At 44.0% G+C, this 140276-nt stretch overlaps 17 protein-coding genes across 18 annotated transcripts in view; 11 read left to right on the top strand and 6 right to left on the bottom strand.

Moving 5' to 3' along the window:
- Positions 1-15672: 15672 nt before the first annotated feature.
- LOC128713673 (knob-associated histidine-rich protein) lies at positions 15673-20366 on the top strand. The gene is made up of 2 exons (XM_053808536.1): positions 15673-17775; positions 19662-20366. The coding sequence occupies exons 1-2, from the start codon at positions 15679-15681 to the stop codon at positions 20364-20366; spliced, it is 2802 nt and encodes a 933-aa protein (XP_053664511.1). The 5' UTR covers positions 15673-15678.
- A 2759-nt stretch (positions 20367-23125) lies between these two features.
- LOC128711579 (acireductone dioxygenase) lies at positions 23126-23891 on the bottom strand. The gene is made up of 4 exons (XM_053806461.1): positions 23769-23891; positions 23491-23696; positions 23309-23405; positions 23126-23251 (listed from the first exon to the last, which is right to left on the bottom strand). The coding sequence occupies exons 1-4, from the start codon at positions 23889-23891 to the stop codon at positions 23126-23128; spliced, it is 552 nt and encodes a 183-aa protein (XP_053662436.1).
- Positions 23892-26006: 2115 nt separating this feature from the next.
- Positions 26007-30433, top strand: LOC128710828 (transcriptional repressor p66-beta). The gene is made up of 8 exons (XM_053805683.1): positions 26007-26833; positions 26920-27130; positions 27302-27403; positions 28559-28663; positions 28739-28973; positions 29149-30015; positions 30084-30200; positions 30294-30433. The coding sequence occupies exons 1-8, from the start codon at positions 26007-26009 to the stop codon at positions 30431-30433; spliced, it is 2604 nt and encodes an 867-aa protein (XP_053661658.1).
- A 5614-nt stretch (positions 30434-36047) lies between these two features.
- On the top strand, positions 36048-36465 carry LOC128711942 (uncharacterized). Its single transcript, XM_053806833.1, has 2 exons — positions 36048-36155; positions 36225-36465. The coding sequence occupies exons 1-2, from the start codon at positions 36048-36050 to the stop codon at positions 36447-36449; spliced, it is 333 nt and encodes a 110-aa protein (XP_053662808.1). The 3' UTR covers positions 36450-36465.
- Positions 36466-36757: 292 nt separating this feature from the next.
- LOC128711947 (NADH dehydrogenase [ubiquinone] 1 alpha subcomplex subunit 5) lies at positions 36758-37348 on the bottom strand. Its single transcript, XM_053806837.1, has 3 exons — positions 37328-37348; positions 37021-37182; positions 36758-36946 (listed from the first exon to the last, which is right to left on the bottom strand). The coding sequence occupies exons 1-3, from the start codon at positions 37346-37348 to the stop codon at positions 36758-36760; spliced, it is 372 nt and encodes a 123-aa protein (XP_053662812.1).
- A 1228-nt stretch (positions 37349-38576) lies between these two features.
- Positions 38577-40949, top strand: LOC128713512 (F-box only protein 33). Its single transcript, XM_053808373.1, has 8 exons — positions 38577-38911; positions 39024-39179; positions 39247-39354; positions 39437-39548; positions 39624-40016; positions 40346-40423; positions 40501-40734; positions 40809-40949. Exons 1-8 carry the CDS (start codon positions 38577-38579, stop codon positions 40947-40949), a joined length of 1557 nt encoding a protein of 518 aa, XP_053664348.1.
- Positions 40950-49321: 8372 nt separating this feature from the next.
- LOC128714190 (tax1-binding protein 3 homolog) lies at positions 49322-50144 on the bottom strand. Its single transcript, XM_053809065.1, has 3 exons — positions 50091-50144; positions 49591-49719; positions 49322-49510 (listed from the first exon to the last, which is right to left on the bottom strand). Exons 1-3 carry the CDS (start codon positions 50142-50144, stop codon positions 49322-49324), a joined length of 372 nt encoding a protein of 123 aa, XP_053665040.1.
- Positions 50145-51110: 966 nt separating this feature from the next.
- LOC128712860 (cytochrome c oxidase assembly protein COX18, mitochondrial) lies at positions 51111-52339 on the top strand. The gene is made up of 5 exons (XM_053807728.1): positions 51111-51144; positions 51226-51533; positions 51604-51879; positions 51948-52058; positions 52142-52339. Exons 1-5 carry the CDS (start codon positions 51111-51113, stop codon positions 52337-52339), a joined length of 927 nt encoding a protein of 308 aa, XP_053663703.1.
- A 396-nt stretch (positions 52340-52735) lies between these two features.
- On the bottom strand, positions 52736-58001 carry LOC128715348 (uncharacterized). The gene is made up of 4 exons (XM_053810230.1): positions 57915-58001; positions 53217-56655; positions 52954-53133; positions 52736-52878 (listed from the first exon to the last, which is right to left on the bottom strand). The coding sequence occupies exons 1-4, from the start codon at positions 57999-58001 to the stop codon at positions 52736-52738; spliced, it is 3849 nt and encodes a 1282-aa protein (XP_053666205.1).
- A 7278-nt stretch (positions 58002-65279) lies between these two features.
- LOC128715783 (uncharacterized) lies at positions 65280-73145 on the top strand. Its single transcript, XM_053810697.1, has 2 exons — positions 65280-65323; positions 72329-73145. The coding sequence occupies exons 1-2, from the start codon at positions 65280-65282 to the stop codon at positions 73143-73145; spliced, it is 861 nt and encodes a 286-aa protein (XP_053666672.1).
- A 26695-nt stretch (positions 73146-99840) lies between these two features.
- On the top strand, positions 99841-101011 carry LOC128715782 (arginine kinase 1). Its single transcript, XM_053810696.1, has 2 exons — positions 99841-100025; positions 100107-101011. Exons 1-2 carry the CDS (start codon positions 99860-99862, stop codon positions 101009-101011), a joined length of 1071 nt encoding a protein of 356 aa, XP_053666671.1. The 5' UTR covers positions 99841-99859.
- Positions 101012-103209: 2198 nt separating this feature from the next.
- LOC128712861 (uncharacterized) lies at positions 103210-104361 on the top strand. Its single transcript, XM_053807729.1, has 5 exons — positions 103210-103327; positions 103405-103455; positions 103539-103931; positions 104165-104279; positions 104352-104361. Exons 1-5 carry the CDS (start codon positions 103210-103212, stop codon positions 104359-104361), a joined length of 687 nt encoding a protein of 228 aa, XP_053663704.1.
- Positions 104362-105514: 1153 nt separating this feature from the next.
- Positions 105515-107670, top strand: LOC128715190 (uncharacterized protein DDB_G0284459-like). The gene is made up of 2 exons (XM_053810072.1): positions 105515-106361; positions 106433-107670. Exons 1-2 carry the CDS (start codon positions 105515-105517, stop codon positions 107668-107670), a joined length of 2085 nt encoding a protein of 694 aa, XP_053666047.1.
- A 3064-nt stretch (positions 107671-110734) lies between these two features.
- LOC128715338 (transitional endoplasmic reticulum ATPase TER94) lies at positions 110735-114674 on the bottom strand. The gene is made up of 5 exons (XM_053810221.1): positions 114658-114674; positions 113660-113762; positions 111246-113282; positions 111016-111170; positions 110735-110923 (listed from the first exon to the last, which is right to left on the bottom strand). The coding sequence occupies exons 1-5, from the start codon at positions 114672-114674 to the stop codon at positions 110821-110823; spliced, it is 2415 nt and encodes an 804-aa protein (XP_053666196.1). The 3' UTR covers positions 110735-110820.
- Positions 114675-115558: 884 nt separating this feature from the next.
- LOC128713449 (pleiotropic regulator 1) lies at positions 115559-117087 on the bottom strand. Of its 2 annotated transcripts, none has more exons than XM_053808309.1 (3): positions 116975-117087; positions 116780-116903; positions 115559-116647 (listed from the first exon to the last, which is right to left on the bottom strand). In XM_053808309.1, the coding sequence occupies exons 1-3, from the start codon at positions 117085-117087 to the stop codon at positions 115559-115561; spliced, it is 1326 nt and encodes a 441-aa protein (XP_053664284.1). The 2 variants fall into 2 exon arrangements, with proteins under 2 accessions (XP_053664284.1, XP_053664283.1); XM_053808308.1 differs by having other exon boundaries at positions 115559-116700; positions 116767-116903.
- A 749-nt stretch (positions 117088-117836) lies between these two features.
- On the top strand, positions 117837-119181 carry LOC128712248 (gamma-soluble NSF attachment protein). The gene is made up of 6 exons (XM_053807144.1): positions 117837-117889; positions 117982-118049; positions 118123-118433; positions 118502-118777; positions 118844-119038; positions 119119-119181. The coding sequence occupies exons 1-6, from the start codon at positions 117837-117839 to the stop codon at positions 119179-119181; spliced, it is 966 nt and encodes a 321-aa protein (XP_053663119.1).
- Positions 119182-136027: 16846 nt separating this feature from the next.
- Positions 136028-140276, top strand: part of LOC128711417 (uncharacterized) — a 5884-nt gene continuing 1635 nt past the window's right edge. Inside the window, exons 1-5 of the mRNA XM_053806289.1 lie at positions 136028-136410; positions 136565-136836; positions 138729-138895; positions 138965-139027; positions 139104-140276. The exon at positions 139104-140276 is cut by the window's right edge and continues 1635 nt beyond it. Of these exons, the coding sequence (XP_053662264.1) occupies positions 136028-136410; positions 136565-136836; positions 138729-138895; positions 138965-139027; positions 139104-140276 (2058 nt within the window). The remainder of the gene's footprint in view (positions 136411-136564; positions 136837-138728; positions 138896-138964; positions 139028-139103) is intronic.

Below are 140276 nucleotides of genomic sequence, written 5' to 3' on the forward strand. Positions count from 1 at the left end.
GTATTTTATCGATACGAGCACGTGCGCTGGGTAAGGTGTTCGCCATCGTTACGCTGATGGCCAACGTTTTCTGAATCACCCAGCCGGGTTGTGTGAAGGTGAAAAGGGAACTAGTTTAATGGTGTGTTGTTATGGCAGTTAATTTATACCCTGCCACACTTGCGCCCCTTTGTGTATTCATGAACTTTACACTTTTGCTCTCGTTTGAGTTGCTCCGGTTGGGTACTACCGGAGTTACGAATTTCTCATCTGAGCGGAATGTAATCTAATTTTCTTTTTTATGCTTCCGCACCGGGGAGGAACCCGTTTGTTGCAATACCCCCCTATCATCGCCATGGAATCCTTACATTTCCAGTGTCACAACTAGCAGAATTGTAAGATTGTATAATTTGCACCCGACAATCCAATGCATCCCATTGTGGAATTTGCATCTTCACCTGTTCCCGACACGGTTGCAATAGGACGTGCAGTCCGTTACGGAGTTTGTGATCCGTTGTTTCTACACCGTCATGTGAGGAGCAGGTGTCGAAGTGATTAAACCACACACATTTGCAACACAATTCCAAAAGACCATCAGTTAGTCCATGGCCTTGAAGACGTCCGCTTTTTTTTAAAGATAATCTGTCATTATGGGCAACAGGTTCGTTGTTGCAACTGTGCTACTGTGCTCGCTACTGTGCGACCTTTTGTTACTAACCTATCACGTATGGCTTCCGCTGCGTAGGGTTCTATTCAAGGGCTATTATTGTGACACACTGCCGCCTGTCCTTACGGGATGCGTATCGATTTATCGATTGCTACTTAAATGCTTCTGGACGCATCGCAACACTCTAAGCGTTATGTATTGAAAACTAATAAATTAATACTTTATTCTTGCTTTATCTTTCAGCCCACATCGTGCGTTAGCGTGTAACCGTACCGGATGTTTATTCTTGCCGCCCTGCCATTTGGAAATATCTGAGAGGAGAAAAAAAAGCGGTGATTAAACGCATAATCTAAACGACCGGAAACAATACAATACGCGCCCGACCGCACATTCCCCAATTGTGCTGAATTGCAGTTTGCATATTTGAAGTGGAGAACGAACAGCAACACACCCCACCACCCCGCAAGGAATGTGTTGCGTATGCACATAGGGTGGCGCGACAAAAAAGGGGGAGAGAAAAAAGAACAATAAACAGCAACAAGGGAAGCCGAAATAATAAAAAAAACCAACAACAACAAAACAACGCATTACTAATCCGCCCCTCGCCACTGTAGCGCTGTAAGTGTGGTCGTGTGTGTGAGTCCGCGGTTTCTCGCGAGAATCAGTTTCGGCGTTTCGTGTATGGGTATTCTTCAGTGCGCCGAATCGAGCGAAGTGCAGCCATTGATGCCGGAGAAGCAACGCAAATAAAGCAGCAGCAGCAGCAGCACTGAAAGTTGCGTTTTGCGTGACAGTCTTCGGTTGTACGAGCGTTCGGTCGCTCATCGTCAAATCGATTTTCGACTGCCCATAAAGGGATGTTTGTATGAAAACAAGCCTTCTGGCTGACCGTTTATAAGGAGAATTGTTACGAGAGACACCGAAAGTGTCTGTGTTTGTGTGGTTGGCGAAGCAACAAAGCGGGGCCCACCTCCCCACGAAGTGACGAAGAACACGTACCACACGCAACCACCCATTCGGCAACCAGTTCGTAACAATTCTGGCCAGCGTCGGTACGACACTTGCTGCAGCGGAATCGAAATCTACACACTAAGGGTGGTGGCCGAATCGGTGTAAACGCGCTACATTGAAGCTTATAACTGCGTAGTTTTATTGCAACCGGCAAACCGACACGTCCGTGCGACTAACAAGCGGCAAACGGCAACCGGCAGCGAGTAATCAACACAGCAGCTACAGTGCCAAAGCGGGCCTCGGATCTTCCGCAAAGGGTGTTGTGTGTGCGCGCCTGACTTTATTAAAGCCAATTGGGGAGACCACGTTAAACTCTTGGTGTGAGAAGCGGTGCAACAAGTAGGCGGACCATCTTCGAGAGGACTGGTCGCCGATAGAACCGTATCTGTCGGCGACTGTGCTTGGTAGTGTTCGGGACGAAAAAGCGCCAGTATCACATCTGCATTCGGAACATTAATAAGTGAGCGGTGAAATAGACAGTCGTGCGATATTGTTGATTGTATCAAGAACTCCTGCCAAAGCAAGTGATCACCCGACAACCCCTTTAGAACTCGGAAGATTGCTAGTGTACTGTAAAATCACAAAGAAAGTAAAGTAATCCCCCTTTGTGCCAAAGAGGACACGGAGGTTATAAACCACACCAGAAAGCGATCCTCGTGAGTGAATCGACCACCGGTAACACCGTCTCATCGGAACATCGCTCACACTAGCGGCCCCACCCGTATACTGCGTGCGCGATCGTAAGCGGGTAGTGCATTAAATCTGGGGCAACGCAGGCGGTTCCCATGCTAAACTACCGCCTCGTGTCAACGCACTTCCTGAAGCAGCCATAGATTTCGCGGCCCACCACCGCACCGGCACTGCGGGGACCCCCAGCAAGGTCGTAAAAATGTGCAGAGATCGGGATATGCCACTTCGATGAACTAGAGCACCAACAGTGTTGTACTCTATTGTGTCGCCGTCTGCCATCACATTACTTGCCACGAGCAGTAAACGCGAGTGATAGGAAAATAGTGCATAAAGGGCTACGACCGAGAGAGCGAGAGAGTGCGAGAGAAAGAGCGAGAGTGTGTGCGTGTGAGTGCGTGTGAGTGAGTGTGAGAGAAGCGAAAGTAGGGGGTGAAAGTAGCGCCACTATAGCATTGCATTAGTACTACGTTAAGCTTCATACTACTACTTCGTTTACTATTGCTACACGGCTGCGCCACATATTGCTACTGCTTCTCCGCCTACGCTGTGTGCGATCGGCGCTTACCGGCGTGCGCTAGTGTGCGTGTGCGGTAGTCGAAGCGGCTAGCGATCCTTCGAAACCGGTACCCCGGTCCTAGTAGATTGATGCCATCGGAGGAATTCACATCCTTCACACGTGTACCACTGCGCGTCTCGACGAAGCATCGTGTGACCGTCGGTGCTCTTAAGCAACGTTGAGTGATTCTTTCGATTCTACTGCTGCCGACGCGCATTATCCGCGAGCATATCTGCTCAGAAAGCCCTTTTTTCTGCCACACCACCAAATCACCTCCAACGGCTTATCGTGTGTTGTGATTGAAAAACGAGCGCGCGCCTTCGTTCGCTCTTGCATCCAGTTTAGTTGATTCGCAAGTGCTCCTTACTTATTTGTTTGTTTGCCCGGTGCAAACCGAAACGTACTACCGGAAGCCCAACACAACAACACCGCCAAGCAGCAGCAGCAGCAGCAGCAGCAGCGACTACAAACCGCTGTCGCTTTGGCCGCCGTGAAGCCGCGAAGATTCCACCCAAAATTGAAGCATTTGCCAAAAACTGCTGGGAAACTGTAACCGCTTGCGTGGTAAGTAGACGGGGGGCAAAGCTTAATTCATTTGATGCGGCAGATAAATGACGCTTCTTCTCACCTGCTGATTTATTTCTATACCTCGGAAGTGACGGATGGTATAATGTATGTTTGGATTTTGTTTTTTTTTTGTTGTTTTGCGTTCGAGTTTTCATGATTAAAGCAATGATCTTAGCGAAGGTTCGGTTTATTACCCTCGATCGTTATTGACCTTCGTAGCTTTTAGACGGTTGGCGAGATGCCATTCGGCATAGAACAGTTGATCAGGCGCTTAAAGGTGAATGATGTTTTCGTATGCGAAAAGTTAATTGATGAAAAGTATAATTAATCGTTTTTTTTTTTGTAATTAAATAAATGACTTTTTGATAAGCATGTTGGACAGTTCGCTTCGAAGTTATTAGAACATTTCGGTTTTTGGAGATCTGTACAAAAATTCTTAATAGGTTAGTTAAAATAAAGTAATTTTCACTTTGTTTTCGTACTTTTTTTTAATGTCATGCACGAATGCACGAAGCTGTTGAATTCTTCAAATATTATTTTTATAATCGATGTTCTCCTAAATTTGCCATAAATAATTCATGTGTAATGTCACTTAATAATTGTGGTAGTTTGAGGATCAGCCAGACCACATCTTTTGTCACATTTGCCCCAATTGTCCCAACTTTTTATGAGTTTATCGTCGTATTGTTGCAGTCCTTGCGTTTTGCACTACAACTTTAGGAGTTTTTGAAGTGTTATTTCTGGCATTATTACTTGAAATTGCAGATTGTCTTTTGGTATCAGTTCCGTCGTATGAATCCAGCTGTTGATCGAAGACTTGACCTTTCAATTGATCTTAAACAGATCGTAGTATATATTTTTTACATGCACCACCCATATGCAAAGCCTAACTTAATCTCAAGAATAAGTTTGCATTACATAACGTAGGGTAGTAATCCGCACAAATTAAACTTTAATAATTAGTCTATGTACATGTACATTACAACCCATCATAGTGAAGTGATCTTCAATTTTGGTACACTTTTATGTTTTCTAATTTATCCGCTCGTCACACCTCGCATTCTCTACACGAACAATATCCATCGCGACAACAGCACCAACAGAAAAATCTCGCAAATAACAACCGATTTGTTGTTGTCGCCGAATCGCCATCATGTTCTTTAACAACGCGGCAAAACGGCTATTTTTAGACCGTACCGGCCGCAATCATCAATCCCGGCGCAGAGCGACCATACATTGGCACTTTACCGTACAGCAGAGGCTGTATTTTTATGGGGGTTTTCTTTTTCTTCTTTCGTACGGGCCGGGTTATGACCGGTGGCCCGATGATGTTTGTTTTGCTGCTTCAAAATGCGCCAATTTCGTTGCGGGGACAAGTCCGAACGGGACTGGATTGGTTCGCGTCGTTCATGGGCTGGCCCCCACCCGAAAGCTTATCTTGGTGCCCGGTGAGGGGGGGAACAAGGTGTACCTGCCGTGTCTTGTTTTTGGTTGATTTTTTCCTCTACTGCTGGTGAATAATTGTAAATAAACAACCGAGCGCAGAACAAAAGTGTGTGTTGATGGTTGTACGGTTCACCGGTTTCAAATAGTAAAGCAAACATATTTTGGCCGTACGATTGGCACCCGGTACAGTACAATCGCCACCGATGCGTTTTGTTTACGAATGGAGTATAATTGAAGGGAAAAGTTTACAATAAATTGGGTAATAAAATATCATGTGCGATTATTTATGCATCAATCGCTTTATTTATGTGTCAGTTGTCTTTGGATATTTCGTTTTTAAATTAATGTTATCAAATTTTCTGATTGTGTTTTTATTTTTCCTTGTAAGAATGAAAAAAGTAAATATGTTTTTGAATGTTTCTTAATAAGTATAATTTACAACCCGTGACTATAAATTTAACGTAGCCACTTATACACTAATTATACATTATTTATATTATTTATACATTTGCTGAAGAAATGTCTTAAAGTTTATGAAAGTAACTTACGTTTAAAGCAGTCTTTAGAGAGAGAAAATAAGTACGGACCAAGAGTTTCATATTCCAGAACATTCCACTAGGTTCGTGTGTACGAACAGCGTTTGTGCTATAAATAAAGTATTAATGCACCGCTTTAGGTATTGCCGAGCTGGAAAAGCAACTTGACATAATCATCAATCCGAGGCAAGTCCGAAAGAAGGAAAGAGATTAGCTTCCACCGCTGGTAGGATACTCCAAAAATTCATTTACCGACCTTCAAAAGTCACCGGCAGGAATTACGCTTACAGCTGGTTGCGATGTGCCGAACTACTAGTCAGGGTGGTAATTTCTCTCCCTGTCGCATACCTTCATTCTTGCGCAAAAATGGCCGTCTGAAGCGTAACCTTTAGCTTTGCCGCTTCCGTTTTGCAGCTTATCCCCGGATGCACTTAATTCTGTGCGTACGGTTTATTGGTCCTCTCCTTCGCCAATCCATCGAGCGGCAGGTTCTTTTTCGGATCCGAGATGACGTATTTCAGCGTGGTGCGCTCGTATGACGAGTCATGAATGGTATTTTTACCGAAGTGTTGTTGAATCGGAGAGCGGTGCCATTAAAAAATTGGAATATCTTTCGTCGTCGTGGCGAGTGTTTTCGTTGTTGTTTTTTTTTGTTTTTTGCTTCCCTATTCACCGTCACCGGTGGCCGGTCCTTAGAGGATCGCCAATTTTGACACATATTCACCCGCACCGTATGGTAATCGAGCCAGGAGACAGAAGAAGCCAAGATCAAGATGGAATGGTTTTCACGCTCGCTGCGTTGTTCTGACGCAAGTTTCTACGCCCCATTACACACGTACGCACAACTTCATATGCTTTGGCGCTATTTACACACCCCGCAGTTCTCCCGTGACAAATCACTTCACACTCGCGCATTCTTACGGTGGTAGACCGCGAACTCCGATACTGGGTCCCGGTGATGATTAATAATGCAGCAGGCTCGTATTTGCCTGGATGGTGTGGCGCGCGCGCACGACTGTTATGGAAGAACGATTATTTTGGGGGATATATATGGCCAAACAAGGTATTTCGTGGGGCTACCTACTGTCACCACAACAAAGCACAGAGCGGGCAGACACGGAATGATGAATGTGAGATTGGGCTGTCCTCCACGCGGATGTGTTATACATATTTAAACGACGAAATGGTTTAATGGTAATGAATTAGGGTATGTTTTGCGTTCGTTATCGATTGTTGAGGTGTTTTTTTTTTGCTGTAGGGTACAGTCATGAGGCAACTAAATTATACTATAGTTCATCGTGTTTTGGCATAGAGTGCTTTCGAGAGATTAGAGAATTCAAACATTCGTCAATTTCCATTTGAACAATATTAATCAAACTGTTAGTAAATATTTTCCAGAAACATACAAACTTTCTTGAAGAATCTTGATACAATGAGTTAAGATACTATTGTCCAAATGTGTAATATTGCCTTCATGTTGCTTAAACCGAACACTTTTGAATAATTAAAGCCTATTACACCAGTGGACCAAGTGATAAAAATATTTTAAACATAATTTGGTCATAATTCTTCAACCCCCTTCAAGTATATTGCATTGCGTATTGTGACTCACGGATTCGCATTGCCGTCAAATTATTTTCGTAATGATAAGAATTCTTTACTTTACTTTACTGTAAGCTATCTTCATGCTGCTTTACAGTGTGGCCCATAAAAAAATGTTCGGTATTCCGCTTTATCTTTAAGATCTTTTTCTCGTGGTATAATGAAGTGAAACATAAAATTAGTGAATGGACACGTTTATTCAACCATTCTACTCTATATTATTTGATATGGCCACCGTTGATTTCCATTACTTTCTCCAGGCGACCAGGGAATCGGGTGCATACCTGTTATATGTATAAACCCTACATCGAGTTCCATACTTCTGTAATGGAGGCTTTTAAAGCACACTTTGGTGAAATTCTTCACAAGCTTTTACATGAACATTCGCCTCTCGGCTGCTAGGAGGCCAAACAACATAAGGGCAAAAAGCATTCAGTCACTCTTGACTCCTTTTCGCGGTACGATACGGCGCTCCGTCTAGTTGGAAAACCGTCCTGCTGGTGCTCATCGCAGTTCTCTTTGACTCTAAATAAGACCTCCTCCATGAAAATGTCCAAAAAGACTTCGGTTTTCACCTTAAAACCAAATTTGACGAAAACTGGAGTCATTTTCAACCCATTAAAAGCAACTGCTCTGAAAACCATGATTCCGGTGAAATGTTTAGTGGTTCACTTTTCCGGAACATTCTCCATCATCTGCGACGAAATGAACCTAACCGTGCACGAATTTCACGCAGGATTGATGGTGAAAATCGGATCGACAACATCGGATTCAACGAAATTTTCGATCGTTCAAACCGTAGTGCACTGATCCGGTCTGTTATTAAGTGACATTTTACTAATGTCCTGAACTTTAAATTTAAGTCATATTTAAGTCTTCATTGGAGTTTTGGAGATATTGGCGTCTTTCGTCAATAGTCAGAAGGGTCGTACTGGATTTAGTTTTAGTTTTTCTCTCACGGATTTAGCTTCATTTGAAGTGCCAGCCGACCGCGGACACCACTTTCCTGACTTTCGAAGGTGTAGAATATCAAAGAGGATACTTTTAATGTAGTATACAGTTGCCAGATGGCACCCCTGAGCCTCCGCAGTTTTGTTTTTGTTGTAAGTTATCCTGCCTGGTGCAATCTAAATACGACTTCCTTCTTGGACATCGAACACAACTTCGTTTCTAAATATCACTGTTTTGCTAACATCTCAAGACAGTTTGAACCCTAGAGGTCACATACATATCTGATATGAGGAAAAATTTCGCTTCTATATAGCAAAAAATAAGCTTTAAACATTTTCCTATTTTTTTTATAAGCAATATTGTGCCTGCACTCCATAGTGCACGCCATGGGTGCGTGGGAGAAAAGGAAATCACCGTGTTCGGTCACCAGTCAACAGTCGCCAACTACCGATAAGCGGTGAACAAATGCGTTTTATCAGTTCAATTAGTGCTTTCCAATTTCCTTCCGTTTGCAGTTTTAATTAATACCATCTGCTAAGGCAACGAATCATCTGGCGGGATTCTCCACGGTGCGCTGACACCGCGAACCTAATCAATGATCCGATCTTTGAGCGGTGGTTGATGTTGAACCCCAATCGGGAACTCCGTCGATGAAGCAATCAGCCTTGGGACCCCGCGATGTGCACGAACTGGCAAGCACAAGAAGAAGTACTCGTGCCAAGAAGCGCACGTTGAATGTAAACAAATTTGATCAGTGTAGCTGATAAGAGCAACCGGCGAGATGTCGGTACCACGCGAGGGATTGCACGGTGTTTTCCAGTTTTGTCCTCCCCTCCAAGGTGTGTTGTCTGGACGTGGGAAAACGGAGGCCGCCGGAGACAGGAACTTATTGCAGGCCGCTAAATTCCCAACAACCTGCGGAGCAATTATAGCTGGCGTTGTGAACGATATCGCTCGAAGCACGACCCATCACGACATAGACAGCGACCTTGCGGACCTGCTGTGGGGGGGACGTCGAGTCAGTGGGTAAACGGGTGACGACAGTAACGACGCAAAAAAGGTGCTAACTCTCACCCAGGCTGCGGTGTGAATCAGTTCGGTTCAGATTTAATCGGTGCAGTACCGTTCGTTCCGGATGGCACTGGTCCGCTGTCCATGCAACATCCAGGCGCCGTGTGGGGCTGCACAAATGGAGCGGAAAAAAGCGAGCCTCAGTGTCTGCAGAGGCAAGTTGTGCTACACACGGATTGTGTGTTGGTCCGCGGCTTATCAGCGAACGATCATCGTGCTAAGTGGGATTATGGTACTGCTAATGGAAGCCTTCACTTGTTAGCACACGATTTGCAGCTGGCTGGAAGTTGCTCAGAAAGTTTTCAGTTGTTGCCCCCGTTAGGGTTTTAGCTGTTGAAAATATTGATATTTGGAAAATACCCCATTCGATTCTTTAACTTCGGAAAGATCGGTCTTAACTTCTCAAACATTGGCATCTCAATACAGCAAGATCATAGATCCTAGGAATTAGCAATGAAAACATTGACGATAAATATTTCCGTAAGGTATTTCTGTGGATGCGCATTCATGTCCTCTACCAGAATCTGATGCCTGTAACATCTGCGATGTAGAGAGTGCAACATACTTCAGGTTGAGGCAGTTTGAAACATCTCAGTCTAAATATTTTACTAGAAACAACGATTTTTTTCAATGAGTGATTCACTCGTTGTCATCTTGATGATATAATCAACCTCCAAGCTTAGTTATAAAAAAACCTAGAGAGTGAGTGAACAATATGGAGATTGTGCAATGCCCTGCACTATGATGAGATTTTATTGAATAACATCTGAATTGCAGCTCAGTATTACAGCGACACCTATCGTTGTTCTTCCTTACATAAGACACTGTAATTATTTCTAGTCATCACCCCGTTTTGAACTCAACTTGCAGCGTATAGTTGGTTTTGGACGAGCTCCATGTTTCAGAAGCGTATGTTACTGCTGGAACTATAAATGCTGTATACTCTACAGACACGTCCATATCTTTGGCACAGACCCAATGGACCCCCTAACTGTTTTCTGTCCACCTTCACCTGTCGTTGGCAATTGGTACTCTAACTAGTCTCATAATCATTGCCGAAATCCCTAAAGTGGTAATTGTTTAGTGTTTAGTTTTGAATTGGCGATGCGCTGGCTATAAAATCAATAAAGAGCCCATGTAGAGCTGGCATTTTGATGACGTTCTTATCAGTTTACACACTGATAACTTTCATTTTCTTGTTTGCGAATTTAAAGACTAACCCCGTCAGCCAGATTAATAAGCGAATAATGGTTTAAATGGTTCTTAAAGAAAAGCAATAATTTATTACAACATTACGCCACTGTGAAAATAATTGTTTTGTGGAATTCTCATTTTTCTACCCAATTTCATCCGTTTTAGAACGATGCTTCACCTTTTGGACCTAATTATATGACAGAAGACATTCTTCCAACATGATCGCACACACACACAGTGAGATCACCATCTAACCATTCCAACGAGCAAATGGCGTTGTAATGTAATAAAACAGCTGTTTACTCTCCCGGGTTTTTTCTTTTGTTTGTATTGGCAAATTCAACGTGCCTCCTTTCGCAGCACAACAAAGGCTAGGCAGGCAGGCAGCCCGCCACCCAACAACAGCCCTGTTTGAACGATTTCCGTCAATATTTGGCAACTGGGCTGAGCTTACTGGGCAATTTGCAATTCTCTTCGTATTAGCATACCAGCACTATCGGTTTGAAGGAGTGTGTGTGTGTGTTTTTTTTTGCTTTCACTATCTCTTTAAGTGACCCGCATCATATTGTTCTCGAACGGGTAGCTATAAGCTATAATCGTTTGTTAAATACGGGGATAAAAAGGCGTCGAGAAGCATTCGGAACAGAGGAGACTTTGTGACTTTCCAATAGCGCATTCTACAAGCACCTAAAAGCCTCAGAGACAATGTATACCATATAGCCACTGTTGTCTCATACACTTGTTGTACAATCGAGATAAGCGTGACAAGACGTACAGGTGATAAAACGCCACTACACACCCTCACCTGAAATCGACGCGAATCGAAGCTACAAACCCGCAGATTGGAGACGTATACATCGGACGGGACTTTTACTGTGTTGAGGCACTTGCGTCCCTGTATGCGGGACTCATGCCACTCGTCTATCAATCTGCGCGCGCTTCCAATTCCGCTGCGAGTGATGCGTAGCCGGAGAGCGCACAATCTGTGCCCCGCCGGTGTGTGTGTGCGTGTGTTGGAAGTAGTATACTCTGCACACTGGCTTTTATCTCCCTTGTTGCCGTGCCAGTATAAAACCGATCCCGGGAGAGTCGCGTGCTCCCACAAGTTTTGTGACCGGCATCGCAGGCAGAGCGCAACCTCTTCACCCGGGAGATCAAAGCCAAGAACTGTCGTATTTTATGGGTGTGATTGTTTTTATCGCGTTAAGTTTTGTGTTTTTCTTTGCCAATTGAACCGCACAAAGTGTATTGACCAGGTTCTAGTGGAGGTGAATTAGTGGTTTATTAGTGGTGAGCTCTGCGATGCTAGTGGTTCCCCAGCTCTCAAGCGATTCTGGTCGAGCTTTAAAAGGTGGATTATAACGTGTGCAAGAGTAAACAAAACCTTAACGACTGTGGTGAAGTATAAACTAGGTTCCAGGTACGGTTGAATAGAACGGTCAACACGGTGTCTCACCGTCAAAAGAATGTTGTGCGTACAGCCATCCGATCATGCTGCGGTTGGCAGAAAGGGATTGATCTATAAGCTGGCCCATGCCTGCCACATTCGTCAATGGAAAAATAAAGTAAGTGGTATATCGCTCACAAGAATGACTTCCATCGAAGATTGGATGGAAGATTCCACTCGCGCTCGGAATTCGATCAAACATGAACGCGCGGTCCTGTCACGTTATAAATGGTGCTGTTCGGCTTGCGGACTGGCAAAAGCTAATAAGTGTTGCACACACTCGCTGTTCAAGTGGCGCACCCAGTTGAAGTGGTCGCTACACACGAAGAAGAAAGTGAACAGCAGGACATTCGGTCCTACCGCAAGCAACCGACTATTGTGTGATTTTGAACTTGGTAAGCTTTGTGTGGCTTCCGGTTGTTTTCGTTTTTTTTTCTTCTAAGTGTCATCTGAAGTGGGATGAATTTGGTGAAAATCTCCTGTCACGGGACACTCCACGACTCCATGACTCGGCATTGTTTGTGTTAGATAATGTTGGGTATCTCAAGTGCCTTACCCGAGAGCAACTGTGGTTGTTTTTGAAAATTTTGTTCAAATTGTATTAAGTTATTGTCGACACTTGAAGGAACGGAATGTGGGGAGTAATTTTAAGCTAATTAGTACTTATGAGTACTCATGACAGTTTGAACAATATTCGTTTATCTGGATGAAAAGCGAATAAAATGTGATAATTAATATGAACAAACAATCTTATTATTATTTTTTTTTGTTGTAAAGTGAGGAATCATAATTTAATGTTTGTGGATCATGGTCCAAATTTGAGTCAAAAATCGAAAATTCCCATAGAATTCTCCATAAAGATTGCCGAAGCGTTCTTGTCTGGTTGCACTTCAAAAATGTATTCCTCATTTTTCGGATTTTTAAAATCTTCACTTCAACTTTGAGTCAGAAATGGAGAATACTCAAAGAAATGTTAAGAGATTCTGTATATGTCCATGTGTGGCTGCACTTCGAAAGTATTCCTTATTCTCCGAAATTTTGAGATCTTCTGAGGAACTTACCTATCCGATGCCACAAACGCTTCGCGGTCTTGGCCAGCTGCAAGAGTCGTTTAAACTGCTCACGGTGGAGCGCCTTCGTCTACCAATCCATTATCCTGGCCTTTCTGGCGAACGCATCAACGTCATCACTCCGTCTCAATTTAGGCTTACCATGCTTCCTCTGTCAATGTGTACGACCTAAAAGGACCATAAGGGCTGGGTCGTTTGGTGTCAAAAATCCTTCTGAGCATCTTCCTCTCGAACGCAACCAAGAGGGTTTCGTTAGTTTTGTACAAAGTCCATGTCTCAGAGGCGTATATGAGCACTGGAAACTATGTAGAAGATTGAGATCTTCACTTCATATCCGGCAGAAATCTGGAACTTCTCAAAGAATTCTCAAAAAAAAGTTTCTCCGTGTGCCCATGTGTGGCTCACACTGTAGATACTCCTCATTCGCCGGAATTGTTAAATCTTCACTTCAGATTTGAGTCAGAAATTAAGAATTCCTAAAGAATTCTCCAAAAAGATCCTCGATAGCTACATGTGTTGCTGCACTCCGAATGCATTCCTCATTGTCCGGGAATTAGAAATCTCCACTAGAAAAGGCTTGATAGCCGAACCTTCATAGCATGAAGATCATCAACGACATCAACACCATTATCATCCAACGTCTACCGCACATACTGACCTACTGGTTCGCGAAAAATTGGAACACAATAACTACTGACAGGCACACGAACCGCCATGCCAACGGTGTCTATTATCAGCACATTCTAGAAAAGAAACGCCCTGCTACGGGCGCCTGTTGTTACCAGCGCTATCCAAACATCTCAATTATACGCATTGTTCCGAATGCCGTCAACAATGGCTGGATTACCATCGGACGCCTGAACAATTCCAACCCATCTTCACGTTGTACCGATCGGTCTATCGACGAATCACTCTTTTTATTTACGATACGCTTATTAAGCTGTCCTGCCCGTTTGTCTGCCCTACACAACACTTTACGACCGATCGGGCAGGGAATACCAGGGGCCACCAGATAAGCAACAAAAGAATGGAACCCAAACATTTGCGCGTGCCAACAGGCGATTAATTTGTCAATCTTACTCCCCCCCCCTTTGGTAAGATGAGCGTCGCGTCACCGAGATACGTTTGCCTTTTTTTTTTTGGTGTGTGAAGCTAAAAATACGGCCCAACTTTTGAAGCTTGGAGAAGGGCAAAGGAAGTGCCTGGAGAGACACATTAGGTGTGATAAGAAGCGTGACAAATGTGAGATAATTAAGATCCGATTGCAAATACAAAACGACGTCATTTGAGGCCGGGCAGATGGTAACAAGTTCGCATCTCACAGTTCCATCTCATATTTCCTATCACATTACTGGATCTTGTTTTTTTACGCGGTAACTGCGGTGCAATGTGGGTTTTATTGTTTCCCCAGGCGTCCAGGGTTAGAATAAAAGCAAGAATCAGGACTCGTGGAATTGAAAACGAGATCCATACTGAGATCTAGTTCCGAACTGTCTGTCAGCAAACTAATCGAACATGCAAGTGCAAGTGTAACCACTCGCCCCGTTTCGTAACGCTCCTCCGTGACAGCGAACCACCGGGCAAAGGTTTCGATAAAAATCACGTACCACCACCAATGGGGGGGGCCGGGTTCTGTTCCGGGCGGTAAACAATTGGAACAATTTAACCACCGCCACCAGCGCGTCATCGCGGTTGTTATTTTTATGTTTTACACACCCCCTAACCCCCACCCAACGTGTTTAGCGTGCTTTTTTCGTGCCCATTTTCGATCTCTATTGATCGTGAAACAATTTGCACATCACACAAAGCGTCACTGTAACCATTTTTTTTTTTGCACAAAATGGCCCCGCGGATAAATGGCGGAACGGTGCTAAATGGTTACGGGTGGAATTACGTGAATAGTTTTCTAAGGGTGACACCACGAGGCACGAACTGTTATCACATGGCAGTACACACGAGACAGAGAGGGAGAGAGAAGGGACAAATGTATAACAATGTCTAATGGGGTGCAAAACATGCATGTTGTGGCGCGCGGTGGTCGTGCTAAATTAAATGCGAATGCATTTTCGCGACAGCGGGTTCAGCCTGGTATAAAGCAACGTACGTCACGGGTTTTTCGCGCCCGAAGGTCGTTAAAGGGAAAAGTAAAAACGGGAGAAAACACCAACATTGATTAGAGTGGCACTTCCCACTGCTACACCACGCTAGAACTCGCGCTGGAAGCTATTTATTATCACGATGCCTTTGGCTTTGTTTCATTTGCCACTTGTTTGTAACAAAAAAAAAACACACACACACACACACATTCAGTGAAAGCTTTCCGTCAACATGCAGCTGCATCGATTGATTTCGTTGAATTGTTTGATCAATGTTTGTTTGCCCGTGTGTTTGTTGGCGGGGCGCGATTCTATTACGCGACCTTGGATCGATAACACCATCAACAAAAACACGGCAATTGATTGATGTTGTGCAGAAAAATGTATGTTTCCGCACGTTCGTAACCATGGTTTCCGCCATAGAGTTGCATCGATGGGTTCGCTTTTGTTTTATCAATCGAAGGTAGAAGGTGAAAGCTTTCGTGCGGGGTTTGACGTTTTTGGTGAACTACAACTGACCAGGCTGCTCCATCGTCGCTCCTGGTAAGGTGTTGTAGGTTGGGGAAAAGAATTTAAAGTTAAAAAATCTAATCTTATAACGTTTAGCAGCTTATCAATACGTACTTATCGTATTAAAAAACTGCTTTCATCATAAACATATCGCAATAGTTTTAGTTTAATTTTTTTAAAAGCATTAAGCAACCAGGCGCCTCCATGGAAAGCTCCTGTTTCTTGTTTTATTGTTGTCGAACTGGTCCTAACGTGTGGTTTTCGTATCTTTCGTTTCAGTGCGGCATGCGTCGCCCATCACTGGGACAGAATGAAGACGACCTCAGTCGTCTGACAACGATTATCTCCCCGACCAGTATCAGCCTTTCATCGAACGGTCAGTCTGACCCGGTGGTGGTAGTGGATCACCAGGATGTCGTCAGCTGTGGTCGAGCGAAAGCGAACAGCAGCAGCAGCAGCAGTAGCAGCAGCAGCAGCAGCAGCAGTAGCACTAGCATCAGCAATGGCGCCAACAACACGACTAGCAACAGCAGCAGCAATTGCCCGGCAAGCAACAACAGTGTCGGTGGCGCTGTCAGTGTTGATGGTAGCAGTGCAAGTCGTAAAGGAAGCAAGAGCAGCAGTAGCAGCAACAGTATCAACAGCACCAGTAGCAGCAGCGATGGAGTGAAAGTGAGCGGTGGCAATAAAAGCATCAGCAGCGATGATGTCGGAGTGGGTGGGGGTGATGGTGGAGAGGAGCAACCCGGCACTCTACTGCCACCACCACCGATGGTGTTGGTCAACCAGTATCTGCCGAATCTGATCAATTCGTCTGAGTGGCAGAACTGCCGCAAGCGTAAGGAACGGCAGGACAGCACATCCTCCATCAGCCAGGACCGGAAGCTGATCCGCTCGAACAGCGAGGAACACCTGCCCAACTGTCAGGAGGTGATCAGGCGTGTGTCGTCGCATGAAGACTTCAAAAAGCGAACACCGGGCGTGGTGTCGGTGGAGATCTCGATCGACAAGGAGAACATCATCGCCGAGGAGACGATCGAGGGCGTGGATGAGGAACGTCGTGGCCAGCAGCAGCAGCAGGTGTTTGAGAAGAACCTCAAGAACAGTGCGGATGATTTGAAGAAATTTTTCATTGGAAGTGTGGAGAGTGTTGGGAACGGTGGTGTTGGTGGGAAGGATCACCATCATCATTCCCATCACCATCATCACCACCACCATCATCATCATGGTAACCATCTGTACCATCATCTAGGCGGACATCATCATCTGCACCATGCCGGGAGTAAGTCACAGCAGCCCCACCATCGGCTGTCTCCGTGTCGTGATATTCTGAAGTCCCGGCGTGACTCGGACAGTGAGCAGGATGGTGAACACGAACGGCGTCGGCACTGTGAACGTTTCTCGAAGACACGTCCACCACCGGGTCGTAAATCCGTATCGCCTCGGGCCCGCAACAGCTCGAAGCACACGAAGCTCGCCATGAAGGCGGCCACTGGCGGTGGGTCGGTGTTGCTAGCAGGTAATGAACATTTCTACTCGAAGCACGATACCCATCCGAGCGGCGGTGGTAAATCAGAACGGCGAGTCCGATCGTCCAGTAAGCATCGTGAGCAACAGCAGCTACAACAGACCACAATGCAGGATGACGCTATGATGGGTGACGGTGCGATGCCCATGTCCGATTACAACGATAACAACGTGCTCGAGAAGAACCAAGCGGTGGAGGAAGTGTCCAACCTGATTGACAATGAGGAGGAGTCGGAGGTACTGCAACAAGAGGAATCACAAGAACCGCTTTCGCCACGCGAAAAGCTCCCCTGGGGCCAAACCTACCCGGACGATACACCGGCCCTGGTCTGCCAGCGCTTTGCCGATGATAAATTCGATCACGCCAAACGGATGGATTCGGTGTCGCACGCCAAACTGCGCCCGGTTGCGTCCGGCAGTTCGCTGAAGCTGTACGGTGCACATCATCGAAGTGCGGAAAATGCACCATCGTCCGCGATGCACCATCATCATCATCAGAAGTCGGGCACACCGCCCGCCGCCAACAATATGTTCGACGAGCGCGTAAAGGCGATCAATCGGAAGCTCGGTGGGCTGAAGAAGAAGCTCACACAGTTTGAGGATCGGTTCGAGCTGGAGCACGGTTGCCGCCCGACGCACGGTGACAAATCGGCCGATCCACCCACCAAGAGCGTCCTGGTGGAGATACACAAACTGCGCAAGGAGAAAAATCAGATCAAAGCAGATCTGGCAGTATTTTCGGCGAAAGTATCAGCGTCCGCGGGCCAGAAGCTGGCCGGTGGGAACGTGGACGATGACATGGTGGAGGAGAAACGATTGGCCAAGATGAAAGATACGATTGCGGACATCGAAAAGGTACGTTTTTGATACACGGGTTTTGTCTGTCGTTTCCACATCATTTGCCACCCCCATCCGTCATTTTTGCGTCACGCGTGCCTTTGTTTCGAATGACAATAGCAATCGGCGCACGAAACCCTCCGTTCGGACTTTGCAAACTGTGACAGATAATTATAGGCAATTAGATGATCGTTCACATGATCGACGGCCGTACCCGCGTCGTTCCATTAACATCGTTTAGCACCAGTTCGTTATCATCTATCTGTTAGGGACAAATATAGACTAGTTCTGGATCTGGAGAGTGTTCTGTGCACGTAGCTGGTTGCATGATGGCAGCTCGTTCGTTTTGTTTATACAAATTGATCAATTTCATTGTAATGTGTTTTCGGTTTCAATTATGAGCTTCGTGATTTAAAGTTGAATAGCGTTTTATCACGTTACAAGCAATTGTCTTCCATGGCAAAACCAAACTGCCATAATTTTACTTATGTGTATTCTTAATTGTTTGTAATCATTCATTAGGTTGTTTAATTAGTCTGAGGCTTTTTATTATCGTTGTAATAAAACTAATTACCTTATTACGTTCTTACAACGTACTTTATTTGCTATTGCCGCAGCCTCGCTTCTAAGGGGGACAATAATAGCATATTATGGCGAATGTGACATAAATCTGTTGTCTTTATAGCTATTTTTTATTTAAATTTTGATCATTTCAGCTGAATATCTCATCCGGTTCCTTCCCAATCACTCTCTCTTTCCCTATCTCCACTAGGGCCGGTCTGTCCGGTTCTACCATCAGGGGCGCTCACGTTTGCGTACCAGTTTTGCCCAGCCGCCAACGATACGGCGGATGCTGTCGCATCTATTATCGATTGAAAATCAATCTTGTCTCACTTGCCGCAGTTGATCTCTTGACCGAACACAATCAACGATGGTACGGCGTACTTCAGGGTGAAACGAAAGCATTGACGGAAGTGCCCGAATGTATCCTACACTGTTGCCGATGTGTTGATGTTCCTCGTTGTTGTAACCGTTGCCATCATTGTCGTAATGACTGATACTGATACACCAAGCGGTACGTGCCCCTGGTTCAGTACAGCAGCAATTGTTATCGACCAGTGGTCAACCCGGGCCCGTAATACCCACGGCCGGAAACTGAAACATGCCGGATCGGTCTTTGTTGAGCGCAGAATTGAAAATAGAACTGCGAACCGTACGGTATTGTCTTTCCTGCTCCGTTCCAATCAGCCGTCCATTTGTAGCAGACCTTGAACGTTCCTTTTTCCTCCTGCGGATAGTTCGGTGGGGATGATGTGTTGATGTGAATGAATAGATCAATTCAACCACCGACCAAGTGGAGGAAGCGCTGGTTGGGCTGAACGAATACAAATACAACATATGCATACGCCTTCATATGACAAACTCTTCCTATTTGGCTACGAAAAGGGGCATCGTTCCATACCAGCTCGGGTATAATGAACACATGCTTATTTCCGTTTGAGTGCTGGCCACCACCATTCCAGTCTAACTGCCGCTAGAATGAATGATGTGATGTTAAACAAGGTTTTATGAGATAACTCGTTTATCGCGTTGGAAAGGACGGGCGAATTTATTACCGGGCGAGCCGGAATCATTACGTCGGCTCAAAGTTAACAGTACGATCATACTAAGACTTTGTGTGGAACGGATAAGCACTTTGTTTAAGGTGTTTTTGTTTAGATAAATAATTGCTATAAAAGCACCGTAAGACTTACTCTCTATTTGCTAATTTTGGTGTAAATTAGCAAATATACTGATGATGTAATGTATTACTTTATTTATCTCTGACTACATTTATCCCCATTGCTATAATTCCTTTTCCTTATAAAGGCTTCAATTTAACCTTCTTTTCATTTTTATTATAGCGCCTCACGGAGAAACGTGACACGGAGCAACGTAGCGAAAACCTGGAGGTTCTGTCGAACGAGCAGCTCACGGAGGAGAAAGCCTCCGTCCAGCGTGCTCTGCTGTATCTGGAGTCAATGTACGGTCGACCGGCGAGCCGCGAGGAACGGGACGCGGCCCGGCCCCTGTACGACCGATACCGGCTAATCAAACGGCTGGTGAACCGTGCCAACTCGATCAGTGGCCCGTGCGGTGTGGCCAACTCGCAGATGCCAACCATTCTCGAGCACGAAGCGCTCGCCATCGTCGGCACAACGACACCGTCCACCGATATTTCACCACCGTCGGCCACCTCCATGATCCAATCGCCTGCAGACACAACTACCGCCAGCACCACCACCACCACCGGTCAGCTGTCGACGGACGAGTCCGAAGGTACGGCCACAACGACGACAAACACCACCACTACGAGCAGTTCCGCGACGGAAAACATCCACTCGATGACACCGGATGAGCTGTGGCAGCACTACGATGCGACGCGCGAAGAGAAGAAGGAACTGCGCCGCACGATCAAGGACTTTGAGCAACAGTTCGAGGAGACGACCGGGCGCAAAATGTTGAAGTCGGATCGCAAATCGATCGAAGATACGTACGCTCTCTACAAGCAGAAGAAGGCCAAACTGCGACTGATCGATGCGCTCTTCAAGAAGCAAATGCATGCCTAACTCGACCTGCGGTGGTACGTTGCTGTTGAAAATCCCTGTATGGGCGTTTTAGGAAGGGATTGAACAGATTTTGTATTATTGTTCTGTAAGTTAATATGAACGGACAAAGACATGGTAGTAGCGCGAACGTTCTTAATTTCCGTAGTGCTGTGTGCACAAACCCTAGCTGTGTCTAGCAATAGGATCTCTCCTAATCCACTCTTTCAGTTTAGCATCCTACCGTAGGGTAGCACTATCTTTTTATTCGGTGCTGGATAAAGATCCCTGTGAATAGAATGATCAAAAGATGGCGAAAAGAAGAAATTGGAGGATGACATCTTAATCAAATAACGAATCTTTGCATTATTATGAATAGTGGCTAGCGATATGATATGCGCTTGTCGGCGGGCAAGCTATTTTTCCAGTTCCGATTTTCTTTGATTACATTGTTAAATTGTTATGCTTTAATGTTTTTTTTTTCACTTCATACCTATTTTTAACCTATCGCTGAGCGCTAAGGCAAACGAATAAGAAACTGTGTATCAAAGGAAATTGCATTGAAAATGCGTGCGTGAAAGATACTTTCTAAATACAGCCGAATTGTATGAATGTGTGTTGGTTTAAAAAAAATTGTTTCGTTTTGAGTTAAAATATGAGCGTTTTTGTTTACAATTTCTGTTTCATTTATTGCGTTTCACGTGGTGTCTATTAACTGTTACTGAAATATTTAGAAAGACTATTTGCATTGTTTTAAGTATTTTTACATCCGTAGTACATTAGGCAGTAAGCGCGAGCGGATGAATACACAGTTAGTAGTAAATACGCTGTTCGAGTGTGAGTGAGTGAGTGAGTGTGCGTGCGTATGTATGACTGCGTATGTATGTGCAACGAGTGTAGCAGTGTGATTGAGCGAAGGTTTAAAGAAGAAACAACTCCGAAACAGACTGGTACTGGTTTTGTGGTGGCCAAAAGGAATAAGGAAACTGGTCAGCAGACATTGAAGTGGGAGTTAAAGAGCAAATACAAATAGAGAAAACAAGGAAACTAAAGCTGTTAGTAAGTAAACACACACTGAAGCAGTACAAAAACACTGCAAAACCCTTACACGATGGAGCATGAATGCAAAGGGAGCATAGGACAGGGTGGATGCACAGAAGATAATGAAGGAGAAGAGGAAGAAAAACAAATACAACAAACATACAAAAGAAAAATACAAATACATTTTATAGCTCAATAAGCAACATTTGAGAACTAGCAAGGGAAGAAAGAAAAAGAAACAAACAAACAAAAAAAAAACAACGCCGAGAACAGAACAAGTGCGACGATAAGCACAGAAACAATGATTTAAAAAATACATTAAAATTGAATACTTCGTGATGGAAAAAAGGAAAACCGGAAACAAAGAACAAACAAAAACCTATATACACATATTTACAAAATTAAGATTGTGAAAGGTCGTGGTGCGATCGAGGTGTGGTTGACGATAATGTGGTTCCAGCATTTTGATTGTTTCTTTGGAATATCGTAAACAGTAGATAAGAAGAAGGAGTTAAAGAATGGGCAGCAAACGGTTAGCTAGTGAGAAGACGCGTAAAATTCAAATGTTTCAATTCGGTTCGTTTTTATTCGCTTTCATCTTATACCAGATCATGGTTGATTTGATCGTATGATCGCGAAGGAGTAGCATGTTAGTAGAAGCAGCAGGAGAAGAAAACAAAACAATAGCCTACACACTTCGAGTCCACAGTGTGTGGGTAATAAGAACAATAGTTAAAATAAGTCTATTATTCGCTTCGACAGAGAACCAACTGTACGACTAATAGTGATCCTTTTATTTTGTACCGACAAAACACAAGGGCCAAAACGGGCCCCGACTATCTTCCGGCATACGCAACCTAAGTCTCCTCCATTCGTCCCTTGACGAAATAGACATTACTACAACATTGCTACACACATAGGCACGTATTAGCGAACATAATCGAGGTGTTGGTTCAAGGAGGGATAAAAAGCTAAGTAAATACGAGGGAACGCTTTAAAGGATCCACGATTCACACATTATATACATATATATACACGAAACACATATATATTGAAGGTACACATTGATGCAATTATGTTTGCAACAGCAACAAGACATTTAGTGTCCGCATGGCATGGTTTTTATAGCTCTTTAAAAGGCATTCAGCATAGTACACATATTATGATAATTATGATTATGACTATGATTGCAAAGGATACGATCACTGAACAGTTAGTTTTCGGCTGAACATGATGCGGACTTGATTGATAGTTAAGCGAAACGGCCTCGGATACCAGGACGAATCGTTCGATTGATGTTCTCTAAGAACGATTTATGTAGTGCAGCCAGCAGGCAAAACTGGGGCTTTGTAGAAAGTCGAGGGGTTTGAGTGTACGTGCGGATGTGAAGCAGGTATGAACGATAATACAAATAGTATGTAAAGCATTAACATTATTACGGATGTATGGACAAGCATGGACGTTCAACTGGCAAAACAAAGAAAACGGTTCTACAAGAATAAACCCGATGGTGTGACATAATATTGAAAGGTTAAAAGGAGTCCCATTTTGGTAATGATTTTTTGTTGGTATCATCCGAATTAAACAGCTGTACGTGATCCGTTTAATGTAAAATTTTATTATGAAAAATTAACACAGCATTAGATGCTTTCCGATTTAATGCGTCGGTTCATCACCTGGAGTATAGTGTTGTCATATTGTAGCCAATCTGGATGTTGGTATTTTAGTATCCCAAGCCGGAATTAGGCTGCAAATCCAGTTTCCAATCGTTTCAAATACTCCTTGCGGCAGTCCATTTCATCGGCCGGACGATTATACGGTAACCAGACCGGTTCGCCAACAAAGTATCGCTTCGCTTTAATGTAATTCTACAACGAAAGGAAAGTTCATTACGGATGCAAAAGATCCAATTTACTCCTTCTTACCTTTGCATCCAGTGTGAAACGGTGGTAAATACCACTGGGAATGATAATCAAATCACCAGCAACCACTTCAATCCGTATCCATTCATCATCCGGTCCACTGAAACGAAGGGAAATATGGCTGTTGTATTGAATTGCGTCGTAATACGCTATGCAGCACGTCCACTTTGATATCTCTTGCTTACTTGCGCACATCGAAATAACCCGACCCGTCCATAACCAGTCGAATCTCTTCGTCCGTGTGCAAATGTTCGGTGAAAAAGGATTTCAATTTATTCGCATAATCGGGCAAACACGCCTCGGAACAAGTGATTTCGTCCTCATACGAATAGCCGCGATCTTGGCGGATTTTTTCCAGCACGCCATCCGTGTTGTACGTTGGAACGTTAATCTGAAACGATGTGTGTAGTGATGTAATACTCTCACCTTCCCGCCTGCGTTTAGTAATCCAAAGCGAACTTACTTGAAAATATTCCACGCCAGTGCATTTAAACAGATCGTCCAGCGTTAGGAACCGCGGTGGATCGAGCTGGTGTTCCAGACGTTGATCGGTCGGTTCATTGTCCATAAACCAGGCGCGTACCATTCTGATTTGATACAAATTTCAACGGACTCACTGGAGCTGGCTTCACAATTCGATTTTGGTAACTGATAATGGGATGACGGAGGGTTCAAACGTTTTTTTGAAGCTAACAAAAAAGCACTGTTTGTTGATAAGAGCGACACTTTAATTAGCATACCAGAATGCTGTCAGTTTTTGCTTTTCCGTAAACACAATGTGACAGCATTGATCACTCGATCGTAATGAAAATTATGTTGGTTATTTTTTGACCATTCAACTTTGCGATTTGCAAGGAATGCTTTCCAAAGCATAACATTTGCTGCAGGGTAATGTGTTTCATAAATTTATGCTTTAATTTGGTGGAAAAAGTTTTATCAAAAAATCATGGTACGTATAGCATGGTGTGCACATGCTTGACATTTGCACCAAATTACCCAATTATACCAAACTGGTACAAAATCCAATCCAATCCAATTAACAATTATACCTTTTCTAAATAGCCGGTTATTTGACGATTTAGTGCTGATAGAAGCTATTGCATCTTTTTTATGCTTTAATTCGACACACTAAGTGTGCTTAATTAAATCAAATTAACATTTTCACGCAAAAAACAAGGTAGCCAATCTTCTGCTACAAATAAAAAAAACATCTTTTTTTGATCACCCTGGTACAAAAGGGCCCAAAGAACAAACACCGCGCTGAAATGGTTTGGTAGCCGTCAAAAAGATAACACCCAAGGTGCATACAGTGCAGCTCCGCCGAAGCGCAATGTTTATTGAACACGCCGAATGAAAGAGGAGAAGAAGCAGAGTGAGTGCGCTGTGTGTTTTTTGCCTTCCACCGTAAAGTGTATTTTTATTGGCAAAAGAAAAGCGTACGTGTAAACCAGCGACCAGGCCAGGTGATAATAACTGCATGTAGTGCGTATTTGCGTCGGTTTTCCGTGCACTTGCAGCGTGTCGAGCGTGTTTGGTGCTACACGGACGGTGGGACGAAAAGGGGCTCGAATGAGCACGGTGCACCCAGATTGTGGGTTTGTGGAAGGGGAAGGGAACGAGAGGGAGCAGCGGGACAGACGGGCGAAAGGAAGAATCTCCGACGTCTCGTCGATATCTAGAGCACACACGCGGGTGTGCACTGTGCGGGGGTTAGAAAAGTTGACAACCCGAAAAGTATCATGGCGTAAGCAATATACAGCAAAATTGGTGCGTATAGGCGAATAGGCGAAGGGTCTCTCTCGTCCATCCCGCCAGCCAGCCAACCAACGACGGTGCGTGCAGTGCGTGTTTGAGTGTGTGTATGTGACTGTGTGTTTACAGTTGCATATTGTATTGTTCTTTTTAGCTAATTGATAAAATCCCATCCCATTGCCGTTTTACCTCATCGAGGTGGGCTGTGAGTGCTTTTTCCGGTTCGATTTTACATTTCGTGAATCAAAAACCAGATCGCGAAGCACGGAGAGAAAGCAACTGCCTCGACGGTGAACGATAATAGTGACTATGTAATTGCAGAACCCCAGCGCTCACTTCAATCCCTTCTTCCCCTCCTTCCCCTCCTACCCTTCCATTCTCCACTAAGGCTCTGCCACCATGCACACCTCCGACCTTCCGCTTTATCCCGCTGCTCCACCGTTCGCTGCGTGTGATTTGTTGGCAGAATTCGTGTGATAGAGATAGAGGGCGCGCGCGTGAAGCAACGATGGATAATGGTAGTTCTTGGTCACACCAGCAGCTCCGTCGTGCGTTCGGTGTGTGAAAAGATAGTGGTGATGTCGGAAGATGTTGGTGGTCGGGGATGCTAACGGGGTTGATTATGATAGGGGGTGCTGAGGGACGATTAGTGCGGAAGTAATATGAATAGAAAATCAAAAGCACAATGTGTGAATCGTTAATTTCTTGGTTACAACGAATTAAGTGCACGATGCGACGATGTGTGGCGAGTTAACTCACAGTGCAGCAGCAGCCCCGATGTGTTCAGTGTGTGGATTTGTGATCGGTTTAACGGGAAATTCATGTTTTCTTTCTCTTCTTACTTCCGTTTTCCACCAGGTGGCGAAGTACATATACCTATAAAACAAACCCCTTATAGTGATTAGGATTAGGAAAAGTGACAAGTTTGTGCAGTTTTTTTTAATAAGAGATGGAACGTATGGAGGTAGACGATTCGGCCGTGGTCGATCTGAGCCTCGGTTCTGGCCGCTCTTCGATCACGATAACACCGGCTACAGCGCGCGATTTGCGTGCCCTGGCGAAAAACTCCGGGCTCACCATCACCCCTGCCCTGCCACCCGTGTCCTCCTCACACGGAAGCATCAATCCCGGCAATGGTGGTGGGGGCGGAGGTAGCGCTCTCAGTCCCAATGCACCTACAGCAAGCAGTGGTGGGGGAGGAGGAGGTGGAGGTGTTACTAGTGGTGGTGGTGGTGGTGGTGGTGGCTGTAGTACAGGTGTAGGTGTCAGTGGTGAAAGTGGCAGTACATCACCCATCCCCGGTCGGCGGGTCCTGCGACCCCGCACGGAAGTGAAATCGTACGCGGAAGTGCCCGATATAGTGCTGCTGCCGGCCAAAGTGAACGGTCGGTCACAGAATGGAAGTGGTGGCGGTGGCAGTGTCACCGCCGGACTGTCAGAATCCGAAGATGAGGAGATGCCACCGGTGTACCCGATCAAGGAGCTGACGGCGGCCGAAATCTGCGAACGGGAGCGCGGCCTGCGCAAACTGCGCGAGGAACTTCGCAGCGAGGAAACGAAGCTGGTGCTGCTGAAAAAGTTGAAACAATCGCAGCAGGTCATGATGAAGGAAAACCTAATCGTGACACCGAGCAACACGAACCTGTCCAACCCGCTCGCATCGATCCCGGCCGCCCTAACGAAGGGTTCGCTCAGCGTCACGCCAACCAATGCGGTGCCACTGCCAGCCCATTCGAAGTCTTCTTCCTCGTCCAAACCCATCTCCAATCCGGTGAAGTAAGTCGTCAGCAACACCTTCCTTCCTAATCTCTCTGCTAACCTTTGCAACTGCAACGCTTCATATCATTCTCACCCGTTCACAGCAATCGAGGATCACCGCTGAATATCACCCCGGTACCGAAGGTATCGCTTTCGCAAAGACCATCCTTGCCGGGTGGTGCGACACTCACACCCAGCAGTCCCGGACAGCGGTTACCGATTGGGTTGAGCCGAGCCGCATCCAACCTCATCATCACGCCGTCGGTAACGATCACACCGACCAATGCGCCCACCGCGGCTATGAAGCAGCGCAATGTGAGTCTTTCGCGAATGTAAAGTTGATTCGGTCCAGTCGAATGGTTTCCCTTACACATCGGATTACTGGGCATGAAAGTAGTGTTGTGTGCGGATCGGATTGTACCTTAAAGATTGATCGAATTTTTATTTCTCGTCTTGTTTTTTTTCGCTGCCATTGTTATGTATCAGAGCCAGAATCTTGGGCAGCTGAGTAGCTCGGTATCCATCACACCAACACCTCCAATACCGGCCCAAATAAGCTGTACGACCGTGGAACCGGTATCGCTGAAGGTGAGTCGTCAGAACTGTTCGTGTCGATTTGATCGATTTTATCATTACACAACTTCGCTACGATAAGTATGTGTGTTAATTTGATAATAGTATGCCGCAAATCAAACGTCTTTTGTCGTATATTTAATTGATTTTGCATCGACGTATTGTTGATAAGCTCGGAAATCTCAGTGGTTACACTGGGTTACGATCATCCGGTATATCATCAGCGTTTTGCTAGGAAACCAAAACATGTAAGGGAAATAGATGAAGCATATTAACGTACACACGGTCTCTTATCTACTGGTATGTCAGACAGTCATGGCTTTAGGGTCACCATTGCCGTACAGGCAGTGTTTCGCTTCTCGTACCATAACGTGCTACGCAATCGTTCAATGAATCGTCGCAATCATTTTGACGATCGTGGGGAAATTTTTGAGTAAAGGGTGCAACTTATAAAATTTTCTCTACACAGCATTTATCTTATTCGTGTATCGGGTTATAATATCATATTTCAATGAATTGAAATCAGTATAGGACAAAGAGCTGGAATATGTTTTAATATTTTTTGAAGGTTATACTATCAAACAGGACAGATGTGGTCAAGTTATGTGTCAACTTCTGTAGAATTGTAAGCGTACCAATCGAAATGGCTGGTCGGGTAATTAAAGAGTGTGCTAAAGTATTAATGACTTATTTAAACACCTCATTAGCCGCTTCGAAGCAATAAGAACTGATTCATACGTATGTCGAGATTCTATTGATTTAACTTAAACGCTTAAATTGAGAGTTTATGTTATCTGATTAGGTCAGCTTTGTATTAATGTTAATTGCACTGCATTGTAAGGGTAGTAGTCTCTTGCCGGTATTAAACGTCGGATCCGTTTGTAATAAAAATATTTATTTACACAATGCTACTACTAATTACGATGCAATATGGCACTTCAATCGGAATGACTATTTCATGCCATAGTTTTAATAGTTTTGTCCCATGAAGTAGATTTCATTCTTCTCTTCTCTATTTGTTTATTACAATGCATGCAAAAACATGCTCTTGCTGATAAGCACCCAATGAGTCATGAAACGATAAGCGGTCGTCAATAAGAAACTAAGTTCTTTCTTTCCATTTCTTATGCTGATTCCCTTTTTTTTCTTCTTTCTCTCCACCAATCGCAGCGCGATCGTGACCAATCTACCCGAGAGGATCCACAAAGCCAAGCTCAAAGGCAAGCGTCCGCGAAATTGGCACTGCGCAAGCAGTTAGAGAAAACCTTGCTCCAGGTAGGATTCCATCCTTCGCGGCTATAAAAAGGCTCCAGTTCAAACATTTAATAACATGCCGCATTTTTCCGACAGATTCCACCACCGAAACCACCCCCACCGGAGATGCACTTTGTGCCGAACCCGAGCAATATCGAGTTCGTGTATCTGCTCGGGCTCGAGCACGTGGTGGACTATCTGACGAAGGACAAAAAACCGAACCCACCGCAGCAACCGTACCGGTGTGCGCAGTGCAAGATCGACTTTACGCCCGTCTGGAAATGGGAAAAACAGGGTAAAAGAGGAAATCCCACTTTTCAGAACAGTCCAGGTTTTGTGTTGTTTCCTTTTTTGTCACCTCCCAACACCCGCCAAGTTGCAGTGGGCACGGGATTTAAATGTACGGAGGCGCCTCGCAGTTCGTTGCGGGCGCTTCAGGACACAATCTTTTCTAACCATTTGTTGTGTGTTTTTCTTTTTTACCGGTAACTGTTTTCGGCTTGCAGTTGGCAAGGATCCTAAAGTTATTTGCGAGCAGTGCGTGACAAGCAACGTGAAGAAGGCACTCAAGGCGGAACACACGAACCGTCTCAAGACCGCCTTCGTGAAAGCATTGCAACAGGAGCAGGAAATTGAAGCCCGACTCGCTGCCCAGAGCAGCCCCTCGCCGGTCGAAATCCATCCCACGCCCTCGTCCACCCCCGGGTTGCGTGAGCAGCGAGAGTTGCGCGAACTGGAACAAGCCCAACAGCAGGCCCAAGCGCAACAGGCAGCACTGCAGCATCTGCAGCAGCAGCAACAACAACAGCAGGCGGCTGCAGCGGCAGCCGCAGCAGCAGCCGCTGCCGCCCAGCAGGAGCGGCAGGAGCGACAACAGCGTCAAAAGGAGCAACAGGAGCAATTGCGTCAGCAGCAAGCTCAGCTGCAGCAGCTGCAGCAACAGCAGCTCCAGCAGCAGCAACAGCAACAGCTTCAGCAGCAGCTTCAACAGCAACAGCTACAGCAACTGCAGGAACAGCAGCAGCAGCAGCAACAGCAGAGTCGCCATCACCATCTCCATCAGCTGCACGCGGCCCATCTGCAGTCGCAGGCACCGTCAAAATCGAAAACTCCTACACCGACGCCGCGGCCCACGCCGACACCACCGAACCAGCATCAAACACCGCCACCTGCGTCCAGTTCCCGTTCCAGCAGACACAGTGCAACGGCAAACGCAACAGTCGAAGCCCAGCTTACCGCACTGGCCGGGCTCGGTGGTCTGGGACAGCTCGGTGCACTCGGCAACTTTGGCAGCCTGGGCAATTTGGCCAATCTCAGCAACTCCACGGCAGCTGCCGCCGCCGTACAGGCACTACATCAGCAGCTTTTCCGAGGTAAAACATTCAGCTTTGACTTCTCTAGTAATGCTGAAATTATCATTCGTGTTTCTCTTTTTGTTAAGCAGGACTTCAACAAAATCTTCAGACTGGTAATCTAAACATGAACAGCCTACAGGCGCAAATGATGCAATTTTCGCCTCTACTATACTCCTATCAACTGGCGATGGCACAAGCAGCTGGTAAGCTTCGATTGATAGACAGTTGTACTTTGTTTTGCATCGTGCTTGAAGCGTTGATTGCTAAAAAAAACCCTTTTTCTTCCCAATACACAGCATCACTATCGGCAGCCGGCAAAGGTACATCGCTCGCCGAAATGCAGCGTGCGTTGGAGTTGCAGCGCCAATATCAAGAGATGCTATCGCAGTCCAACCCTGGACCGAGTAACAGTAGACAGAACAACTGGAAATCTTAAACAAAACGCTGCGACACGATTGAATATATAGCAAACGGCGCAACATTGCATACCGGCAAAATGATGTTTAAGAATGTACTGCCACCGTCCCTTCGAACCCATATGTATGCGCCAAGCGGCTTAGGACGAGGTGTGCAAAACGAAGGAAGTGACTTAATATCGTGCTCAAACATAATACTGCGAGCGTTGCCGTATCACCAACACGTTCATAGCATAGCCCATTCGGTGTGCTGCATGCGGTGTGTATATTCGCTTGCCCACAAAGGTCCATTGATCGACGAGGCACCCGGATTCTAAACCCCCTTTGTCGTCGTCAAGTAAACACATAAAACACACAACAGAAACAAAACGAACGTCCGACGAGAAGGCTTCACACCGCAGACTGACTCTGGCTTTAAATGCTGTTGGGCGTTGATAAACGTAGTGAGTGCTGTTTTAGTTGTAAGTTACACCTTTTTTGTTTTTATATGTTTTTACTTTATATCATTTACTTTTATTGACGATAATTAAGACGCGGTATAGTAACAGTAATTTAGGTAATTTGGCTTGTGTGAACAAATGCGTTTGTTCGCTTCGAAGAAGGGTTACACACCACGACCAACAGTGCGCGCTATAATTGATCGGACACCAATGTTAGGTTCCGTCGTACAGTAGTCGACAAACGGACGACTTAACAGCAAGCCTATTATGGTGTCAGGCTATGGGGGTGCATCAAGTCACGGAGAGGCTAGGCGAGCCAAGACCGGTAACCGGTTGTAGAGCCAAATAAGGATAAAAGAGTAGCATCTGCACCGAATATTTCCGTGATAAATGTTGGATGGGATGGGATGTAAAACTAAGCATGTGAGTTTATCATTTTAACATCCCATTTTTTGACGAAGGGACATTATGCGTGTTCGATTCCCAAATTCCCGGCCCCCTTCGGTGGGTGGCTACGTTGTGTGGACACACTCTTTGCCTTTTGATAATTATATTAATTGAACAATATGTTTTTTTTTCTTTCACGGTGTTTAATGTTTTAGTCTATATTGTAATACAAATATTTGTTCACCCACACACACACACACGCATACTAGTACTACTACTATTAGGATGATAATTAGGCACCATTTTTGCAATGGCTTTCTCTTACACTTTAGGGTAAATTTTGTTGTGCGCTCGTGCGAAAACAAAATGAAATGATAAAGGAATTGGAACACAGGCACACCGAAACGTGTGTGTATGTGTGAAATATGGTGTAATTGGTAACGGGAGAGAAGATTATTGTTTGTATCCATTTGTGCAGTTGCTATACAAAAAGATGAATTCTGATGAACACCTTTCCACCCCCAATACTTTCACTCTAGTCTGTGCTTTGTAATTGATTCTATTTACAATAGCAATGATGATACGTGCCTATCGCTTGCAGATGGCGGTTTTGTTTTTGAAGTTTTGAAAGTTCTAAAGTATGATTATTTTTATCCTATTTAACGATACAAATATGCTGATTTATTCACCTTCCAACTGTGCTGGAATTGTGTTTCTTAAATTTGGCAATTGAGACACAATTGTAATCATAGCAACAAATCATTGCTTTATACAAATTATTGCAGCAAGTTTTTTTTTCTCTAGATTTGTTTTAACGGGGTTTATCTGTTTGCATTAACCCCATTAAAAGCGTGAGTGGCGATTTCCATAGAACACCACCCGAATTCTTGTAAATTCGGCTAAACGTGTCAAATGTCATCATATCGCTTCTACTATAAGCATCTTCGACTGCTAAAGGACTCATCGCCTAATTGCGCTGTGCTGATCGCACAAGATAGTAAGATCATTGTTCAGCTAATAAAGTTCCTCATTGTTGCGGAATATAGAATCCTATTGTATATTGACTATTACTATGGATAAAGACTTGTCAAATTTTAGTATGACTATCAGCAGTCTTACTCCAAATTCCATATCACTTTTACTGTCAAGACTATGTTTTGATCCGCGATAGAAGTGATCGTACCTTTTGACGTATGATCATCCCTACACTGGTGGTTTTGATATCGTGCTTTTTGCCACCAAACTTCTGAAGATTTTTGATTGTTTGAGGTGGTATGATAGTACGATAAATCATAAAAGCCGCATTAAAATCTGTATAATTTATGCTAATCTCTAGTAACAGTTAAAAGCATCTAGAATTTTCCATCCACTACTTAAACTACCTGGATCTACCTTGGAACGTTGGTCATATTGATTCCAACTAGCTAGGATATTTAGCTATGGGTATTTCAAGTTGCGTATCAATTCAAAATGCTTGCTAAAGTGGTCTGCCATTTTAAGCCCAACAAAGGTGTGAGAAGTCTGTCGAAGTATGTTGTGAAAGTGATAAATTGACCTTTAATGCTATCTCTGCAATTTTCCCAATGACTATCCATCTATGAGAATGATATGTCCTTTGTAACACATGTACCATTAAAGTTTGGTTTTAATTAAAAGAATTAAAAAAATAGAAAACATGCACCAAGAAGTCAGATTAATGAAAGCTATAACAGATCATTCATGATTAAACAGTACGTTGTATTATGTTTGATTATCATTTCCTTAAAGGCGGTTCGGAAGATGGCAAAAGAATGGGTCATGATATGATACTAGACGTACCTAAGTATATTATGATTACTGGACATCATCATCATTACGGAATGTATTTCTACAATTTATAGCAGCACCATCATCCATGATGAACTTGAACTCCTATACCTTTGTATAACTGCAATGAGTTGTTAGAAAATTAAAAGAATTTTATTTTTTGTGATCTCCCTCGTTGATGGATCGCGTAACATAGTGGTTGTTTGTATGCTTAACCTGGCACTCTGTAGTCCTTGAACATTGAGCAAAAGCAGTCAAATTGTGTGGAATATGTTTGCCAAGCAGACACATTTTCCAAACAATTTGGCAGTTTTTGCTCAACGTTCAATGGAATTAGATCGCCGTGTAAGTGTACGGTATGTACACGACATGTGCGCGTACATGATGGTACGTTGGTTTAGTTGAAATACGCCTTTGCGTTGTGCTTAGCTTGTTTTTGTTAACTGAATTCAGCAAAACCAGGTATAGTTTTTTTTCTCTGTTTTCAATTCTCTGTTTTCGTCAGCTGTTGTCTTTTGCGAGAATCATTTCCTATTTTTCTTTGCGCAAGTTTCGCTGACAGTCTGGACAGCATGGACGCGGTTTTACGTACACTTACTACCAAATATAAAATAATTCAACATATAAACTATCATAAACGAGTAATAAAACCATACAACAACGGATCAAACCCTCTGCAGCTGATGTATTGCTGCATGATAGCTGAACAAATAAAATTCCACATCCCTTCGCCGTGTACGTAATCGTTTCTCTACATTGCAAAATTTGTGATAAACTATTCCCGTCCTGCCCTGGACGCAGGACCTTTTGTTTGCTCAATTAAACGGAGAAACAGACGGTTACACGAACGAACGATCGGATAAACTGGTAGAAATGGAAAGCTTAGTAAGAGCTTTGTGGTGTGTTTTTTTTTTTAATTTTCGAATGTATGCAACGATCTGGCATTTTCAGTTAACGAAAAAGAACACGACCACACTTGGCACGTGGTTGGCACGGCGTGAGTGAGTGAAGCATGTCATAGACGGACTTGTTTCATGTGTTAGACACAGGATTATGGAATCCTTATTATAATTTAAACTAGCTTAACGTTAACGTATTGGTGTACAAATACGATCTATTGTTTCGTTTTTTTTTTTTCTTCAAATTATATGTTACACAAACGAAAACTATCAGAGTTTTGTAATAGTTTCCACCACTAGTTAGGTGTTTTGTTTTTCTTCCTTTTTTGTACCCCTCATCCTTGGCGGATGCCACAGTTCAGTTACAATACGATAAAGAAAACAAGAACCGAGAAAGCATACATTTACTAGGTCAACAAATGGTAGCAGCTAGCAAGCAAAATGGTAACAGCAGAAAGAAGTTTTATCTCCAAAAACCTTCTAAATCGACTTTTGGTGAAAAAGATGCGTCGACAGGTTTACGGTCAGAAAGAGGAATAAAAAAACAAACAAACAAAAAGCTAAGTTAGGTTAAAGTTCAGAAAGTGAGAGTGCGTGTATTGTAAAGGGAAAGGCAAAAGTATAACAAAAATTAAGACATATTTTAGGCGAATAACAATAAAACAAATGGATAATATTGACTAGTGTGGCAACAGTTTGATGCACCAGTATCTGTAAGGCTATAGAGAAGGGATTAAACAACAGACGCGAAAGAGGAAAAACATCGATATCGATACAAGAGAATGAGATAGAGCAGGATGAAAAATCTACAAAGAAATTCTAAGTAATATTTTTTAAGTCTAGGCTAAAAACGAATTTGGTCGTAAGGTTAAAAAAGGAGAAAAATTAGCTCGTGAAGTGTTTTCTTTTTATTTGCTTGAGAACCAGACCCCGCTCTAGACAAAGACAACTCGCGAACGATAAACGCACGAACAAAAGAAGAAAGCAGCGTGTGTAGCTTGTAACGAGAGCAAAACGGAAATAATACAGTAAAAAGGAAAGTACAGAACGGAACAAAATGACAAACCGCAGCACATGATAACGAAATCAACAAAATAACACCCCGGAACAGTAAATATGGTACTTGTGTCACTTAATATAAGAAAACAACCATTGACCAACCCGATTAGTTAATCTTATTTGCGGTGAACTTGTAAACACAAACGTTTGGGCAGTAATTGGCATAATTTATTAAAGAAAAGAATGTTGAAGAAATGTTGTAAATCTAATTATCATTTCCCGATCTCCCCCCTGTTTAACCGCTTGATCGTTTCCTTTTCTTATATCATGTTTTTATTTAGCTGAAAATTTTTAACAGAAATGGAGTACAAATTGATTTTTCGAACTAAATTTCCTATGTCTAACGTTATTATCTTTTCCTAAAGCATACACATACTTTTGTTACGTAGTTAATTTAGTTAAAAATTAAAAAAAACCGCATCATATTACAAGAAACGATCCTACAACTAAACACATATTGACACGTGTGTTAACCGTCAAAAGCAAGAGACAAAACATGTGCAGGCAGGGGTAAATGTTACGAGAAATAAACCGACACGACTTTACTTCAATTTTGCTATATATTATCAATAACGATAATAAACATAAAAACAGTAAAAAGAAAACACGAAAACAATAAAAGTAATTTTACTTCAACTACTGGTAAAAGAAAATGTTGCGAAAGAAAACATAATAGCAAAATGCTTATTGAGCGTCGATCTCGTGCTTGAGCGTTCGGTGGGACCAACTGCGGGTTAGTTATTATGAGCTGCACAAACAACTACCCAATAAAATTGTGCCACGAATTAAGTTTTCCAATATTTCTAAAGCACTGATAGGCCTTGCGAATCCCATCGCTGTAAGTTCAGTTAAGCATCTTCTTCACTGCCGCTTCGTACGGGTGATCGTGATTCGTTATCAGTAAAAGGAATGTATTACAAACATTCCCATACGCATCAGCATCAGTCGTAAAAGATCGATCGTTTCGAATCGAATAGAAATCGTCAATCAATTGTGCTTGCATCGGGTGAAATAGCGAAACGGCGGAACAGCTACTTTTCGTGATGAATTTTCACTTTAGTTTACTGCTGCTGTATGCTTTGCTGCTGAGCCTGGTACCCTTCTACAGTCACGCTAAACCGCTGCGTAATCATGATAGGCCAGTGTTAGCGGTAAGTTTGTTGATTTGTCTGGGTCGTGTCCTTGATATGTGATTCAAACGAAAGTATTTCCCCGAACAGGAGCACCATCGATACAAACGACAATTTTCGCTGAACTTTGGTGCCACACACGAGGACGGATACGGTACCGACGTGAATGCGGAAGCGATCGCTAGCCTGTGGAAAAGCCAGAGCGGCAACACTAAGCTGGATGGCTCGGCAAGCTACACGCAGCATTTCGGTGGCCTTTCGGGCGATGGTAAAGCGCGCATTAGTGGACTGTTGACTTTCTCACACGGTTACTGAAACTGTCCTTTCGTCATGGTGGGGCGACAGGGCGCGATTATAGGTTGAAGCTGAAGGTAGTTTTCACTCGTTAGCTGTCTGATCCTGCCGAATTGGATTGCAGTTAAAGGTAGACGGCGTATCAAGCCGTCATCGTCATCGCCTGGAAGACTAAAGTGCAACATTTCACACACTGTTTATTGGCCGCACGTGTTGATTTTATTTTTCACATTAAATGCGACCCTAACAACCGGTTACATTGCCTAAAAGTCTATCTCTGTGGATTTGGGCGGGGAAAACGAAGGACATTTTTATGACAAGGATTATGTTTACTTCAGCTCTGGCAGATTTGCTGGAGGCCAGGCCCACTGGGTGGCTGGTGCCTGCTTGGCCAACGGTTCCCATGGTTTCCATCCTAGCATCTTACGCGCGAGTGTTAGTTCGTTTTCTGCCTGTTGGATCAACTCTTCCACCTGGCCACAGTTGATTTTTTGCTCAATTTCAAGAACGTTTGGAGTCTGCAAAGGGAAAAAGACATGTAGATCATGAAGGATCATCATCCACAAAACACTCTGAACATTTTAAAGCATACCGTTGCAACAATCTTGGCGCGCTCGGATACGATCTGTTCGGTGTATCGTCGATAGCTAGCATCCTGAGGCATCTTGGAGACAGCACGCAGGATCTTATTGTACAACGCCGTCAGCGTGTGGTGCGGATTCTTGGCCACATGCATGCCAGTCAAACCGGTAGCCTTAAACAATAGAAAGTTTGTGAGTTTCAATGAAGGTGCTCTTCGCCCTGCCGGCTATTTGTGACATAATCAGTAGGTCCTTTCGGAGCGATGCAATGTATGATGGATTGATGCACCCAGGGCCGCTTAAATCGCCTATACAAACCTTTTTAATAACGCCCGCCATCGCAGAAATGAGTAAACGACTAAAAAAAAGAGTAACAAATGTTATTTAGAGCGTGGAGTGGGTTTTGTAGACCGAAATACACACCAATCGTACCGAGATGCTGTGAAAATAATATTTTCTTTTTCTATACACCACGAACGTCACATTTGACAAAAATCAACTGATAACTGTAGAAGCGATTACACGAACCAAACGTTTGACACGGGCTGGAATGCGGATTTTCGTTAAGTTCGGGAAAGATGGGCAACAATTTGTAAATTTATTTTTTTCTCATTTATTTTGCCCAAAAATTCTATGTGTGATTGCAATGAATATCGTTGGTAGAGCAAAACAGATCAAAGAACAGTCAATGCAAAATTAAGCGTCACTCTAATTCAAATAATTTCTTCCTAGATGGGTATGTTTCTCCGTTAAGTTTTGGGATATTTTTGACGTTTTCGTTGCAGATCTCGAATGATATGAGTATTTTGCAGAAACAGAAAGACAACAGAACTTTGCGTCGGATTTTCTATCTAAATCCATATCCAAAAATTATATCCTTCCATCGATATTTCTGGCCCAAAAATATATACATTATCTTAGGCAAAACCCGTAAATCATTACGTTTAATTATTCCTTCACCGCGGTGCAGCGTACCAAACAGTGGTGGTGCAAAGAAAATTACAAGGGAGACGCAGAAGAAAAACAACAACAAAGATTACTGTGTTTTATGAGGGGGTGGTGGGGTTGGTTGTAATAAAAAACAACCAACGTACACCCACTAATGGAATCGTAACACTGCTGCGCGTTGGATTCGCTTCCCTAGCCTTACGGAAGCGGGTGAATGGGTGAAACTGTGAAGAAAGCAAACGAAGCAAAGTGCACGGTATCGAATACAGCAGACAGCAGCTCATCAGCTCATCATCAAAACACATAAATAAAACAGGAGGGGGAGACGAGAAAAACGAATAAACACCAAACACCATAGTGATTCTCTACCCGTGCACATACGAACCGAAGGAAATCGACAATTGGTCGCTGTTGCTCCAAATGCTACAAACGTACGGTTGCTGTGATGAAATTGTAGAAAGTGCTACCAATATTGTGCTGCCAGTTCTGTCGATCGGAAGCGACCAGCACCCCTACGAATCGAACCGTCCTGCAGCTGTGCATCTGTTTGTGTTAGTGTTGGTGGTGGTGCATCGGGAAAATTGCGTCGTATTACGTGCACTGCTGGTGGAAGCGTTTGATGGGCTTGTGGCGCCCAAGGGAGCGAGGAAGTACGCCACCGGAAGCGAAACAGCTCGGTGCTCTCACAACAAAGGGCGAACGTCATCATCGATCCGAGGACAGCGGTGCGAACAGCCGTGAGGTGAAAGTGGTGACCGAATCGCGTTCCGATCAAGGGCATTGGCGACGTACTGCTGTTGCTGCTGCTGTGTTCGATACCAGCGTGATGAGCCCAAACTGGGGCCAGCTGCCAGCTCTTGCGATAACGAACATTTTCCAGCACTTGGACCACCCGGATCGGTTGAACGCGTCGACTGTATGCTGGCACTGGCGGTCGGTGATTTTTCAACCAAGGTACCTGTCGAGCAAGTCATTCAACTTACTCCCCTTAACAGCGTATTATCTTGTGGTGTACAATTTTTTGTTTTGAAAACTCGATAAACATGAAATTTTCATTTACCTTTAGGTTCTTTAAACGTATCCAGTTCGATGTTGCCCGTGAGCAGAACAAAAAGAATAGCTTCTTTTTGCAAAAGCTGGCTCATATCGTAAGCGAAGTGAAGATTACGTTCGATTCCTGCAACCTCTTCGACGTTGAGTTGACAACAGAAGTTCTCTACAAGTAGGCTTTGAGTGTCCTGTTTACCAGTCGCATTCTGTTTCTAATGCTCATTGTTGTTTCGTTCCAGACTTAGCAAAAGTGCCCGTTTGCTCAACATTTCCATATTACCGAAATACGCAACCCTCGTTACACCGGGTCGTTTCTATTCAGAGGAGGAATGGGACTATATTCACAAGTGAGTGTGCCTCAATTGCGGTTTTGTACGATAAACGATCGCCTTTAACGGATGTTTTCTTATTCTCGCGCATATACCACAGACTGTTTGTGCAACCGCTGATAGCACTGCTTAACCGCAAGAATCCTCCACTCCGTGCATTGGATTTGGGTTGCTCAGCAATTCTTGCGCTCCATGCATCGGACTTTCTAAATGTGAGTAAAACGGGTGCTTTCATGTTGCTCTGGAGTTACAAATTGTACAAAACCATGTAATTATTTATTTTCTAGTGCACTTCGGAACCGCAGCATCTGGAACGGCTTGCGTTCGCTACCGTCAAGCAGGATCCTGGCCACTATCCGCTTGGTTTGATTGAACCTTCACTGTTTGAGAAGTGTACGTCGTTGCGTGTGCTCACACTCGACTATGACAGTTTGTGTGATGAGCTGCTGCAAACGCTACAACTGCTACCGTTGCGACAGCTTATCGTACACGTGCACGGTATCGATGAGGACCATTCCGGGTTGTCCGAGCACGCGTGGGCAAACTTTCGTAGCAAAAATCCTGACACCGAACTGCATCTAACGTTGGTGTGTGCGTACGAGGCGGTGGATATACTGCACACCCACATTCTCCGCCCATCGATGCCGCTGACGCATTTGAAGGTGTTGTTCTGTGAGAAGGTATGAGCAGCTATATAATGTTACATTCCACATGTCCGGTATTTCATAGATATTGTATTGTTACTTTTAGTGGCTCTTAATATCTAATCCTCAATTGGTCCCACCACATGTAAATCATCATTATTTCTCTAAGTAAAACTTTTTAATGTGTAATGTGTAAACTTTTTACTATTGACCTAATGCAACAAAATGTAAAGTTTCTAGTGAGGTATTTTGTTAAATTTATTTAAGGAGCATTGGGAAACCTCCCACATTTAGTTACGACACTCACATTCAACTGTTGATTTCATAGTTGAATTTGTTTATAACGAATGTAATGATCATTTCAGATTAATTGTCAAGCGTTGGAATATCTTTCGCGGCATTACAACCACACCCTCCGCAGTTTGATGTGGGTCGATTCTATGGTAAGATCGAACACATTTGCATTGGAAAAGTCTACATACGACTTTGTGTTGTGTTAACTTGGCTTCGATACTTTCAGCGCATTGAGGAATATCGCAACGTTATGGAATTAATGATGCGCACGGAACAAGACCCACTCGTGATGATGGCATGGCGATGCAAAAAGCTGCAAGAACTCATCGTCCATGGTTACGTACTTGATCCGAACAATCTTGTCGGTGTAGCACGCTTGCGCGGCAACGATCTCAACGTACTGGAAGTATCCGGTGTCCATCTGTCCATCGCAAACGTATTGTTGGCACCACTTGTTAAGGTATAGCTTTAGGGACACTAACCCCTTCTCCAGTTGGTAATAATCGGTCTAACTGTTTTCACTCTCTTTCGCAGGAAATTAGTGCAGAACTTGGCAAAAAATGGTGTCCTTTGGATGCAAAAACGCTTCCACCTGCACTTCGATTTTATCCCGTTTCGAACGAGGTACGTGATCAGTACATCTTAAAGTATATTCGCAAGGATGTAATGGAGTAAGTGCAGTGTAGGACTGTTCGGCATAAAGGTCGCTGTTTGTAATGTATTTGTTTACATTCTATTACATTTTTGATTTTGAAAAAGTTCGTTCAAATTCTATGCAGTTATAATACGAAATATGGAGCGCAAACAAGCACTTATAAAAGCGTGTAACGTTTGCATGTTAATAAGCAAAAGTTTGTCCAAAAAAGACATGAACATGTGCAACAAACGTAATTTAAAAACACACTTCTCACTCCCCTATAATATTCGAACAACACAATGTGCCACCACCGCTAAATGGAATCATTTTTGTTCCAATAGTCAATTGCGTTAGTTTGTTTCTGGCTTAGGTACATAAAAGATTGCCGTACGGAAAGGCAGAAAAGGTAGCAAGTACTAGTGTTCGAAGATCGAAGTGCTATTGCAATTAACTAACGTGAACTAAAGACCGTATGAAAGAGAAAGAGATGAAATCATTACAAAAAAAACCACCTGCAAAAGCTGCTCCCGGTTGAATACGGGTTGAAAAAAGAACAAGCTAGCCAACGCGGTACAGCTGTAATACCAGCATGGAAGACTGAGAGCTTTAAAAACCACCTAGAGAAGTTGTACGATCGAGTAGTATTCACACCGTCGCAAAGCGCATAGCGCGAAGGAAAAGGTTTAGCAATTTAATCAACAAGCAAATCCATTGATGCAAACTACTGTGGTGTTAGCGAGAAAAGATGAATATCGGTTTAGGGTCATACATTTTTCTTTTAACTTTGTTCCCTAAAATGAACTTTTTTCCGTTTCATCCCTACTCCATAATGCGAACGAATCATCTGTAAGCAGAAGAAAGGGAAATTTACTCATAGCAAATAGTAAAGGGATTTACTTATATACACGAATATATTTTAGTAGAGCAACTAGAGCTAAGAAAACATACGGGAAAAGTCTACTTTGTGGAGATCAAGGACAGTGAGCACTCATTAACGATCACAATTCTGGCGTGCACATATCCACGAAAAGTCAAATAGCGGACTTGATAAGCAATCAAGATCTCTCGGTACATGACATTCAAAGATGATCCTGTGAAAGTGCGTCCCAAGTAGGTCAACGAAACGCCCATTGAACGGACATTGTTCCCTGACGCGAAGAGTTCGAAATTCGTAATCGTTGCAAACGTTTAGAAGAAAACGAAAAGATTTACTCAATTCGACTGCAATCTTGCCATTTTTTTTTTGGCGGGAAGTGGCCAAAACCCACAAACATACCAACAACGCATAATGAGGAACGAACAACACAAACCGCAACCAATCTGTGATGATAATTACCACTCTTGTGTTACTTAGAAAAGGGAAACGAAAACCAGCCGTAGGCAATTCTGTGCATGCTCGGAACAAAAAGGGAATGTACTAAATTACACCAAAAGCGTTTCTGCACGTTCAAGAACTGTTTGGTGCGTATTTCGTTTAATGTGCTAATGCGTACATCGCGCGTTCAACTAAAATGCAGTGAATTTATGTTGCGCAAAAAAGTACCTTATTTATTGTAGCAAATATTATTTGTTGTTAGACTGTTTTTGTTGTGTAGAGATGGGTTAACCGTGCCTCCAAGTCCACGTCTTGCGCATACGCTAATCACATTGACATCGTTCGTCTGTGGCTCTGTTATTTAACAGAAACCTGTCGAAAAAAGCGAATTGGCGGCAAAGAATCTCGAGCAGTAAGTAAATGAGAAAAAAATCCATGGGGCCATTACCAGTAGGTAAGAGGGTAACCAGTAAAGCGCAGTAAAGTGAATGCTTGTTCCAGAACTAACTAATGCTTCCTATACATGAACCCTGTTCTACGGACGGAGGAAGCATTCTCAACTAAAAACCCAGATTAAACCATTAAAAATTATGTTTGGTCCCATTTGTAAAGAGAGAACGTTAAAGAAGCCGCTTGAATACGTCATGCGAACGACACCTGACCGCAAACAAGCCTCAATTGTTTATAATGCGCGTTACTTATATTTGTTACGCACCATTTGCGTTGCGATGCCTAAATTATAGTCAAAATGAATTAACTAGCTGGTCCAATGATCAAGCTTTTGAAGTAATGAGTACATATGGCGATTAGGAAAAGAAATGAAATAACTAAATGCTTCACCCGAAGAATACAGGTGCAGATGATAATGATAAAATAATTAATCAGAAACAACAAACCAATCAACCAGTAAAACGGATAACGGCTTTACGTGAGATGTTACAGATACCACACTACCGAAAGAGGTTACATTCCCAATGGCAGGAAGGCTAAAGCCCGCAAAGTAAAAACTCTCTCACACTGAATCATAACAATACAACATAAACTGAATGGAACAAAAACACCTCAAAATGTACATGATGGTCTGTAACGTACGGATGGATGAAGTTAGTATCGTACAAGGCTAGCTGGCTGGCATAAAATAAAAACAAAACATATTTAACAAGCAAACATCATTGCAAACAATCTCAATCGACTGGTAGAAGAATACAAACCAAAATCCAAATTAATTAGCAAAAGCAAAAAGAAAACACCATAAGCCGTCCTTTACAAACAAACAAAACAAGAGGAAAATCATCGAGTAGATAACAAGACTAGCAGGAATGATGTGCAAAGCTGCAACGTGACGTTAACAAATTGCTATAAAGAAAAACAAACATTACGCGAGAATTGAGAAGGTATGAATAATATCGACATGGTGATCGAAATGCAGACTTAATTTAAAGACGAACAGATCATGATCATACACAATTGCTGTAATACAAGAAGATGAATGTTTGCAACAACAACAAAATAACTCGAAAGAGATCATTTTATAGAAGAAGCAAAAGACAAAGGAGAAGAAGGGAACAAAACACTGTCTGTTAAAACAAAGTGTGCCTAAAATTCAAAACAAACGATAAGAATAGTACATGTAATAAAAAGGGCGACCTGTCACAGAAAGCGAGGGAGAGAGAGAGAGAAGGGGTAGTACACATAAAGGAGATGTGTTGAATAGGTCGTGGTTGTTCCGCAGGATCAGAACAACGTAGTTTGGACAGGCACTGGGACAAATTCCGAGAGATCTAAAAACAGGTAGCAACGATAGCAAGCTCTACAAAAATGCAAGAGTAACTACGTTTACTATAATAGTATATCAGTTTATTTTGTTTTTTTGTTGAGGAACAACAATATCAATCAAGATAAAACAACCAAGGCGTGTGTAACGAAAGGTGTTGCAAAGTGGAGTAAACAACAGCACATACAAAAGCAACAAACAATTCCTTTATATGAAAAACAAAAGAAACCTACATCTGTGATACTATCGAGGCGGCAGAGAAAGATCGAAAACGATGAAAAGAAGGCAAACAAAACGAGCACACAATATAACAGAAAATAAATCTTTTGTGCGAAGAAAAATGAATTAAAAGAAAACATAACGAACGATACAAATTAATACAGTGCAATCAAAAGAGACATACAGTTCTCAGTAATAAGCAAGTGCCAGCAGAAAAAACATACGATGGACGAGTGTACTATGGGACAGTAGTAATTTAACAGCAAAACTCTGCTACAGCGTCATTAAGAAAGTGAAAACAGCTTGCCCGCGTAAATGAAATAACCATAAAACCTCAAATGAAACGAACATCCATCACTCCCGTGAGGTGAACGTTAGGGAACTGAGGAACAACGCAAGTATCCCGAAGCCCGAAATATGCTATCCAAATATTAATATGTCTGTCTGGATAAGTTTTACAGCTATCATGCTCATATTGCTATAAAAAACCAACAGAGAAGATGGTCGTTAAATTTCCTTTACTAAACGAATACTTTTTTTTCCTTTCGATATAACTATCAAACAGATTGGTTTATTTTATGGCAACACATATAGCTAAATTATACATACTGTGCCACCAGGAGAATGGATAGTCTTCAACGAGCAATGAACAGTTTTCAGATATAATTTGAATTGCCTGGCAAGAGATTAATTCACTGTACTTCACAAACAACAGAAAGTGCTGTAATATATTTAAAACAAATGTTATAGAAACGAGATATAAAAACATAAGACAACAAACAACTTCCGTAAGTGTGAAAGACAAGAAGAAACAATAGTAATAAAAACACCAAACACAAAAATTGCAGCAAAAGCATACAAAACAACAACAACTAGTGAGATTAGCAAACGAAAACAATTCAATACGAAGTAGGAAAAATGCGCGAAAAGGTGTTCCCGCGTGTTCCATAAACGTATCATCGTAACATCGAACACTTGAAGACAAAGGATGAGGTAGTGTAGGCACCACTTGATGAAAATGCAAACAAAATATCAAACGAAATGGAGCGAACATGCTTAAGATATAGAACATACAATGGATTAGGTAAATTGTCACCAATTTTAATAACAAATGAAGAAAACAGGTGCAAATCGTTTTTATTCCACATATGAAGACAAGAGTTGCAAAGATGGATTTAAAAAAGGATTAATTTAATATCCTGTACAATGGTAGAAAGCCAATCATATGGTAGAGTTGGTGAAGCACGACATAACAATACGTTCCAGCATAAAAACCTGACTGGATCCGTGCTCAATACTACGCAAAATCGACTATAGCAAATGATGGATTAAAGATCACCATAAAAAAATCGACCGAGAGAAATGGAGAGTGTATTATAAGATCTGACAATGTGTGAATAAAACAACCATTAAGTTAACCAAGCAACACAAAATTCGATAACATGGAATGACTCCATATCCAGCACGATGCAATAAAAGCAGGTTTTAAGCTTCAGCGAATAGCTGCCAATGTGAGTGACAAGAATCAAGCTTCCTACTTGCAGAAGGCAAGTCCAAAGACACATGACAAAACAGGCTTGACAATAACAACTTCTCGAAGGACATAAAGGAGTCACGTGATCCATGTATGGAAAGGAAACTGTGCCAGAGAAACATACATTCCGCAGCAGTAAAGGATAACAAATGACGATTGCTTGTTTTGAAACAGAGTATTTTATGTGCTATTAAAAAAATTAAAATAGAACAAGAAGCAAACACCTTCATTTGATCATTTGATCACGTAAAACCAAAAGGAAGAGTGTAAAAACGCAAGCAGATACTTGAATGAGTCTCTTAGTAGAGAAAAATAGAACAAGAAAGAGCAAGAGAGGAAAATATATGTAAAATACACGCACTGCGATAAAACAACAGCCAAAGTATTAACTCAGCACACGAGAATCCCCTTCGAAACAAGATTATAGAAACAAAAACACTCCTAGGTGGAAAGCTCTGATGCAAAAGTGAATTATAGCACTCGGAAAATGATAAAGAAAGAGATGAAAAGTGTGTATAAAAATGAAAACATAAAGGAAAACAAACATTCACAAAGAGCGTATTCGTAAAATAGGCGCAACAAAAACGTACTCTTTTAAGCAAATACTGTACTACAGTAAAACGAACAGCGAAAGTGTGGAAAGTAAAAAAAAAAACAAAAAAAAAAACGTTCAACAAGTGAGAAGCGTAACAACAACATCATCTGTGATAAACAAAGGTAACACACAAGAGAAGCAAAACGCCTACGTAAAGCAAAAGCGAAGATACAAACAAACGTAACGTGTCACATCAAAATGAAACTAAATCTTTATGCGAAACGCTTCTCGCATGACTCCGCGGTGCAACTTAACCCGGGCTAATACACGCAGCAAACGCCGGTCTAATGCCGAACGAATCAATAATGGTGGTTAACAGCAAAATATGAAACAAAACAAAGCTCAACATAAATCAATGTGTGTGCGTGTGTAGAGGAAGGAATCATTAAGTGAAAAATATGAAATGAATAACTGATTCATATTATCAGCCTTCTGGTACAGAATGGTATGATTTTTCGTGCTCCTCGTTAATCCTTTATTTTTGTGTGTCGTGAGAACTTTCAGCGAATGCTTTAGAGATGGTTGGTGGTGGATCCAATCCGATTTAAGCTTAAAACATGATGTGATCCGATCCAGTAATTCGGGATCAAATGCCCACTGGGATCATCGGGCAAGTAACAGCGACAGTCAAAACAACAGAGATCTCTAGATGTGTTCCGATCCAGGTCTCTTAGAGATTTATGAGTTCCGAACCTAAATGTTGGAGTATTTCCCAACATTAGAATCCATAAATGCCGCTACAGTTTCTGTTCAACTGGCAAAATTACTTCCTTTGTAGCTGTACAATTTGTACATTTGGTATAACATATTTTTAGTTATTGAGTTTCATATTAAATGAGTTATATTACAAAAAAAAGAATATAAATGCTTACCACCTGTGTACCAAGCACTTCGCATTCAAGTAGGACTTTCCATTTCTTTTAACTCTGCGTTGTATGTTTACAAAACAAAACAATTGTTCTATTACTTTTATATAAAGAACATTATAAGTAGTAATACAATGAAAATAACTCATAACACAAATGGATGTGATGAAGAGAAAACGAAACAAAGATAAAAGAAACAAATTAATTGTAACAAATGGTGGAAAAATGCGAAAACAAAACGTAGAAAAACTAACTGGACGTCTGGTCCTGTGTGCAATTGCTCAGCAGGTGTTGGTTCGACCACAGCAAGCGATGGGAAATATTGCTGTGTTTGTGTGTCTAGTGTGCTATGATGGTAAACACGAATTTTCAAATCTTACTATCCAGAAGCACCGCATGAAAGCATGTTGAAATTGATCTTCGGATTGGTCGGATCGTTGATACGGCAGGATACTGATAATGATTAACTATAAAAGCACAACCCCTACATATTCGTTGCTATTGATGTAACCACACTTCGCCTGTAAGTAATGCAATTCCGTGACACGTGCCATTTCCTCTAGAAACACGTGTCACGATGCGAGGCAAGTGAAAAACTATTCCTCTGTTTGTTCTGTTTGTTTGATTAAACCACCCGAAATGGTTGGCGTATGTTTTGTTATCATTTTAAAAGCGTTTATGTGTTTATGTAATGCTATTTATGCTAAGCACACTTGCGTATTGATTGCAGTATCCCTAAAAAGAGAAAAACAAATATGATAATAGCGTAATATGGCCCATTCATTGTGCACAATCAAGGAAGTGTGTGTGTGTGTTTTTTGGTCCCCATTGTTTTTTCACCCTCGTAACATATAAATGGAACATTTGTTGTGTGACCTATTCTCGGCGCATAGTGCGCGCGTATGATAACCACCCGCAATGCAAATCGGGTCATATATAATGAAATTGCAAATAAAAGGATATTGTAAATCCCACGTTTGTCCCTTAGACGAGCATTTGACCGTTTGGCTTTGATGAATACATTAATGGAATAATAAAACGAAATACCTAACAATAGTGGACTCTGACCGGGTGTTTGTGAATCCCATTTGGGTGTAATTTCTTTCACTTAAACGTAATGCCATTTTCGTTGTACGTTTACTCACGTTTACACTGTTTAATCTTACTTTGGCATACATGTTTAATAGCTAAAATATGAAAGTGATGACCACCGTCGATAAAACTACGAGAACTCATCCCGTACGATGGCCCTTTACAATATATGTATGTGAATGTGTGTTACGTTGTGTGTTTGGGTTTAAAAAAAAAGAACACGTACATCACCGTCTAACAATTCTATCAAGTTTCGTTTCGATTATGTTCTCTGTGTGTGTTTCCCTTTTCTGCTCCGATTTGTCATCTCTGCTCTGTCCTACCATTTCGTCATTTTCTATCTTTTGTCTTTTGTTTTCCCCCTTTTTAATTTAACCATAATACTACTACAACATCATCATTCACTTCTAAAATGCGCTAAAATCTCACAAAAAAACGGAGGATCTCTCTAGTAAGCAACTATATATGTATATGCGCCTTGGGCATTCACGCAGCCCACGCGACCGAAACTGTCGGATCATGCGCATTGGTGGTGGAAAACAGCGTCAACACCGAAAACACGATCATTACTATACCTAGAGAAACATGCTTACAAATAATCAATAGAAATATGCAATAAAAACGATTTCCTTTCCTTCCTTTGTTGCGCAAAAATGCGTGTAAAATCTAACTGGCGTGTACACCATGAAGAGCGCTTCAAGAAAGTGTCCTTATAAGAGAGAGAAAGTGATGGGAGTAAACTTGGGACTTGGGAGTGTTTTGTGTATCGGGTCTTTACAAAACGCAGCAGTTAGTTTGCCAACAGGGAGGACTATTGCATGGAATGCTTGAAATCCGCAAATTTTGTTACGTATTGATGCTAAGTTAGGATACTTCTTGCTGGAATGTCGTGCGGTCTCTCTATATCCCTTGGGAGGAAGTAATAATGTCTATCTTTTTCTTATCTATTACGAATTGTTGAGAATTCACGTGCTGCTGTGTAGGTTTGTGCTTGTGCAACGCGTGTCCCATTTGCTTAGGTAGATGTAACGCCTTTCCTGGCAACGAGGAGGTTCAGGACGGGATTTTTACGAATGTAACTGACGGCCTTTTTGTGCGTCACCATGGTAAAATCGTATCCGTTACATTGTAAAATTTTGTCGTGCATCCGTAAGCCTGACTTGGCTGCTGGGCTACCTTCGTGGACCTCCGTTACGTAGATTCCCTGACCAAAAAGAGGGGAGGGAAAAGAGATAACAGTCGTTGTTAGTGTACTTAGTACGAATAGGAAAGGATTAAACTCACATAATCCGTATAACCCTGGGGACTTTTTCGGAAATCCTGATCAATGCCGCCGCCAATTTTGAACCCACATTTCAATACCTCTCGACCCTCCTCGTCAATGTCCTTCTCTTTGTGTAACGTTATGGGAATCTGGAAAAGAATTCAAACGTAACGTAACATTAGCAAACTCATGCTAACAGTGGAAGTTTGCGGAACGAATTATGATGGATGGTCCACACACTACAGCACAAAAATCAGAACTCATTTTACGGCCGTTTGAGCGTATTTGAACGATTTGTTTACACTTCAATTGACACACACAGTGCCCATCGAACCTTGGAGAAGGTCAATCGGAACGCCCTTCCAAAGCCATTTGGTTGCAGTCGGCCCCGGAGGTTATCTTGCACGAATGTGGCTGGACCGCAACAGCTCACGGCGAAGGTGCAATTTACATTACTCTTCCGTTCCGTACAAGGGTCAAGGGAACGCAAAGCGGAACATCGGGCGAAAGGTTAACTTACGCTCAAACACTCCATGGCCGTGCCTGCCTGGTGCTGGAACGCTTTCTTTGCCATTTTGTGACCGTTCCTGAGGTAGTTGCTGTGTTGCACCCTGGTACACAAACTGACTGGCTGGCAAATTATTTGTACGGCAATAGCGCAAACACACCACCACAGTACAGCAGCTGAAATCCGTGGAGTTGCTTTTCGATACGCCTAGATTTTTTTTTTGTAGAGATTTCCAAAACAACCAACACAAGCTTTGACAGCTAGCTTTTTTCGCCCCGAATTTCGCTTGACAGTGGTCAGAGCAAGCCATATTATTGTCGGAGTACTTTCACCGGGGCAAAACATCCAAATCAAAACATTAATTTTAAACATAAAATTGTTCATTTCATACTATTTTTGAGTAACTATTGCAGTCAGTTATGTAAGCATTGACATTTGAAGCTTTTTGAAAAATGTTATCTATTTCAAATATTGCAAACTAGAATAAACGAAACAACAGAACAACACCGTGCGTTTTATGACAGCCGCTTATCAAAACACGGTGAGTTTCGAGATTCTCTACAGAATTGCTTGTTGTTGATGCAGTGTGGAAAAAAACTGCACCATTTTCGGCTGATAACGAAAGGAAAACATTAAACCCACTTCACTAGCAGTTTAACTTCCCGTCTTTAAAGTGTCCCCATCCTCTGTGTGTTGCATACGTTGCGTGAAATGATTCATCAGCTTGCCTCCGTTTTGTTGATCGTCCTGTTGCTAAGCGTGGACCAAGCAGCGGCCGCCGGAATGGATTTCGGGGATGCCTCAGCTTTGGTTATTGGCATTTTGCTCGGCGTTATCGGCATACTGGCGTGTCTCGGCCATCACGCAAGAAAGCTACGGGCAAATCAGTTCTAACCATTCTGTTACAATTACTTTGTCTTGAACGCACCCTTAACTCCCAACGTAATACATTCTAAATTCAGTCCGTTCATATCGTTTCTATTCCGGACTTTCATCCTCTCATTCCTCTTAGTGTTTTAAGTGTAGGTAAGCATGAGCTACCTAAGATCTGTTCGTACGTTGGCACGTACGGCCACCTGTACACGATATCCACACGGTTCGACGTATGGCGTCATCCATACGCAACGGAGACTCTTCTCGTACGAAGCCACCGTCAGTGGCATTTGGCAATCGCTGTCCCACAGCGCCCCGGTCGCTTACGTGCAGCACGGTATGATAAACCTGCATGACTTCACCGGACTACCCTGGTGGGCCACGATCATTCTCACAACGGTGGGTCTGCGTACGTTAGTCACGCTCCCGCTGGCGGTGTATCAAAACAAAATACTGACCCGACTGGAGCAGATTTCGCTCGAAATGCCTGAACTGGTCAAAGAACTGAAAGCTGAAACGGCGTACGCGATGAAAAAATTCAACTGGACGGAAAAGGAAGCCCGCATCATGTACAACCACTCGGTGAGACCATTCGGTGGGGGTTTACGATAAATGAACAAATAACCAACAACCTTGTGTGATTTCATTTCAGCTAAAGAAACAATGGAATAAACTAATTGTGAGAGAAAATTGTCATCCAGCAAAAACGATGGTGCTGCTTTGGGGTCAGATACCGCTGTGGATTGTACAGTCGGTAGCGATTCGGAACCTTATCTCACTGATGCCCGATCCGACCGCGATCGAGGCACAGATCGCCTACACGGAGCTTACGCTTGGTGGCTTCGGTTGGATACCGAATCTGACTGAGTTGGACCATTCGTTAATTTTCCCCGTAACACTAGGCATCATCAACCTCAGCATCATTGAGGTAAGACACTGTTAAAAGCGGTAGCAAAGTCATGCTAGCTAAATAACCGATCCTTCATTCGCCTACAGATACAGGCCGCGTCCCGTACGAAGCTACCCTCCAAATTGCAGACCATTTTTACCAACCTGTTCCGGGTGTTGAGCGTACTGATGGTACCGATAGCTGCATCCGTTCCATCGGTAAGATGCATAATTTCCCTGCAGAACGTGAGATACGATATCTCTTTACACCATCTTTACTTTTTCGTCTTTCCAACCGATAGGGTCTCTGTTTGTACTGGGTAACATCGAGCGCGTACGGGTTGGGTCAGAATTTGCTACTGCTTTCACCACGCGTTCGTCGCGCTGTGGGAATACCGATCGTCCCATCGGAACTTACCCAGCCTTACCAACATCTGCGCCACACGCTTGCTACTAGGCTGCGTGCACTAACGAATATCGGTTCCAGTTCAAAAGCGTAATCAAGATGAGAGGGATTTCGGATAATAAAGCATTAGTCAGACATTTTGTCCACACGGTTATTGTACACACAAACCGCGTTTTGTACGGTAGTGCACTCCACTATCTCCTATTATTAAACAACAAGTTACTCAATATCACTAGGCTAATAAGAGCAGGTGTTTTGTTGAAAATGCAATCAAAAGATTTTTAAGGTACATCATAACACACGGACGGGCATGCCGTGCTGTTCATGGGTCATATGCTGCTGTAATTGGTTATACTCAAATTTTGTCACCATTCGTTTGGTTTGCATCTTCTGTAGAGAGAGAGAGTAAAAACGATCGATAGATATTATGTACGCAAGCAAAAATCTTGTCAGTAGCCTTTGGCTCACCTTACCGACTTTAAGAAGTTGCTTAAACACCGTACTGGTGGAGTGATTGATTAAGCTTTTGCTCGATCCAGTCCCGATAGTGTGCCACCTTCAAGTAGACGCCCGGTTTATTCGCATATCCGCAGTGCTTTCCCCACGACACAATGCCGGTTAATGTATGCAGGCCTAGCAAGCATAAGCATCGATACGATTGTTAATTTCGTTAAGTTCGAGTAGATCATTCGTGCCAGATGCACTTACCATCGCCAATCGGACACACCAACGGGCCACCGGAATCGCCATCGCACGAGTCAACACCGGGTTCGAGCGTACCAGCACAGAACATTCCGTCAATCAACGAATCTCCGTACACTTCTGGCCTTCGGCATACGCTGTCCGGGAGTAGTGGAACCGTACCCGCCCGCAGATCGTATGATGAATCTAGAAAGGGACATAAAGAGGAAGGTATTACTTGATTGTTGATTACTATAACTGCTACAGTACTGTTTTCTTCGTGCCCTTGCCTTTAGATCCCGCTTCGGTTGCACCCCACCCGGAAATGGTGCAGTTCTTGCCCGGTTCGTACGCTGCATCCCGCGCCGGAAGACAAATCGGTTGCACGTAATCGTTAAACCGGACCGGCGTCTTCAGTACGACCACCGCTATGTCATTGCTCATGTGGTGACCCTCCCGGAATTGTTCGTGGATGTACGTGTTCTCGATGAAGATGTCCAGCTCGGCCTGATCGTACGCCGCCGTATGGTAGTCCCCAATGCGCACCCGATAAGTACTCTTCGGATAGCCGATCAGGCAATGGGCCGCCGTCAGGACGTGGTAGCGCGTAATCAGCACCGCACCACACCAATGTAGCGTCTTCACGCGCAACGATGCCTGCCACGGATGATGTCCGTACACCGTTTCCGAACCGTGCACGACGCGCGCACCGTACGTTGGTTTGCGCAGTTTCGGGTCGACCATCACGCGCCCACACGTGTCCGGATGGATCTTGCGCGATCGTTCCACAAAATCAAACCGTGGATTTGGGCGGGTTGCCCTTAACCGTGCGGCCCGCGGTTTCGTCGGCACGTATACACCACACCGCACGCCAACGTCCTCCGTGTGGCCACAGTTATGCTCCCCCCAGTGCCAGTGGACACAGTCCTCGATCGATGACTCCGAACCGTTGCACGCCACCTGATCGAGCCAGATTTGTCCCGTGCCCGGTGGGTAAACGCTCTTGCGCACCTCGGCCGTACCGTTGAACCCGAGCTGCCGGCAGATGACACGTGCTTCCCGCACACCGAAATCATCGTCGCACACCGTACCCCAGGTACCGTGATAGTTGATCTCGACGCGACCTTCCCGATCCGATGGACCGCCTACCAAGCGGACGGCAAGCGGTGCCTTACAGTGGTCCGGCGATTCATCCGACCCATCCGCACAGTCACGCACATTATCGCACAGGAACTGTACCGGGATGCACTCCTCCGATGCGTGGCAGAGCCAGTAGTCCTGGGGGCACGACATGACCGGCGTTCGACACACGACCCCAACCACCTCCTCACGGTTGCAGTCGCTTACGCCCCACCCGTTGAATGTGCAGTCGCGCAAGGTACTTTCGTTACCCCGACAGCGGACGGCGTCCATCATGAAAAACGGTCCCCGGTCCAGCTCATCCGGATCGGTGGCGTTCGGTGGGAAGTATGAGTGTGGTTTAATCTCGATCGCACCACCGGCAAATCCTAGCTCGCGGCAAACGACGTTGGCCGCTTCGATCGTGAACCCGTCATCACACACGTAGCCCCAGCGGTCGTAGGCCCGTACCTCCACGCTACCCTGCGCCTTCTTGGACAGCTTCAGCTCGTACCCGATGTGGTCGCACACCAGCTCATCGGCCCGGTTCCCACACCCGTCCCGTCCGTCGCAAACTTCGGCCTCATCAACACAAACACCATTGCCGCAGACAAACTTACCGTAGCACGGATCGCGCGTAGTGGTGGTAGTGATCGGTGGTACGGTCGTTTGCGTTGTTGTCGCATGCGGCACGTTCATGGGCCGCCATGGATTGGGACGATTGTCCCCGAATCGGCTCCGAATGGCCGGTGCAGGTTTCTCGGTGGTCGTTGTCGTGGTGGTTGTTGTCGTCGTTGTCGGCCTGCGATAGATGGGATAGACGACCGACTCGGGTGGTGATGGCCGCTGTCCTTCCGCCGGTTCGGTTATGTACGGTGGTGGCAATGGCCACGGTGCCAGTGGGACCGGTTGCGAGGCACCGTAGAAAAAGTCATTCACCTCACTCGCTGTTGGCAGCACGTAAGGTGCGGCGGAAGAGCCCCGATCGTTGCCATTGCGGGACGGTGGTGAGGGTGGTAGCCCAATCACCTGCACCACCGGCGGCGGCTCAGTCGTCGTCGTCGTCGTGGTCATCATGGTGCTGAGCTTTGTCGCATTAAGTGCGACTGTTTGCTTGTGTTCCTTCATGTACGGCGTTAGCATTAGCTTGAGCGCATCCAGATGCTGCTGGACGTCGATATCTTCCTGCCGTACCGTCGGATACGGTGTACCGATCGGACGGGCCGTCGTCGTTGGCGCGCGGGTAGTTGTCTGCACCGGGGGAGATGCCTCGTATACGGGTCGCTGAACACTTTGGACCTGTTCCGCGTCCCGGTGAAGGGATTGCGGTTGCTTGGTCGGTGGTCTTACGTAGATCGGGTAAGGTTTTTCGGGTTCTCCCTGATTCCGGGAAGCTTTCGGCCTTCGACGATCTACCTCCGGTGCTCCAAAGTTCGATCGTAGATCAAACTCGTCATACCCGTAGTCGTCAGGCTCATCAACGCTTGTTTCCGTTTGTGCCGATTGATTGATTACCTCCACGTCCGGATGGAGCGGTGGCTGACCGGTGGTCGATTGTTGTCCCGAAGGACGCTGTTGTTGTTGCTGTTGTTGTTGTGTGGGAATGGTGGGACGAACCTGTGGACTAACAATTGCCGGAACGGGCTTGGAACCAGCGGGAGTGTGCGTTGGATATGGTTTAGCAGCAACCGAACCCGTGGGACGATCGTAATCTACGATTAAATTGTCCGACTTGTCGCAATCCACGTTGTGCAGATGGTCACAGGTAAGGATGCGGGGATTGAATGCAGTGCCTGGACCGCAATCCTGCACAAACCGGGCGCCATTGTTGCAGTTCAGGAACTTCCGGCAGTCGGTCGGATGCGGCCGCAGCCCAATCACACCCGGCGGACAGGTAAGCTCGTCCTGCTGCCGCTGTGGTTGTGGCTGGTGCTGCGATTGTTGTTGCCTCGGCTCGGTATAAGCGGCCGATTTCGGCGGTGGACGTTGTGCCGGTTCAACGACGCTATTCAGCGATGGCACTGGCAAACACGACACCTTGGACGGGTGGTCACACTCGCGCGTGTTGGGGTTGAAAAGCGTACCGGGCGCACAGTTCAGGATGAAACCGCGCCCCTTCCAGCAGCTCAAAAACTGACGGCAATCCATCACGTACGGGAAATGGCCCGTTCTACCTTCCGGGCATTCCAAACCGTTGAAGTCTTTCAGCAGTGCGTGTACCGGTGGGCGTACGAGCTTTGCCGGAGCTGTTTCACCGATCAATCGATCTTCCTCGCCGTATGCAAAGCGCGGAGCCAGCGGGACCAGCTGCTGCGTGTATGGTTGTGCCCGGCCGTACGCCGGAGATCGCTGGGTGTCGGACGGGTACGGTGCGAGAGGAACACCAGGCTGGTACTGCGGACCGGATGGGCCTGAGCTGTGCTGCTGGGTGCCGATCAGGGAAGGATGTTGCTTTGGTGGCTGCTCGTACTGGTAGTGGTCCGTTTGGACGTATTGCTGGGGCGGTGCTTCTTGGGCACGGTGGTGATGGACCTGGCTGTAGGCACCGTGCATCTCCGGCATCATGTGCACCTGATGTCTGCTGTTTGGCGCTGTTCTAGGATCGTAAATCTGCGGCCCGTACCATGGGTTGGAGACAGAGGAAAAGAAACGCAGTCATCGATGAAACAGTGTTGTTGTTGTTCGGAAACGCTTATCAGTCGAACGATCTGTTGCGGCTTGATTAATATGAGCAAGAGGAGCCGGGAAAGAGTCAGCACGATTGGTACAGAAAGAGAGACACCACACTCGCTCTGTGCGATCTCCAGCAATGGAGCACATGATCAGTAAGAAATTAAGGTTAGTTCGCCCTTTCGCTAATGTGGTGGACCTCATTGCTTCCACTAAATTGTGGCCTATAGCATACATTCGGAAAGGCATTCAATGCTGATAAATTATTGAATTGTACGAGAACAAATCGTTACTCGCAAGGCTCGCAATAGCAGCGCAATAACGATCAGTTGATCGTGATCGTAATGAAATTGTGTGTTTTCATTAAACAAAAGCATCGTTCATCTTTCATTTTGCGCATCAGCGTTTGCGTTTGCTGGCGCATCGTAACGCTTGATAACACGGTCCGGGCACGTTCTTGGAGTTGGCGGCAAACAAGAAGGCCACCTCAGGATTCCATCTTCCATCTCCGTTTCACACATGCATGAAGATGGTATTGTCTTCGCAAACGCGCTACGTACGCTATCTTGAAACCGGAAGAATTGGGATCGAGGTTATTATGCGACATTGCTTCAGATGTTGTTGTTTTTTTTTGTACATGTTTGATTCGTAGAAAACAAGAAAACCAAGAGTGAAGATGTTTAGGAAGTGTCCTACCATGAGGACAAGAATACAAAATGGTAAGCTACTGTATATGTTTTGTTAAGTTGTGAACGCGACAGGAGTTATTACAATTATATTATATTTGATAAAAAGTAATGGAATGTAATGATAATTTCATAAATTGTACTAAATTAGTTTAAATTTTCCATTTTTTTTTTAATGACAGCTACAATACAGGTCAATGTCACACTGTTGGCTCTCTCCTCTCCGGCAATGTTCCATTTCCTTCCAGCTGATCATGGCGATCAACGCTTCTACGAGTGGTACACTTTACAAACATGATAGCAGCCAACAAAAACATCCTTGCCGATCACATGGAACAGCAGCAAAAACATTCGCCACGGGTACTGAAGGAAGCGAAAAAAAAATCCCCCTCAGCAGATAACAATAGTTGAACGGTTCTGATAAGCCTTAACACGGCGGACATTCGGGCACACCAATGCGATCTCTGCTGCAGGCCAAGCGATGTACGAAATAATAATGTTTCGATCACTTACACCAAGAACCACATTGCAGCATGCTCCGATCAGCAGTACCAGGGCCAGCAGCACCGTCTTCGGTCTGTTCCAAATGCGTTGCCGCATTTTTGCCACACGCCACTTCCACGATTTCGCTACGTTTGGGAGCTCTTCTTATCGTTTAATCCCTTGCAATATGTTGCCTAAACACAAACACACAGAAACACGACACTCTAACACAAACGGAAGAGGATTAACTGATTGTGAACAGTGAGCAAACAGTGCGAAATTCCACTGCACTTCGAACACACTTGTACGATAGTGGTGCGGTACCGTCGGCAGCTGCCTATCTGGACGTCCTGCTTGGTCCAGCTACGATCACACAATGAGCAGCACAACAGCGACCCTTTCGGTTCGTAGCAATTCACCAGATTACGAGAGATTCTTCTCAGCAAGAATGGTACTTCGGCCCATAGACAGTCGTTGCTGGCAAATTGATAGACGCGGGACCTTCCGGGTCAGGCGGAGGTATGTTTTTGAATGAAGCCGTAGCTTGGTCACTGGACACTAATTGTACCGAGTGTGGTAATAACGGAGTTGATGCTGGATTAATATTTAAGCATAATGACCAACTCGTACTAAAATGTGCCAACCAACTAGAGGGGGATCACAAGTACTAAACTGGTACAGTTCGATCAGTACTTTTAAGTGAACGAACGAACTTCGTTCGGCAAATTATCTAATGTTACTACAGTTCGCGATTATCCATAGGACGAACTATCTTTATAGACAGATCGGTTGAGTTATGCGTTAAATGCAAAAGAAGCGAACTATATTGGCTGAATTACCCACGCCGAACGGATTGTAACGCAGGTTGAACGGAATGTAACGTATGGTAGGAGCGATATCAATGTCAGGTTGAGCGAACTGCCAGTCGAGTATAGGAAGAATGATAATGAACGAACTTGAACGGCAGACAGAGTGAACTGTCCGTCGAAGGTAGGGAAATTTGGCGTGCGACCTGGAATGGCAAGTTCAGTGACCTTTACGACAGAGATACAGCATGAGAGACACACCTTTTGAGAAGAGACAAAAAAGAGCGAAAGATCGCCACCGTTCGTTCAGTTCTTTACAACGAACGATCGCTCCAGTTCGCTCAATCGTTCGTTCTATCAACACTAATGATTTTCCTAACTCTACAACAAACAGACAGAACAAACTGTACTAAAGATCGCTTCCACAGCACGATACAGTTCGACGATCACGTCAACGAAATGGATCACCTCGTGACATGAATATGCATAAGGTTCACACACCATTTAGCAGGTGCTTAATGTAAAGCAGATTTAAAAGAAAAGCACGTACTGCTACTTATCCATCTAAAGAGTCGTTTTACGCGTTTGCCGTCTAGTACTAAAAGTGCTGGAATGATACTTCAACGCAACCGTTCGCATACCGTCGGTAGGTTTAGTGTACCCCGAAGCATCGTCTTAGCTCGGACGCGGGATCGTCCGCCAAACCGTTTTCTTCGCTTATCAGCATCTGTCGTCCATCTTGCGTTGATTATTTACGACTCGAGCGCGAGATGGAGGGAGCGATCGTCCGCACAAACCAAACAAACAAACGACCACACCATGCACGATCGTCCGCTTTGGCGTCCGATTGTGTCTTCCCCCGGGTTTGTTAGGTCAAAGTATGTATTACGCTTTCTAGCGGACGGTAAAACCCCGCCCCTAAACCACCCAAGAACGATGATGAATCATGTGCGTTCTAGCATGCACACAAAAGACAGCCGAAATTGACGCTCTTTAATGAATCAATTAAGGCGGTACCACAAATCGGTGGCCACTTTTCCCGCTCCGCAAGAATGGGGCAGGGATGTTGCACTGTTTCCCAGAACAGGGGATGCCACTCACCCAGCGCTGTTTACTTTGCTGCGATCGATGAAACGGTTTGTTTCATTGAAAACGTTACAGGCAGAACCGCTTCCAGCGTCAGCTCAATTAATGCTCAATTGACTGGTTGGTCCGCAAGATGGTTAAGATGGGCAGAGCGTCACGATGACACGATTCGTTTCCATTTGCAATCTATGCTTACATGTGTGTGTTGGGGGGGTACGGGCTTATCGCTCCGTCAGACACTCGGGTACTCGGTCGTAACTATATAGCCCGACGCTTAGCATGTGCGCACGCACAACGTTAGCACAGCTGATTCACTCGCAAGATGATTTTCTTACAAATTGGGTACATAATGCGTACGATTGTTAATAAGATCACCGAGCCGAGGGATTTCCCTGGGGAAAAAAGAAGACCACAAGATGTTGGGTATTTCCCTATTTATACCTGATGGAACATGATGGTTAGAGAAAGGGAATGTACAGCATTAGTGGCAGTTTTTTCATATTGAACACTTTATTTTAGATACCAAATTTAGACATTAAATTTTATTACTTATCAACGTGTGTACTTTTGGTTATTACTTAAGTTAGCTCATGTTTTGTTAGTGTCGTAAGTCTCGTTTAATAATTGGTGATGTAAAACGCAATAACAAGCTCATTTCGGAAGTCTCGATCATCCATTATACGAAGAAATTTTTGTTTGGCATTAGAAGGATCCCAGACGACCCAGCTCACAACGTCCTTTAAGGTCATTAAGACATTCCATTCAATTGACAGAGGATACATGGGAGGTCCAAATCCAGATAGAGTTGATGGCGTTCGTCAAAAAGGCCGAGATATAAGATAGGCAGACTACGGCGCTCGACTCTTAAGGCGGTTTGAAGGACTCCTGCAGCAGGCCAAGGGTTGTATCGCTGTGTAAATGTGTATAATGTTTGCTGGGGTATTGCTCTGTGATCTGGGCCCCTACTGCCCGGGAACACATCGATCGTATTGAGTGGGCGTAAAGATCCTTCACCAGGTTTGCGGTCCGCAAATTCCTCGGTAGTACTTCCCTGCCCAATTACGAGTCTAGCTGTCGTCTGCTCGGTATTGAATCCCTCGAAGACCGCCGCCTCCAGGCCCAAACTAAATTTGTTGCATCTCTCTTTTTTATTGTATCGATGCCCCAACACCCTCAATTCTCAAATCCTTTCTATGTCCCTAACAGTTCCCTCCGGATCCGTCCTGTTTCAATTATTCCCAGACGTTGCACCTCCATTAATCGCGCCGAACTTTTTCTTCGTACACTTACGTTAACGTCACGTACGTTTAACTCCTCGTCTCATTTATTCGATTTTCACCTCTAGCTGTCCGCTTTCCGATATCATCTCCGATCTTCCTTGAATTCCCGACCCGTTCCTGATCTATTAGTCTCTTGTAATTTTGACTCTTAGTCGTAAATTATCTATAAGTTAGGTTTAGGCTTAGGTTTAAGTAAACATTTTGTGCAGGCCTGTGGCATAATTTACTGGCTAAATAAATAAATAAATAAGTAAACAAGTTATTTCTGACTAGCTTCTGACTTCTGACATCATGACCCATCAGGGTAAAGGTTGAATTTCTAGCGTTATCGTAAATTCGTCAAGTAATCCTTTCTGTTTATAACTAAACATGACAACCCTAGGTGTCATATATGTTAACAGGTCGTAAAACGTGAAACATAAGCTGAACATGTGCACAAAAAGATAAGACAATAAACAGCAGAAAATAAAAAGCGTGAGCGTGCGACACTGGACTCCGAGCTGGACAATATGACAAGGTTCCCTCTCATTCGTGATAAATTATAATATCCTAAATTAATAAATTAATAAAATCTTACTTTAAATTTAGTTACCCAAATATATTAACATAATAATAATAGAGCAATATTTATAGTAATAGTAATAGAGCATCTTCTAGTATATGCTGTCAACACAATTCATTCACTTCAAGACATTAGAAATGTATTTTTGATTTCAATAATATTTTATTTGGTAGCCTAGTACACCCGGGACAAGGTTACCTTTCACTGTTTGGAGAAGGAAATGTCTTCAAACGAATGTGAATTGTGCCTTAGATTAAGTTTTCAATTAATACCACAATAAAAACCTTAAATACTTTAAACAAAAACAAATAAACAATTTGTCTACAGTATTAAAAGACTTCTTTTATAAATCAAATTAATCATGCACACAAAACAAACGGACAAACTGTGGCCACTATCAGTAACCACCAGGCGCCTCCATGGAGATTTATGCACCACGTGCTCACGCATTTGAAATACCTTCTGTGGTGAATATGTGCTCCACCACACGGAGAGCTTTGCTCGGTGGTGAGCAGCGCAGTTACCATGGTGAGCAGCAACAAAACGCAACTACCAATGCGCTCACCTGCTTCTTCTGTAAGCAGTCAACGTGAGGGTGATAAAAAAAAACAACACCACCCAAAACAAGAAGATCGCTCCGCTCTTTGTTATCTCCTATCTCGCTAATTCCTATCTTACTGTGACGAGAGTTTCACGTGTTCGGTACCAATCCAAGCGAACGATGCGTAACTGTAAGCGTAAAATCCGGTTGTTGCGTGGTGATGTTTTCTCTCCTGCTCTCGTTGGTGCACGTTGGAGAGCAATTGCGTTTAAACAAGAACGGCGATGTTCAGCCGGGTGGACAGTTGTTATTCTGAGTGGAATGGTTTTTGGCACGGTCTTGAGCGCTTCTAGTGGAATTAGTCACGTTCCTTTAGAAGCATCATCAGCTCACGGAGAGAGGACTCCCGTGGAGAGCATGTTGGGAAGGAAGGGTTCTTCAGTTTAAGAACTAAGAAGGGTTACTAATCGCGATAAATTATCTCATTATTATCGCCTACAAACAGGACTTTGAGCAGACGCGTTGTGCAAGCGTAAATCTTATCTCATGCTCGTTCCGCCAGACATTTGTGCAACGTACCGGAACTGACACTCACACATTGGGGACCGAAGCAAACAAAAAAAAAAGCTCTCCAATTTGTCGCCGAGAGAAGCAACCTTCGGCCGGAGCTTGTGGACAAGTGTGTCTGTGTGGTTTGGTTCCTTCTCTAATTGGCACTTTAGTCGATGATCTATGAACATGCTAAGGGAACTCGGTTTGTAGAGTAGAATTTTAGGCTATTTGAAATTAAAAATGCTAAAGACCACCTTTATTTACCAGACACCATCATCTTCAACCTGAACTCCCGTTCTCTCTCTTTCTCTTTGCCACTTGTTTGCTCTCGCACACTCGCATTGCTCTCCGGTATCTTACAGGGCAGGTTCACTTCACACCACACAGCCAAACCGCAGACCGTGTCCCGCAACAAAACGGCATAAACACACAACCCCGTCAAGTCGTCGTCTTCATTGCGGTGGTGCAGTAGTGAGCAACAAATTTGCACACACAACTCGGCACACTGTTGTTGCTGCCTCGCCATCAGCCTATCCTCAGCACGCGTGTGACAATAGTTCGATATTGGAACGGCAATAGCGGCACCCATTTTACGCTTGACACCAAGCCGTGAGCGTCGTGACAGATAGCGCAGACAGACAGACGAAAACAGTGCTCAGTGCTCAGTGCTCTGCCCCGCTGCGACGTGCAGTTTCGTACCGAACGGGAAGCTTACGTGCCGCGTTTTCAAGATTCGCGTGAAACAAATGTAAGTAACTAGGCCACTAGGGGCAAATCTGTGCGAATTTCCCCTGACGGGACATGCGAATTTTGCTGGCCCGAAAGTGAATAAACGGAAAGCTTCAGCTTCATGCAGTGAATTCATTGCTCGTTGGGTTTGTGAGTGTGATTCAGCTAGCACTGCCGTGTGTCAGTGTTACATCCTTGTTCCATGCGATTCCTATAACCCCACCTTAATGTGCCTCGAACGTTACGTCATCGGAGCGCGTTGGAATTGGTGAAGGAAGTCACCTACAATAAAAGAACTTTACAGTTTGTTAAAAAAAAAAAAAACAGTTACGTGCGCGTAGTATTTGTTCACGCGGACAAAAAACCCCTAGCTGCGGGGTGTGTTTTTTGGTAGGAAAATTAATTTTAAAACACTTGCTCTCTCGTGGACACGGTTCGTGAAAACGTGCACCACAATCACACGTCCAACTGGCTGACCCGATTTTTCGATTTCCTCTCCGTTTTTTGTTTTTTCCTTGTGACTGCTGTGTGTGTGTGTGTGTGTAAAAACAAAAACAACAAAACTCAAACAGTGCTGTTTTCTCCGGTGCGGTGCAAAGTTTTCGTTTTACTCTTTGCCTAACGACAGCGTGCACTTTTTTATTGGGTTTGTTTTTTTGACTAGAGTTCCTGAAAATAGATCATGACCGGTACTGCTACAGTGCGCGACACAATATTTGAACCCATTCCGAGTCAATAATTCCATTCGTGTCGGAGTGTCAGGTTTAGAGAATTGGGTTCCGATACCAACCACACGCACATCATGCCCCGCTTGAGTATCCGACGCGGAAACGCGGCAAGCAACGATCTCAAGCGTAACCGAACGGATGGAAGATTTAGGGGGGAAAAAAAACCTCTTGAAACACTAAGAAACAGAATTTTTTAACGACCGCGTCTTCGTCTTATGTCTTATGCAATGTGAAAATTCGTTCCATCCATCTTGGAAGCGGGCACCCGTAGTGGTGGCAAATTTTAAATCGAGCATAAAAAGGTCACGCAGGGAACAAAATCGATACACCGACAGGCGGTTTGCAGCAGTGTTTGTGGTGCTCCTGGAAGGACGCTTGGGCGCCAATCGTTTGGTAGGGCCGTTTCGTCTCTTTTTTTGTAAACATTTTCCCTAAGACGAGACGGCGCCCCGTCTGCTGCTGTGCTGGTTGGCGGCTAATGCCGGCAGAATCGTGCATTGTTGGGCAGGCCGCGGGCACTGAAATTGCATTGGGAAATGCAGCACTCGCGCATAAACAAACAAGAAGTCCCTATAGACCTAACGTGAATATTAATGTTCAGTATCAAGCAGTTATTATTATGAAGCGTTGTATACAAATTACAGAGTTACTAAGTGACTTTAGACTACATTAAACTCCGATTTACTTAATTTCTTTTCAACATGCATATCCTGCAGTATGTCGGTGTTACTTTCAAATACGAATTACGAATTTAAATCTGACACTAAATATTGTCGCTGTATGTATGCTCTCGAGAAGTGTCATATTTTGGAAGCTGTGTTTGTATTTTATCTATCAAACAGACACCACAACACCAGGTACAAGCAACACGAACGTGTCACGTGCGCCACTGACTCAACACGGACATAGAGTGACATTTTTCTCATCTCACGTCATGGCCCCGCAGTGCAATTAACAACTGATTCACCAGCATCCGATCGCGGTGGGATGATTTCGAGCGTTGGCCCCGTACTAATGAGTGTTTTGTGCCTTTTTTTTTCCCCTCCCCGTTTCTTCCATATTTAGCAAATCGTTCTTCTTCAAGTACGCGCTCATACCCATAACCGCAACCATGTTTGCCCTTTGGTACTTCTCGTTAGCGATGGACGAGCTGAGGTGAGTAAAAAATAAACCTTCATTCCAATATTGCTTATCGAGTTAAGCGTAAAGGTGTTGACACACAAAAAAAAAGATTTAGAATAGTAAAATACTAAATCGTTCTATGTTGTACATAACAAAAAAAGCAGCTGCATGCTCTCCAAATACGCTGCATTATGCTCCACCGGCACACGCCAGCTTGGACCGTACATGGTTACCCAGTGTCACTGCAGCTTCCGAAAATAGATATCATTACCGATGCTGATCGAGCAATCGATTCGAGCGCACCCATTTTGTACGATCAGTTTGCCGTCCAAGGTGGCGCCTTCGATCGGGGTGAAGTGTCTAGCCAGGCGACCGTTTCCAACGCCCCGTTGATTTGTCACCGCGTTTGTCATCGACCAGATTAAGCGCGACAGAGGGCAGCAAATGCGCATGGGCAGGTGCATTGAAACACACATGAAATCAAACGGCAGCAGATCGCACCGCTACTAGTGCACTGGCGAGCTTTCATCGATTGCTCGAAAGCTCGGTTCGCTCGATGGAAAGCTAGCAGCGGTCGCTTTGTTCATAAACCCCGTGAAGTATGCAAACTGTAGTACACCACACAGTTAAGGGTTATTTGCCGTTGTTCGAAGTCAAGTAAAATTGATTTGTTTTTTTTAAATTATTCTGAACAAAATACTGGGTGAAACTAATTTTGAATAGTAACGGAAATAAAACGGTTAAAGATAATTGCATGGATAAAAGTTTGTTTGAACAGCAAGTTTAATGAGATTTAAGGGGGAATTGCCTCCCATACGGTCCCATTCGGAACCTCAGAAAAAGCCACCCAAAATATGAATTCAAACATTTGATCAATTTTTTTTGTGGCCTTAGCATTCAACTGTCCTTTCGTGTTGCCCCCGAAATTATTGGATTAAATCCTTCGTTTGAGGTTCGTCCTAAAAAGTTTCGTCCGTCCCATACATTTGACCGCAAAAGTGTGGGACATTCTTCATTTCAAAAATGAAACTCGCACATACATTTTTTTTTCTTTACTAGGATGTTGACACAACAGTGCTCAATTGTTCTGCGTGTTTTGAACGTTATCTGTCATTTAGTATGAATTTGTCATGCAATTATTGCCGCCACCGTCAGGCGTCCTTGGCAAATTTCACGATGGCGAAAAATGTCGAACAAAGCACGCAACGTACCGCATGGTCCATATTGCGAACACTTTGTTGGCCAAACGTCCCACATATATCACCCCCTTTCGCTAGTTTTCGCCCTTTGTGACTGCCTTCTTTTCACAATATTTAATTTGCCACCCCGCGGAGTACACAGGACTGGCTATCCAGCTACGGTGTGTTAATAAAATCAAAGAAAGCCCGAAATGGCAGACCTTTAGCTATTGAATTAAAACAATTTTAAGATTTCTATTCAAATTCAACAATGTTGAGATTTTGTCATTAATTCTCGCTTCTTTCGTGATATAATGTAGAAGTAACGTTCAGAGTGTTTGCTTGAGCCAGATGGAACGTAATGTTACAGCAAAGCCTCCAGTTGATCTTGAGTTGACAAACATCGATTGACACTGTCGCTTAAGAAATTCCATCTTGCCTAAATAATCTTTCACTGTTCGACCGATTGCTTCCTCCTCCAGAGGGAACGAAAAGATCATTTTGGCCTGGACCTTCAGTTTTAGATTCTGTTGTAATTACTTGGTCTAGTATGGCACTTGCAGGTTGCACAAAGTTTCGAAAGCAGTTGTCTTACTGTTTTCTTAGTAGCCGTTACAAATTATGTAAAAATCTTATCAAATTTTTTCTGTGCATAATGCATAAACCAAACAAAAAATGACAAACCTACGTTGTGTTCTTCATTAGGTGGTAGGTATAGATCTCATATGACAAATTGAGAGAGTCAGTCACTTTCTTAGTGCAACACCGGTTAAAATGTCATTAAACTGTAATCAATACATTGAAATACAATGGAATGTTTGGTACAAGATGAACAAACTTTAAGTGTAAATAAATTGAAAATCTTTAGTAGGAGTCAACTTCTTCTTCTACTTATTTTTTAACGACACAACAACCTCAAGTGTTCTACGCATGCCATCTCAGCCTTGCTTTTACTGTATTTAATTGTAGCTGGATAGTCAGTACTTCGTACGGGGTATTGTTCCGGATGAGATTTTGAATCGGTCCTGTCTTGTGAATATCGGCGCTACTTCCAATACACACACGGGCCGCCCGCTCAACTATCAGATAGCAGTCTTATTTAATTGTTTGGCATTATCTAACCGTAGTTGGATAGTGAATCGGTCTGTTATGGAATTTTGATTGATTCTGTCTCGATATATTTAGTTATTGAGCCACCAAAAGGAGCACCCAGATGTACCATTGCCTGGAAAATTGTTTTAAGTTGGTCGAATGTTAATAAACGTCTCAAAAACACATCGGGTTCATAGCTCGACTGTACCGTGTCTTCCATACACACATATTTACTTTTAATTTCTGGGAAATTTATGCCGCAAGATATATACAGATTTAATGTATAAACACCAAAGGTTCAGATTAGTTCAGTTGTTCAGAGCTAAAGCAGGAATATCGAAAATTCAATGTTCTTTTGAAATTTCTTAAAGGCTATTAAAAAAAATTAAGACACTTTAATGACATCTGCTATTGATTTCTAGCACACAAACCATGTGTTGCAAATATAAAACAGTGTGGCAGGTAACGATGCTTTGACGAATGTTTTTGCTCAATTTTCAAACAATTCCAATTAATTAGCTTAATTTTGTCGAAGTATAGCACACCGCCCCTCTCATGCGAACGTAGTGGAAACCATTTGCCAACGACATCATCGCGAGACAGTCGAAAAACAAAATTAAAAAAAAACCAACGAATATACTTGGGAAAAGAACAAACAACACCATTATATAACACGCACCGGATGTAGCGCGTAATGCGCCCAAACGGGTGTGTCTGACGTGAGTTCGCACCGTGCGCCGACGAAACCGCAGGGCCGGGGACTGGGATTGTTATTTATAAATGTTTCAAAAGAATTTCCTCTCCGGACGGTTCGGTTGGGTCGGTGGGCCGCTAAACATGACACGACTGCGGCGCGGTGAAGCAGGAAAAAAAGAACCGCGCACAGTACTATCTCCTTTCAAAGGCGCCCTGACCGTGGTGATTGTATGGCAGGGAAAAGTATGAACATGTCCTTCCCGGCCATGCGAATGTCAAGGTAACTTTTGCACGAACATTACGCCGTTACAACAGATGCATGTCGGGGTGGGGTTGAAAAACAACAGCAAAAATGGCGTACTGTCGAGTGATCGGTCATCTGGCCGTTGTCACGCTGTCAGCTGTTTCGCCTTTTTCGAACGATTACGATCCACCGTTGGGATGAAGAAGATGTTCTTCTTCCAATTTAAAAAAAAAACACTTTTGGAGCAATAAATTGAAAACGAAATTCTCCACCATATGAACCATGAACCAACATGAAACCATATCTCAAAGCTCAACCCACCTTAGAATGCTTGTATCATTTCTGCCATCCCAACAAACCATTTGTTTTAGCAAATTGAAAAAATGTAAACAAACGATCACAACACTCCCCCCGCCGAAAAGAAATATATTTGAGTGAAATTATTTGCTACCTCGTTGCCTGTCCGCAGATAAACTTCAGTGACCTCCTGGCCCTGGTACGGACCAGTTGTGTCGGACGAGGTAAGTTCTTTTTCGCGAAACATTGTCGTACGGTACGAGAAACGTTCGGCATCCCTTCCCACCGGGGGTTGTACGCATTTCGAAAGTTGGAAAACAAACACCGAAGCTGCTCGATCCGCATTATTTTTGCGCATTTCTCAAGTTCAATGTCAGGTGAAGATGCCGTAACGAAACAGTGTCGCCAGAGCAGCAGAAGATCAAGTGTTGCGAAAAATATGCACAACCCCCGTTAATCGGTGGTGTTTGTTTGGTCATTTAATCCTGGTGCTACACGATTTTTGCATAGCATAAAGATGTCCGGATAATAGGGCGAAAACACGAAATACTTAGTTCGCAATAAGTATTCCTTACTTCTTTTTTAGCAAAAAGGCTCATTTTTCGACTTCTTTCTTTTTTATATGTTCATCTATATCTTTTAATTAACATATTTTCCATTGAAACAAACAACCATGTAGGAAAAACAACCAGAAAAATTAAGTTTTAATCGATCACTACGTTAAGGTGTTCTCTTATTTATCTCACATATTGATCATCGCAATACAGGGTTTTCAGATGACAGAACAACGCAAGCGCCTATCACAACAAGCACTGCACATGACATTTAAACAACCATAGAAGATACCACAACCCCAGCAGGTATACTTCAATGCATGCACATGATCTCACAATGGCAGCACAGCTTAACACAACACCAGTACGACGGTACACGTGAAGTACGATCCGTGGAGTATGAACGTGTCCTAGAATGGATTTTTACTACCAGACGATGATTGTTGGTAACATTTACTGTATTTTTCATGAAATAAAGCATATTTATTTCGATAAATGCAGTAAATATTTCATCGGATCAAAACAAACATCGTTTGGTTGTCAACATCCTTCCCACAGCGCGTTTATACTGGTCGGATCGTACTTGGCTGATACCGTCGTAAGGGTTTTTTGGTAAGGTGAGCTTGCGTTGTTCTGTCATCTAAAAAACCCTGTAATATGAAGTTTAAAAAAACGATTACATATCTGCAGCTGTATAATCTAAATACTTAATTTATCGTTGATCGCAACTTAATTATAATAAACACGCGATAAACTATTAAAATTTAAGACAAAATGATAACTAGGCAATTGAGTTTGCAAATCTAAATCATCCATTAAACCCTTCAATACAACTGCAAATATTATACGGAATCTAAGCCTACTTCCTTCAGTCTTATTGGTTTATCTATGTTCGGAAGTTCTGCAATCGCGACTTGAAGCGACCCGTTCTAAAATATTTACGAAGGAAGAACGGCAAGAGCTTTTCCAAGGTATCCTAAGCATCTTCTCTGCTGGATATATCCGCAAGACTGACTTCGAAAACTTATGGTGACCTCCTGGAAGGTGTTTTGATATTTGTTGGATTGCTCGCATGATTTGGCTGTTTTCTAGTACGATATAGCCTTACTTCATGCATCCCACCAATCAAAGGCATGGTTGGAGGCAAACTAAATCACCGTTCATGAGTGGTGTGCTTGCAGTTTGGATTGTGACCCTCTCGAGAATCTTTGGAGAATAATGTTTTTGATGAGTATCCTAAAACGTTCCTTCATGCTACCACATATCGACTAGTTTTTTTTAACATGGATATTAAACCATGTATCTTAAAGATAATTTTGTACCTCTCAAACCTGGTTGGGGCATGAGGGAGCTACTTATATCATGATATATGGAGCTTTGCTCTGGTTTAACCTATACGACCGGAATTGTTTACGTGTTTGACGATTCTTAACCTATATCTTGAACGATAAAAATCTCAGTTAATCCACCAAAGATAAGATAAAAACAGAGTGAGATCATTACCCAACATTGTAGCTTTTCGTAAACAATAGCAACACACACTCGCATATTTGCGTACTTTAAACAAGACCGAAAACAGTCGATTATTTCCAACTGTGCCCTTTAAAACGGTGTCCCAATCAGTTTTAGCCATGTCAAAATAGCGTAACGTTATTTCGTTTGTCCAAAGTGTTAGCGCGATCGTGTTTCCTTAGTCACACCATTCAGTTTTGTTAGTTCCTCCATGCAACTGTGCATCTAGCCTTTCCGTCTGTGTGAGTAATATGTTAGGGGTGGTAAATCAATCACCATCTCACCAGTCACACACAGCAAAGAGCTGCTATCAGTGGGAAATAATTTAGTTTCTTCTGCAGTTTGCACCCATCGTCACCCACACTCGGGGGGGGGGGGGGGGGACGAAAATAATTAACGGTGTTGATATGGAAGATAAACCGTCCATCGCCGTGTTGCAACAAACTTTCGCATGCGAAACGGAACTGATATCGTAGATATCGGTGTGACTCGACAGCTCATAATCGTTTGGCGCGTGTGTGTGTGTGCACTGTCGCACTGTGTGAGGTTTGCAGGTGGACACGTTCTGGAACCATCGGCATCGGCACGTACGCCTAGCGGACACTCGGGTACGATAGATGCCGCTCTAGCTATCTTATCGGTCGATGAACGTACGAAGGTGTAGCCACCAGTACAGCGAAGAAAGCTGATGTCACTTTCATCATGTGTTCGCGTCGCTGCACAGCTTATCCGTTTCTGTTTTCTCACAACGTTCGGAAGCGACTTTTGATGCGATTATCACTTTAGATTTGTGGCAGAAAGGGCAGTGATGCGGTGTGGTTTGCCAACAGCTGTCCCCGTTGCGATTTGTGCCCGGTTTGTGTCTTCCGCCATCGATCAAAACACGATGCCAAACGGATCGTCAATACACGAGACACGACAATTGAATTAACACGTACAGGAACAGGAAGAATGTTGATGCACGGTGGCACGTAACATGTGCAGCTGACAGTAATGATAGAATAAGACCACTCGCACTGAGATGCAAGCGGGAAAGCGCTAAAACCACAGTTTGTCTGGCAAAAGATCAGAAAATTAAACCGAATTCTTAAGCTCGCGTAACGCCAAAGTGTTTCAGGACAAATTGGATCAGCTTCAGCAGCGCGATTGCTTCGCTTTTATCCAATTTGGTATTTTATTATTAGTTTGCAACCAGTTCTGATTACTTCGCTTGATTGTTGTATTTTTTTGTTTTTTTGCTATTAGTTTGAGATAGATATAATTTTATGTTTTCTTTCAAACAAGCATGAAATTCCATGTTTTTTATAATGTTTTTGGTTTTGTTTCGCAATTTACAACTATTTGTTATGTAAATGTTTTGTTGTTTTGTTAATCTCCTGTTTAAAAAATTTCATTCTTATTTTCTTTTTCTTATGTTTTTTCCCTTTTTTCTTATTTTTTTTGTATGATTTTTTAAATATTACAGAAAACGCATACCAATTCTGGACAGAATTTTTGCGTTTTTCACTGGTAAAAATCGAACCGTACAAGCGCTACCGGAATCGACGACTTCTGATGAACCAAAAACGAAAGCACCGGAAGCAAAGGTATCGGACAAGCTGACAGCGGTAGAACCGACCAAACCTACCCCGGAACAGAAGCCCGTTCAGCCAGCACGACCTCCGGTGGTGGAACCGGTTAAGCCAGTAGTGCCCAAACCGGAACCACCGAAGACTACCGTGCCCACGACGCCAGAAGCACCGTCCGTTCCGGCGTCAGTGAACAAACCCGCACCGGTGGTACCAGCTCCAGTAAAGCCAGCACCTCCGGTTGAACCTACCAAAGTGCCTGAACCCGTAAAGCCCGCCCCAACAATTACCAAACCATCCCCACCAACAGTGGAGCAGGAGGTTAAACCGAAGGATCTTCCGAAACCGGAACCAGCGGCAACTGAAGTATCGAAACCGGCTCCTGCCCCAGCCCCCAAAGAGCCCACATCCGTACCGACCCCTGCTCCCGCATCCACACCCGCACCGGCTAGACTTGTGAAGGAAAAGAAAGAACTACCCTCCCCGACCCCGAAACCGGCGGCAGCCCCAGCAGCAGTTGAGGCCCCGACCCTGCCATCCAACAACGAGGACAGCTTCATCATCGTAGAGCAGCAGAAACCGGCCAACAAAGCGGGCCAGAAACCAAAGGTTGACGTTAAAAATTCAACCATGGACTTCCTGCAGGGCGAGAGTGGTCGCAGTGCACCTGCCAGCGCCGTCGCACCACCATCGTCCATTTCTGCCGACAGGTAACCGAAACGCAAACGCTTTAGACACTAGACACGTCGGCTGATTCACTGGTACTGAGTAAACAAAGGGTACTACCGCTCCTTTCGAAGGTGAAATCTAGCTGGGCGTGTGGGAAATGGCGGTGGGAAGATGGCTTTGCTTGCGTTCAGGCGCCTAATGCTGATGAGCTGCTAAATTATTTCACCTGTTCACCAATGTTTGGCCCAAGTCATTCGTTAATCTCGTACACTGTAGATGAATTCTAGGAGGTGAAATATAAAGCAAGTGTATTGTGCTGCGATAAACTAGTGTCTATTCTTTTACGGGACTATGGTACGGCGTCGTTAGAATGTCCATTGTGTTAATAATCTCTGTGGGCGTAATACTTGATAATTCTCAAAATCTATTTTATTTTAACAAATATTTACATCTTTTGACATTGCTGTACATCTTCTCTAACCGGAATGGGTTATTATGGCCCATTTGGTTCAAAAGATATCATGGTATTGCTAAACCTAAAGTTCTTTAATACAGTCTCTTTCTGAGTAACACGTTCATGAGTTTCAAAGACATCAGCTTAAGTCGAATATCAGTTTGATTGGAAGATAATTTAGCGCGTCATTAACAAGTCGTATAAATATTACAAGCAGTGTTCATGAATCTTTTGCAATGAAGAGTCTTTTATATGAATCTTTAGTCATTCAAATCAGGAATCGACTCACAAAAGAGGGGAGGAAGGGTGGATCTTGGATGATTCATGAAACTTAGAGGATTCTGATTAATTCATTTACTTCAAAGATTTATTCTGATTCTTGAATTTGAATCAGATTCACCCAACACAAATTCCAAGCAGTGTAGAGTACTAAAGAGTTCTTGCAATACATAACATAAACGTGCCATCGCTGGTTCTAGGATTTGAAATAGTTTCAGTTTATTTTGGATTTTAATATCTTTTTTAGAACCAACCAACAGCAGAACACAAAAAACAGTATGATCATGAATTAACCAAGGAAATTAGTCCTGGCTGGAATATGTTTGCTATTTCGATTCGTTATACTAAATGTGGAAATCGATTGATGATCATTCCGGGGATGCTATGAAAGAAAACCACCACATCAACAATAAAAACCTTCAGCCCGGAAAGGCCATCTTTGGTGGTAAATCCATTTTTCGAGCCAACAACAAAAACGTTCATCCTTGGCAACACTTCCAACGATTTCCACCGTCCATTTCCGTTCGCAACATTGTGTCGTGTGCCAAAAGATGTATGTATGTGTGTGTGTCGAACGACAACTTTTGCTCTTGAAAACAATTAGCAAGCAGCGGTTGCTAGGACCCGATCGTTCCCATCAAGCAGTTTACCGATGATCATGAGCAAACCCTTTGCCAGACCAAACGCCTGCAGCTGCACTCTACCGATCGGGCGACGCGTCGAATGAGCTGGGGAGCAATGGGGCGGGTTGTTCGGTGGTGGTGTCTCCTCTTTCCACGTTGCTTGGCGTTCGATTTCGAATGTACCGCAGTTAACTCGCGGCTTCTATAAAAAGACCCATCCGGATACCCGGCAACGCCTTATAAATCATTGCCACCGGGTGCTGCCGATGCACTGATGTTACCGTATGCGCTGGCACAATCCACGGTCTGGCCGTGGTGGATCGTCCGGGTTTGCCAACTACACCACTCAACATCACGGACATCTACGGACGTTTATTACGGGTGACAGTTTCAGGCTCAGAGGTCTGTGTGGACGCGTTTGCGCCCCGCCTGGTGTGTCACTTTCCCGAGCAGCGATGTTTATATTTAGGTCCATTCCACTGCAGCAGACTGCAATTCGCAGCTTAAATGCACCGACTCCACACAGTTGCCGGGGTTCTGCGGGGCAAAATGCTTATTTCTAACCCTATTCCTGGACCATGCCAAATGGAGATACGCGGAAATCTCGAGCGAAAACTTCAATTTTGAAAGCAACATTTATCTCTTCCCTAAACCGACACAAACGGTGTACAAAATTCTGCTGCAACATTTACGTCATTAAGCCACTTACTTTCGCTGGTCGTCGGAGCGAGTCGGCCAGCGCGAACGGATTCTATCCCGGTGTATCGTGGTTTCGTATGGATCGGGCCTATTTTTAAACGACAAGAGACCACAATCAAAACGCAAACCCCTGATCGTAATAGACACGACTTCTAACGCACTGCAACCTCCCGGAGCAGTTGCAGCAGCCGCTGTTGTAGCTGCAGTCTTGAGGACGTGCGGATGAGATGAGGATTCGAAATAAATGCGCGTAAATTGCACACCGTCCCGTTTCGTGCGCAAAAACACCGCGGAAAAAAGTAAAAGAAAGGCCTCGTAAACTCAAGAGCAGCTTTTATGGCAGCCCCGGTTTAATTATTATTTCGTTTATTTTCCCCGTTCCGGCACATAAAAACGAAAGGAACAGCTAAGGGAGAGATGAAGCAGGAAAGGCGTGAGCGGGACCGTTCGCTTTGACCTTACCGACCTTACGTATGGGCCACAAAGCAATCCAGATTTTGAGCATGAAACCATAGATGAAAAACACTCGAATGCGATGAGAAATGGTTTTTTGTGTGTGTGTCTCTCTCTCTCTGTGGCCGATTGAATATGGCAAGAACATGTTCAATTTTTCAAAAATACGTACATGTTTTTACAGATTTAGACGTCTCTCTGGTATTGTGGTGCCATGCAACTGCATTCTTTTGTACTGTTTAGTTGCTTTGAGGGGCAACGAAAGCGTATGAAGTGTTATAAAAATATTATTTCATCCTTACGTCGTCCATACGTGAAGGCGAGTTCTCCTTGGGAAAACACAAATCGCCGGTTGCAGTTTGCCTTTGATCCGTATGAAACACGTGTACACGGCGCGCACGTGTTTAAATGGTAGTGCATCGAAATAATTGTAATAATGAGGCGTTTTTGTGCAACTCAAAATTTAGCATATGATGTGAATCACATTGAGAGAGAATTTACACTGTTTAAAATGTTTCTTACTTAAAAATTTCATTACAACAAATTTCAAAAATTTTATTTTTGCTTCCTCCTTAAAAATGTTTCTCTTTTAATAAATTAGCATTCATTTTGACCAGTTCAGCGGTTTTAAAAATTTAATTATTTCTTAGGCTGAAATAATTCGAACAATTCTTGCATAATACTTGCTAATGATCTATCAAAATGTGTATTTTCATATAAAAATTGATATAAAGAAATGTTATAACTCACCTCGAAATTTCAAATAAGTTACAAAAACGAGTGTCCATATAATGAAGATGCGCGCTGTATTTTTATGGAGTTATGCACAATATTATGATGATATTAAATCACTAATATATTAAACTAATACTAATTTACGAGGAAAACATAATACGTTTGGTACAGTGAATTTTCCGTGTCGAACTTGACTGAGTCGATTTTGACACGTCCGGTCAAAGTGGCACGATTGTAAATTCTTGTTTTTCTATTGTTAAATATCAAATAAATAGCAAAATCTTCAAAATTCTAGTAACGTTTCAACAACATAAGTGAAGTACCAGGCTGCTCCATCGTACCAATCGGATCGGCTGCACAATGGTACGGTACGCACGATCCCGCTTACAACATCCCACGAACATTCCACGATCTATTATAAAATCTCTGTTATGAAATTGCATCGATCTAATTCGGATGCCGGCAGCAAAAGGGCAGTAAGCACACATCTGTCAACGCGCAGAGCGAAACAAAAATCACATTTGACGATCGCCGGTGCAATCGGATGCCGGGGCAACCGTGCACAACATTAGATACGCGCCAAACACTGGTTGTTTGGCTGTTTATTTGAGTTTAAATTTAGAAAAAAAAGTCATCGGGACAACAGTGGTGGAAAACAAATAATACACCTCAAAGGAAATAGCGCAACAAAAGGAATCAAAACTGACGTCTGATTGCTTGCCAGAAGATTCATTGCCAGGGTTTTTTTTGACAAACCCTCGTGGTTCCTGCACAGTAATAAGCCAAGCTGTTTTAGTCGAATGTTTAGATTAATAGCAAACTTTAAAAATCGACAGTCACTTAGGGGAGCGAATGTCTTTCATTGATGCATTGTGACACATTTTCTTGCTTTGGTTTCTCAAGAAAATAAAATCACTTACGGTTGATTAACATTTGCGGTGAAAGAATCCATAAATTATCGAGACTATTTATTTGCCTTGTGATGTGAAGTAGTCGATGTTCTACAGTTATGTCAATAAAATTACGACCCAATCGAATTGCTGCTGGTCCACCCGATCGTACACAGCTCTTGACGATCAGTACGTATGGTGCCGTTTGCATTGCGCACCGTACCATGGCTATCGTACCATAAACACCACCAACCCCTACGAAGCGGCCTCAAAGCAGAGTCGCTGCGCTTGCCATGGATCATTTATGCCACAAATGATGGATTGCCGACCGTGCGTGTGTGTGTGTGTGTGTGGGGTGTTTTTCTCCCAATACCGAGAATTTCCACGTTCCACCAGATTGAACGGTACGAGCAACACCGAACCAGATGCGAAATAGATTCTCCCTTTCGAAACCTCCCGTTCTTCCCAACCTTCCTGCTAACATCCAAACCCCGCAAATTGATAAATTGTTCCGCCGTACAATGTTGGAGACTTGAAGTCGACTTCGGTGGGCAAAAAAAATAATGAAAAAAAAAACGCGAAAAGCAAAACAATTTCCATTAAATTTTTCATTCAACTTCTACGACTCGGCGGGATGTGTGTATCTGCAGGTATGCTCCTAGCACGAACCGGTGCGGTTGCTTGCCATTTATCGGACGCGAATTGCGGGTGTGTTCCGCACTAAAAATATAACCTATCTCACGGTTCACATCCCGTCACCCGTGCGCGATCGTACGTGGAAGCTGTGCGGCTGCGTTGCACACCGTGTGGCAAAGCGGACGGGGGGCACTATTTAGATTGCGGCATTGTTTGTAATGCAAACATGGTACCATCATTCCCATCCCACTGAACGGCGATGTTGTACTGATGGAAGTATCCCCAATCCTATCGTTGGCAAAGGTAAATTGAAAATCGATCATAAAGAATCATCAGCGGAGGTTGATCGTGCTGCGCTCGAATGACATGTAGAAGCTGTTTACAGTAGCTGGGACCAGTTTATTTTCGTATATTGCGAATAGAATAACGCACTTTAGCTCTTGGACTGATACCATTTGATGTCTTAAAAAGTCCTTCATTAATGTAACCATAGTAACGTAAAGGGTAGTTCCATTACATTATAGATTTTGCCAACTTAAACAGCAATCTGTAAAGAGATATTTAGTACTAGTATTTTTAGTACCATTTGCTTTTAGTACTGTTGGTATTATTTAGTACTATGTACTAAGTAACCAACTTAACAAAGCATGAATTTATTCTTACCACTGTACGAGATACAAAACTTTAAAAAATGCAATTGACACGAGGGCACGCGTGGCTAAGTGTGGCTTGCCTTGGCAATGGCCGCAAGTTTCGTGCGGTGCAGCCAAATCCAACCAACACCGCTGCCAGCTGCCGGTCAACGGACTTTGAGGAAAGGTTCGGTCGAGGTCCGCAGAAACAACGCAGCTAAAGATAAACTCTCGGCGTGGTGGTGGTGTGTCGCGGTTGGACATCACTCGTCCGGTGGGGGTATTATTTTTCGACAGCTTCCAACATGAAGCGTCCGAAGGGCCAGCTGGTGATCGGTGTCTAGCGATCGGTTCTATTTGGGCACACGACCGTGCATCCTCGCACACATGCTCGTGAGGTTGGCAGCGACACAAGAAAAGACAAAGACAGTATGTCTGAAGAGTTGGTTTCTGAACCAGCTGAAGAAAATCCAGAAAAAAGGTGCACTTTTTTGTTGGTTTTTCTGTATGATCGCTTAAGAATAGTTTTAATCGTGAGCAGTCATAGCAGTTGGAGCAATATCACAGTAGTGCAATGGATGCTATGCTTCACGGAAGATTGTAAGCATCACACAGGCGCTTCTCTCACTGCCGTTGGTGACAAAACAAGCAAAAGTTTTAGAAAAACATTAGCATGACGTTTGCCTTTAATTTCTTCTGTTCTGTTCCGTGCAGTTCTGCTTCACTCCACCGGCAGCACGCTCCGCACAGTTGTAGCAAAAACCGATCGCATGCGGATGGTTCGCGGTAAGGTATGCTCTGTTTGGGGCCAAAAATAAGACCAGCCCCGGGCCGGGACCGGTTGAAAATAACGTCCCAAAGCCGCCCAACCCCGCACCAGCGCCCAGTGCCGATCGTCGGGTTTTTTTTCTGCTGGTTGTCGTCATTTCCACGTCACTGGTTCCCGAACGATCTTTCGCTAGCGTGGAACATACCGAACGGGGAACTGCCGGGAATGTGGCCATCGTTCTGCCACGTTCCACTCCCGGTGCGGTGTGTTGTACCATTCATTTATTTTCTTCATTTTACCATACTTTTACATACACTTTCCCCGTTTTGCGGTGGCCGTGCGGCAGCGAAACCGCACCATTTGACTGACGAAAGATTGACGCAACAACTGTAATGGTGGAGAGAGAGAGAGAGAGAGAGAGAGAGAGAGAGAGAGAGAGAGAGAGAGAGAGAAAGAGAGCGAGGGAGAAGGGGGGGGGGGGGGGGGGGGTTAGCTATTTTCAACGACACCCCAATGAAAGGTCATGGCATGCAAAAAGGATCTCACATGCATACGCTTTGCATGTCACAGATTATCATTTATTAAATGAAAGACATTCGAATCTCACGGTTTCCCTTACGATCATTATGCACAATGAAGTGCTTGTTTGGTGTCATTCGTTTACCAACTGCACAAACAATAATTCTTCACCAGAAGAGACCTAAATTGATTTGCTGCATGTTTCCCTTCTACCATGAGCTCGCGTGAGCTGACACATGCATTGGTAGGCTTTATCGTAGGTGTCGAAGCGGAATACGTACGTCGAAAGGATGAAAACGATACGAGGTTAAGGGTGGAGCAACACACACAGCTTTCGTTTGAGCACTTATGATATTAGTTTCCCTTTACGCCAGAAATAGAACGTTATATCGATAGTGGAAAGCCACATGGAATCGTTTAAGGAGTAGAAACTAACGTTCAAACCTGACGTTGGAGTGATATTAGAGCAGCTCTTGTTGTTTTTTTAAGCTCCATTTTCAATGAAGCTATTGTATTTACATCATAAACACAACTGAAGAAAATAGTTATTGAATTATACGGTGGATTATGCGGTCGTAGAATGTTTAAACTATGTAACATGAGGAAAAACCGAGTCCAAAAGAAGAAAAACATACTAAAACTAATGTATTGGTAACGCTGTAACGCATTCAAGCGTTACTTTCAGTGAATAAACTCAACTTTTGAGGATTTTTAAAACAGAACACCGAGTCAAACAGCGCGGTGTTAATTTACCCATTTAAAATCTTCCTTAAAATCTTTAGTTAATTCAACATTTTTAAAAGTTTTACAACGTTTTACAACATTTATTCTACCCTTGCTGCTTGTTCAGTGTAAGATTTTCTCTTAATTTTTCGTTTATATTTCAGCATCCCTTAAAGAACCAACGACATCAACGACTGTTAAGTTCCCCTTAATTTACGCTTAGTTTACCCGGCTAATAAAGGATAACTTTTGGGTAAACTAACGCAATTTGGCTGGATTAGCAATTATCGTTTTGCTAACTCGTAACAGTCAAGCTTTGTTCAATCCTTGTGTTTTTTTGCTAAAATAATTGAAAAAAACCTCATCAAAGTCAAAATTCTAAAAGCTATTTAACGTCCACAATAGTATTGCCATTTTATCATCATAATCATCTACATCCTTATCGAATGTGTCCCTTCGAAACGAATCGCAAACATAAGTGCTCTTCCTTTGGGGGAAGGGCGATTGGGTAACTAATCCAAAGCTATCTACTCTACACTGTCCAAGGTTATTGCTGCCATGGCCTTTCCTTTAGTTCCAGAGTTCGATTTATCGATCATTTGACTTTTTGCATTCTGGTTGTCTTGTCACTGTTACTAACTATCCTTCATAGGGTGCGTTGTATAATTCAAACGTTAAGCTCCCGAACGGCAAAGTCCTACACACTTCGTACTGATATGGTAACGTTCTAGAAACTTGCTTTACTCAATCCGCACGCCAGCAAGAAATTCGGTCACCATTGTCACTATACTGCAATTATTCTCCGCTAACCTCAAATGAGCTTTCACCTTCGATCGATCATAAGAGTGACATTGTTTCAGGTGAAGCAACCACAACCTGCCTCGAACGACCTGCTGACGATTGTCAATTAACTAGCCGATAATCTAAATTAATGTCTGCTCGAGAGAGTATCGGCTGTCACGGAATCCATTCATGGACGAGAAGTGAGCGATAAAATTAATTGTCCTAATGCTAGTGCGCTCTAATCCCTTCCCGTGCGCGACTTGCCGCTCGTTCGAACGGTTCGATACTTCCGATAGTGTTATCACGTGTGTAACGCCGTGACGTCAAGTATTTCCCCGTTATAGCGTACGGTGACGGAGCAGGATCGATCGATGGTAGATAGAGCAGAGCATGGCCCTTAAACGGGCCCCCTTGTTTCCAGCAGATACCGGACCAGTAGGTGTGCATTTGTAGCACACCCTCAATGATTCACGGCTCTCATTGGCATTGGTATACCGCTTCATGAGTTCAAGGTTACGTAACGTGGCCAGATGGTTGCACTCGCTCGACGACGGACGCATCCTTCGGGTTTCGGCGGAGTTTTTTATCCCTTTTTTTAACAGTTTCCCCTTTTTTGTTTTGGGCTTTTTCCCCGTGTTTTGGGCTACTTTTTCGAAGCAGTTCTGCACGTGAGGTATCTTTACATTTGATGTTCAACCTAATGAAACAGCTGTGTTTGTATGTTGTTCTATTTTATTACCATGAAACAATCAAGTATTATTGAATAAGAAGGTTGTATTTACAAAATGTTGCATCTAATATGGATACTGTATGTGTTGTTACTTATGGTCACAAGAACACATTTGCTGAATATAGATAAGAGTTATAGTCGCTTCCACAATCAATTACTCAACCCACCATAAACCTTCAGACGCATAACTTTACCTACAGCACCTTAGGCGAGAGTCATGAGCGGCACTGGCGTGTGATTTTGGTTAACTTTAACCAATTTACAAAGGCAAAACTGTGTTATAAAAGCTGCTCCAGATCTACATAGACGTCATGCTCGGCGCATCATACATATTCAACTGACGCAACTTTTCCTGTCCCTGTCACGCGGCTCACGCTGACAGTGCGCAGTTTGAATGGCGAGAACGAGCCAAAGGTATCCTTTCCTCGGGTATCGTATTGCATTCAACGCGACATTCAAACGGCTTTACACAACGAAGAATTTCGTCGCATAACGCAAAACAGAGTATAATGCGAAGAAATGAGCTTTGAGTGTTACGGCGCTAGTACACGGTAGAAATGTGGAAAACACAGGATAAATCTAGCTAATATGCTTATTTCATTAAACATAATTGATCGAATATTGTTTAGTATACACAATTTGTAGGAGTCGTTAATAAACAACCAATACATCTAGTTGGCCAAAAAATGATTATCTTCAAACTACCATAACCTATAAATGAACTTACTCTTGAGCAATGCAGTCGCATGTTTAAAACATCTAAAAGCACATGTCTGTTCTTTCGGTTTATAAAATTGCTCACGGACTACGATTGTCGCATTACTCAGTTTAAGGAATCTGCCTAGTCGAAGTTTATTGAAATGTCTATGACATGTGAGGCAAATCGTTTGACCCAGGGGTCGTAATGCCTCCCACGGAATGTGCAAAATAGTAATAAATATCCTGAAGCTGCGAACCATATACTCAAAACCAATTCTTTGAGAAATAAATTAGACCATATCATCAAACGATAGATACATAATAAATTATCCAAGTCTCTGCTAAATTCTTGACAGAGTTTTTTTTTCTTTAACGGCTCATACTTGTCGATATAGCATTGTGTTAGTAGCAAAACAAAACTTTAAAATACCAACAGATTTCGGTACCCTTAAATTCGACCCTGCTCGAGCTTAATCGCCTGCCCACAAAAAAAATGTTTAGGTAATATTCCAACATCTATTTACAGCGCTGAAAGAAGTATCTCATATTAATGTTTAGATGACGCCGAATGAAATCAATCAACAGGCCACATTTGGGGACAATTAAGTTCCAGCTATTGCAATCACAGCTTGAACATGGGTTCATGTTTGAATTAACATTTCCAAACCTGTAATTAAATTTTCCTATAACGTTGCAAATGAAGCATACTAAAATCTACATAGAGTTCGCTTTTAAAGCTTTCATGATATAAAAAATGTCATTATTTAACACAAGAACTGCTACCGTCCACAAGCACCTTAACATCACTGTCGCCTGTGTACCCCCATCAGAACGGTACGGAAGATATACAATGGGGCTACTCGCATACAAACGCACGCTTCGTGTATCCACGCGCAGCAGTGCGCACTCGGGGAAACAAAATCCGCTTTTGCCATCATGTGTGCGAGCGTGACACACGAGCATACGAAACGGGTTTAGCGGGGGGTCGGCTTTCGCGTTGTCTCGCTCTGGCCACCAGATGCACGGTGCCAAACCCGAAGTGGCAACGATCGTGAAGCGCAGTCCCGAAGTTCGACCCCTGGCTGGCAATAAAATCATCTCACCGCGATCACGCACTTGTTCAATTTCGTTTGAAATCTCGTTGAGTTCGGCGGTTGGAAAAAAGGTGAGCTCTCGCTATGGTCCCACTGCCCTGGCTGTGTGTGGGGCCTCCGCATTCGATACAAACTGTGTGCCCCAGTTGAAGCTCCAAGTGTTCCGACGCAAGCCACCAAAAATGTGTAGTTTGGAAGCAAAAACCTCCGGCAAGTGGTGGATGAGTTAAGGGCGGGAAAGGATGGAACCATATCGTCCAATGAGTTTTGGTGGTGCTTTGTTAGCTGGAAATTGTACTGTCCCGAGGATGGTGGGCAAATCCTTCCCTGTCGCCTTAACTTGTTCGCCTCTGCCGGGTGGGTGATCGTTCAAAGTGGCAGTTCATCGCCCCCAAACAACGTACAACGCGGTCTGCTGCTGCACCCCGATGGTAAAGCGTAAGTAGTAGGATTTGATTATTACATTTTCCGATGGCAAAACTACAAGGCAAATTTAGTGTCCGAGTGTGGTTGGTGTAGCGAAATATGAGGGACACAAACAAAAACTCAAAGCATAAGTGAACCATTCGTTGATCGTAACGAATTTGTGCGAAATGATGGTGTGAAACATTAGGCGCAGAAGCGACATAAGAACGGGAAGGATATTAGCAAATCGTTTGCAATAGTTACGTAAGTTACGGCTCTCTCACGCGGGCGTGAGTGTGTGTTGTTCGTGCAAATTGTCAACGGCGTCATTTTTGGTTTTATTATTCTTCACTCCGACTCGCGGTGTGTCCATCATTGGCCCCCTCCAAATATCGAAACATTTTCCATTCGTTGCCCGTGCATAACGCGCCGGCCGGCCGGCGTTTTATTTCAGAAGAAAAGTTGCATAAAAGCCCTGTCAGTGTGTGCGTGTACGTGTGTGCGGTGGTTTTTTTTTTACTCTACTGTTTCTGGTGTGCCTGTGTGTGGTGTGGTGTTTGCTAGTGCGATGCCATGATGGTCGCGCGTCCCTCTGACTCATAAACCTGTTTATTTAGCTTCATTCCGTTCAATTTAAAGCCAATTTGCCTCGATCGCCATACGTCAATTGGTGGTACAGAGGGCACACAAACCCGCTTGCTGGTTTCGCTCCGTTGTGTGTGTTGCCATGCAATGGTGGTGGTGGTGTGGTTTTTGCGTTCCGCGTCTCGTGGTAAAGTGTGTCCACGAGTTTTTTTTTCCGTCACGTACAAGTTGCTAAACGTTTGCTTGTGGACGATGATGATGAAACTGGCACGAAAATATGTACGTAGAGTTCTGCCCAAAATGCATTTTAGAACAAGAACGAAAACGGCGTATAATGTAACCATTTAAATACCCGGTCATCGTCCGTCAGTTCGTTGCCCCCTTTTCCAATTCCAGCGTCAGAAGTGGATATGAATTTGGCAGCAAAAGAAACCAGTACGGTTTGGGTCGAAATTTTGCAAACAGGAAAAGAAACGTGCGGCGGGAAAATGTGGTTCTCCCCACGCTTTCGACCGAGAACGAAGCAAAGGAAACAGAGAAAAAGGCCCGATGGTCAAATAAGATCATGCAGTAGAACGAGCAACAAAAAAAAAAGCAAGCATGGCGAAGAAATTGAGGTCTTATGCTCACCCCCCTACTTTTAGCTTGAACTGGACGACGCAAGAAGACAGCCAATTACCCGCTTCCGGTTGCGAATTTTATTCCGGTTGCGAAATGAAAATCGATCGGACGGGTCCCCCCCCCTTCCCCCCTGTTGTGTCTGTGGGGTGGGTACAATTTCTCAAATCCCCCCAAAATAAATGTATCGCCGGTTTTGCCCCTCGGGAAGGTATCTTTTTTTCCACAAGGAACCACACGCACACAGGCCTCTGAAAATACAGTCGGCGTTCTCAATTGTGAATGGCGCGGGAACGCAAATGATCTTCAAAGGTTCGATGGGAGGGAAAAGAAGGTACACTGCTTCATGATTTTCCTTCCCAACAATACTGCCAGGGTGAAAGAATCGCTAGAAAATTAGACCCCCGATGAAGAAGGTATCTCGGTGCAAGCAGTAGACTGAACGACGGAAAGAAGTATGATGAGGAGGATGATGACGCTTGTAAGGTTGCCGGAACGGATGAGCGGAGGCTTTCTTCAGTGCCTTCGGCGGAAGAAGCACTTTGCATACAATAGGCAACCTGACTCGCCTGCAACAACGTGCCGGACATGCATCGGCACACGTACATCAGCACCGGAAACATTACTACACCCGTCGCACACACCACTTCAATCACGATGCTCATTTTCAATTAGGTAATATGTGTTACGATTTTATGAACTAAAACGCTTCTTTACTTATCCATCTTTTAGTAGCGACTTGGCATAATTACACAAAAAAACGATACTTTTAAGGTGAGAAACTTGACGCTTTTCGTTCAAGTCACGTGGTCACAGACGTGCTGAAATCCCGGGCTTTTTCGCACACACTGCAATGTTCATCGATCGTGCGGGAAATGTGTGTCTCCCCTGTATCGCAAACGAACAAAAGTGCACCACAGTGTGTCTCCCCAGCTCAATCCACCCTCCCCCCACCCCTCTGGGAGAAGGAAAAGTTGTTACGGCATCACGCGCGCTGGAAAATGTTGCGCAGCATCAGATTCTCCATCTTGCGTTACCTAACAGCCGCCAGTGGGAAGAGATTTTGACATGTTGGCAGTGCCGGGCGGTGAACGGCGGTGATTGCGAATTCGAGTTCAAGGTCACCGGTTTTTCCCAAGCCACGATCCGAGGGTGTGCCGCTGTTGTAGGTGGGCTTGCCTGTGTGCTTTTGCCATAAATATAGCAACGGTTTCTTCCGTTTCCTGTACGCTTCTTCCTGTTGGAGGTGTGTATAGTTGCGTAACTATTTATACATCTGCCAGTGTGCTTGGTGTGGTACATAGACTTGCCGGGTGTCAGGGAGGATGTATTCGAAAAGGGATAAAGAATACAAAATGTAGGTTATATGCAATGTTCGACTATGTGGGAAAGGACATCATTTATGCAAACGAAAGAAAACACTCGCTGTTACGCAACCTTGCGAATCGATATAAAACCCTGGTGGACGGTCGGTAGAGATAGAAATAGAGTGTGATGGAAAGCGGAAAGCTTGTATGGCAGTTAACCCATAGAATGAAAGCAGAAGCCGAAAGGATGGTGAAGTGGTGAGAAGAAGTAGGAAGTTGTTAGGTAGCAATTCAGTTTTACGTAATCCAAACGGCAACCGGGAATCTAGGACATTCCCCGGGAAAAGTTTCATATTTCTCTGTTGACTCCCCCTTGTCACGGCTATCAGCTGCGACACGAAGGTATGGAACAGGGGTCGGCAAAGGGATCATTTAGCGCCAGTGTCTGACATTCGAATACTTTTCCATGTGTTTCTCGAGAATGAATGCGTTGCTTTGGGTGGTTAACTTTTTTTTGTTTGCATCCATCACGCGTGAGAACGACTAACATGTGGCTTCGTTCAGACCCGTAGAGGAAATGCTAGAGTACATTATTTTATTATTCCGCGGTTAGCCATCGATTGGATTGTGGTTTATAATGTATGCACTATTTTATTCTTACCGATCACAAGTGGTGGAGATTTTATTTTGGTTGCGTACTAAAAAAAACTCTTGAAATTTTATATTACTAAAACCAAGCCACAGAGTTGTGGGAATGTGAGCCAGTTTTAAATAATGTATTCAAGAATGGTTCGACTTTCGAGTTCTTTTCTTCCGTCTAATTAACCAACAAAAAAAAACTGCTTGTGTGCATGCCTCCCCATCCTAATATTTCTCCCAAGGAAAAAAACCTCGTGTGTGCGTGTGTGGTTTCATCATCGGAGATTCAGATAGAAGGCCAGTCCGGATTATGTTACCCGCTGCCTTCCGAATAATTCTCCAAGAGCAAGCAAACGGAGCGCCTTATTAGGCTTAACGTTAGCGAAAGGGCATTCCAAATCTTTTGCTAATATACTTGGGTAATGCACAGTTCGCTTAAACGCCTGCTGCACACAGTGTATGACCCGTGTGTATGACAACTCCCTATCCAGAACTTACTTTGCACGGGTGTGTATCCATCGCGTAGTTTGCTTTAACAATAATTGCCCATTTGATTCCGCATGTCATTACTAAAACCGACGGACGGACGGATGTCGGTGGCGCGCTTGATGCAGATGATGCAATCGTCGGAGAAGTCGGATAGGGGACATTCAGAAGTCATCTCTGAATTTCTCGCATAATTATCTCCTAAAGCAAGCGAGAGTTGCAATACACACCAGCTTCCCGGTTACGTACCTTTTCTCGGGGGAATGCTTGGTTGCTTGTGCAACGCACAAACAAACAAAAATTTAGCAACTTCAGCAAAACAAATGTTTTTGAACTAATGAATGTGACTAATGACACGTTGCTAAGCTCTTAGCTGAAGCACTGTTAATCTAAACTTGCAATGAAACTCCAGCACGAACTGCACTATAATGCATGCAAATTATAACCAGCATATTTGCTTCGTTTGTGTAAATTACTCAGATAAATGAATTGTGCCAAGAATAGTGGAACTTTCGCGTAGTGGAATTATTATCTGTTCAGGGTTTTTTTTCTAAATCGACTCACAATTGGATCATGGGTGCGACCCTATGCCTTCCATGCGCCCATTATATTGTGTAACTTTACACAGTACACGTACAAACGTGTACGTGTGCATTAGAACATAACCGTCAGAGTGTAGAGCACATTCCAATTGTGGCAACGCGCAATGCATGCGGGGCAATGTATTTTCTCCGATGACATCTCGTCCACATTCCGCTGATTTTGGAAAAGCAAACTACACAAGCATGCCGTATGATGGACATTCCACGCTCACATTGTGGCATACAAAGGCACACTCAGATGAATTACGTTTTTTGTTGTCTACCCGGGAACCCATTTGGCCCATTTGAGCAGTGAAGCATCTCCAATGTGCACACGTTTTCCACACAGGGCAAGTTGAGCGGGAAAAGGGACAGAGGGAACGGTAGTGGAAAACACAGTCCGGGGGGTACAGCTGCGATTCTAAATAGACGTTTGCTGTGAATGTTTCTTTTGGCTTTTTCGCGAATATATGAAACCATTTATGTGCGTATGATTTGGTTATGCAACCATCTGCCGGTTGCGTTATGATATTTATGCATTCTGCGATAGCTTAAGTGGAAAAAAAAATCTACTTAGCGAGATATTAATGCTGCTGCATTCAAGTTTATGTTTCTCACAGAATGTAATCGCTCTCAAAGTTGGAATGTCACTTGTACTTCTGGAAAAAAAACTATATTTGTTTACTTAAACACACAACTGTGGGATTTAAAGTCCTTTGGCATCAAAGAAAATTTTAAATTCCTGCAAAATTTATACTTTGCTATCAGAAATAAAAGCCATCTTAGATCCCTTGGTCATTATGTAACATTGCCTAGCCAGGGGGGAGTGAAATTTATTATCTCAAGCCACCACAGCTCAGTAGCGTGAACTAGAATAGAAGATCATACGATCGTCAATCAGGAATAGCTTAACAGAGCGACAGTCGCTTTGGATCGCGTCGTTCATAGCTTGCGGCAGGCAGAAGATTATATTTATAAATTGCTCAACGTGTTCGGAACGGGCGCTCGGAGACTATCTGCCCGCTGGGTGTGGCTATTCTCGTGTAAGTGACACAAATTGTATGTATTTTTTATTTTGCCTCACCCATTATCCATTCTCTCTTCGCACGGCAGATAAGTTTTGGCCGATTGAGTTGGAAGATTCTAGAAGCTGAGAAGAAGTGTTGCATTTCTTCGCATTTGCTGCAAGGTTGGAAATGAACAAGAAGCAATTCCACTGCCTTTCTAATTGAGCAATCAGTTGCCCCAAACGTGTGGAAGTCACCGAAAGATGCTGTTCCGGAACGTGACTATTGCTGACTATTTTACGGCCTGGAGACTATTCAACATTTGAATATTCTCGCCTTTTGCGGCAGAGTGCTGGTTTATCTATCATAATGCAACTTGCGGGCAGCGAATGCTGCATAAGCAACGCGTTTACTGTGCGCGAATCTGATGAATACACATAACCGCGAGCTCCGGGCTGTTTGCATAATTTGCAGCCAGCCGCAGGAAAAGATTCATTTAGCTTTCAAGCTAATGCGCTGAATGTTTCGACTTGCTTCCGAATGGCTTCAATTGTTTCAATTGGCTCGCTAGACAGGATGAATGAAGCAGGTGGTGGAGTTGATGGCAGAGTCGGCATGGTGCAATCGAGACAAGATAGACGAATTGATGCGCGTAAGATGTTTAGAAATCTAGAAACACAGTGAAGTGTATATTTATTATATATTCATCAACTAATGTGTCTATTTAAATATTAAGAATATAAAAAAGTCTAACGTGACTACTCCATTCTCTACCTTGATCTACAATACGAACGTGGTTTTGACACGAACACCACACGTTTCCCTTGAGGGAAGAAAATCTGTGACTGATGTAAAAGTGTTCACGTTCTGTTGTTGAATAACTAACTGCCCTTGTAAATCTCTCGTTTGAATAAGCCTTTTGTAAAAGAATTTTGCCGTTTCGATTTAAATGTTCGGCTAGATCTTTTCGAACTACAGAAACGGCTTTTCATATGCGCTCTCACATCGAAACGTTCTCCTTTCCGTTTGACACTACAATGTTCAGATTGAAAAATCATGTAAACAAATGGGTAATGGTGATAAAACAATCTGTTAAAAACCACACAAGACATTTACGTCGGTAAACAACCACCCAGCGCTGTTGGTGGTGTGCCGAAAGTAAGAAGAGAAATGCCCGAAATAAATCAAGCGCCTCACACGGCAGGGCAATACCACTTTTTGTTTGTTTGTAGCCGTGCAAGGAACTGCCGCATCTATATTTTTGAAGCCGGTTGCGTGTGTTTCTATGTTCTCTCTCGATATCGCTTACGAAAGGAAGGAACCCCATACGCAATCGCTAGATTAAATTTATTGAATAAAGGATTCATGCAATCGAAACAAAGCGTAGGTGTTTGTTTCCCTGATGCACAGGAACGCCCCCGGCGAGAAATTGTTATCGTTTAAAAATAATTGCTTGTAAACGGTGAATTATATAATGGTAAACCCTCGACAGTATCGGCACGACGGATAAATTAGCCCTAGCTCGGCAGTGAACAAGCATTAAGAGTTTATTGGAGGAGGAGGGCCAACAGAATTTCTAGAATAATAAATAAGACTATGATTTTAAAGTTTTTGCATTTCAAACTACGAATAATTAATAATAATATTTGTTATGTTAAGGATAAATAGAAACAGATAAAATGAACGTTAGAAGTCGGATAGTACTAACCGTCCCTTGATTGCATTGCACGAATCACTTTCTCGCTAGCGACTAAAGCGCCATCTGTCGGCAACGGGCACAAACCACACATTCAAACTATAGCAAGTAACCGTCACCGTGCGGTTTATCAGTTCGTGCCCTTGAGATAAAGCGTAGCAATTTAGTTTCGCTAATCGAATAACGTGTTATCATGCTTCATGAAGTCTTTATCTTCCAAAAAAAAGGTCCTTATCATGCTTTTGCACCTCTATTGCAAACATTAGCTGCACGTTACCGTCTGCAAACAAATAGTTGCGGTTTGATATCTTTACAGTCTTTATCTGAACATTTATTGTTGGTCGATGATAAAAGCGCATACGCAAGCATGGTGGTAAAGTGCATTTCGTTACTGTTTATCTTTTCCGTGATATGGCTGTACATGTTACACACAGCCGTAACATGTGTTTAACCTTTGCTGTAACAGATAAAGGTGAATGTCATGGTGATCTTTTTCTTGTTGGATCTTTTACAAGTCTTCGAAACCATCAGACTCACATGATCGGGTCTAGTTGCTGATGTGCAATATGAGATGGAGGGGAAAACACAATGGTGATTTGCTATCAGCATTTGTCGCACCTCCTTGGGTTGCATTTCGGTCGTCATACGCATAGACAAGCCATCAATTAAATTGATTAGTCATAAATTTTAATGCCACCGTACCTTTTTATCATTGATCCCCTACACCGGGTTTCGGGAGGGCATTGTTGTTCCCTCGTCTGCACCGGGATCGCGATTATCATACTGATTGATTGGGTAACAGTGTTATACGTAACAGCACCAAAAACCGGTCACACGAGCAACGGCTGTAACGAGATAAAGTGTAGGACAATTAGTTTATTCTTCTTCTTACAGTGCTGTAAACTGTATTGGTATTTCCGTGTGAAAGTGGCTTGTAATATTCGCAAGAATAACGTCAACCACTCAACACACACAACAAACGGTTATCATTTGATGGGAACCCTTCATTCCCATCTTTTCATCCTTCCAAACAATGGGTCTACTAACATTGTGGCAGCACTATACAGAGGTGATAATTCAAGATACTGCTCAAAAGCCCGGAAAAGTAACAGAAAAAGTGTCCTCAAAAGCACACACAACCTCAACCCAATTCTTCGTCTCCCTGTAGTCTTTTTTAGCGCACGTTATTATGTCAACCCCCAATTGACATGTTGGTCGTCCCCTCGCATTGAGTGCTATCAATGCTTGAGATGGTAAACCTTCCAAGCGGGAAGGGTTTAATAAGCCTCTCAATGCCCTCTTCTCGACCGGTACTTGGCCCGGAACCCGGTCGACTCTCCAGCCAAATCAACAACCCGTTCGGCGTGCAACACCTCCGATAAGACGGTAACCCACCATCACACCATTCTTTTCGGACAATATAGCTGCTCTTCGTCGATACGCTCGCGACACTTGCAAAGACGTCGTTATGTGGTGCGTTGATAAGGACACAGGATGCCTAGACCACCCAACACAATGATGTGTACCGATTTGGGGAAGAGAGGACTGAGCTAATGTGCAGCTTGTCCTAAGCGATGCGAAGGAAGGGTAGCGATGGCAGAGGGTACTTGCTGCCAAAACAGTGCTGCCCACGAAATTGCTCCGGTCTCTTCACGCTACCGTGAACCTGTTTCGAATCTCGCGCGTTGAACCTTGTCTCTCTTTCTTGGGGCACCCGCCGTGTGGGTATGTACCGGATTGGAGCCTCCAATTTGTCAGTCCATGTTTCACTATCCGTGCGTGTACAAGTGCGGCTTCGAGAGGGTCGCGAGTTGTCCGAGAGTTGTCCAAGTCGCCGGGTAGAGAGGGGAGACAGGCGGATTTTTTCGAGTGACTATAAATAGATGATAGTTTAGAACGCGATTGGGTGTAGAATATCTCCTGAAGACAAAACATGTGATTCATCGATCGATTTTAAAAGAAACATTTGATAATGCCCTAAAAAGGCATGGTATAACCAAACGTTGCAATGTTTACAAAGTGTTAAAAAAATTGTACAAAATTAAAGGAACTGTTTAGTGTTTATTACATCATTTTATTATTATAAATTCTCGACTCGTGACTCGTGTGTTTTTGTATATTTGTTCATGTAAACACCACCATTACCAACTTCTCGTGGCGAAGTTCACTACATTCCAGCGATCGTCGATCGGCCAAAGTAGTGAAAGCTTATCTCAACCATAAACTTTTCTTCTCAATCTCTCTCTCTCTCTCTCTCTTTCGCTCTCCGTCCTCCTTTCTTTCTGGAAAGTGAAAACCGAGCGCCCCCCAGTCCACGCAACTATAATTGCGATCTTTTTTTTTAAACCACATCTGAACTCCCCACCCAACCATCCGATAGATAGGCACATATCGGTGGAGTATTTTGCTCACCTCAAACAAACCCATGCTCCAGTAATTACACCGACCTCACATGGGGTTCACGTGTGCGTAGCGCAAGTGCGTGTGTGTATGTGTGTGTTTGTGATCTTTCTTCCGGAAATAACACGGAACTACTGTTATACTGCTGTGGTGTGTTGTTGTTGGTGCCCTCGTTCTTCCATCACTTGAACCGCGGCAGAGGGTTGTTGGAACCGAACGTAAAACTATTGAACCAGACGTTGCATATAGCCCCAACCCCAAAGCACACCCATGACCGGTTGGCGGGGAAAGTTCCTAACGGTGTTCTACGGTGGTTTCGCGCTGTACGGCATCGGCATCGTTTGGCTCTACTGGAGTGGATACTTCGAGCTGAATGAGCCCGGCGGGTAAAGTTTCCAATGACAACTGTGTACTGGTGCACGCCGGTACGTTATCGAGAGCAGTAAGAGTTTAAACTCTGTATTTGATGGAATTTGGAACCATTATGACAATAACGATACGTGGAACAGGGCATTTTGAGGGGGGCAATATATCGCTGTAAATGATCGGAACGGAGCGACAAACGTATCTCACTTTGTGTGCGCCGGTTTTACGCGTGTGTATATTGCTTTTTGCACATGCATAGCTGCTGCTGATGCGATCTTATCTTGGTCTGCCTGCGATAATACTGTACACCTTCCCGCACGTCTTGTGCTAACAGGAGTGTGTGGTGCTATATATGCACAAACTGTGTCATTCTGTGTGTTCTGGCATCTACGAAATGCGCAAGCCACTTCATTGGATTAGTTGCGATAAAAATTATATAAATGAAAATAACTTTTATCTAGTTTTCATCTTGTTATTTTTTATGTTGCCAAAAAGAGCCAACAAAATTGCCTATATAGAAATAATGTACACATTTCTCATTATCTTACATTGCACTGTAGGCAAAACGATTAGATAATGCTACTCACCGCTAGATGGCGCCACCGTCACAGTGAGGAAATTCGAACATTAAAATTTCTGGGATACAATCTCATCCTTTCACACTCTCCCGTAGAATTGTCCTTTGCTTTTCTTCCTTTACAACCCCGACACATACATGTGTTCATATCCTTTTTTCCGACCCCCCCTCCCGGGTGGCACGATAGTTGTGCGTGACTGCAAAACGTGTACCGCGAACTCGATGGCATTCAACCGTTGTTTATCTTCATTTTTTATCACATTGCTGTGTTGCGCACATTCCGTTTGACTTTTCTTGCTCCACCACCGGCCGCCCGGCGTTTCGGAAAACGGATCAGTTTGATAGTTGATTTGTTTACGACCGTAAAGGTGAAAAGTTTTGCCAACACGGTTTCTATTAATGGTCGGTTTTACTTGCACGTTCCGCCCTGTGTCTCCACTTGAGGCGGAAATGGTCGCGCAGGAAATGGCCTTCGGTGTGGTGTGTGGCGTTGGTGTAAGAATCAGTGAGGCGCCGGGGGTGAGGGGGTGGCTGAAAATATCCTTGCGCTTTTGATGGGAATATATTTGTTTGCTTTTAAGGGTAGAAAAAGAGGGCAAAGCAAAGGCGCAAAAGCGCAGTCAAGCGCGCGCGTCTCCATGAGCAGTCGTCGCTTCCCTTTAAATCATGGTCCCATGGTATCACCGCCGATTGTTTACACCCTCAAACAGTGGAACCCAGCAGCAGGCAGTGTAGCGGTTGCGTGGAGAAAATGTTTCCTTATTATGGAATCGACCCTTCCTATTCCCGCTCTTGGGGGGGACCGTCTTCACAGCCATGCTGGAATCAGTTCAAAGATCTTTTAAAACTTTTTAATTAATTAGAAACTTTTCCCAACGTTATTTGTTTTATTTCCCTCGCTCTCTCTCTTTCTGTGCTTGGACAATAAAAAGTTTTGCATTTTTGCAAGTTTGATCCATAACGAATGACTTGTTTGTCACACGGTAGTGTACGATAGGAGATCGAATAAATTCAATAATTTGTCACAGTCAAGGGAAGATCTTCCTCTCATGCGTGGCTGTGTGTGTTGTAGGGACACACCTAATGACCGGTATGTCCTTCTTTGTCCTTTCCGGGCGAGAGATTCGCTTGGGCCTGTGTTCCTCAACGCCCGGAAGTTGAGGGTATATGTTCGAAGCGCGCAAAACCGCGTGTGTGTCCTGTACCATTGTCCTGTCCGCCGCTGTGAGGGTTGTGTTGTTGCTCTCTTCGGAGAAATCCCTGCCTGAACGGAGAGATATTGCGAGAGCAGTGGCAAAAGCACCCCTATCAGTAACTGGATGGCGGCCGCCTTGCGAAACAGCAACTACATCGAAAGTTGTGCAAATCGCGGGAGTTTCTTTTAATGTCTCAAAGCTTTAAAAAGGACATTCACGAAGGGTATAACGCATTCCATCTTTAGCGTGTATTAACAGAGTGATAAGAGATTCTCTCGTTCTCTCGATTGCGGTGTTTGAGTTGACGGGTGCATTAATAATCCTTGTTGTGCAAGTGTGTGTGCGTGTGGGATTCTCTCCTAATTTTGCCATATGCCGGTGACGGCGCCTAGACAAACGGTCGCGACGAGCCATCCCTAAAAGGGATCGCGTTGTTCGCAACCCCTGATGCTGTGAAAGTGATAGAAAACGGGACGCAGCAAATAAAAAATGTGTACGGACAAGCGTCAAACACACAGACGCATCCCCGGAATGTCCTTTGATTATTCACCCCACGGGTTTTACTGACGTGTGATGCGCGTTCATGTGTGCGGAACTCTCTCACGTAACGACACGCGCGCACATACACGGGTACACGGGGAATAGTAGTGGATGATCGCTGTTTGCTTCCTTTTTAGGGAGAACCATAAAGACCGAGGACATTGTGTCCCAATACCGGGAATGTGTATGACCCATTTGCTACACACCGCACCACCAAAGGGCAACAAAGGGAAGGGTGGTTGTGTGCGGCAACAGCAACAACTAACAAAACAGCAAACGAGACACGAAATGACGAAGGCTCGATCCTTGCACGGCAGTAAGGACATTTCCCGCCGATGGATGCGACTTCACGACAGACAGAGAAGAAAACTAAATGGAAAAGCGTATCTTCCCTACACACACAAAGCATTTTCACAGTAGAGAGAGAGAGAGAGAGAGAGCGTCCTTTCGCTTATCTGTCGTGGTGTGTATGTTAATGATAGCAACAGTACACCACTGTACGTACGTAGTTCAATGGATTGTGGACGCGTTTTTCCAACTCGTGCCCTCTCTTTCCTTCTAATCACACATACACACCCCTAAATGAATGTCCTGTGCGTGTGTGTGTTTCTCCAGAGAGTGCGAGAAAGTCGTGCCCTTAGCAGAGACGCACCCGGAGAGACGCCGCGTTTTCCATTTTTTTTTGCCCTGTGGAAGGACGACCAGCAGGATTATAGGAGTTAGTCGCGGACCCCCAGAACTAACCCAAGTCTGTCTTTCCCGTGTCCTTAGTGCGGCAGGATATACAAATCCGGTTTGTTAGTGCGGCGCGTTCTCGCGGCTAAAAGCAACCTCCCGTTTGTGTTTTTCTTTTTTAGAACTGTTGTCCGCGCGCACCGCTCATTTATTTTTCGCCGAGCAGCCGTTCCCTCGTGTGTGTTTTTGTTTGGCACCAACAAACAAGAGAGCGATCGAACAAAAAACTCAACAACAGAAAACAGAACAATTTCCTACTTGTTTGTTGCCAATCTTCCAAACTGGTTCCAAGTTGGGTTTCGCGCGCGCGATTTTTCATGTATTTGCACACGGATAAAACGTAAGACAGGGAGAGGATCAGTGTGTGTTTTAATGTTATCACCCCACGCACAGAGGGACAGTGTTTTTGGTGAAGAATTTGGTGGACATTTACATTTGAAACAAGCATTGATGAAAAGAAAACTGTGTGCCTTTTGGGGAGGACACTTATCTTGCCAACAGTTGTGTGAAAAATGTGTTTGTTTTTGAGAGCCCACTGCCCTTGTGCATTCGCATTTTGCAAGGAAAATCCTCACAATCCCTAGAGCAATAGTGCCAAAAACCGTTGCTTCTAGTGGGCTAGTGTTAGTTAGTGAATTGGACGCTTCCCTTTTGTTGTAGAATGATAACCAATTTATCAAAGTGCCTAGTCAAACTCAAACTATCGAAACATATTAGATCGTTTGATGATCGATTTCGATAGATCCGTTGCATAATTTGAGTTGCATTCCTCACGGTCCCACTCGAGCTTAGGACGATCGAGTCTCCAGGCAGGGGAAGATTTTTTTTCCACCGCACAATATCGGCTTACCGAAATATCCTTTTCCATCTCAAAAAGGGTGCGGCGGCTCGCTATTTGTGTGCGTGCGCGCGCGTGTTTCACAGGGCGCCTTATATTGCGTGGTGTGGGCATGGCGAGAGCATGAACGAAACGGCACACTGGAAAGGACACGCCGACCAGGGACTGTTGAATCTTTCCATCGGTGGCGCTGGGCGGTGGAAAAGAGAAGGATTGTGTACTGTGCTGGGAGAGAAAATCAAATAGTTTTTTGGCGAACAACGCCTTTCACGGGGGAAGAATCAACAGCAGCTACAGCAATAATGCCCCTTATCTTATCTTTCCGTTAGAATATATTGCATACCCGATGAAACATTAAACTATGTTTGACTTTATATTTATTCCTCCCTACAAATTGTGAAAGGAAAATTCAAGAAAATTATAAATAACCGCTTTTCGGAGGAAGATAGGGTAATATACTAACAAATCTTATGGTTCTCCTATTAGCAGCAACCAGCACCTTTAGCCAAAGACTCACCACGAGGGGAGTAGCAGTGTATAATTAGGTGTAGAATATAGCGTGGAGAAGGAAATTATTTAGCATCGATTCCCCCCGCACACACGCTTCCCCTTCGAACCGTGATTAAACTTAAACCAAAAAAAAAACAAGACTTAACCCGTTTTTGAGAGTGCATTTTACTGAGGTGAGGTGGAATTAATAGTACAGCGGCAAAAACCCCCAACTTTAACCTCTACAAACATAAGCTTATTCGTGTGGGGCGTGTTCGCTTTAAGAGACAACTGATTTCCACGCTCAATACCACCACCCGACAGTGTTCAGGCTACGCGCAACACACATCATTTCCTTCGAAGCTTGCTTCTCTCGTTTGCCTCGCGTACGTCGAAAGAGGTAGATCGTTTCATTCCGGAAAAAAGGAAACGGTGGCTACGATCAGATTACGTTCCGCCTTAATCCTTACTGTCAGAACCGGTGCAACGTGTGATAAGGGCACATTCCAACAGCGAAGTAATAATAGAGGTAGTAGCGGTAAGAGCGATAGTGGTAGTGTAACGATAAGCGATTGCAAGGGACCAACACGAATCCTATCTCGGGCCGACTCGAGACAACGCTACCGAAACCAACAGCGACCAGCAGTACCACCACCACCACCACCACCACCACCGACACATACAACCAGCACCAAAATGGGTGGATGCGCCTCGAAGGACAAGAAGGACAGTAAGGTGGTGGAGAATGAAACAGCGGCCGGAACGGGAACCGATGCCGAGGCGGCCAACGGTGGCGAAGGGTGTGTATCAAACTCGATGGTATTTTTGTCGAGGTAAGTGGTGTGCGGTCGGACGGCCACCGGCACCGACGGACTAGACAAGGGAGGGGGTGTGTTTAGCGCAGTCTGCCTTCCATAGATGTGTGTAACAACACCGGGCGGTGTTATCCTTCCCGAACGACCACGTTTTGGGCACGGGCAACAGGGGGGAGGGATGGTTGTTTCTCAGCACACAGCGCAAATGGTGTGTTTTGTGGCGGTACCTTGGAAGAAAATGTCTTGCTGAAAGATATATGTCCACACGTTCGCCCTGGAAATTCATCCGGGGACGCATCTTGCTTCCGGCAACATACGGTCAGCGAGCGAGTGATGTGAAAAAGACAGTGTAGAACAATGGAGAAATGGTACATAGAGTTGTCAAAAAGACATCATATGTCCTGTTTACATTACGGAACCGCAAGAAGGTAGAATTAATCTTCATACAATGGAGATATCTGATCATCAAACTGTATCAAAAAGAGAGAAAAATCACGGGTTTAACGCGTAAAAAAATATAAACAGTGCGGTAACTAGTTCAGTACACAAGATAAATATAGACCTCTAGTAGTAATATGCCATCGGAACATGTCAAAATCCTACTGCTGAACCTTTACAACAACCTGCAGCCTGGCTTGCTCGATAAAAATATTCCATTTCATGAACGTAAAACAATCATTGCCCACGTGGAAGCTAATAGTGATTTCGTATCCCTTCTTTTCTATCGTTAATTTCGTCCCAGCAGAAACAAATCAGACACCATGGTTGACGCAGCTGTACTGGAAAAGATGGAGGCTGGCTTCGCCAAGCTGGCTGCCTCGGACTCCAAGTCCCTGCTGAAGAAGTACTTGACCAAGGAAGTCTTCGATGCTCTGAAGAACAAGAAGACCTCCTTCGGTTCGACTCTGCTGGACTGCGTCCAATCTGGTAGGTTTCGTTTGTACATGCATTAACCGCCAAGGTGTCAGGTTGAACGCGACTAATCCTTCCCTTGTGGTCTTCCCATAGGTTTTGAGAACCCCGATTCCGGCGTCGGCATCTACGCTCCGGATGCTGAGTCGTACACCGTGTTCTCCGATTTGTTCGACCCGATCATTGAGGACTACCACAAGGGCTTCAAGAAGACCGACAAGCACCCGGCCCGTGACTTCGGTGATGTGAACGCCTTTAGCAACGTTGACCCGACCGGCGAGTACGTCGTGTCGACCCGCGTCCGTTGCGGTCGCTCGATGGAGGGCTACCCGTTCAACCCGTGCCTGACCGAGGCCCAGTACAAGGAGATGGAGTCGAAGGTGTCCTCCACCCTGTCCGGACTGGAGGGTGAGCTGAAGGGCAAGTTCTACCCGCTGACCGGTATGGACAAGGCCGTCCAGCAGCAGCTGATCGACGATCACTTCCTGTTCAAGGAGGGCGATCGCTTCCTGCAGGCCGCCAACGCGTGCCGCTTCTGGCCGTCCGGTCGCGGTATCTACCACAACGACAACAAGACCTTCCTGGTCTGGTGCAATGAGGAGGACCATCTCCGCATCATCTCGATGCAGATGGGTGGCGATCTCGGCCAGGTCTACCGTCGTCTGGTGACCGCTGTCAACGACATCGAGAAGCGCATCCCGTTCTCGCACCACGACCGTCTCGGCTTCCTGACCTTCTGCCCGACCAACCTCGGCACCACCATCCGCGCCTCGGTGCACATCAAGGTCCCGAAGCTGGCCAAGGACTACGCGAACCTGGAGTCCATCGCCGACAAGTACAACCTGCAGGTCCGTGGTACCCGCGGTGAGCACTCCGAGGCTGAGGGTGGCATCTACGACATCTCGAACAAGCGCCGCATGGGACTGACCGAGTTCCAGGCCGTCAAGGAGATGTACGATGGCATCACGGAGATCATCAAGGCTGAGAAGGCGGCGCAGTAAGGTGTTGGTGCTGTGTACACTGCAAGCAGCCCTTTCCTTACAACACGTTTCTCTTACCGATTACACGATGATACACGACGTTAGCCGATGGTGATATGGATTGGATGGATATGTGATTCCAGCCGCAACTGAACTCAATACCCACTGAAGAAAAAAAACACATCCACACACCCGCGTGCGTTCCCCTTGCTTCTCTCCTCTTTCCAACCTTTCCCGTTCGCCCTCGTTATGCGTTTTCCTCCCTTCCGTGATGGAAATCGTTTGATGACGTTTTTGCTCTTGATGCGTGATCTTCGTGCCACGCGTAAAGAACCTTCGCGTAAACGGCAAACATTTCACAACGGAAGGGTCACACGGCATTACACCAAGTGTAATAAGGACATCCTGCTTGTCGATGGGACACCACACCAGGCGTTACGCTTCATCCACCCACATACCTTGCACATTGATGTGCGGTCGGACTGAAGCCGGTGTTTGTGCGTGGTACCAACCATAATGGAAAGCAACGTATTTATTAAGACATAATACTGCATATGCATGGATGCTACGTGCGCCCATGTATCGAGGCGCGCAGGAAACAAAAGGGTAATCAAATAACAGCTGGCTGTTGCAAAGGGGGACCGGTGACCTAACTTTACGGGGGGAAGATAAAGAGTGGGTGTACACAACAGCAAAACACGCTCTCGCACAGCCAACAAAGAAAAAATAAACGCCAGCAACATATAATATTTGAGAGTAAAAGTGGTAAAGATAAACCAGGAGCAAAACACACATTTAATGGAGTAAGCAACAAAGTGAATTAAAAATAAAAAAAATACAAACAAAACCTAAAACACAAAATTAGTATTTCTTTGCGGATCGACTTTTGAAAGAAACAACAGCACGTTTATGACAAGTTCTTCTAAGAATGTCAAAAGGCAGGACAGAAACTTTAGTTGTTTCAATTTTACTTACTTACTTATCGGGCGCTACAATACAACTCGTGTTTTGGCCTGCTGCAGGAGTTCTCTAAACCACTCACGGTCGAGAACCATCGTCAACCGGTCCATTCTTCCGGCCTTTCTGGCGACAGCGTCAACGCCGTCACTCCATCTCAGTTTGGGCCTACCACACCTCCTCTGTCCATGTGGATGTCATTCTCATGACGTGACCAGCCCGCCGAAGCCTAGCGACAATGAGTTCGTCGTACATTCAAATAGAGTAGATCTCTATTGTCGTTCCACACATACGTGGCCAAAATGACTTTAGAACATCTTCCTCTCTCGGGGACAACCTCAGAGGACAATATATTTGCGATTATTGGTGAAGATACTTAAACACTAATGTTAATTACACTTGCGTACAAAGCTCGTGCAAGTTCCACTGTTTTACTAATATACCTGCGCAATAGATTGGCAACTAAACAGATGATTACAATGAAGGAACTAATGAACTTACTAGTAGAGTACAACGAATTAAACTCGCCAGGCATCCGTTGGCTGGTCATATCATTAGAAGGACACGCAACGATCCAGCCCGTTGCCTTTTAGGTTGTACACAGAGAGAGAGAAGGATTGACAAGACAGCAAAAGATCTAGTAGTTCGTTCAAGAGACCCCGTTTTGCGCATTCGTAAACACTCAATTAATTTATAATTTCGATGCAAATTAGAATCACCAGGAAGACATAATGATTGCATTAAAAAAAACAACAGAGTAAAATGGTCAACGTTTCCGCTAGCACGTTTCCCAAAAATATGTTTATTTCTGGAACATGAACAGGAGATTCTGTCGGTTAAGCTAAATTTAGGGCATTAATTAGTAATATTAGGTATGGTGCGATATGGTGAGAACAGTGTTAAATATTTGTTAATGATGAATGCTGCTACTGCTCAAAAACCCTCTGCGACGACCCATAATCTCGACTAAAACCACCATCACGGAGAGATGTTAGCAAACATCGCAGCGTGATTAAGACTCTAACGAGGCATAAATAAAATAAACAAAAGCCTTGCCTGCCTAACTCTGGTGGCTATGTTTCAAATAGTAAAGGGAGCATCATTGACAAAACTGGACCGGTTTAGGCCCCATCCAACCCAATCCCCACCATCTTATTAATCTCATCTTCGGCTGAAATCTGCAGATGATATGGAATTCTCTGCAGGTTTCGCGTCAAAACGAGACCAGTCTGGTTGGGTGAGCGTACGCAAATATACCGAACATGTGTTCCCTGGTGAGCGGAAGTAATCTTTTGTCCATATTCACCATGATACTCATTGGGAATTGCTATGCTAATCCGGTTCTGAAATCGGCACCGGGCATAGAAATTCTTCCGGCAGGTAAGTTTTTACAAAGTTCCAACGCTCGCTGGAGAATTCATACAGCGAAGAAAGCTTTAAATTTTCTATCATTGCAGCTTTTTCTAATGGGAATGAACCAAATTACATTATAGTGGATGATGGTAACAGTAAGTGGGATTGCCTAAAATGAAAAGGGAACACAAAAGAAATGAAATTCAATAACACTGTGGCGTTTTAATCACTTTCGTAGGACCAACGTTACCAGACCCAGTGATAGCGAAACTTTCGCAATTTCCAGTAGAAATCACAACACAGCAACCAATTGTGTATCATCCAGCACTCCAACCAATCCAGCCTCAGCAACCACTACAGATCCGGTACCAACAACTCCAGTCACAGCCCCAACAGGTTCAGTATCAACAACTACAGCCACAACAAATTTGGTATCAACAAATGCAGCAAGTGGTTTATCAACAGCCTCGACAACTTCAGTACCAACAAACAACGTATCAACCACAACCGACGGCCTACTATTCGCAGCAACCTGTGCAGTACGTGCAACCAGTGTATGCGTACTCACCTTACAATACTCAGCCAGTCCGCCCAGTTGGCACCCGACCGGATGCGCAATCTTCAACTCCTAGTAAGTATGTTCACGATTTGCATAATATTACTCCATCAGGCTAAAGTGTTTCGTAATCCGATTCGCTCGGTATTCCGCGGTGCCGAAACTTCAAACTTGTTTGGCTCGGCACAGTTCCAGCAATCCAGCTCAGTGGGTTAACCGCATTATTTGGCATTGTACATCACACTGTATTCGAATATTTGCTGCTTTAACTTGCACTTAACACTTCTCAACCGTTTCTATATCACAAGGTTTTTTCGACACAATCGCTCGTGTATTCGGTCTCAATACTGGAAGTAGCTCAAGAACCACGGGGCCTTCTAGGACCTCCTCATCCGCATTGGGACTTTTGGGTAGTGCTTTAGGGTGAGTAATTGTACACTACGAGTTGTTTCATCGCGCAATATTAACAGAACTCACATACTTTTACTTTTGCAGACTTGGATAGAACCTTCTGGGCGCACTAATGAAAGCATGTCTGCAGATTGAACCTTTCGGTGAGCCCTTGTTCTTCTCGCATTCGCAGTTATTAACTACGTATAGCTTCATTTAATGTTTACTGTTTTACCATTCCGTGCTTTGTGAATGCAAACGTGATCTTGCTCCTCGCATTTAAACAAAACGCGTTAACTACAATTAATAAAGCTCGAAATTAAAAGAAAAGTCACGTGTACTAACATCCAAGTGCTCATGGTTTGAAAACGGTGATTCCGATTAATAAAATTCCGACTATTAAGAATATCGCGTTTTTAAAACCTATGCGGTCTTTTGTTGTATTGACCAATATCAGACTACCGCAAAAGAGGCGTTACCTAGCGTTACCCTTTCTGGAATTGTCAAAAATTGTTCCATTTATATATCGGTATGTGAAGCTACCCTACGAATGTTGATTTTAGTGAATTTCCGTATATGTCCTCCGAATATATAAAAGACATTCTATATTCGATTTCCGAAAGTAATATGTTTTATTCTCCCTTTGTTTGTAAAAAATATAATTTTTTTAACGTCACAACGTTACATGTAGAGAACATCACCTATTCAAACGTTTTGACAACTCGCTTTAGAGCGTCAGCGCGGGTAAACAACATGAGTTAACGTCAAACTCGGTCCTAGCTGCAAAGAGTTCATTTGCTAAGTGTATTGAAGCTTTTTTATTCGTAAACCAGTATTTTTCTTCCCGCCCGTGCAAGTAAATTTGTTTTATTTCTGTGAAAATTGTTCGTAATACGTGTCATAACAGTTCTACGATCTACTTAAACATACAAAACCAGGCAGAACTTTGCGTTGATGTTTGACTAAGGCGCAACACGGTGCCGTACATTCCCATAGTGCGTCGTTGTTAAGTGGTACTGTACAAGCTAATTTTGGTTGAGCAAAGTCGTTTACGTACTGTTTATTGAATGTATTCTTCTATTACTTCCATAATCAACTATAGAATGCTCCAGAACGCACCGGTGCTGCAGACAGTAAACGCTTCAGCTCGCGGTTGGATTTTGGTGCACTCGGCTGACCCTGAGAAGAAGAGCACATTTGTGCAGCCTACACCAAAGGAAAATAATAAGGTTGTGCATCAACCAGCGAAAAAGCAAAACGGCACGCAAATGTTCGCCATGTCCATGTCGAAGCCCTGTTGTAAAAACCCGAAAAATCTGTTCTGCTTCGTGTGCGGCCTGTACATACTGTCGCACCATAAGCGATCGATCATGACGCGCCCTCTACTGGAAGCGTACGAGGCACACTTTAAGGTACGAACAAGCAAGGAACACTATATGCAAGGACCACCGTCCGTTTGTAACATCTGCAATAATGCACTAATGCGTTGGAAGAACGGCATGTGTCCGAAACCGGAGCTTCCGTTCGGCATACCGATGCTGTGGAGCCCTGCCACAGATCATGAAACGGATTGTTACTTTTGTTTGACGCGCACAGCTCCACTGAAGGATACGAAGTTTGGGAGAATGATGCAATCGATGGCTGCGGTTGAATATCCGACAGTGCGATCGGCAGTCAGGCCAAAACTCTTTGCAACTCGGCCGGCAGCTGTATCTCAAACACCGCCAGCAGTAGTCAAGTCAGAAAAGGTTGACAGTTCAGTCAATTTAATACGCACGTACCCCGGGCAGGTTAAACTAAGAGACTCGACAACTATGATGCAGGTAGAACGGCGCAGCCTTCCGGCGCAAAACGTTGTTTCCAGTGTGCAGACCAACCCATCCGTCGTCACTACGAGTACGCTGAAACGTAAGGTCGACTCGGGCCTCTGCGTGTCGTATGGTATGACGAAGGTTCGGCTCCGCAATTCAGAACCAACAATTGTGCTGGACAAGTGCACAAAGCTACTCCCATCGAATCCGTCAGCGATCATAAGCCGTCCGATGACGCCTAGTAGCCAGAACGCACCCAGAATATTGAACGTGTTCTCACTGAACAAAGATGCAGCGAAATGCGGTAAGATAAGTGATATATACATTTGCTCAATCGATGAAGGAACTATTTAACATGGTTGCGTTTTTTTCCAGAAACAATTTCTTCAATGCCACCCGCTAAGGTACCGGACCAACCACAAATAAAAATCGAAGTTGTTGACGATGAAGAAGAAACGGTGGTCCCAACCAAACAAATGAAAATGCAACCGATTAATGGTGCAGTTGTGAAGCTTGAAACAATCAAGCAAGAAAAAGTACCAACGATAGCCCAACCAAAGGCTTCAATGGAAATTCCGGGATTTAAGGTAATAAAGATAGCATCTGGAATGCCCTTTCCAACCAAAACAGAGCAAAAAGTTATACCGATACGCCCTGTTCGTTGCTACAACATGAAAAATCTGTCAACCACTAACGCCGGTGAAAAGACGGTGAAAATCGTACCGTCCCTGACCGTCAAAAAGACAGTAGATATGGCCGCTTCACCGAAACCAGCAACTATTGTTGCCACGCAGACCAACAAAGCAACACCCGAGCAGCAGCAGAAAACTGCACAGGCTACCCAGCCGAAATATTGCTTCATCAACGTGAAAGATCTGCCATCCTCTTCCGCTAGCACCAATGAAAGGACCATTAAAATAATATCGCCTGCCATCGGTCAACAGCTGACCAATACAGAGCAACAATCTACATTGAATGCAGCGTCTGCTACCGCATCACCCAGCAGCAAGGTAGTAACGCCCGAGCAGGACGATATACCGCATCGCATCTCCCAATCGGAGCTGATACTATTGTTGCGTGAATTGGAGTTGCCGAAGGAAAAATCCGCCATTCTGATCGATCGGTTGAAGCGATGGAATCTGCTGGCGGTCGAGATGGTGGGCACGAACCGTGTACGATCACTTGAGCCGACAACAACACAACTAACTCCTGTCACACCAGTATCGCCAGCATCATCTTCACCACCACCACCACCACCACCAGCATCGCAGGAAGAGGGTCAACTGGCACAGTCAGAAACCGGGGCCACGCTGGCCAATATGAAGGACATTCAGGTTCACAATACCCGAGCAGCAAACAGGCAGTCCGCTCCACCGATCATAATCAGCAGTGCCGCGAACCGCACAAAAGCCGCCACCGTAAGCAAACAGGATAACGGAGGAAAACCCAACTCGTCCATGATGGTTTTGGTGAAGGGCGAGCAACGACGGCATTCTACTGTAGCTGGGTCGGAAAAGGCAACAATTACCCTACCGCCACGGGGTAACATCACGACTCGCAGTGCAGCGAATGCACTGGTAAAACAGAACGTTACCACGCCAAAGGTTAAATGAAACATAACCTAACCGCGTTAATTCAACGTGACAAAGTTATCAAAGTTATCAGCAAGACAAAGATGCTGACAATGTAACATTGAACAGAACTACAAAAATACAGGAAACGAAGTAGTTTGAATGTAGCTGTAAAATGTCGAACTTCTGCATTCTTTGGATTGCCAGAATAAAGTTGTAAGCCGGTAGCGTTACACAGCTAGTAACACAGTTTAAACAGAGCAGCGGCCGTGCAGGAAAGGATTAAATGTAGGGTTTACACTTACCTAACACAGAAAAATGCAAAACATCTTCCATCGTATCGCACACCAATCCCAAGGATAGGACAGCCAAGGTACAGAAAAAAGTGTCCTTAAATTTAAGCTTTTATTTCGAGCGTTTCCTTTCTATTTCTGATGATCGTGTAGAGAAAGAGACAGGGAGACAGAGAAAGAAAGAGAAAGAGAGACATGATTTCTAACAGGCGGTGAGACTAATTCTACCAAATGATGCTTGACTTTGAATTGATTTTGAGCAAAAAAAAAAACGATTAATAAATGGGGGATGAAAAAATAACTGTGCTTGGATGAAAACAGCAAGGTTGGCCATGGTTTCCAAAGGCAGGATTCGACTATTGGGCTATGAAAGGTCCAAATCATAGATCATTAACTGATGGGCTTGGTAGACCAAGACCCAGACCAGGTGTTGTATATAACGGCCAAATAGGTCATAAGGAAAAAAAGCCCTGAGTGTTGATAAAACATAAACACACACGCACACAGAACACTCGTAGCAAGGAAGTCAAAATCCCACTATGTGTTTAGTATTTAAGTGATTAAGGTATCACCGATCGTTAAGGTGATCGTTTTATCAAGAAAACTTCGGAAAACAGAGAATCTGTATTAAGATAAACACTGTAAATGTAATGAATAAATTGCGAAGTTTGTTGAATGCAGGTGTTGTATATAACGCAACTCGTTCCATTTTAGTATGCCTACGACGCATCTGTCAGCAGCGCCGTCAACGAGCAACACTATTATCGAATACATCCGGAATGGGAACACGGGTCGGTAAATTTAAAAAAGGACACTCGGTTGTCGGTGACGCGGGCAATGTCGTATGCTACCGAATCTTTTTTCAGAGGGAATGAATCACGTGATCACAGGGACACATGATAAGGATGTCAGATAACGTATCCCGCTAGAATGGTGAAACACTCCATCCCGTACGACATGAAGCGACAGATAAGCAATAAGTCCGGAATGGAGCTTGCAATATAGAGAACATGTTACGCGCTTCCTGGAGAAACGGATTGCAGATCAATGCGACGAAGAGAAAGTACCTGCTTGCCAGTGAGAGTGTTCGCCTGGGGCGCACAGTATCGACTGACGGAACGAACGATTGTCGGTACGAACTTTACTTCGGACAACTTATTCGGCTGCGATTTATTATGGGGAAACGGGCCTATTATGAGTTCCACCATCTCTTACGATCCAGAAGATTGCACCAAGATACGTAACGTGAGAAACGTACCCTACTATATACCCCGTATACCCTACCCTGATACGTTTAGTAGTTCTCTATGGCTACTTGTGGACAATGCTAGACGAGCATTATTACGCGCTGCATGTTTGTGAGCAGAGCTTGTTGAAAAGCAGGATAAACCACCATCTTTTTGAGTTGTTTGGGGAAACAGACATCATGATGGTAGGTGAGACAGGAAGAATACAAAGGACGGGTCACGTGATGAGGATGCCTGGCTCATGACCTACCAATCAGGTGCTCTGTAACGACCCGGGTCGAAACGTAGAGGAGCACGGCGAGATCTTTGACTGGATCAAGTGGAGGTGTCATCAGTCGGAGATTTCATGCAGCTGGAATAGAAGGAGAACAGACCTCGACCGAGTTTCCTGGAAACGGATTGGTCACCTAGCCATTCCCAGCAGCCGGGTGCTCAACTTTGAGCGGAGCAAGAAGAGCAGGCGAGATACATAGGCTAAGTAAAAACATTGAAACCACGATCCAAAATCCACTCGACTCGTTCGTGTACGTCTGGTACCTATTTTCTTCCTGTTTATTTTCTTTTGCACCCATTCCATTATCTTCCAGTGTTTCTGTTTCAGTGTAAAAAATACAATTGTAGAAGTATGCGAACGATTACACGTTTTACCACGCTGTCACTACTCTTCTGTGTCCCCCAGAGGGAGGGAAAACAAATTGTCTGCAACGCTGCAATGTAATTCCGTAACTGAAAAAGGGACACGAACTGCTGCATTCTTTGTAGTAATTCCCTTTGCGCTTCGAGGGTGAGTAATGCCACCTTCGCGTGTCGCGTTCCAACACCCTCCTACCATGAAATGGATTGGAACCTACTCAATAATGACGATTAAAGGGTGTGAAGTATTATTTCTACTATTAACGCCAGGCTCCAAATATGATTCGAAATGAAGAAAACCTTTTTTATGTTTTTTGTTTGCTTTTACCGCATGAAAAAGAACCGGAAGAAGGGGAGTGTGTGGCTTAAAGGATTGCAGGGAGCGGGTGTTTGGAAAATAAAGAGAGGACAAAGGTAAGGAGAGCTTGTCTTACAATTAAAGTATCTCATTTCTTATTTGCTTCAAAATCATTATTATGAATAAGAGGTTACCACAAGCTGCTGTTTCGCAGTCTTACATACACAGCACGTTCCCTACCGTTGGAGCTGGAATTGGAGGATGCACGCACTGGCTGGCCTCTTATGTATGTCTCACCCTCACAATTGCAGTGTTGCAACCTAACTCCGAACATTGTTTTCCACTAATTCTTCGTCCTTTCGTTGCTACTAATGTTGAGTAGTGTGAAACATGTGTTTCGCTACACAACAGAGCTCATCCTACAATCGCACCATTTCGGTCTTCCGTTTCCGTTCTACTGATTTCTACTTTCTACATCACGCACTACTACTATTAACCAGTCATTTTGTTTTCGCCCTTCCCCTACTAGCCGGCTTTAAAAGATACTGGGAGAAAGAATCAAGATTATGCAAGGTGAAGGCAATAATATGTGTGTAAAAACACACAACACACGCGAGGGGCAACGGTTTACTGTTGTATGTTTAAAGACTGCAGCTGTGGCAACGGAGCAATTGTTAGTCTAATAAAGGAGAGGGATAGATGTGTCTATAGCCGCGGCAATCTAGCTGTAGAGATCGTCATCACCGTTATCGCCGGGATTATTGCTCGTCGGTTGTGACGAACCCTGGCCCTGCGAACTTGAGCTGCCCTGTCCCGAGGGGAATCTAAACAACGAAACAAGCAATCATTGAATAATCGAACTACCGCACATCGAATATGGAAATTCCGTCAAAACGGTCAAACCCCCGTTACTTACCGGAAGTTGGTCCCGAAGCCACGAGATTGCTGCAAAGTTTGGGCAAACATTTCGTACTTCCTAATATCGTTGTCTGATACGGAACGGCGGGCAAACTTCATCGCTTCCTCGAAGTGATCACGCGTTATTTCCGGCACCGGATCTTCTTCATCCATCTAGCGAAAGCAGAATACAATAAACATGTACTTTTCTCTTCTTATTTCGATAAATAGGGATCGCCGAATACTTACATCCATTGCCGAATTTTGGTTAGCGGCACGGTCTCGCTCCCGTCGGATTTCCGCTTCGATCGCCTGACGGATGGCCAGCTTACAGGCACGCTGGCAAATTTCCGTCAGATCGGCACCCGAGAAACCCTGTGTTACCTTCGCCACGTAATTCAGATCCACATCCTCCGCTACCGGGCTCTTGCGCAGATTCGCACGCAGGATAGCTTCACGTGACTTTTCATCGGGCAGCGGAATGTAGATCAGCTGATCCAGACGGCCCGGGCGCAGGATGGCCGGATCGATGATGTCCGGTCGGTTGGTGGCGCCGATAATGAACACATTTTTCTTCGCTCCCATACCATCCATTTCGGTTAGAATCTGGTTGATCACACGGTCGGCGGCACCGCCCGCATCGCCCACATTACCGCCACGCGACTTCGCAATACTGTCCAGCTCGTCGAAGAACAGAACACAGGGCGAAGCGGAACGTGCCTTATCGAATATGTCGCGCACGTTTGCTTCCGACTCGCCGAACCACATCGTCAACAGCTCCGGACCCTTGACGGAGATAAAGTTCGCCTGACACTCATTGGCGATGGCCTTGGCGAGCAGCGTTTTACCACAACCGGGCGGTCCGTAGAACAGGACACCGCGCGAAGGTTGCATACCGAACTTGAGGAACTTGTCCGGATGTTCGACCGGGTACTGTACCAGCTCCTGTAGCTCGCGCTTGACATTCTCTAGACCACCAATGTCGGTCCATGTCGTGTTCGGCACCTCCACCACAGTCTCGCGCAGCGCGGACGGGCTTGATTTCGTCATCGCGTAGCGGAAGTTTTCCATCGAAACTGCCAGCGAGTTGAGTACCTCCGCGTCAATCTGATCGTCCTCCAGATCGATCAGATCCATTTTTTCGCGAATTTGCTGCAAGGCCGCCTCGGAACACAGCGAAGCCAAATCGGCACCCACGTGACCGTGAGATTCGGCCGCAATCTGCTCCAGATCGACATCGTCCGCTAGTTTCATGTTCTTGGTATGAATGCGAAGCACTTCTAATCGGCCAGTAGCGTCCGGGATACCGATGTCAATCTCACGATCGAAACGCCCGAAACGACGCAGTGCGGGATCGATCGAGTTGGGACGATTCGTCGCTGCCATCACAATCACGTGCGAGCTCTTCTTCATGCCATCCATCAGCGTGAGCAGCTGTGACACGATTCGCCGTTCCACCTCACCATGCGTCTTCTCACGCTTCGGTGCGATGGCATCGATCTCGTCGATGAAGATAATTGCCGGCGAATTCTTTTCCGCCTCTTCGAACGCTTTGCGCAGATTCGATTCGGACTCGCCCGCCAACTTGGACATAATTTCCGGCCCATTGATAAGGAAGAAGAACGCCCCGGTTTCATTCGCAACGGCACGTGCTATCAGTGTTTTACCCGTGCCGGGTGGACCGTACATGAGAATACCGCGCGGTGGCTTCACACCGATCGCCTTGAACAAGGACGGATGACGCAGTGGCAGCTCGACCATCTCTTTGATCTGGGCCAGCTGCTTACGACACCCACCAATATCATCATACCCAACCGCATTCAGTGTCTCCTCTTCCTCCTCGCGCTTGATCGGATTTCCTTCGCAGTGGATCACCGTCTCAGGGGCGACGATACAGTACGGTTCCGGATCGGCTGCGACTACCTTGAATTCTACCGCACGCATGCCACCGCGAACGACGAAAGTATCATCCTTGTGGATCGGTCGGTAGGCTTCCAGGAAGTACGGTTTCAGGTACACGTCAAACAGATTGCCCGACAGGCCCTCGACCGTATCGTCAATCGGCAGTATGTGTACGCGCTTACCGTACTTGACGTCCGGGCAGGATTGAATCATCACTACATCCCCGAGCCAAACGCGTAGATTGTTGCGCACCACTCTGTTCATGCGAATTTTCTCATCCGGGCAGTTCTCATCCGACAGGACAATGCAAACCGTTTCCTTGCGGCGCTTGCCTTTCAGCAGCACGGTATCACCGCGGAACAGTTCCAGCTCGTCCATTTTCGCCTAAAAAACAAAATAAACTTTCTTTACTCGAGTAAAAGCAGTACTAATCGATTTTATAAGATGACTTTAGTGGTAAAGTTCATTATAGAACGATTTAATCTAGAAGGACTCTTAAGACTCTTTAAGTTAAGTGTAAAATGTAAGTGTAAGATCTAAAGCTCTGGCACTAATTACTTCATATTGTGAAATATTTTTCTATTTATAAGAAAAGTCCAGCAAACATTCTTAGATTTCGAATACAAACTGCGCGTTATTAAAAGTAGGCCAAAGAGAATTGCATTTCAGAAAGCTTTTGTTGCCAATCGGTAAAGAATGTAGCTGTTGATGACTGGTGAGTGAATTGTTTCGATTCCAGTAGCAGGAGAAAAATTGCTCACCTGTGACAACGAAATGACCGAATTGTCATCATTACCGGCTTCATCAACGATCAGACGATTCGGGCGATCCTTGCGCTTCAGAATGGCAGTTGCCAAATCCTCGCTAAATATAAAAAAGTAGATAAACATGAAGCACGATGATTTGGAACCGGAGGGGATGTAGCATATCAACACTAAACATTCAGTAACGATTGCGCTCCCAGTAGCACGGCGTCATCTTTACGAAACCGTAGGGCGCATAGGTTATTAGCCTTTCAGTTCGAGTAAGTGCGTAGGATAGAAAGAGACCATCTCACCATATAGATTTATGTACGAATGGTTCCTTTCAACATTCATAATACATTCTACGTACGTTTGGTATTGCGAAATTTTTATCACTGTTTTAATCGCTTACCTTTCCAAAAACAATTAATAATGATGTGATTACAACATCCTCTTTCTAGATGTACAATATTTATGGGGCTACCAACGGGAGCCATCACGAACATTGCAGAGCCATGTAAATTGAAAGTAGATTACCGGTCATTTTGCATGCTCTTCTCATGAAGAGTCAAAAACAAAAAGTAAGGAAAAGCATGTTTTTGCTCAACTCGGAAAGGATTCATTCGGGGCAGTTTACTTTTATGTGATGCATTTTTAACCAACGATTACGCGAAGTAACGCATATCGTGACAAGCGAAAATTGAAGCAAGAGACGTACAATCCCCTCACACATACAACCGCACACACAACACAGTCCGCTGCTGCTCAGCCAATAGAAACCCTCTACGTACAAACATGACACAGTAGACGGAAAAGACGTGCCTGCTTTCTTCTTTCTTTGTGAAATCACACAATTCAACGTCCGTAACTCCCGGTGACTTTTGTTTCGGCAGGAAAAACTGCAACAATGTCCTTTTTTTCCTTACTTGCCGGCCGCTTTCGTTGCCACAACCACATTCCCACGCCACCCATCGCAACGAAACTTCATCATCAAAGTACGCGAATATTCTACTCACTTCTTGCTGTCGGCCATTTGAAGAACGGTGTTTTCCGGCTTTGCTACTGATGGGATTAAAGCAACCCAAGTTCCCTTTGGTGAACCTTCTCGTGCCTAATGGAGGGCTTCTTCTTGCAGAATTCGCACGGTGCTTGCTGTTAATGTGAGCGAATGTACCCCGTTAGGAAAAACGCCGCCACACTTCACTTCACTTCCGTATTTCTGATCGATTCCTAGAAATCAGATGTATCGCAGCCTACTACGAGTGGGAACTTCCTTTGTTGATGAGTTAGCTCTGCGTACGAAGGTGTTGAAAATCTAGTTCAGTCTCTCGCTACAGGCTAGGTTATAGAGCTACAACCGCAAGCGCACACTGCAAGGAACAGCGAAGACAACGACGAACGCGAAGCAACGATGACGATGACTTGCCATCTGGATGACGTTTCCCGATGACGCTAGCACGGTGCGCGGACATGCAGGTGACATTTCATAAAATTAATTTCGCTACTTTTTATTGTGTTGAATGAAAAACTTTTGTTATGAATATAAATGCTAGTGTAAAAAATTCTGTTCCATTATTTTTACCAGGTTAGGCTCAAGCGTCGAGAATGTACACAAAGTATTTCTTGATAAAATGCAATATGCCTGGCGGCTGAATTTTTAACGGTAATCGATACGTTTCAGTAGACAATTCCGATAAACTTTCAGCTAGAATATAACTTTATTTACATAACCAAATTTTAAAAAATACAATAATGTCTATTGCAGCATAAGTATCATGAAATAAAAGAAACTCGAACAATATTTGTAAGTGATGCATTCAAATCTGTAATTCAGTTGAGTTTCATCAAATTGTAATTTTATGTCGATTGTATTACAATTAAATATATTTCTTGTACAGAATAGCGATGACTTTACTTTTAATACTTCCTACGTTTAATAATCTCCGGACGCCAATTGATAGGATGCGATTCTTCCGTCGCTTCATCATCCTCCTTGTAAATTTTGATCGTCTTGTCTGCCTCGGTAGTGATCAACCGGGAACCAGACTGATCAAACGTCATGGAGAAAATGCCCGCCTCACTGTCCATCGAGCCGGGTTGTACTGCGGCTTGGAAGCGCTGGAAATTGTATCCAGTGCGCCAGTCCCAGAAGAACATCGTTCCATTATCTCCACCAGACACTAGCACGCCTTCCGGATTTACGGCCATACAGTTCACGATCGAGTTGTGTCCACCAAGATTCTGTATAAAGTTTCCTTCCGGACAGCGCCATTGTTTTATGTTATCCGGCGAAGCCGAGGCAAACATGTACAGTGACGGATGCAGTACGATCGCACGCACACTTTTCTTGTGGTTTGTTAGCGTGCACATACTCTTTCCGGCGGCCAGATCCCACAATCGTACGGTCGAGTCATGGCTGCCAGTAATAATCTGCGGATTGGCAGCCTGTGTGACCACACTCGCCACTGTGTTCGTGTGTCCGGTCAGTGTGTGAATGTTAGCTTTGGTACGCATATCCCACACGCGTGCCGTCGAATCACGGCCAGCCGTTACAAGCACATCGATCGTGGGATGCAGTGACATCGTATACACCGCAGACAGGTGCCCATGGTAGTGCCGTATTACTTTGTTGTACTCCAAATCCCAGCACTTTACCTGCCTATCCTCACCGCAACTGAAGAGATACGGATGACGCGGACTTACGGCCAGTGCCCGTACGGTGCTTACATGTCCCGTAAGGGAAAGTTTTAGTTTCCCACTTGCTAAATCCCAAATTTTAATTACGCGATCGGCAGCACCGGTTGCGAACCATTCGTTGCCTGGTTCAACGGCAACGCATCGTACCCAGCCGAGATGACCCGAAATGACACGACAGAGCTTCCACGGAGCGTGCCATTTAGGTTTGGGAATGGTTGGTGCTTTCTTCGGTAGTATCTGCACGGCGTTGGTGGTATTCTGCGACACCGGTGTTGATGCCTGCACTAGTGCTGTCTGAGTATTCTGAGTCTGAGTTCCATCCGGTGCTATTCCTTCCTGCTCACCGGCCGTTATTGCTAGAACTGTAAAAGGGAACGATTTGGTTAATCCATCCAAAGTTTCCCCTATATGCAGGTCCCCGTGCTTACCACCTTCCTTGACGCCATTCTGTCCATCATTTCGATCACTGTCACCTCTCTTCGCCGCTAATGCTTTTGCTTTGGCAGCGCGATCAAACACCAAACCATACGTATCCCGAGCTTTAATGTTAAATTTATGCTTTTCCCTAGAAATAGAAGGAAACAGAACTTGCAAACATTCTTTCACTTGTCGCCAATTCGGTTAAAAAATGCTCACATGTTTTCATCAATCTCCGGTAGCAAGGACTGATTTGCAACGAAGAAATCATGGGTACGTTTTAATGAACGGAACACCAAAGTGTGCACCGAATGACGCTGAACTTCCTCCATTGTAAAAGGTCGTATTTTTACGGTTTTAACCACCAACTTTGTTCCCTTTTAGTATGCTAAACGCGACGAAACTGCCGGCGGCGTGTTGTATTTTTCCGAAGGGTAAACAACTAGTGACAGCTTGGGAAAACGAAGACAGCATCTGTTATACGATTGTTTTCGTCTATTCCACTGACAGCATTTGCACTGGCCAGGGGTGCTAAACTGCAATTAAAGAATGGTAAAATACATGTAATCTGAACTAGTTTCAGGTGAGGAAAATATTATTTTGTGCTTTATTATTAGCATTTCAAGCTAAATTAATTTGCAACGAGTTTGGTATTCGTGGAATTTCACTGGGAAAAATAAGATCCCATCTCAGCACGGTTGTTATACACCCAGATCCTGTCATACAGGGTTACCCATTTTGACACAAAGGAAACTCAAGGCGTGTGAGCTGTCAGTGCGGGAAGTGAAGAAAAATTTTATATCAATAAATTCGATTGTCGTTTTTTGAGGGACTTTCCCAGTGATCTCTTGACGATTTTGTGGTGTTTTCGGTGCAAATTTTTAGCCGTCCATCGTACTGTTTCGCCGAGCATTGTGCTACGTGTTTGTAATTCATAGCAATCGGGTTTTTCGGACAGTCCGGAAGTATCTACTCAGCTGGGGGTGGGTTCCGAGAAAAACAGTACCAACAGTAGCAATAATCTTGCATTGGTCTCTACGTTATCAAATCATCTCATTGATCCCGGAATTGAGGTGCAAACATGTCGAGCAAAATTGAAGAAGCTCAGGAACATATCCGACAAGCTGAAAAATGGTACATCCAATGCAATGATGGAAGCATATTCACAGACGATGTTTACTTTTTTTGTTTTATTATCTTTACTTTCATCCACAATTTTCAACTAGCTTGAAAACGTCGCTGCTAAAATGGAGACCGGATTACGATAATGCCGCTGAAGAATATAACAAAGCAGGTGAACATTTGCACATTCCATGTCGTCGAAGGACAATTGTGTTTATCGCATTTTTGCGCATATTTCGTTATAGCCACCTGCTTTCGGAACGCAAAGTCGTTGGACCAGTGTCGTGACTGCTTGATGAAATCTTCCGACTGTCATCGTCAGAATCGCGCCCTGTTTCACGCAGCCAAGTGTCTCGATCAAGCTATACTGATATGCAAAGAAATGAATAACCTCGGTGATATACGTAAGCTGGCCGAGCGGTCGTGTAATCTCTACCAGCAACACGGTTCGCCGGAATCAGGCGCGACTGTATTGGATAAGGCGGCTAAGATACTGGAACAAACGCACCCGGAGGATGCGCTACAGCTGTACAAGCAGGCAGTCGATGTTGTTACGGTGCGTAGACTACAAGCGGATTTTCGTTGTTAGTTTCGATTTCTTATATGCGTTTTCATGCCCCATAGATTGAGGACTCGACCCGCCAAGGCGCAGAGTATGCTAGCAAAGTGGCACGAATTATGGTTAAGCTCGGTATGTATGATCAGGCCGCAGATGCTATTAGGCGCGAGATCGGACTGCATCAGCAAGTCGGATCGGATGGCGCCATTGGGCGGCTAGCCGTGGCATTGGTGCTTGTACAGCTTGCCCGCGGGGATTATGTTGCCGCTGAGAAAGCCTTCAAGGAATGGGGTAACTGTTGCGATGCTGCAGAAGTCCAAACGTTGGAATCGTTGCTGCAGGTTAGTGTGTACCATCCACTTTGTGACCGTGTGGCTTTGCTCAAACTTGTCCCATTCTCCCCACAGGCATACGATGATGAGGATCCGGAACTAGCGCAACGAGCGCTCTCCTCACCTTTCATCCGGCACATGGATGTGGAGTACGCAAGATTGGCCCGCGATTTACCGCTTCCCAAGGGTGTTTCCATCGCACCGAAAGCGAATGTCATCGAAAATGCGGCAGCCTCTTATGTTTCCCCCAACAGTGGTGCGTCGGGCGATGTAAGTAAACAATGGCAAATACTTCTGTCAATGTTCCCTTTTTAACATTGCGTTATACGTATTTTCATTCTACTTGTAAGACTACCGCCAAACCATCGGCGGGTCCGGCTGGTGATGATGAGGACGAGGGTGGCCTGTGTTAGTGTGTAGAGCTACCAACCGTTACCAACTGTCCATCCAGTGGAGTATCCCGTGTAAGCGTTAAAAGTTGTGTGATACTATTGCTTTTATTACAATTATCATTATGATTATCAGTTACAAGTAGCGGACATATGATAACAATCGTTGCGACCCTGGCAGCCGCATGGCGCCAATGCTTTTCCCAGTATTCTAAAATTCACGACTAAAATCAAATGGGAGAATGTTAACGGGGTGAATTAGGTATGTTTCGGAACGAAACCTTCGGATGTTGTATTTTACTTTCTGAATGTACTATCTATCCTACGTGTGGAAGCAAAATCTGTATGTATTCTAACCATGCTCGCAACCAACACCGTTCCGCATCAGAACAAAGATTGCTACGATGCAGGTGTTTTTCAATTTAGTTGTACGACACAATGTTTACAGTGACGGCAATTAAACGTTGGTACACTTTCGCCTGTGTACCTTCGACATCCATGTTCTTTTGCATCTGGTGGCAGTAAAATGTGGTATCATTTCGTGACCATCGGTTGAATATTCATATAGAGCAGGAAATGTGACACTATATAAAACACTACTTAACAACAATTATAAAGTAACGAATCAACACAATGTTATGACAAATGAATTTCCAATTATCTCCCTTCACTAGCTATCTATGTAAGTAAAGCTTCACCGATCCCGACGATTTGTAGTTTCCCAAAGAATAGTAAACATTGCTCTGTACAACAAACAAAAAAAAAACAACATTGCTTAACGTATGCTGAAAATCAAACAAAAGCGTTACAGTAATAAATTAGAAAATCGATTCAAAACCATCGATGAAATTAGCATTCCAAACATGGCACTATGACAGACTGCACCGCACTTCCTGGTGCTACCAGTGAACTGAAGAAAGCGCCACATAGAATCTGGTGGCATAGGATGAATTGTTTCGCAATACAGTATAGACGTGATCTTGAACACTCAAAGGAAGAAGCTGTGAATGTTTGAGGGATACACTATTTTTGTGGAAGGTGGCTCGCTCCTTTTGGTATTCGCCAAATGAGATATAATATTTAACTACATCTTGATGTGTGCCATATCGTAGTTACTAGGCACTGCTGAAGGTTTTCTTGACAAGTTTCTTGAATTATCCACCTTTGAAGGTGTCAAACCATTCAAGCTTTTCCTGGCTTTTTTTAATCGCAGCTGGGAACCATCATCATTGGTGGTGGGTGAATCAGCTTGAGTTTCATATAACTAAATTTCTTTTTATACCGAATGAATGACTCTCAACATCTATTAGCAGCATTTATGATTCCTTGAATATACAAGAATTCTGAAAGATCTTCGATTCATGAATGATTTATTAATTTTCAAAGAATTATCATTTTATTCGAGGACTGTTGAATGTTTGGGGTTGATGAAACTTTCAGGATTGAACAGTTTTTAAAAATTCACGGAACTGTGAGGATTCGTAAAAAAAATTGAGAATCGACCATGATTTGAATGACTCTTTAATGAAGAGTTCATATGAACTACTCTTGTCAATAGATTTATGAGACACAACTAGTAACTCATGTTTGACTCATGTTTGATGTTGATTAAAAGTGTGTAACCATGTTCTTATTTCTGATAGATACGAGCATCTTCTGGCCACAACTAGACGCTCTTGCAAACGCATTTTCTCTAATCACAATCGGTGACTTCAGTTTGTTTTTGGGATTTTTGTCTTATTACAAAACTAATTACCGTACAAAATAAGTGCAATTGTCAACAGAATTTACCACTGGATTCTATGTGGTGCTTTACTTAGCATGCAAAATTAAACACAAAAAGAAAACAAAAGAAATAAAACACATTGATAAATTTGGTGCATTTGAAATAAATGTAACAAAAAGCAAAAGCTACAGCAAAATAACAAAACTAAAAAAAGCATTGACTTCGTGTGTGAAAGCTAAACATTACCATCAAACCAAATACCATACAAGACAAAAAGAAAACAGAACAGAACTTTAATAGTGAAATTAAAACCTCTCGATAACATCCTGTCTCTAGAGTACTTCATTGGATGGAGTTTATCAATTATAACTAATAGATAGAGCAATCGATGGATGTACTGCAAAACCACGCAACACTGATGATCGTGTACGTGTGTTTGTGTGTGTGTGTTAACTTGCTGTAGATGAAATGTTTATGAGCAAATTAAAAACGAACAAACAAAAAATAACAAAACCCAACGGCGAAACATTACAAAAAGAAATGAAAACAGTATGGTTGATAGACGCTATTCCTCGTTCGGGAATTATATTAGCTGGAGAGGGATAAAAATTTAAAAAAGGTAACAAAACACTGGGCTAGTGAACACACATGATTTAAAAGATAGAAAGCAGAGGAAAAAAAACAACAATCGTACAATTACACAAAAGCATAACATGGAAAGTGGGGAGAAAGGAAGAATTGTATCCGCGAGTGCTATTGTAAAGATAGAAGATATGATTTACCATTTGGTTTGTAGGCAGCCAAATTCTGAAGACAACTTTTACCTTACAGCGTTTAAAGGGTTCGATAATGGCAAGAGTAAAGCTCGAAACGGCACACATAATAATTCTGCTTGTTATTAAGAATTATTCGTTACAATGTTTACTAATGTTGATTTTTTTTACGATTTTATTATCTGTTTATATTTCATGGAGTTTTGTTTTCATATTTTATGACTCATACTTCCTTCCGGTGCTTATCTGTTGTTAAAGTGTTATATTTATAAATTGGATATCCACCTTTTTTTGCAATATTACTTTAGTATTTGCACAGTTTGGTGTTCATCAAACGAATGAAGATAATAAAAAGAAAGAAAACTATGCAAATAGAGCAATTCCAACTTACGCAGTATTGCGACGATAAACAACGATAATCAGACAAGCATGCTACCGGCAGGTCAGATTGCAGCTATTTGAACCTACCTAAACTGAATAAAGTGTAAAATGATTTAACGTAAAGAAGTAGTAGCGCCAACAGAAAAGTGTTTTCTCGTTATGCATTATGCAATTGTCCGCTTACGATGCGTTGTAAAGAAAAAAAAGTAAGAAACTACTTATATCAACCTAAATCACACACGACATCCTGTATCCGACGATGTAAAGGTATTGGAACGGGGATTGCAACGGGGATTGCAACGGGGAAAGATCAATTGAAACTATTATCAGCATTTGACACAGTATACAGTACTAGCACACAGTGTGGCTTCGGTTGAATATTCAATAATGATGAGACAAATTTTATTCCAAAAAATAGAACAAAATTGAAAAAAAAACGATTGATCACCAGCAAAACCGAACTTTTGGGGGGGTGAAAAAAAAATTAAAATGAATATAAAAAAAACAACAACCCAAGTTTAATCATACCTTAGTGTGTAAGAAGATAGAAACAATCCGCTCCTGGGTCAAATCGAATGAATAAAAGCAAACCTTATGCGCGTAATATTGTTGACTAACAACGGTTTGACGATTTTACTCTTTATTGGTTTTATTACTCGTGTAATTAGTTACTCAGTCAGCTATATTGAAATCCTCTTACCCTCACTAGGACTGACAGAGGATCTTCAGTCCGGATTAAGTAAAGTGTGAGTAGGGCAAAATTTAAACATCTTCCATGATAAGTATGGGAAGTAAGTAAGTCCAACATTCTGTATGGGTTGTAGGGGTTTACATCTCCCCTTTTATGAGGGAATGCTCATTATGCTGCTTGTACAAAGAACATCAGAGGATCATTAATCCTCCCTCGAATTATCCGGCTAACGCATTTTGGATGGATGGTGAACATTTATACCCGCAGTACGACGATAGCTTCTTTGCCCTAATGCAGGGCTTGGCAAGCTATTTTTAAAAGACGAATAGCAAAACTTTTGAAAATTTCAATTTAGCTATTTACTTTGAGGATCAATTCTTCGTTAGGGGTTCGACTTCATATTTGTATTTTCAGTCATTTTAAATCACAGGGTTTTCTATGTTGGTTACGTACGGCGAGTTCAATAAGTTCGAATACACATTAGCATTGTCAAGGACATGTCATTATTTTTGTCCCAAGTTCTTGTTGTCCGTTTTAATTACACATATTTGCTTTAAATGCGCATGGTGTCAACTTTCTGATACTGTTAATTTAGCAGCAGTCATATGGTGTACAGCATAACCAGGAACAGACTCCAATATGGAGACAACATTCCTGAACCAAATATAAACATCCCACGCATCCCTAATGCATAGTCTAAGTGGATTTCGGGGGCCATCTCTAAAAACGGACACTTCCCTTTGGTATTCTTAAAACAAAACAACGCCAAACTGAACGCAGTATACTCTAACACTTAGTTTTTAGTGCAGGTTGTTGTTGTTTCAGTTTTCGAAACCTCTGTGGAGCTGAACAATTCGTGTTCCAGCAGGACGGCGCACTATAACATAAGGGAGTTTGATCCAATAATGGTTTCTTTTTGGACTTAACCGACTTTTTGGACATAACTTTGTGGACTCCCAGCTTCCTGATTTTAAATTATATCGGCTTTTCGTTTGGTTCTTTATGATGTCGATTCTCGACGTATAAAAGGATATCGGATAGCGGTCGGATAAAACTCCCATGCAAGTCGTTTGTGCCGCTTTTTTCTGGCTAGAGCAATATATGAAGCTCGTAAAGAAATTCAAATCCTGTTCAATGTCGAAGTCATGTTCAAATTATTCTGTGTATGTCTTGCGATTTCGTGTTTTCATCAACTTGGCTGTATGGCAAACCCTGTCCAGGCGGACTTGCTTTTAATCTTTGCCGAAATTTAAATCCCTCTTAGTTACTGCACTGCGAAAAAGAGTCTTTGCGGAAAGGTCAGTCACGCATGGGGTATCGAATTACCTACATTGACCGCGATCTAAGACCCATAAGGAACCGTACGGCAATGGTCCTGCTTCGTGTGCACACGGAAGCACTGCAAGCAGAGACTGTGGACAAAAAAAAAGATCACTAATCCCAATCTTCTCAGAGCGTCGCTCGGGAACTGGATCATCTTTTCGATTAGTTTTGGAAATGGGCGGGCGAAAAGCTTCGCATTGGATGACCTTTTGTGGCTAGCAAAAAGCTACCTTTCATTTAGCAAAGGAAATTAGCTGTCAAGTTCGCCCGGTTAATGGCAGCGTACGGTTACATGAGCGACCAGATTCGAGTGGCTGTCGATCTAATTATGTGATCATTAATCAGCTCGAATGTGCTGTGGAACGTAAATGGAAACGCAGTCAGCAACCGACACCCATTAAGTACAAAGCTGTGTGAAAACTTTCGCTTGCCACAGCTTTATGTTGTGTCGCGGGGAGTTTGTTCTACACAGCAACGCATAAGATAATTCGGTTGTTCGCGTCAAAGCATTTGCTAAGCACTCGTTTTAACAAGAGGAAACATTAACCAAACTTTGCATGCACATTGCGAGCGTATGAGGGTCCCCGGAGTTTTGGTACTCGTTCATAAACATCTTTCCTAACCGGTACCAACGGAAGTAAGATTGAATGAAATTGCGTTGAAAAAACTTCATCAACGAGAAAAAAAAAACATTCCCATTGATCCGCGTGGTGGTCCTGTGATGGAAAAATTGATCTTCCATCTCCTTTTGGCTACATCCACACTCAGTCACTCAGTGTGGGTTTTGTGCTTCGTTCCCAATTATGCGCTGAAAGAGCGGCAGAAGACCGTAGATAATGTACAGGTGAAGACGGATTTGCGGGGATTTCAAGAACAACTACAACAACGGAGAGCAAAAGTATGGTAAACTCCTTATGCAAACGCGCTCAATGCGAGCAAGTCGCAAAGAAACATGGATTACGAAAGTGAGGCATCTCGAAAAATGGGCCGTAAAGGAACACGAGCCTCAGGGCGGTAAATGGATAGGATGTTGAGAACTGTAACTGATGGGTGGTTGCGGACGAAAAGATGGAAGTGGAGTACGAAGGAACTTGAGAATAATATAAGAGAAGGGAGGAAAATAAAATACGGTTTCACCACCTACTTCAGCAGCATCGTGGAAGAAAACGTAATAGAAAGACGATCTCCTATCTCCCTAGCGAAGGTCCCTAGTGGAGATAATTTTACAGGAATGAATAATTATGTAACATATCCGATTGAAATTAAGCACGATCATAAGATCATACGGACACAATGATCGATTTACTTAATGCCAAATTTTCTTTTACCAGATAAATGCAGAACCTAATCCACCGGTCACTCCAATCGCTTCGTTGTCTTTCGATATCCAAAGTGATCATCAACACCACCAGCTAACAACCCCGGTCAACTCGATATAACGCATGCACGATCAAAAACGATTTGCCGACTTGTATTTTTCCCTCTCTGTTGCGTTTGTTGTTCAATGGGGCCATGATGTGAACAATTTAGGCAACATCTTTTGCGCGACAGAGTTGTGGAGTGATGAAAGCGATGAGAAGGGATGGTAAAGTGAAACGATCGATGCTTAATCGTTTTTCGTAGATCCTGGTGATCATGAAATGAAAAGGAGAACAATAGTAATGAGATAAACAGTACGTAGCAACAGAGAGAGAGAGAGAGAGAGAGAGAGAGAGAGAGAGCCAGGGAAACTGATGCAGGGTTCGTAAAATTTGTAAATCGCTAAGTATTTTAGTTTACAGTATAAACGTACACTTCCCTTAATCTAAAGTAGACAAAGATTGGAAAGATCGTAAAAGTTACAACGGATTACAGGATTTTGTTCAAGAGACACAAGATTGCAAAGATGGTATCAAAGAAAACGAGTATCGGCGAGTTGATAGCAATGGAGTAGTTTTGCTTCTTTTATGAGCTGTAAGTATAAATTTAAATGAGGAGAAGGAGAAGACATTTTTTTTAAATTGTGTTTTACTTTTTGGATTTTCGTTAGAAAAAAAATGTGTACATTGCTAGCGTTAGTTTTATTTAATTAACAGGTTTTATTTCTTTTTCCACCGACTGAACATTATAAATCTCCAGTTTCTTTTCTTTTCTATTGGCTCATATGCTCGTTGAGTTTATTTTCCGGTTGGTTCATAAAATAAATCAAACACAGCTGAATAGAACTTATCAACATGAGCAGTTGGTCTACGACACTGCACTTCCCAAGCTCAATATCAAGTTCAAACAATTTCAAAACAATTTCAAACTGCAATGAGTTTTCGTCTAGCATAAAATTTTATCAAACGCTTCACTACTTGACAATCCCTGAATGTTGAGGATCGTTTGCCAATTTGCAAGAGAAAGATCACGTTCGCTCTCTTTCTCTCTCACACACATATACACACACTTTTGTACGGTGTCTTGCTCGGAGCATAATGAATGTATAACCTTAAGGGTGAGTAAAGTGGCCGCGTGTGTGTTGGTGTATGCTACGGGTCCATTCTACACCCGCAGCATGCGAGAAAGCGAATCGGCACCGTATAATCATAATGTGTAAAATGCGACAGAAAGCTGCTTTGGGTGTGTGTGTGCACATGAGAGAGAAATAGAAAGAGCGAGAACGAGAAGCAGCCAGAGAGAGCGGAGATGCCGTTTTGGAATGTTTTATGCGCTGAAGTGTGTTTGTTTCAAAAAACCAGTTTTCAGTTGAAAAAGTACGCGTGCTTCGATCGGGCCGACTTTGTTTCTTCGACGGGTGCTGTGTAAAGCCGTGTTGTGCTGTGTCGCAGGTTTCTACTCACAGAAAAGAGGTTAGAAAACCAAACTTCCACGGTATACCACCTATATATCCTGAGAACACCCTGCCTGCTCCAGTTTTTAGAGCGTTGGTGTGTAATGTGTCTTTCCTGCGTGGCGTTGAAATATTGAGTGAGTGAATTTTCGAAAGTTATTTGTATGAAGCATTGCAAAAAAAAAAAAAACAAACCGACCGTCAACATTCCCCTACAATCCTAACATCTGGCGAAATAGCAGCCTGTGTTCTTGGTCACAACGGCAGCTTGCAGTTGATGGCGCTGCCAATTGCGTGGGGTGTTGTGCGATTCCTTAAGTGGTCCGAGTGCAGCGTTGGTTTCAGCAAATGTCGTGTTTTGTAGTTTAATTAAGCCTCACCAATCCTGCTGCTGTCCGTTTACACAGTCATGGGCGAGACGCATCGAAATCGCCCCGTACCTAGTCAACAACAGTTCCAGCTCCTTTCCATCGCAGTGGAATTCGTGTACATTGTTCTCGATCTAAATTAAATCAGCTAATTAAGAGAAGTGTGGTGTCATGTCCATAAACTAATAGCTGGCACACCGGTCCAGACGATCCAGGCGATACCGTTAGTGGCTATTAACTGGACCAGTTCTTCCACCGGAGAACTCCCGGTGCTGATCGGCGCTCATCTTTTACTGCTCCATTCAGTGAAAGTCGTAGAATGTTAAATGAAACGATTCCTGGCTTATGATTCGTATGGCTTCAATTTCTGTACCTTCACCCGGTCGTTGTGGTGTGTGGCTATTGTCGATCTTTCGATCAAACCAGCACCATTCAGGCAATCGTCGCGCATTAAAAGTTTGAGAATCGTGTTTCTTTTTCCCGATTCTCTCCTTATCCTTTCTGCTTCACACCGGACGTCAGGAATGTCAGTGTCGGTTAAGGCCCACTCAATCATGGTGGATGGCGAACCTATTCCGAACCTATGAGGAAAACACAACAGACACAACAAAAAACAATAAAACACACCACACACATACCAGCGAGTCGGCAAGTTCGGCATCTTTGTTTGGGCAGCATCTTTCGGTGCCAGCGCTACCTGAGAAACCTTTCAAGCAAGGATGGACGCTCCGGGCGTTTTACAGCATCATTTGTTTGGGTGCAGTCAGTGTGAAATTTCATGTAAAAAGGCCCGCCAGAAAGCATTAAAATAGTGATGTCCCCTCGCACAAAATCCCAAATTTCCCAGAAAACGCAAAGTGTACTTGTTGTTACTAAGTGATGTGAACAAGAGAGTGTCATCTCCCAGTGATGATCGTGAATAATGGCTCGACCATACAGCAATTCTTTAGCATGTGGTAGTTATTCTCCATTCTCGAAGTGTTCCTTTTCATAAAGCCAACCCAACGCGCAACAGGTTCCTTCCACGCATCGAGCCATGGATTGCAGTTTTTGGTGAAAGCAAACGCACCGAACGGATAGTCATCGAAAAGTTGACGAAAGTGGGAAATAAAATACTACACACAGCAAAACAAAAAAAAAGGCAAACCCTCAAACAACAAAACAACAGTACAACTCAAAACTCGAACACGGTAAGGATGATGACCCGACGAGCGATCGATTCATATGGGCCCCGGTTGTCGTCCCGGTCTCGGGAAGCTGGTCCGGGGTGGAATTCCAGTTCCAGTTTTTTTTTGTGCTGCTGCTGCTGCTATTAGTTAACTGACATTTTCGGTGCAGCATGCACATGCTGTTTCGGAATCTGGTTCCCGACGTAACCGGGCGTTGGGATCGGGACCCCGTGTGAAGAATGTGCAGTTATTTATTGCATTCAGCGGGACTGGACAGCATCATCTTCAGGTACTTTCAGGCATTTCGGATGCGTTTGACAGCGGCCGGGCCGGGTTCGTGGGGTGAGGCGAAGCGATTCCTTTTATTTTTGTGTGATCCTTTTTCTCCCGCTCATTGATTGCGTTTCGGTGATATGCTTTACGGCTGCGGCTACATGTGACCCAACCATTATTATTGTGACGATCACGTACGGATGCACTCCCGGAAGGACACCCGTGAAGTTGACGGAGGTCCGTCCGTCATGGCCTGTCGGTTTGGATGCTGTACGTGGACGAATAATTTGTACCAAGAGGCACCACATCTCGACGAAGACAACGTGGGAAAGATTGCTTACAAGACTGGTTTTTCCCTCGGTGGATGGGTGTTTTATATAGCGATAATTTATCTATTACCCCGAATCTAGCACGTTTAGATACATGCATTACGTTAACAAGAGGATAACACGGCTTAAACTGATATTGTTTATCAGTTTTCATCAGCAGTAGTTGCAATCGAAGTCGCACAATTTCGCCAAAGATGAGGGAACGCTATGAACGAGATATAGTATGAGAGACAAAAGAACGATCTGTACCGTTCGTTCAGTTCTTCATAAAGAACGAACCGGTTCGCTCAAGTTCATAAAGAACTAATCATTTGACCAACTCTCCTGAAGATCATATCAGCGGTATTGTTAAACATGAATCTGGATGGTCTGCTCTTCTTACGAAAGCCCGGATTCAAATGGAATTTGATCTAACCCAAAGTTACTACATTAAACTCCCTTCCATTAGATCGATTTGAGTGCATGTGGGACAGTCCTTTTAAATGTACATTCTCAAATAAATCCTGTGCCTCGGTTAGCCTTCTCCTAGCAAAGTCTCTCGAATAATTCTGTCATTCTAACGATGTCGACGCTTGTAGCCATATATGCCATCTGCCAGCAGTCGTAGGAAGTGGCATTTTCACTCAATCTCGTCCGCTCAAATCAATTCTGTTAATGCGTTGCGATAAGAATGCTGCCTGGTTGGGTGCATACCCGTGGAGGATAAAGGGTCCTAAAAGGGACCACTTAACACACACACACAAAAAAACCATCTGGCCGTCTCGGTACTCGGAGTAAATCAAAAACACATGTACCAGATTTGAACGCATATTTAAAATAGCTGCAACCAGGAAAACAGACTGTCACTGTCTGGCTGTTGGTCACACACGCCCCAAATGGGTCGGAAAATTAACCGTAAATGAGGTAGATCATCCCAAAAGTTAGAAAGCTTAAGCTTAAGCCGGTATGTGTCAAATAATCGAGCAGATTTCGAGCGGCGAATCGGTAACGGGTTGCATCAATCACATATGGACATAGATTTTTGACATAAAGAATGACATTAGGTATTCTGTACCGAGATTTTCAGGATATTTTTTTTTATTTTAGTTTAAAATTGTATCTACATTTTTTATATACATAGATACTTATAATAATTAACCTTATTTATATCTCAGTCAATTGAGCCGTCTCAACAAGAAAAGCCGGTTCAAAAACCTTTATGAGCATATTAATCCTACTCGGTATTTACATGTCTTTCAAAAGATTGGTTCAAGCATGTTCAAACCGTTTTTTATACTCATACTTATGGGAATACGTAAATACAAGCTAAGAAATTTCCTCAAGTATCGTGAGTCAAAAACAATTTTATGTGATTTATAAAGGATGAAATTCCTTTATTTCAACATTAAAAAAACACATTCAACTAAAAAAATTATCAATTGTTGAGTCGAGCGAAGAACTCAAGAATTCAATCCGATGCTGACAACTAACCCGTCACCCGTCACGCCACATGTTAAAAAAAAATCAAAGGATTATATCTCATTCGCTCTTTCGTTCTCATTCGTTTAAATACTGTGATTAAAGAAACATCCTTTTCGTGATCCTAGCGACAACATGTAAGTAAAAGCAATTAGGTTGTTAATGTATTGTTAAACACGTTGGTAGCTATGGCTATTATGTTTGATAGCCAAAAGTATATAAGTTATATGTAAATCAAATGACTGACTTTCAAGAAAATACCCGGCAACTAACGTGTTAAGCATAGATTTGAAATTTTCGATAATTGATACATTACATAGCATAGCATCACATAGCATTGATACATAGCACTCTCAAGCATCCCATTTTCCAAAACTGACATTCCAAATGGTGCAGGTAATTAAGATCTCTGTTTATTCTTAACAGCACATGCTTAATTTTAAAGCAGTCGGTGAATCTCGAATCTAACAGAATGCCAGGGTCTTTTATATAAAATTCCATGTACAACGGTAAACCGCAACGGGTTTAATTAAAGTAAAGGACTACAAAATGTTAGTTACTCTAGATCGCTTAGTTTGGGTTCCGTGTTGTTGAAGTTTGACATCAAACGGTAAAAATGTATAAATTCACGAAACAGTTCCATGAAGTAGAAAGTAATACATCACCATATTTTTTAAAAGGATAGAAGCTACGAGGGTGAGCTAAATTAAATGAGCTTGCGCATCACAACGCAACAACAAACGGTATGTTCATCTGTATGCTATAATCGAGAGAAATAATCGGAGGACGCAAACTTCGGTTCAGTTTCAAAGCATAATTTATGTTTCGTGTTATTTTCAAGGCAATATTTAAGTGATGTTTAGACTTTATAAACTGTGAACTGGAAAACTGCAAGTAAATTGAAATAATAATTTACCTTTTTTGATAAATTTTTTTTAACTGATTTTTTTATAAAAATAATTATTGTTAAACACCAGAACACCAGAAATTAAAAAAAAATTATTAATTATGCGTATTTATGTATTTTTTTTTTTCCTTTTTTAACATCCTAAGCCTATGGGAAATATGGCCTAACCTAGTTTAAACCTGCTAGAAAAATGCTTTGTTTTGATATTTGTCGAGCAGCTGTCGAGCACTTTCATAAGCAAAACAATCTAACCATCGATTCCCAGGCTTATCTGGCTTGGCAGTTTGTATGGGAAGCTGTAAGCTTATAAGCCTGGAAACGTCAAAACGCATACAAAAAACTGACTTATCCCGTGATCTACCCCAATATTAGAGCGTGCAGCACTGGTCGGATGCATGTCTGGGTGGAAAATTTTAATTATTAAACGTCTGTACGACGCCCCATAAGCTTTCTGTAAGCGATTGCAATGTTATGTTTACAGGGCGATCCTGCTGCTGATCGACGTTGGTCGTCTTATAAAACCACAAATTAAAGGCTGCTTGATGCAATTATGGATAAGAGCAGTGGAAAACAATGCCTAAATGGGCGGCATAACTAGCATGACCAGCAGGGAAAGATTGCCGATGAAGATATGATGCGTCAGTTATGCTACCTGTAATGATGATCATTACGTGGGGAGCCGTTGCGTGCAGTGCACCCCGATGTCCTTCAGAGGCAGAGGATCGTTCTTTAAGTTCGTTTTTTTCGTTTTTGCTACCAACAAGCAGCTGGTCAGTTTGTTTTATATGATATTTGAATGAAAAACCACACATTGTTCGCAATCGTTTTCCCGTTTTTCTGTCGGTGGAGTTAGTTTGTGAAGGCAGTACGCGACTGTTCTATCGCGTTGCAGTGCCAGCAACATCCCGAGAACTCTACGCTACTTATCCGCACAATTGCATTTAATGATCACAACAATTGTGGCATGTGGTTGATTTTCTTGCGGTTGCTACCCCCTAGCAGTACGACGTTGTGTGAAATTAGTGCTGTTTTTTTTTAAATTAATTTCCCACCAGCACATTGTTGCGAGTAGCCGTCGTTACACCTCCATTTTCGGAACTGTCTCGCTGCAGGCCAGCTGTGTGTTTTTTTGCCTCCATCCAGACTTATCGAGTTCTTGACTTACATAACGAGACCGAGAATACCGGGAGCGTAATTACCGATCAGAACTGTTAGTCCAGCCGGATAATGAGCGATATAAAAACATCCACCTCTGTATCCCACTTTAGCCCAGCAGAGGTGTCCGTCGTCACCACCCGGTTTGATAGGACGCGGCACTACTTACATCCAGGTTCTGCAACCAGGTCGATCGCCCATGATCGCGAGTGTGCGTGGTGGGGCGTGAATACACGGGTGCGTTTGCGCCGTCGTGCCAACACGCAGCCGCAGCGTGGAACGTGCAGGAACGTCACATTTAAATATGAAAATAATTCCAAGCGAGTAGTGCGATCGCACCCGATCGCGGGTGCACCACGACGCAATGGTGGAAGGGTTTCGTATGTGCAGTGGAGCAAATCATACCGTGCACATTGGTTGTTGCATGGGAGGATCTTTGGGGGACTTAGTTCAAGACTGAGCTGCAATAAATGGTTTAGAAAGATGAAAATATTGGTTGCTCTCGTCTAAGTTTGGTATCAAAAACATCACATTTCTTATGCATTTAAATACAAATTATTCAAGTCATTGGATTACGCTCACCTGGAGCCGGTATCAGCGCTCTCAAAACACCATCCAAGACCTGCTGCATTTGTTGGCGAAAAAAGATCTCGTTCTTTGCGTCTCGTTTTGCGCGTCAAACCTGAGCAGCAGAGGCAACAGCGGAAGATTCACCGGGCCTGTTGCAGTTGCTCTCTATGTTTCGGTTTTTTAACGGTGCGAGTCGTCAGCCGTTTTTTTGATGGATGGCAGGAAGCCGGTTTGTTAAATTACCACAACAAACGTTACGCATTGAAGATGCATGTGGATGCGCGGGATGCGTGGAACACGTTATGCGTTCGTTCGTTGGCCTCATGGCGATTCTTGCTGTTAGACCGGGTGATGATGTGTAAATCTGAGAAGAATTGTCACATCAAGAGTTAGTGTTGGTATTAGTGCTTTTTTACAATCAGTTGTTTCACTCAACTTAACACTTTTTGCAGTATTTTTATTAATATTTTCAAAAAACATATTCAATACTAATAAGATAAAAAAAATTGAAGGATTCTATTCATGTTGTCGAAATCCTTAAAAAGTCTGTTTGATCTTTTGGGTAAAAATTGTTTGTATCATAATCATCATTTAGATATGGAAAGTAAAGTATTCCAAACACTTCAACCTGAACACGGCAAAAAAAGAGGTTCTACATCCCTGGATATGATCTACGATCGCACCGAGAGTGGCAACTCGGCAGGACACCCGCTACGATTATGTTTTCTGCAATCGGACACACAGTGCACACACGGCATGATCCGGTTGATTTATTTGTCGCCGATAGGGCCATCTTCGCATGCCTTCGCTCTAGCGCACGATGGGAAAAGTGCAGCGATGACGGATCGTAAACATTAGAGAAGCCGTTTTAATACGTGTAGGGTGCTTATCAGCCAGTCCGTTTTGGAACATAATCCGACAATTGGCAGTGCATTTAGCTACGACGCTGATAACAGCTGCTAATTTATGGAACCGTGACGGAATGGTTTACCAAAAAGCGTTTGACACATTTTTTTTTTGTTTACAAAGCCGCAAAACGGGCAAAACAAAGAACGGGCAGACTCAAGATGCGCACATTCCCGTTTTGTGTTACATTTTTTTTTATTCAACGAAATAAATTACTGTCTGTTTGTTAATTGGCAGCGCATAAAATAACGACTGTAACCTGCAGAGTGTAAACCATGCAGATGCAATTAAAATGGACATTAAAGTGCAACAATGGACAATTGACAGTTGGAAGTCCCAAGCAACAGCGAAAAACGACGTAAAAGTGTCACCAAAGACATGGAAAATGAAATAAAAATTTAGCAGGAAAAAAAAAAACGTTAACATCACATCAAACAGGAATGAAAATGGTCTAAAATAAGGTGGCTTGTAAAAAAGTTCGGCCGGGTACGTGGTTAAAAGTATTTAACAGCTAAAGAAAAGTTTGAAATACGCGTCTTCTTGTGGAGAACGATATTTTGTAACGATGAAGCAGACTTATTTTAGTGGTTATTTCATCTACTTTACAATTTACTTTGAGTAAAAATCGGTTTTATTTTATTTCTGTTGATTGAATTATCCACTCATTCATCAACTTGTTTAAACGCTCCCACCCTGTAAGCGATCTGTGCAACATTTCATCGCGATCGGGTACCGCGGTACAGATCAAGTTCGAGCTTCCTCTCATCACCGAACGGTCAACGTCCATCCGGATCAACGTATTAGTCGATGGCCGTGAGCCGGATGATGGTAATTTTCATCGTGCCAGTGTACTGTGGCATCTTGGTTCGGGCTGGCCGCTTCCGAACCTGAACCTTTCCAGTTTCGCTCGGCAGGAATGACACCTCCCTCCAAACTGGTCAACATCGGCTGTCGGCATGCAAGGGCACACCCCGGCATAATTACGTACCTGTACACGGCGCATTGGCACGCTATTGATGATCGGCAACGCGATCCGAACGCTTGTGCAATAGCTTAACAATGTGTACGGCATCTATAAAACACTCCAAAGTAAAAGAGTCTTTAACGACCTCTATAAGCACTGGTCGGATGTTGTTCAGCTGGATATGGCCGGCATGGCGAATGAAGTTTTGGACAATAGTCCGTAAGGGTGTCTCATGCTTCTCGCAATGTATTTAGCTGATGTTCCATCCCAGTGTAGTGAAGACGCCTTACGGAAAGGTTACCCAGGACACTCACAGGAAAGTGTAAGGGACGCCTTTTTACACTGACTCCCGTACCAAATAACTTACAACTGATTGCTATTTAGGCTACCTGCGGCACAAGAGATATAGCAATTCCGTCAAGTCCAGTTTTCAGGTAGCTTGCCCTTTTACCTAAGCTTTTAACTACCAACAGTTCCTAAATATCCTCTCAGGGTGGACCTACAAACATGCTGCACATAAGCTGATAAGCAGTGAAAAAGGTGCCAAAAACAGAACTTAACAAATAAGCCGTTGTGAACCTTCCCTAGGACTATGTGTCGAGATGTTTTCACGGGTTTTTATTCATTAAGCAATATTGTGCGATCGAGAAACTCACCTCCAATATGACAATAACGATGAAACGAGAACTTTACAACCGCACGATGAACGATCGTATACACAATCGAACAAAAGCAGACAAACACGATGCACGGCGACGATCTGGTGCCCTTTACCCGCCATGTTTTTACTCTTTTGCAAATGACCCATCGGTTGGAAATGGGTCGCCTAAAAGGCAGGCTTGTGTAGCCACAACATTCGTTCCATAGCGTTGCATAATTCAGTTTCCTCGCGTAGTTGTTCGTCCGATCGGTGTCGTGAGTTTAATTTGGGTTGTTTTATGTTGTTTTTTTAAACTTTTATGCCCTGTTCACATTTCTATCCCCCAATCCCCATCAGGTCTTTGGTGAAGGGTCGCTTTGTCCCGATGTGCCGATTGTAAAGCAAACGTAGACTCTAGACGCACGATGACGGTACAGCAACAGCCGAACAGTCACGGCGGTGACGCGTTGCAACCACCGCAGGGTCAACCGCATCGTTATCATCTGCATCATGATCCTGCGTACAACATCACCACAGCCGAGGCGGATCTTGATTACACCAGTGACAACAGTGTAGCGGTACTGCAGCAGCAGCAACACCATCCATCAGCGGGTCATCATCATCTCGCTCACCATCATCAACAGCACCAGCAGCAACACCATCACCACTACATGCCATCGAGCTCCAGTTCCTGTGATAATACCAAACAACCGACCCGTCTCGGCGGCAACTCCAGTGCCGGCGGGTCCTGCGACGAGAATACTTCCAGCGTTTTGGACGTAAATATGGACTCGAAGAAGATTTCACTGTAAGTCACTCGGGCTCGTCAGCTCGCACGATCCGTGATCGCGGTGGTTTTGATTGATTTCCGTTTGCCTTTCTTCGCGCATTCGCTTACACGCGCACAGCCAACTTTCCCCTCCGATTAAACCGCACACTACCTTTGCCTTCTTTTCTCGTAGTGCTCACAATGGCTCAAGACTGAACTCGCCGGTTCGCTTCGGTGACGAGCGGAAGTATGCGAACAATCACAACCATCATGCGCACCATCATCATCACCATCATCACCATGGGCACGGTGGCCATCACAGTCATCACATCGAGGTGTACAGTGACGGTACGGCCGGCATGGACATCAGCAAGCTGGAGGAGGAAATATCGGAAGATGACCGGGGGCCACCGTTACCGCCACGGCCCGCACCGAGAACCCGCACCGCGCAACGCATGGAAACGGGTAAGCGAGGAAGTCACCCGGCTGGTACCGGGAATGACTCGGCAGTAGTCTAGGAAGTAGGATAATTTGAAACAATTTCGCCCTCCCCTGCCTATGCTGTGCCCTCCGTGACCTTACTGACGAGTTGCCCGCGTTACCTGAGCAACTGTGGTAGAAACTCCCTTCGCGGGAATTGATATTTGTCCGCTGATGGAGGAGTTCCAAGCTAAGTTCGGATGTAACGAATCGAACGCGACCATGAAATTGAAAACGAAGGTGTTTGACTAACAGACCTAGGCATATATGGCGAGTCTGGAAGTGGGATGGATGTGGTAGAAAGTTTTTTGAAACTCTACCAAAAGGATCCCTTCATTTTTCGAGTTCTTTTGTAACACTCAAAGAAGAGTACGTTTACAAAAGGTGTGCGAGAAACTTGGAACGGTGTAGCAGAGTCGTCCACCCGTCATATGTCACCAAGTTTTTAACACTCGGCCTAAGTGTTCAAGACAGATATGTGTGCCATAAGTTCGCCGACCTATTCCCCAACTGCCATTTTGAAGCTGTTAAACCCTTCGATGCGTTACGCCCGTATAACGCGTGTCCGTGTTCGCCAGGACATTGTTCGGCACGTGACGGGCGGATCCTGCGCACTGGAGTCTGTCCTGCGAAATCTCTCTCCACCCCCAAAACCCGCGCCCAAACAGTTGCATCTCGCTCTCACCATTGGCACGGGCCCAGATGTGCATTGGTATGCTTAAGAGGGTGAAGAGGCACCGTCGTGTGAAATGCCACAGCATCCACCGTGGTGGCAAACGCTGTAGGACGCGGGAACTACGCAAGTACGAAGCACGAGTCAGCAAACTCATTTCGCCTGTCAAAAGTTTGGTGAACTGTGTATGTGCGTTTGTTCGGTTTGCGTGCGGGGTAGCCAGTGCGCCTTTGCGCGGAAAGGAAGTAAACAGTTTTTATTTGCAACTGGCTTGCTAAAGTTCGAACGTTTGTGGCAAAACTGCGAACAACGCTCACGCGGGAAGCTGTGCGGAAGTGTGGGCTGGCTGTCCGGTGCCATCCTTTCGCATTACGGTCGGACGAGTAGTGCACAAATCCCACGCCAACAGCGGATGGCACGATGATTCTTGCACGTCGTGGGTGTTCCAGTGTCCTTTAGACAGAGAAGGAACAGGGTGCGGACCGTGTTTCGACACAGCCAGTAGTGCAGTGCAAAAGGGAGCAAAATGTGTTTCATGTTGTGACACTCAACGTGAAAAAGGCGCTGCTTCAAGGGAGGGAATGCATGTCCATGCTGTTCGATAAGGCAGGGACATGGTTTTTGTATAGTACAACAATGTGCGCCTGCAGCAACAACAACAACCAGTACAATAAACAGCGCGGATTACTTGAGATACGCAGCAAGCGGTTCTCCCCACAGCTAGTGTGATAGTTGCCCGCCATAGATAACAGATAGTACAACATCCAGCAACAATAGTAGTCTTATGTAGTGTGTAGTATTTTGTGTCCTTCGAGACTCCTTCTGTCGAGACCCCTGGTACGCAGTGGAACAAATGTTTGACGTTAAGAGTTTACAAACCGATCCGATAAGCGGATAATAGAAGGCATTGCGTGTGTAGTGGTTTTTGCTACTGCTAGTGGTTTGTTAGCTGGAGTCACCCGTCTGAAGGGGTGTGCTGATTGTCGTTCCACCGTAAAACACGCTCCAACCATGCACGGATACCCGTTCATGCAGGTTGTCCAGTACAGTGTGCCTACGTGCACCTGGGCCCCACCACCGGTGGAACCGCCGCGTCCACCATCGGCAACAGCGGGTTAATATTCTGAAGCTAAACTTTGGCCACCAACACTGTGAATCGTTTGAAAACTGACAGTTTACCTTTCTGCTCTCTCTTTTCCGACAGCTTCCTCAACATCCGGCGTACGGAAGTACGTCATCTGGTGTCTGATATGTGGCGGCATCTCCAGTCTGCTCGGCATACTCTTTCTGGGCATTTACTTCCTGCTTCGTTCGTACACCAGCACTGTGGGTTACTTCGAAACTGTGCCAACGTTCGTGCCTGCTACCCTGGTGAGATACCGTCCTCCATTTCGGTGATGTTTGAGAGGTTCTAATTCATATATTTTTCTTTTATTGCAGCTCATGTTAACGGGCATCTGTATAATGAGCCTAGCGAGGCGACGTAACCGGTACAGCTACCTGGTACGTAACACTGAATAGATCTCTTTCTTCGTAAGTCCTATTGTTTTAATACACATACGTTACGCCATCTTCGCAGATCAAATTGTCCGGAGCGTGTGGACTAGCGTCGGCACTTACCTGCGCTTTGGTGACAGTGACAACGACCGTCCTGCATATGAGCCGCCTGCAGGTACTGCGTGAGTGTGAGTACACTCAGAAAACACGTACCTGTACCTGCTATTCCGTGACCGCAGACAAGCAGACGGAAACCGGCGTGGACGACAGTGTGCGGTTCGTGTTCGACTCTACGTCGGACTGTGGTGTCGTGCACGGTGCACTGTACTCGTGTCTGCGTGCCGTGTTTGGTCTCTCCGTGGCTGGGGTGCTAGTGGCCGTGTTTAGCTGTATGCTCGTGTATCAGCTGTTGAGCCACGAGCGTAAAAAGATGTACTGGGAGCAGCTGGAGTTGCGGTGCCGTTCGCTTTATTCGGGTCAGCAGGGTCCGTCAGCGGTGTTGCCTTCCGGACCGGGAATGCTTGGTAGTGGGTCCAGCGGTGGGTTAGGCGGTGCCGGACGCGCTGGCAATTGTCGGTGCTGCGAGCAGTGCCATGCACATCGCAACGTGCTACCCTCGGCATACCCGTGGGAAGGAGACAATCGTTTCTGGACGCCGGGACAGGCCGGTAACTTCTACTCGCCCAATCCGGGCGGTGAGGAACCGGGTACTGGTGCTCGGTTGAACGCGAGCGGAAGACGCATGCCGGGATGGAGCTGGCCACGAATGCCCTGGCAGCGAAGTGATGCATCGCAGCGCTTGTCACCGCACAGTCCCGATTCGCAGTACGGGTTCTCGAATCGGGCCGGCGTGGCACCGATGGTACCGGGTGCGGGTACGCTGCTGGGTGATCCCGTACAACCGCGCTACAATGTGATCGACCAGCAGTACGGTATCTGGGGACCACCGCCACCGTACAGTGATCCGAACAGTCCGGCCCGGCGTGGACGCTATCAGTACATACATCCGGCACAGTGCGGTCCACCGTTGATCGATCCGAGCGGTATGTCCGCCCCAGGTTCGTCCATGGTTGGCCCGTCAAATGCGGGCGGAGCCGGTATTGCGATTTTGGAGTGCCATCAACACTCGGTGATGGGTGTGGACGTGCACGGTATACCACAGCAGTACGTCAGCGGTCAAACGACGATGTCGAACGGTTCGGGACAGCAGGCTCTACCCTCCAACTATGGTCGCGGTGGCATGGGCAATGGCATC

Source organism: Anopheles marshallii, chromosome 3 (genome assembly GCF_943734725.1).
Source record: "Anopheles marshallii chromosome 3, idAnoMarsDA_429_01, whole genome shotgun sequence".
Taxonomy (NCBI): Eukaryota; Metazoa; Arthropoda; class Insecta; order Diptera; family Culicidae; genus Anopheles; species Anopheles marshallii.

Bases quoted from the DNA above. Each gene is read 5' to 3' on its own strand.
- LOC128713673 (XM_053808536.1), top strand. From the start codon at position 15,679: ATGCGTCGCCCATCACTGGGACAGAATGAAGACGACCTCAGTCGTCTG. The intron at 17,776-19,661 runs GTACGTTTTTGA...TTTTTATTATAG, and splicing joins CGATTGCGGACATCGAAAAG to CGCCTCACGGAGAAACGTGA.
- LOC128711579 (XM_053806461.1), bottom strand. From the start codon at position 23,891: ATGGTACGCGCCTGGTTTATGGACAATGAACCGACCGATCAACGTCTG. The intron at 23,697-23,768 runs GTAAGTTCGCTT...ACATCGTTTCAG, and splicing joins CTGGCGTGGAATATTTTCAA to ATTAACGTTCCAACGTACAA. The intron at 23,252-23,308 runs GTAAGAAGGAGT...CTTTCGTTGTAG, and splicing joins GTTTCACACTGGATGCAAAG to AATTACATTAAAGCGAAGCG.
- LOC128710828 (XM_053805683.1), top strand. From the start codon at position 26,007: ATGGAACGTATGGAGGTAGACGATTCGGCCGTGGTCGATCTGAGCCTC. The intron at 27,131-27,301 runs GTGAGTCTTTCG...GTTATGTATCAG, and splicing joins CGGCTATGAAGCAGCGCAAT to AGCCAGAATCTTGGGCAGCT. The intron at 28,974-29,148 runs GTTTTGTGTTGT...TTCGGCTTGCAG, and splicing joins CACTTTTCAGAACAGTCCAG to TTGGCAAGGATCCTAAAGTT.
- LOC128711942 (XM_053806833.1), top strand. From the start codon at position 36,048: ATGAATTTTCACTTTAGTTTACTGCTGCTGTATGCTTTGCTGCTGAGC. The intron at 36,156-36,224 runs GTAAGTTTGTTG...TTCCCCGAACAG, and splicing joins ATGATAGGCCAGTGTTAGCG to GAGCACCATCGATACAAACG.
- LOC128711947 (XM_053806837.1), bottom strand. From the start codon at position 37,348: ATGGCGGGCGTTATTAAAAAG. The intron at 37,183-37,327 runs GTTTGTATAGGC...CTATTGTTTAAG, and splicing joins TGGCGGGCGTTATTAAAAAG to GCTACCGGTTTGACTGGCAT. The intron at 36,947-37,020 runs GTATGCTTTAAA...TTCCCTTTGCAG, and splicing joins GCGCCAAGATTGTTGCAACG to ACTCCAAACGTTCTTGAAAT.
- LOC128713512 (XM_053808373.1), top strand. From the start codon at position 38,577: ATGGGCTTGTGGCGCCCAAGGGAGCGAGGAAGTACGCCACCGGAAGCG. The intron at 39,549-39,623 runs GTGAGTAAAACG...TTTATTTTCTAG, and splicing joins ATGCATCGGACTTTCTAAAT to TGCACTTCGGAACCGCAGCA. The intron at 40,735-40,808 runs GTATAGCTTTAG...TCTCTTTCGCAG, and splicing joins TGTTGGCACCACTTGTTAAG to GAAATTAGTGCAGAACTTGG.
- LOC128714190 (XM_053809065.1), bottom strand. From the start codon at position 50,144: ATGGCAAAGAAAGCGTTCCAGCACCAGGCAGGCACGGCCATGGAGTGT. The intron at 49,720-50,090 runs GTAAGTTAACCT...ATTCTTTTCCAG, and splicing joins CGGCCATGGAGTGTTTGAGC to ATTCCCATAACGTTACACAA. The intron at 49,511-49,590 runs GTGAGTTTAATC...CTTTTTGGTCAG, and splicing joins CCCAGGGTTATACGGATTAT to GGAATCTACGTAACGGAGGT.
- LOC128712860 (XM_053807728.1), top strand. From the start codon at position 51,111: ATGAGCTACCTAAGATCTGTTCGTACGTTGGCAC. The intron at 51,880-51,947 runs GTAAGACACTGT...ATTCGCCTACAG, and splicing joins TCAACCTCAGCATCATTGAG to ATACAGGCCGCGTCCCGTAC. The intron at 52,059-52,141 runs GTAAGATGCATA...TCCAACCGATAG, and splicing joins TAGCTGCATCCGTTCCATCG to GGTCTCTGTTTGTACTGGGT.
- LOC128715348 (XM_053810230.1), bottom strand. From the start codon at position 58,001: ATGCGGCAACGCATTTGGAACAGACCGAAGACGGTGCTGCTGGCCCTG. The intron at 53,134-53,216 runs GCAAGGGCACGA...GTCCCTTTCTAG, and splicing joins AACCGAAGCGGGATCTAAAG to ATTCATCATACGATCTGCGG. The intron at 52,879-52,953 runs GTAAGTGCATCT...TATGCTTGCTAG, and splicing joins GGTGTGTCCGATTGGCGATG to GCCTGCATACATTAACCGGC.
- LOC128715783 (XM_053810697.1), top strand. From the start codon at position 65,280: ATGTTTGCCCTTTGGTACTTCTCGTTAGCGATGGACGAGCTGAG. The intron at 65,324-72,328 runs GTGAGTAAAAAA...TAAATATTACAG, and splicing joins TTAGCGATGGACGAGCTGAG to AAAACGCATACCAATTCTGG.
- LOC128715782 (XM_053810696.1), top strand. From the start codon at position 99,860: ATGGTTGACGCAGCTGTACTGGAAAAGATGGAGGCTGGCTTCGCCAAG. The intron at 100,026-100,106 runs GTAGGTTTCGTT...GTCTTCCCATAG, and splicing joins GCTGGACTGCGTCCAATCTG to GTTTTGAGAACCCCGATTCC.
- LOC128712861 (XM_053807729.1), top strand. From the start codon at position 103,210: ATGTGTTCCCTGGTGAGCGGAAGTAATCTTTTGTCCATATTCACCATG. The intron at 103,328-103,404 runs GTAAGTTTTTAC...CTATCATTGCAG, and splicing joins CATAGAAATTCTTCCGGCAG to CTTTTTCTAATGGGAATGAA. The intron at 103,932-104,164 runs GTAAGTATGTTC...CTATATCACAAG, and splicing joins TGCGCAATCTTCAACTCCTA to GTTTTTTCGACACAATCGCT.
- LOC128715190 (XM_053810072.1), top strand. From the start codon at position 105,515: ATGTTCGCCATGTCCATGTCGAAGCCCTGTTGTAAAAACCCGAAAAAT. The intron at 106,362-106,432 runs GTAAGATAAGTG...GTTTTTTTCCAG, and splicing joins CAAAGATGCAGCGAAATGCG to AAACAATTTCTTCAATGCCA.
- LOC128715338 (XM_053810221.1), bottom strand. The intron at 111,171-111,245 runs GTAAGTATTCGG...TGCTTTCGCTAG, and splicing joins ACCAAAATTCGGCAATGGAT to ATGGATGAAGAAGATCCGGT. The intron at 110,924-111,015 runs GTAAGTAACGGG...TTCGTTGTTTAG, and splicing joins GGCTTCGGGACCAACTTCCG to ATTCCCCTCGGGACAGGGCA.
- LOC128713449 (XM_053808308.1), bottom strand. From the start codon at position 117,087: ATGGAGGAAGTTCAGCGTCATTCGGTGCACACTTTGGTGTTCCGTTCA. The intron at 116,904-116,974 runs GTGAGCATTTTT...TTCTATTTCTAG, and splicing joins CCGGAGATTGATGAAAACAT to GGAAAAGCATAAATTTAACA. The intron at 116,701-116,766 runs GTAAGCACGGGG...TCCCTTTTACAG, and splicing joins GAATGGCGTCAAGGAAGGTG to TTCTAGCAATAACGGCCGGT.
- LOC128712248 (XM_053807144.1), top strand. From the start codon at position 117,837: ATGTCGAGCAAAATTGAAGAAGCTCAGGAACATATCCGACAAGCTGAA. The intron at 117,890-117,981 runs GTACATCCAATG...ATTTTCAACTAG, and splicing joins ATCCGACAAGCTGAAAAATG to CTTGAAAACGTCGCTGCTAA. The intron at 118,434-118,501 runs GTGCGTAGACTA...CATGCCCCATAG, and splicing joins AGGCAGTCGATGTTGTTACG to ATTGAGGACTCGACCCGCCA.